We start from the raw sequence: 121896 nt of genomic DNA on the forward strand, positions 1-121896 counted from the left end.
CAGAGTCATAGGACGCACATATTGGTTATCTGACACGTATAAAACGTTCCAGCAAGTGCACGTTGTCCTCAACGGTTTTTTTTTGTTCTGTTGTCATGCAGTTGATGTTTCTGCCACTGACCTGCGGTGAGACTGCAGCCTGATTGTGGAGCAGTGCCTGACAGAGAGGCTGCTGCTGCCGCTGGTAGACGTAAGCAAACCGCAGCACGTCTTTTCTGTTAAATAATGCGAAGTCGAGGAAGGCCTTGTTGCCTGGAAGAAAGGCTTGGTCCTCCCCTGTGATCAGCAGCACACAGTACCTGCGAAGCATTTCACGGTCAATTCACCTGCTGCAGCAGCCGATCCTGACACAACATTTCAGCTCAGAGCGACAGCTAATGAAAGGCCTGTCCGACTATTCTGTTGGGATTTCCGCTTCTTACAGTTAACGGTCAAATCAGGCTTAGCCTATTTTTCTCAGCAGGAGGAGACACGCAGCAGAGAGACACATCTTTCGATCAAGTGTTATTTCACAAGAGGTCAATTTCAAAGAGGTATTACATGAACTACAGGGACCATCATAAAGTCTTACTTCCTCCGTCGGTGGAACTGCTTCACAGGGCACAGCTCATCAAAAAGCTGCTGGTTGACCAGCCGAGGCACCTGCAGGAACTTGTTGTTGGAGACAAACTCGTCCATTATCTGCCGCTTCATCCCTTTGGCCTGAAAAACAATTCCGATATTCAACAATTAAACATTACAAGTAATTTAGACTCCCGTTTAAAAACTTTGGATGGGTTACTTCGTTATTTTTGTACCTGTATGATGTCAACAGGCTTTTCTGTATCCTCCTTAAACAGCAGCATGGTGGGGGCGTACGTGTTTATGTTGAACTGCCGCAGGAGCCGAGTGTTGTGTGTTTCACCCTGGTCCACGAAGCCGAAACGCACATAGTCTCTGAAGGCAAACGCTGTTAACTGTGGAGTGGGAAGATGAGCGCGTCAAAAAATAAATACATTAAAACTAATAGAAGAAGAAGAAGGTGTGCAAAAAGAGGCGCAAAGCTGCTTGTATATAAACTCATAACTGCATACAGGAAATGTGATTGGTTGAAACGGTGTTCTCACAACTGTCCCTGAAATATTCTTTGTCTGTCTCTGTCTAACACACTTACTGACATTAAAAAGAGTATAATTCCATGTAACAAAAGAGGAAATATTGATTCATGAGTAAACAGAAAAATGAGGAACAGATGCTGGAACACATGCCTCTGTAGTTTCCGTCCGGGTCTAATCTATCTGCTCTCTTGTGTATTGCTGCACAGCTTTCTGCTTCCCACGATGACATCTAGTCTAATTAGTGCAACACTCGTGTGCCCGTGTGTGTGTGTGTGTAAAGACATTGCTTACTTTATAGAGTAGGGGAACAATAGGGACTTGGTCAAACAAGAGAACGCAGGGCTTATTTTCCACCTGCCAGCTATCCAGATAACTTAGGTAGTTGTCATCTGTGATCTGGCGAAACAATGGCAAATATTATTATTATTCATGAATGCATTTTTGCTGAATTAAATAACAGTGCACCTCTTGTAAGTATAGGATAATAAAATCACATCAAAATCTTCTATTATAATCAGCGGAGAAACAAAAACAAAAAATCCAATTATCTGACTTATAATCCTTTGAAGACACACACATGTCGTAGTATATTAACATTGGTTACCTTCTCCACCAGTTTTTGGGGCAGCAGGTCCTCAATGAACTGCCGCAGGTGCTCTCGTACCACGGCCTGATGGAAGAAGGTCACCCTGCCGTTCACCAGCCCGATGATGGAGGGAGCGCGGTGAGCTCCCAGCTGGTGAGCCAGGCGACGCTCGTAACCCAGGTCCACAATGCCAATGCCAACACCTGATGGAACAGCAACAAATAGACTGCTATTGTACCAGACGCAGTGTTCTCACACTGAACAAAACATTTCAATTTAGGTCATAACCTAAAACTAATTTCACACAGATACAAATAAAATCAGTACATGCGAGCACAGAGAGCTGATTTCCTACAGTCAGCAAACTGGTGACATAACTGCAGGCTCATAGACATTTAGTTATTTGGAGGCGAATGTAGCAGTATATAGCCTATTGTCCAGCAAAATGACAACTGATTGGATGCTGTTCAATTAGGTTCATATTAAAACCAAGTTTTATAATAATAGACACGACAAATGTGAACCCTATTTTAAAGTGAATCGTCTCTTTCACTAAACAGAGGCACTCAATGTCTCTAAAAAATAACCACTCCAAGCAGTGGGACTTTTACTCGAGTCTTGGAAGTTCGTGATGGACTGACTAGAGTTCATAAAAGATGCAAACATCTGTTTTTAGTGTCTGACAGAATCCCGGGTATCCGTACCAGCACAGTGAGAGAAAAACAAGCCAAAGCTGACTTTATCTTGGTTTCTAACACTAAGAAATGTTAGACGGATTCTGAGATAGACAGTTTATTTTTATATGAACAATGGGTGAAATGTGAGAGGTGTCGCTTCTCTCTTAGGTTGCTCCAGTCAACCTCATTTGCAGCAGCAGAAGGCAGTTGTTTTTATTGAAAGCGCTCTGACGCTCTATACACACGGTAAGCTACTTAACCCAGCACCCAAAGGCAAACAACGTTAGCACCTAGTTAAAAACATTGTAGAGCATTTACCCGCTAGAGACCCAGATACACACTCAGTGACCACTTTTATAGCTAAACTTGTACAGTCTAATGTAATCCAATACAAACTGTGCTTTGTTTTTTGACACATAGTCATTGAGGTATTGTTTAAGTTATACGTTTTAGCATCGAGGTCATAGTTCCTGGTCTGCATTATATTGAGAGGGGTCTGTTATGCTCCAAACAGACCAAAACATATAATTAATGCTACTTTACGGCAAAAGCTACAAACCCATCCATACTGAACACAACTTCCACTGCTTATGACTGATGACTTTAGCATAGCAAAGCCATTGGGTACATAGATATGCAGGGTATTTTTCCAAGGTAGGCAACCTTTAATTAGCAGAATTAACTCAACAACTTTAAATTCATCTCCAGAGGCAGACACTTGCGAGTTGAATCCCTCCCTTGGCTTTACGCTCCGTTTCAGGAACCGAAAAGAACAAATAAACCCTCATGAATAATTAATGAAATGGCTGGCTCCTTGTAGAGCATCGTAACACTTGGAATCGCATTTGTCCTATAATGGCCTGCCGCCGAGCAAACATCAACCTTATGTTGTGATGCTTTTAGGGAAACCAACCCTGGTCCTGAGAGTGTGTGTGTGTGTGTTTGGGGGGGGGGGGGGGGGGGGGGGGGGACAGCAGACTTACCCAGTGGCTCCAGCTGCAGCACCGTCTCCTTCCACACAGGCTCAATGTGGCTGCAGGCAACGCACCACTCAGAGGTCACTTTGATGAGGTACGGCCTCTTGTGGCTGTCTGGGAGGACGTCGCTGTTAAACTGTGCGTGGTGAAGCAGGTACTTGCTGTCTGCAAAGTCCCTGGACCTGGAGGAGGGTTTGGAAAACCAGACAGTGAGCCTTTTTTTTTTTTTTTTAGACAGAGCCTACAGAGGGCGGTCAGGACATGAACCATGAGTAAGCATTCTCTAACTTTAATTTGTTCACTCAGTCTAAATCATGGTGCACTAAAAAAAACGTATCTTCACAAAGAGGTTACTTTACTTTATTAATCTAATAAAAGATTTTTCTCCTTTCAGTCTCAAAATCAAAATATAAGGAGTCCAATAAGTCTGCAACGAACAATCATTTTCATTACTTAACACTCAAATTCCAATCTTAGGTATGCAGAGCTCAAGCTGATGTCTTTAAATGACTTATTTTGCTTGACTGACAATCCAAAAGGTATTCCACTCACAATGGTATATAAAAGGAGGAAAATAACTACATCCTCACATTTGAGAAGCTCCAGCAAATGATTGGTGTTCAATTAATCTGTCATCCATTTTCTGGTGACTGATTAGCAGTATGATGCATAAAAGTCTTCAAAACATGACCAAAGTCTAGGAATTGGACAATACCTGCTTGCAACTAAAAAATGTGTGACAGCAGTTTTGTCATTTTATTATTATTATTATTATCAATGACCAAAAGCAAACACAAGGAGGTGCCCAACCTACATCACTCACTTTGGACTAGACACAGCAGCATGCTGGGAAATAAACATTTAGAGGCTATGGAGTAACACATGTTTTGTAATTAGTGACAGAAAAAAAGGAGTGTGTTCCCTTATGCCCAAAGTACTCCTCTACCAATAGCACCTTCACAAGCATGCAACAACGGGACATGTATGCATGTAACTAATGTGAGCCTGTACCTGGGGAAATGGAAAAAAGACTCATCAAAGTAAAAGCTGTTGTGGAAGCCGCGGAAACCTTGATGCTGTGACTGGCCAAGGGGCTGGTTTTCCTCCATCTGCCCGTAGCGGTCGAAGTTAGACCTTCGTTCCTCGTTAGACAGAATCTGTGTGTGAGAGGACAGTGTTATTCATGTTGGATCAACTGCAGACAGACCATGATACAGAAAGTGACACAGACTCAGTGAGCCTCATAGAAATAAATACAGCATGTCAGCTGGAGCTGGTGTGAAATAGAGTTACGTGATGTGTTGAGATGCATTCACACCCACCTCGTATGACTTGGACACCTTGATGAACATGTCCTCAGCGTTAGGGTCCTTGTTCTTGTCTGGGTGCCTAGAGAAGCCCACACAGGAACATCAGGAATCACTACTGGGTCATGCAGGGTTAAACGTGCTCTCTGTTAGACCAGCTCGTGATGGGTTTGGTGGGATAACAAGCACCAGTCAATGTGTCAAATGTACACTGTTATAACTGAACAGGGGCTAATCTGCTATACAGTCAAAGATGTGTGCTTGGCCTACCGCCAGGAGACTTGCTGTCATGTCACTCACCATTCTTTGGCGAGGTTCTTGTATGCCCTTTTCACTTCTGCTTGACTCGCACTCCTGCTGACACCCAGGGTTTTGTAGGGGTCATATTCAGAGGCTGCATTCACCAACTGCACACTCAAAATTAGCAGAAAGGTGGCGAGCAGCAGCGGACATGTCCGAGGATGTCGGCGGATTTTCCCGAGCGTCATCGCTTTGCACTGTCCTCGTCCCAACGCTAACGTCAGTTAGCCACCGAGCTATCAGGTGACGTAATGTTACGCAGCTATTCCGTTCAAATATGTCAAGTTAAAGAGCTTACGTGATACGGTCGGTTGACTTCTTGAACGTTAGGTTACATATAGACGACATACTGGTGTTTTACTACGATGAGGCCATTATTTTTCTAGCTAATCAAAGCGGTAGCGTCATGACCGCAATGAAACATTCATTTTCCGCTAGTATATTTCAAATTAAAATCCCCCGAACCCTCTTAGAATTACAAATTAACTGTGAAAATGGGACATTTTTTTGCAATTAATTAAAATTAGATTTACATAAGATACTTAAAGCAAAATATATATATCGCGATTTGGCATTTTTATCCTATAAAACCAAAGTTATATTTATTACAGTTACAGAATTCCAAAAGGCCACTTAAGTGTTTTTATTTTGAAGCAACAAAAACAACTTCCGGTCTTGTTCAGGCTATCTTTCCAAACTTGATGCTCCAATTTGAGATAACGCGCATGCGCCGGTCAGCAGACGTCCACACGCTCCCCCTTCATTTTATTATCCTTAATCCAATTTTTTTTTTCTCATTACACATGCCATATTTAACTAAGAAAAGATTTCCACTGCTCTATTATTTTTTTGAATAACGGTAAGTGTAATTGTGATGTCATAACAGTTATTGGAAACATAAAAGTTAGGCTTGGGGTTAGTCCATTTCCTCTGGTAATACACATTCTTATAATAACAACAGTTATTAGAAAAACACCCCCAAAAAAGTGTTTATTTTGTGTTATTTTAATTCCCTTCTCGTGGAGGGGCTCCACTTCCGTTTCCGGTTCGTCACTGCCACACAGAACTGATTTGGTTTTACACTAAAAGACAAAAAAATTAATACACGGATAGCTGGCTGAACTCACGGAAGCGAGCGAGTTACCCTGCTTGTTGTAACCTACCTGACCACTAAACCTAATACTAAGCTCTCTGGCTTCCATCTAATGTTTAGACCAATATGAACAGCCCGTGTGTGTTCGCATCCAGCAGAGTGAGCTCACAAAGTGCGCAGAGGGTCTTATCTCGGTAGCTAGCGTTAGCCCTGCAGAAGAAGCTGCCATCGGCGGGCCGCTCTGGCTGCATCATTCACGGGACAGGAACTTTTCAATTAGCTACGGTAACTAACAAATCCTCTTTAATGCATCACTGCTTTACAACATCGACACGTAGCGTTATTGGCAGTGTGCAGTTCAACTAGCAGGCATGGTGCTACAAAGACATGGGTGTGCAGCTGATGTGGGGTTACTAAGGTTACTATTTTTGCTAACTTGTTCAACAGCTGTCGTTATTCAAAGCAAAGCCTCTCATCCAAATGAAATGCCATGTAGTACTACAATCAAACTTACACTAGACATATTTTCTGGTGCTAATACATGTTTCTTTATCTTTGCAAGTAATTAACCTCGTCCTGTTAATTTATCATAAGATGAGAAACGCACAAAATGCGTTTTGATTTTTCAGTTCCCTTCTCTGATCATGCTTGTTGAAAGTATGGTTGCATTCTTATTTGGGTGTTTTGATGTTTAACGTGTATAATTTGAACTGCAATAACGCCACCAATCTTTTGTGTGTTTCTCACCCCAGACTGCACCATGAATCTGTTACGATTAGTGTGCCGCCACAAGACGGCCCTGGTCATCGGCACCGTGTGCAGCTTCGCTGTGGTTCTGGTCTTCTTGGCTAAGTGTACCTCAGAAACCCTGAAACAGGCCCACCAGGATCCTCCAGGCCTAGCACCTCGTGCCAATGATTTGCCATCCCGTCCAGAGCAGCATGACCCCCCCTCAACGTCCAAAGACTTGTCAGCATTCCTGGTGGTCCTCATCACAACCGGACCTAAGTACACCGAACGGAGGAGCATCATCCGCAGCACCTGGCTGGCCAAGCGGGACTCTGATGTTCTGGCTATGTTTGTGGTGGGAACTCAAGCGCTACCCAGTGAGGACCTTCAGAACCTCAACACAGAGCAAGGGCGGCACAAGGACTTGCTCTTACTGCCCGACTTGCGGGATTCTTACGAGAACTTAACGCTCAAGCTGCTGCACATGTACTCCTGGCTGGACCAGAATGTGGAGTTCAAGTTTGTCCTGAAGGCCGATGATGACACGTTTGCTCGTTTGGACCTCCTTAAGGAGGAGCTGAAGGGGAAAGAGCCTAACCGGTTCTACTGGGGCTTCTTCTCAGGGAGAGGGCGAGTGAAAACTGCTGGGAAGTGGCGGGAGAGCTCTTGGGAGCTTTGTGACTACTACCTGCCCTATGCGCTGGGCGGCGGCTACATCCTCTCGGCCGACCTGGTACGTTACGTGCATCTAACCGCGGGCTACTTCAAGACGTGGCAGAGTGAGGATGTGTCGCTGGGCGCCTGGCTGGCACCAGTGGATGTCCGGCGGACACATGACCCGCGCTTTGACACGGAGTATAAATCACGTGGTTGCAACAACAAATACCTGGTGACACACAAGCAGAGTCTGGAGGACATGTTGGAAAAACATCAGACTCTGCAGCGTGACGGCAGGCTCTGCAAGGAGGAGGTCAAGCTGCGACTGTCGTATGTGTATGACTGGAGTGTGCCACCCTCACAGTGCTGCCAGAGGAAGGATGGCATTCCTTAAGTTCTCTTTTCTTACAAGGACCTGAAGTTGGCTTCCAATTCGTATCGTAAGGAAAAAGTGAAGGGATCATGTTTTTCCACCAATTCTTCAGTGTTACACCATTTTAAAGTTATGTAACAAGTTCCAGGCAACAAAGTCAATGACTTAATGGTGATAAAAAGTCCTTTTCAGATTCGGAGAACCTTTTTTCTTATTGCAAGTACTCAAAAATGGCAAATTTCACTGCTTTTTCGTCACGTAGACCACTTAAGAGTAGGCCTCGCTTTTTTTCCTTTTTTTATTTCCCTGATTTGAAATTATGTTTTCAACAATCTTAAGTGTTTTTAGGTTCATTTAGAATAGGTTGACAATTATAGGTATTGTAGTTTTTGTACAGTCTCCATTTTAATCTAGTACAGGTGTGACGACCTGGTTTAATGTGGTCTTGATGGAGTAAAAGTGATGAAATCCCACTTTCTCTGTTTTTGCCAGTGGAATGAAGTTTTATACAACATTAAAGCCTTTACTTTAACTTTAAGTGGTGTAACAATGGGATTGAAAAGTATTACCTCAACTCTCAAACAAGAAGCCAACTTCAGGCTTGTGTAATTTTTCGGCCAGTAAGCTCCTTCGGCCTTGTTATTTGGACCCACGCTCATGTCAGTGCTCTCCTTACTGTCAGTTTACCACGTCGGTGGCCTATTTCTCTCCTCTGTCTGTGCTTCTGCTGTACATCTTGCGAAACTATGGGATATGTTTTAAGGTTATTTCAGTGTAGTACAGGGAAACGCAGACGGGAGACTCTTACCCTGCCATGATGTCTACATTTATTTGTGAAAAAGCTATTTTTATTGCTATTTTTTTAATTTATTGTTAATTTATTCTGCAGCAAATGAAAACACACGTGTTGAGTTGGGACACAAACACAGTGGCTGCTACTTGTGAGTTGGATTTGTATTTATACATGTGTCGGGGTGGAATAATGTGTAATTCACAGAATGAATGGGCGAAAAAAATGTTCACTTTTTAAATGTAAAACTTTTGTTTACGGTCAATGGTACTACAAGGTTTCATGTGTTTGGAGGTGGAAAGAATGTGTAAGAGAAAAAGGTTGAATGTGTTTAATTCAGCAGGCCTTCTTATTCCTTATACTGGAGCCTTTATGAGAAGATTTACATTTATTTTAATGATTAGGTCGATACATTTACTGTGTGGAAATGTCAAGTTACTTGTAAATGTTTGATTCTGATTGAGAAACTTGATATAGACTACCAGCTGGCACTTGGTCACTTTTTTTTAAAAACAAGAACTATAGTTTTAAAGTGCGTACACCATTGTTCTGTGAATTCATAGTTTTGTTTTTGCTGATGTTAAGCTCTCTAACCTGAACTTACCCTGTGATGTCAGTAGCCGTGTCCCGAAACTTGTGAAATGTGTACAGCGTTGATTAAAGGGTGCGATGTGTTGGAGCACCAACAGCTGTGAATGCTGGAAAACAGGCTGCGTCCAAGCTCGTTTACGTGACGGCTGTTAGTGTTTTTGTCAATCCTGACATGACTTTTTTTCTCACTGTTGTCAGCAGATTGCGATTTAATATCACCTAAGTTTCAGTGTTTGTTTTTACGTACATGGTCAGCCTCCCTTGATGTTTTATTAAAAAAAATGAATGTATTCTTGTCACTTTTATTCTTATATATTAATTTTTTTTAAAGTATATGTCGCAGCATATAAGTTGTAAGATTCTCTACAAAAGGCAGAATAGCAACTAAGAGGATTTGATGAAATGTTTTCTAACAATATTACAAAAATACCATAACCTAACTCTATGACATTTTATCTATAATTCTAGTGTAAAAAAAACACTTTTGAGCTTAATATTTTTAAACTGCCGTCTGAATTCCCACAATCCATTTGCAGTTAAACATTAAGCAAGTCTCAATGAAATTAATTTAGATTATTCAATCAATGGTCTTTTTAACAGACAACATACAGGAGGCACTTGTCTGGACTTCACGTTAACCGTCTTTATCTGTCCATTAGCTCTGGCCGTCACTAGGAAAAGGTTTGGGTACGTTTCAGGGTTCCTCTCACATGAACAAACTCCGGTATATTTTGTAGTCTCTCACTTCTTTTCTTCTTCTCCAGCTCGTACTGCAAGATAGGAAAAAAACATCTGTTTGGTCATCCTCCTTAATAAGATTGTATATTTGCCATTATCTGCAGGCTTGCCCAACACATGCCCAAAAGCAATTTGATATACAAATGCTGTATACTCCCCCGGCTGCGTGGTTTTCCGTCCGTGCATATAGCTTCACCTCCATGTCGGAGGGAGGACAGAGAGCCAGCTCGCTCTGCTTGTGCTGCTCTCTCATGTCTGTGTTCCAGCACCTGCTGCAGCTCTGGCTTTTTTCTGGGCAATACACCTCTGATGACACATGGATAAAAATACTGATAAGATGGATCACTAGATGGAGATATAAATACTGATAACAAGATGGTTCACTAGATGGAGATATAGGATAAAAAGACTGATAAGATGGATCACTAGATGGAGATATAAACATTGATTCAAGGTATAAAACTCTGGTAAATATTATGTGATAACTGCTGCCTATATACATATGTGACAGGATTGACAGCGGGTACAGTGTTTTCTCACCTTCTGAGGCAGAATAGCAGCTGTTGGTGAAAGACTGTGTTGGTGAGAAAACAGGACAGGATTTGGCAGCTTCATGTGTTGGATCAGGTCGCCACCCTCCTCACATGGCGAGGTGGGACCATCCAGCAGTGATGTCTATTTGTTACACATAAATATAAGCCAGCACACGCAGCATATTGCAGTGTTTTATCAAGGGCACTCATGTACGGACAATATTGGAAGAGCTTCTGTTGGAAGCTAAATGTAAATCATCTTTTTTTGATATTTTGAAGTTAAACGTGTTATCATAGGAGTGACATTTAAAGTGAAGGGCTAAAATGACTGTTGTTTGATTTCATCTTACCTCTTCTATTTTGAAGACCCATGTTTAATGATACCTGAATGAAGAACAGCAGGCAAGTAAGTAAATTGCATTTGCTAAATGCCTTTTGAAAACTGAAATAATGCAAATGTAGGATGCAAATCTTCGTCAAACAACAATAGGGCTATATTTGATGTGTTTAATGGATCAAATGGAGGAGAATAGTGACTCTACTACTCTTATCTACAGCAAGACGTTGTGCAAAAATAAAGGCAACATGGTTTGTGACTATATTCAGCCTTACATACAAAGGATGTATTGTACTCTGAGCTTCCAGTTTGGGGAATTATCTTAATTCAGGCTTTATCAAGTATTTTTTATTTGAAAACCTGAGCTCAGACCAAACACTGCCAAACTCAAATATGCAAATAGGCGATGTTTTCCCTCTCAGGTTATGATGAAAACAAATATTACTATACTGTGGAAATAATGATAAAACCAGTCCTACCTGTGTGCTGGGGTAAAGATAAAGACAAATACTGACATTTTCAATGTTCTGCCACAACATATTAAATAGAGATGTATGGATATAGTATATACAGATAATAATGGTAAGAGGATGTTCCAAATAGAAGCTGTGATGCAAAATATGCACATTAATAAACAAATAAAACAACAAATTGGGACTAATTGATACAGAATAGATACTGATGTGCAAAAAAAATATAATTACAATAAATAGGTTTAGGCATTACATATGCATTACAGTAACTCAGTGTGACAAAGTGTATTCTGATGCATTTGTACATGCAAGTATCATATTATAGAAACAATTGTTGAAACAACGCTGGTAGAAAGGAGCACATGCACAGTATAACAGACAAACTGTTTCTATAGTCTATAAATTTAATTTGCACAGGCACTATATGGGTTTGAGTGGGTCTTACAGGCAGTGCAGGTACCCTGGTTCAGAACCCTCTTGACTGGCTGAGACTGAGGTTATTTGGACAGAGAACACTCTGGAATGGCTGATGACTGTCAGCACAATTTGCTCCATGGTGGACCTCTGGGAATGAGGTGGAGGTGACTGTACAGTGGTGTCAGCTCATTGTATTGTGGGCTCATTGTATTCATCCTTATCTGTCCCTCTGTACCGCACAAGCTGTGTCCAGGTTCAGAGCTGAATAGTTCAGTGTGCTTTTTCTGCCTTTTCATGTGCAGTATGTCTATTTGTGTCCAGTCTTGTAGCTTTTTTTGGCAATACATTCTCCAAACAACTGCAGCATTTAAATTCCTTCGTTATAGATGATGACCATTGTCATGAATTCCCTGGAGACTATGGGCCTTATAGACTACAGTGAGCTGTAACTCATAAAGTCCAGAAGATGGCAGTAATGCCAGAAACATAAAGCACAAGAAAGAAAATTGTAAAGCACTGAAACCGGAAATGTCAACCGAGTGACTGCGAAGCAGACCGCTGCATCTCCACTTTATGCTACATGATGGACTGCTAATCTAGGAAACAGTCACTATACGTCGTCAAAAAGCAAACTGCGAACATGACAAATGGTAAGTGTGTTGTGTTATTCAACAAGCTTAGAAGTGTCAGCAGCAGAACAGGACATGGACAAGTTCGGCTAGCTCGGCTAACGAGGAAGCTAACGCTAGATTAGCTGTAGACGTGGCCCGCTGTACGAATTGTAACACACCACTCGTTTGTTATAGTTGCAGATTTATTTCACAGTTTTTCCATTCTTAGTGAAACGTTTCTTCAAACCATTGATGTGGGTAAGAACGTGTTTTTGTCAGGCTAACGTTACACGGTTTCGTGCTAACTAGCTTTAGTGTATCAGTGGCTAATGCTAAAATCCAGATAGCTAGACCACAACAACAATCTATGAATGCAAGAAAACATACACATCATGGAAGCAACTCACAACTGTGTAAATTGCATGAAAACTTGTTTTTCTACTGTGGAAGTAAGCTGAAGGAGTAATGCGCTCAAGCTGCCTGGCAGGTAAGGCTGACTGTGTGATAGTATCTTCCCCTCCGTCCTCAGTGTACTCTCTCGATGGCATCCTGGTTTTTGGGCTGCTGTTCGTCTGCACTTGTGCATACCTCAAGAAGGTGCCTCGCCTCAACAGCTGGCTGCTGTCAGAGAAGAAAGGAGTGTGGGGCGTCTTCTACAAAGGTCGATATTTTCATCACACCGCTGTAATTTCTATACAAAACTTGAGAACTTTAAATCTGAAATGGGGAAACATGTCAAGTCTCTTTGACATATTTGATGTGTCTTTCTGGGAAGAGCTTGGAATACTGGAACACTTTAATGGAACTAAACTATTTTTAATGTTCGTTCCACCTGTGGTCTACAAGCTAAAAGAAGCAATCATGTCCAATGTGAAAAAATGCCTATGTATGTAGAGGTAAAAACCCTTAAAGCTTAAAGTCAGAACTTAAGTCATTGTTTAATTTAAAATGTATTGTTCTGTCGTATACAGTCAAAACAGAAAAGTGGCCCTGTCCAAATATTTACAGACCATGTAAGCTGATGTAACACTCACCTCACTGATGACGCATCTGTTGCATGGTAAACAATATTCTCCTTGTTCTGTATGTTTGTGTTTGACCAGCAACTTTCGTCACTCACCCTCTTGTCCTCCATCTCTCTTCTCAGCTGCGGTGATTGGGACGCGGCTTCACATTGCCGTGGCAATTTCCTGTTTGGCCATGGCTTTCTACGTTGTCTTCTTAAAATGATAGTCGGGCTGGGCTGGAAAGGACACTGGACGGGTGCAGGCTAGGGATGGACTCATCATCGTGGTCATGTGCTAATCCTTGTTGTGGAGGGGGGGGGGGGGGCCTCTTGGATTCCCTGACCAATGAAACCCCAGTGGCCTTGTGGAGCTCCGAGAAAGACTAGCCAGTGCTGCCCCCCTCTGGTGATTGGGTACATCACTCTTCCCTTGATCATTTGTATGCACTACAGACATTAAGGGCATCCGGCATCTTCTCCGCAGTTATTACAGAGGAGATGGTTGGTTGGGTCACATGGCATCATTCCGTTGTAGGGTAACGCTGTTTGTTGTCTCCATCCACACCCCAAACATATTTATAATGAAGGATGCAGAACATTGAAGGGCAGTGTGTGCATTATACCGTATACCTGTACACAACCTAAAGTTAGTCGATATATATATATATATATATATATTATATATTTGGAAAAAGATATGACCAGTAGAGATTTGCCAGGGGTTATGTATGATCAAACTGGAAATGATCAATTCTGCTTGCTCCCAGCTAAGCTGTTTTTTCTTTCTTTGTGTATCACTTCTTGTGTCAAGGGTGTAGGGGAAGATAAACAAAGCTAATATATAAAGATGTAAAGACTCTTACCCTTTCTCAACAGTGCTGTTTGACATCTCTTAAAGGAGCTATATGCAAAATTCAGAGTCTGGGCTGGGATCGCCTGTACGCGGCTCTCGCCTCTGACATCACAAGCAAAACATGGAAGTGGTAGAGCCGACATGGCGGTGGCTAGCAGTGCTAGCTGTGTTAACAGCGCTAACAATGGCAACGGTGCTGACACTCACCGAGGGCGACCTAGCTTTCTGTGAGAACGACGTCTCTGGGTTGGGACAGCAAAGTCAGTGTTAACCACCGTATGAACACGGCTCTCCCATGCACGCCCAGATAGTGCACAGTGAAGAGCAGTGGGACATGAACACAAAGGGAGGCAGGGGAAGAAACGGGGAGGACCAACAGTTTTAAGGACTAGCCGGACCCACATGCTCTAACATGCACACGCGTCCTGCCCAGCTACCAAAACAAAGAACAAAGAAGCTCCGATTACAACACAAACGTGGAGCGTGACTACATTCTCTGCCCAGGATGCATTGCTCCGCTCTATTTACGTTATGAATGTGGTATATAGCTCCTTTAAGCTTTGTTTTAGGTTTGAAATACAGATGTTGCACAGCTGTATGTTGTATTTACTTTGACATCTAATTCTATAACATGTTTTAAATGTCACAAAAACGTGAATTGTAAGACACGTAGGCGACAACGTTCTACCGCAACTGTGGAGTATCGCAGAGAGAAGAATAACTTTGAAAGAAGCTTATCTCAACATATTGTGAAAGTTGGCTATCTATACCCGACTTGCCTAAACATTTAAATGCGATGCCAAATAGTGGTGGTGCTTCTTATCCCATCTTAATTACATGCTGTTCAGAGTTTAATTCTGCCACTTTATTTTACATTTTTAAAGGAATAAATTGTTCTGAGAGAAGATGCAATGCAATTTTGAATAAAACATAATTCAGACAATTTCTGTGTTTGTGGTCTTTAAAAAAACAAATGTCACATATCCAGTGGCATTCATTGCTTATTCAATGTATTGCACCAGTCCCTTTTGAGTTTTTTCATGTTTTATTGATTTGATTTGAATCACATTGGGTCCACTTGCGTTGTTTTTGAACAAAAAGGGAAACAATCCAAATCAATTCAAAAGAAGTACAAATCTGAAATATTTTAATGTATTCATATTCACCTACCTTTAGTTGAGGCAGCTTTGACAGCAGTTCCAGCCTCTATCATATACATGTGGGTAGATCTGTATCAGATTTGCACTTGGTTTTTAGCCCCCATTCTTGCTCTGTCGAGTCACATTAGGACTGAGTCATTCATTCCTAATGTAGCTTTTAAAGCCATCTATGTGCAGCGTTGACTTCATGTTTGGGGTTGTTGTCTTGCTGTAAAATAAATCATCTCGTCATAGGTTTTCTTCAAAGATATCTCTTTCTGCAGCAGAGAAACCAGATAGAAAGTTCACACTATAAGGTTATATATATTTCTGCTAATGTGCCATGTTGAACCAAACACAGCATGCAAAAGTCAAAAATATTATTTTGGTCCCATTAGGCCATAGAACCTTCTTACACCTTTTTTTCATTCTCCCACATACTTTTGCAGACAGACCAAATGTCATTTTCAAGTTATTTTCTCACAAACCGTGACTGAAGACGGAGGTAACAGTATCTATATGCAGGGTCTCCCATCTCCTTTCCCATGCTTTCGTTTTCACGACACCTGTTCCCAGCAGATTTATAACTGCCATGTTTTCATAATTTATGATTTAACTTACTGTACTCTGTACTCCACTGCTGGACTGATACTTTATATGTCATTGTATAGGGTATAAAAACCAGGTGTCATTCATGACATAAACAATGGCTCTGTCCCAGTAAGCACAGTACCAGGACCTTAAAACCAAAGCAGCCAAATGGACCTCAGCCATAATTAATCTAATATTTCTACGGACATATCACCTTTTTTTCCCATAAAAAAGGCCTATTTGTAACTATCCTTTGTCCTTCATGATGTAGTTTTACAAATTGCCTCATCAGCTGTTGGACCTTCCCTTGTCATCAGTCCTGCTACACCTTGATTACACGTTCAACTACTTTTGCAGTTAATAAAAACAACTGATGGCACTTTGCCATTAAGGTGTTTGCCATAATAATTTGATGAATACTGTAGTTGTGCAATCAATTAATATGTTATGTATAGAGAGAGATATTTTCATTTTGGTATAAAAGGGTCTCAGTGGTTGATCTGTATTAAAAAAAAATCATAATTATAATTTCTATATGATAATGCTGCAGTGTTCAGCATGTTCAGCCATGAGTCAGATATCTTTCTCCAACCACTTTTGAGATTGTATTCGATTCCGTCATTATATCTGAGATATGTTTAAACGGGTAAAACTGTTAACTGACTGACAGGGAGATTCCCACTCATGATATCAGTTGGAGCGGGATTTGGGGGTATCCCCCGGTTGTCAATCTCCTCAAGACGACCCAGTTCTCGCGAGAAGATAATTATTGACGGGAGCGTTCACCCACGAAGGGACGTGCGCGGTCACGTTTTCCGCGAGCCCAGCAAAGCGAGAGAACAGTGCGAAAAATTCAGCGAAAGCTAGTCCAGGCTGCTTCCTGACCCGAGCGCGTTTTTGTAGAGGAAGTTGTCTCCAAGCGCCCCGACGTACACGGAGAGGTGGGGATTTTTTTTTATGCACAACTGCACCGAATTTGCACGACTGGGCGGCTGAAGTTGTATGCGATTGAGCACCGTCTCAGTTGTTAGTTTATTAGGGAGCAGCACCACTCCACGTTGTGCCACACGGGGTGGAGAGGAGAGAGGGCAGAAGTTTCCGCTGGCTTGTGTTGTCGCTATACGCGGCTCTTAAATCCGCACGAATGTCGCAGAAGGAGAGACCCGCTTTCTACCGCCAGGAGCTCAACAAAACCGTGTGGGAGGTCCCGGAGCGCTACCAGAACTTATCTCCCGTCGGCTCCGGTGCTTACGGATCCGTATGGTAAGCAGTTGTTGCAGAGACTACCATCGAGAGCACACAGCACGGTTGCACAACGGCCGAACGGGTTCCCACCACCCACAGAGGCCCGTCAGAGGTACCTCCACACGGGCTGCGTGTCAACCAGTGAAGGGTAGCAGTGGAAGGAAGGGGAAATATCAGTGGTGCCTTTTGTTTACATTGTTTTACTCCGGCTGTTGTCAACCGTCTAGACATCGTGCACGCTTCGGGTGGTTCGCATTTTTTCGGCGGGTGGGGATTGTATTTGTGTTGTGTTGTGTTGTGTATTTGTGTTTTTTTTTTTGCTGTCCTGCTCACACTTGCCTGGTAAACACATGTATGTAACGTTACCGCTAATATGCAGTAAGCTCCCAGACAGCTCGGGATCAAGTTGCACGAGATCCCCGGTGTTCAACATGCAGGCTCTGTTTTTAAAGACTGCTGTGGTATGTCCGTGCTTGCATCATCTGCAAAAGAAGTGCCTTGCTCGTGAGATACAGTGAGGGTTAACCAACACCTAGCGAAAGAATCGCCTTCCACTACAACAGTATTGTTGTCCTGCATGTACAACCTGGTACTGTACACATCCGCACATCGCGTGCATTATGCAGTTTCTAGTTGGGTGCAGCCTGCAGAGTCCCAGCAGGTCACGTGGTTTTCGGAAAGTAGGCCCCCCTCGTGCACAGTGAGAGCTTTCTACAGAAGCCCATTCGACGACGACGATGACTCTAGAATGATGTCACCCCCTTTTTTCTCCCCCTCGTTGTGGTACACCCATGACTCACTGTCCCGAGGTTAGGTAGTGGCCTCAGCTCTGACGCCTTTTAGTCATCACAAAGTCATAGATGAGGTCATACTGTAATGTATCTTCAACTTTGGAGTGATGTGAATGTGTGTGTTTTGCAGTTATTAGTAGTGAATGAAGGGTTAACCATGACCCTATTGTATTGTACCCACAACAAACATCTGTTAATGTACATGCAAGGCATGAATAGTGTGTCATCTCAGAACTCTATGTGAGGCTATGATGTGTACATATAACATCCACCTCTATCATGACCAAAAGAGTGCTGATAATGAAAAAAACGGTGTGTTCATGTTCCCATTCAATTCTCTTTGATTAGTAACGTAGTGATGTCCGGTACAGTAGGGGTGGGGCAAATAATGGCTTCACATAAGAATCCTGATTATTACCGAGCACAATTCACAAATGCCCAAAAGTCGAGTTTTTGTACGTTGTTGATACAGTTAACGAAAGCAGAAGTCAGCCCAAGAGCACACAGTGTTTTTACGACAAAATAGTTCGATATTTACAATCAGATTTTTGCACAGGGGAGGACAGAATAGTGAGCAAAACAAATGATTTGAACATGCAAGAGGTATTGTGTAGATATATTTGAGCTAGCTGTGGGGATTCTCCCTCTTGTAATGATCAAAGCTGACTTTTTTAGCAGTCTGAATCCCCTGAGCTCAAACCCAGGGGCATTGTTTGTTGGCTCATTTTTTTTTTTAGAGTCAAATTCATTTAGAAGTCGATACTAGCTGTTTAACACAGAGGCCTTGTTATCTTTGTCATAAGTTCTATTTGTAGTGTGATTTTCCATTATTATGAATAATCTAACAGTGAATATTATTCGAACAATTATAGGAAAAACATTTAACCAGTGATGTTGGTCAGCAAATGACATGTTCATTTCCTTATTGTTCTACAGACAAAAGACTTAAGCTTCCAGACAGAAAGTGACCCTCATCATGACCAGTTAGCTGAACTACCTAATTAAATCGTAGGATTCCCAAATATTCCCATCCTTTGTGTCACCTGCTGCAGCTCCTTTTGTAGCTGCATTTGAGGAAATTCCTCATTGTTTTCTTCTATATTTGACTAGATCCAAAACCAGGGCAAGGAGTTGTCTGCTTGGAAACATCCTATGATCACAAAGTCTTTTGAATACTATAACTCAGAATCAGTTTAGCAGGCAGAGTGATCCAAACAGCAGGGTGTCCTTAAAATCCTTTTAGAAGGTATCTGAAATGTATAAATAACCTCACAGCACCTACTCCAGCATGTCCCGGCTGTTGGTCAGCCGGACTAGTCTTTGTTGTTGCTGCCATGACGTTCCTCCGTCTCTAGGCTTGAATTCTCCCCAACTTTTAAAAATTGAAAGCACGTACTACGTGGGGGTCGTAAATCATTTTCACCAAGTCTTCTAAGAAAACAACACAACCACTTTCTCCTTGTTTCTGACCTTTGTTCTGTTTTCTAAATGTCAGACTTGGATGGGATCCATAGTGTGGTAAGAAAGTGCTCGCAGTGAATGCTGCTGGCTGGGATTACAATATGGACAGTGTGTTGAGTGCCTCGTGTTGTCCGGTCGAAGTTTCTCAGCTGAGAAGAAAAGCAAAAAAAAAACACGCCATGCACTCACAGGCTCACGGGACATATGTGCATATTAAATCAATTGCTCGTTTTTAGCTCTGTGCAGGGGAGTGAATCATGGCTATGAATAAAACGACATCTAAGTCTTTTTGGTTTTGATGTAATCATAACAGTCATGGCCCAGCCTTTAACTCATGGCATGTGCACAGACAGTCCAGTATTTATATAATATTCACATCATGTCTCTACAACAGAGCGTTTCAGAAATCATCAAACGCAGTTATTGCTCATCAGAACGTGGAAGTAGTGTAGCAGCTCTTAAGTTTTCCTGCTCTCCTTCAGACATTCATATAACTGCTCTTTGGATGTTCCCTCATTCTCAAAACACATTAACATTTAAACTGCTACTGATTTGCTTATTTTATGGAACAAAAATGTTTCTGTGCACAGGCCCAGCTCAAGGCCCTCTGTTTAAAAAGAAAAGACTGTGCTGTGTGCTTTGCTTATTGCCTCTGCGTCCTTAAATGTCTTCCACTCATATGTCCCGCGAACAACCAGCAAAAGACAACACTTGTGCCATGTCACCATGATATCCAAAATCTCAGCTCCTATTTAGTCTTGTATCATGAAACCAATATGATGTTGCTGTATTGCGCAGCCCTATGATGAAGCCAATTTGGCGAGAAGGTGCAAATTGTGGCGAGTTTGGCTGACACGCTTGGTTTTGACCACAGAGATGCGTGCACTGACTTGTCAGCTTTCCAAACAAACAGGAGGCTTACACTTAAAACCAGCAATTTAAATAACTCCATTCAGTCATGTGAGACTCATGACTGAATGCATCTGTGATGTCAGAAGATTTAAACCATTAATTTTGGTATAAAATGATGGATCAGGCTTTAGAAGCCCCAAAACATCTTGGCATGCAGACACCATTGGGTGCTGAGACGCAAAAAGATACAACTTTTTGCATCTGAGTTCTACAAATTCCACGAAAAACACACGTGAGGTGGATGCACTAGGACTCATTTCTTCATTAAGTATTAAGGTTTGCTTTCATCAGTATCACTGTTAGCAGAGCAGATTGGAAAATGAGTGTGATTATTTAATTAAAGCTGTAAATACTGACGTTATTGCTGCTGTGTAAACACCTGAACCATGTTATCTTACTTCCACCAAGTTCATAATCACAGCAAGCGTGCTTCTTTATAAACGCAGCCAGATTAATAAATCATAATGCTTGCCGTGCGTTCGTTGATAAAAGGTCAGCATTGAAACCCGTTAGCCCCTTTTTATAATACCGTGCGAGTGGAACAGGTGAAGTCCAGTTATACTGGAAGCATTTCTGTGCCTTGGGTCATAATGCGCATAACAAAGTGCTTACTGTTGAAGATTAAGGTGCATCGTGATAATGAGATCTGATGATCTAAAAACATGCTCGATTTAAAACGTATTCACCTTCTCCCATCTTGATATGTGGCCTTTGAGTCCACGATGTTCTACCTGACTGCCATCTCACGCTCGTTAGTTCCTGTCATAACCATAAACCGATTAAAGCTGTTCTTAATAACCACAGGCCCATATACCTGATAGTGTACTTTCCGTGAGGACTGAGAGGATTTGTAAGGACAGATTGCATACATTCTCTGGTATTCTCCTGGGGGGGAAGTACGCATTTGACTATTATGCCAACTCATGGGGTTAGGCGTTCCTATTTAAATGGTGTATGGATGATGTGTCTCAGAAGTTAAATGCTTATGAAGCGGGGTGTCTTTTTTTATTAATCTCACTACCGTGTTGATCATTCGAATGTGCTGTTTTCTCCCTGTAGTGCTGGTCTTAAACGTGTGGGATCATGTGCGACTGATTATGCTGCTGCCTTTGACATCAGATTTAATGCTGAAAGTATTCCTCACGGAAATGTGTTTCAAGATGCTTGTAATTGTACAGGTGACATATAACACCCGAGATGAAACACACAGCATGTTGTAGTGTTGAACTGTCTGTGCTTCCCGTAACACTTCAGTTAATTATAATCACTCAAAATGAAGCCATGGGGCTCTTAACGTGCGTGCGCCAAGATGTTCTAGTGCCAGCCATGTTTGTCAGCAAGAGTGCACCCACATGTCAAGACTCTGATAAGCAATCGTATGCATACACGCCTGAGAGAAACGCCATGAATGCACCGGTTCATTTAAGATGCGCAAGAAATGCATTTCTGTTACGCCGACTGTTGTGGAAGTTTTTTTGTTTTTTTCCGTCACGGGGGAGAAATGTTGTGAAAGCCTTTATCCTTCCGTCTCACAAATCTCCTGTGAGTCTAACTTCTGAAGTAAAGCGAGTTGATGGCACTTACTACAGACATTTCCTCAAGTCACTTAAAGTGCACATTTGCCCGTCTGCTCACTCTGTCGTCTGTTAGTCAACATCGCACCGCTGACTATCGCTCCTTCCGTGTGATCCCGGTCTCACGAGGCTGCTCCTTTTACGGCCCACATGTTTTATGGTGATTTGTTATTGCACTTCCATTTATTACAGACTAATTGGATGGTGTATGCTTAGACCGGTCTTGTTTGTCCTGCAGATCAGCATCCGTTTCTTTTGTGCGCGTGTCTTTTTGTTTTGCATTTAGCGTTTGCTGTACTCTGTGTTTACTCAGTATGGGTTCTACCTCACAAGTGACACGTATACCCGTTCTTCTGCAAGCCGGGAACATAGAGTACAGTGGGTGTGGGGGATTATCTCCGACTTACTGGCAAGAAATTATCTTCACGTTATCATTATGGACGTGTGGCAACCTGGACCATAACTTTGTGCACCAAGGCAGACTTAGTTTTAATCTTCCCAGTCATGTGCAGGGAAAGGTCGACGGTTCAAATCACCAGTTTGTTCAAGGGAAATGACTCTCATCTCCTCCCCCGTAACACGGAGTGTTAACATGGCCTCAAACTCTGAACTGAAAGGGCCACAGTGCAGCTGATACTGGGTCAGTAGCTCAGCTAGTTTTAGTGGCTTGCACTATTATGAGTTTCAACCAATCACTGCAAAAATCACTCCAAAAATCTGCTGGATTTGTGTTTATTCTGTAGTTTGGAAAAGCATTTTGACGAAAAACACATCGTGTACATTCCCCCGCCCACATGGTCGTAACCACAAGGAGAGGAAACAATACTTTTTGCCGCACTGAGCACAGATTTCTTTCTTTTGCGTTATTTTGAAATCATCCATTTGTGATGCAGCTGAAGTGATTGACCTGGAAGGAATGTGGTTTATTGTAAGTGGGTTGTGTTCCCTCGCACAGGAAATACAGCAATGGCACGCTTCTTATGGAGGCAAAGCCCATCTGCCTCTCTTTCCACCACCCTCACAATGTCTGTCTCTCTCTCTGTGGACAAGTGTGTTGATTTTTACTGGTTCCATTTCGGAACATATTGTGCAGGATTTAGTAACAGCCCTTTGCTTATTGCTCAATTTGCATCAACAGAGAGCACATTTCCCTCTCAGCTTCATGTTACACTTCTGTTGTCTATGGTCTTTTGGCCACACCTGTTTCTCTTTTTCTGCTCTTTTCTTTCACACTGCCTCCACAGTGACAATGGGGACGATCGTTACAATGAAATGAGTAAGATAATGAATGAGGACTAAAACAAACATGCACACTTACAGGGACAGCTCCAGCAGAATGGCAGGGCAGGTGCTGAGTCAACGTGGATATGCACAAAATCTGCTTTTGCAATGTTGACAGTTATTTGGTTAGTTTGTTCCTGTTTATTGAAATCATTTGTAATACCTCATTGTTACGTTGTTGTTATTGAAATACTGTAAACATTCTTGTAATGATAATGCTTTGAGGGATTGGTTCAACAAACAGACATGTTGTTGCCAGAAGTTCATTTCTTGACTGAATTAAGAATAAAACATTAACAAATGGAGCTGTAATTATAGACTTTATGGCACGTGTCAAGGTCCTGGACATCATGTGCTTTTTAGTACCTACCCAACGTTCTTTAAACAAAGTAAAGAATTAGACAACTCAGTCGTTGTTGTACACAATGTTGTTATGTTCAGTCATGTTCCACCAGAGTGTAATAAGAAGCAAACCTGAACCAAGAGTTATGCAATAGTTTGCTTTGTTTACTGGGTTACGGCTGCCGAAGCAGTCCAGTGAAACGTGTCATTCTCGATTAAATAAAGGGAAATGTTTAAGGTTTTGATATGACTATTATTATTATTATTATTATAATGAGCATGAATGCTTTTACTTTTTACAACCACGGTCTAACTGGTTTCAAACACTGTGTCTTTCAGTTCGGTGTATGACGTGAAGACGTGCCTGAAGATTGCAGTGAAGAAGTTGTCCAGACCCTTCCAGTCCATCATCCACGCAAAGAGAACCTACAGAGAGCTGCGACTGCTCAAACACATGAAGCACGAGAATGTAAGTCGGCTGCAGCCAACCCGCCCTCACCTCCGCCGCCCAGCCTTAAATCTCCTGCCGGGCCCCGACTCCTGTGTGTGTGTGTGTGTGTGTGTGTGTGTTTGCATGCATTGTTCTGTAGTTTAGCTCTCAAGCAAGAATTGCATATGTGTGCACATGATGTTGCACATGAGGTTTGCACAGCGAGTAGTAACGTGCAGAAGCAGGCACTATTCACCACTGGTTACATTGTCAGACTGTCTGTATCCGTGTTGACTTGTAGCTTATGATTGCTGGAGCTCATTTAGATCTGCCCTCAGGATTGAAGCTATGGGAATGGAGACCCATGCAACATAGGAGTTGATACTGAGCTAAAACTAGAAACTTTGTCTAAGTGTGAAATGGAACTTTGGGCCACCAGAAAAGTTCCAGTTCATCCGTTCACATACACTCCTTTTGTGAAGAAGATAAACACAACTCCATTTTGCAGGCACTTATGGCACGTACACACTCTGTGTGCATTTGACACAGTCACTCCGTTCATGCATACATCAATAAACAGGCATCCGCTCTGTGTAAACTATAGAACACAGTCGGTCGTGCGGCCTTACGCCTCAATCAGCTGACTGCAAAAATAACAATGCTCACCAAGCAGTGCAGCACAACATTCAGTGAGTCACCAAACGGGTTTACAACTGCATTCTCTGGTACCAGTTCCTGTTGTGTCATTTTGTTGCTGCAGCAATTTTGGCTCATGCCATTTTACTTCAATGTATTAGGGCAGTGGCTTAAGTTCCCCTTCTACAATCTCTGCTTGTGTTTTAGTATTCTGTGTTTATGTGTAAGTACAAGGTGCCGCGCCTGCAGACACTTGCCCACATACCAAACACTAACGCAGCTCCTACTGTGTGTTGCTGTTGGTACATTCAGATAACACTTTGACCAACTAGTGTGCATCCTCTTATGTTATGTAACAGCAGTGGTTATGATCTATCAAGCTGTGGTGCATGTGATGGGTTTCTGTGTGCTGTGTGGGAGCAGTTCCACTGGTGAATGGTGTGTGTGTGTGTGTGTGTGTCTAGAAGTCTCTGTTGGTGCTGTGGTCTTTGTGGGGTTGAAAAAGGTTTAATTTTACAATGTAAAAGAGTTCCCGCAATAGTTTGCTTTTGGCCATTGTAATGGGTAGAAATAGCTTGCTTTGAGAGCTGACTGGTGAGTGAGGGGGTGCACTGGTGCTTTCTCCAGTATCATCAACCTGCAGGCGCTGTGAAGCACAGCAGTTTTAGATAACACACACACACGAAGGAAAAAATAATCTGCAGCCTGGAGAAGTATGGAAAGTCTCAAAGGGAGGAAACCCACCAGCAGATTGAGCTCATGAGAGATTGAGCTCTCTTGTTAAGCAGTTTGATAAATAGTGTTTCATGGTGCACTGGTACTACTGGTAAAATAGCTCAGTGCATTCATTTGGGTTTACTCTGATTATTTAAGATTACAGAGTCGGTGCCTATATCACTGTGCCAAATACAAGATGCCGATGTCGTATAAACATGTCACTAAAAACCAGACTTTTACAGCAAAATCACGGTGTGGTGGTGCAGACAGCTTAGAGGTTATATTGCTATTTGTGATCATCAATGAGCATGTTTCTGTTTCATCATAACGTGGAGTATTGCATGAAGCTGTGCTTTTTGTTCTTAAATCAACAAAGCATTTTAATACCTATGCTTTACACAGGGAGGGATTCTGTGTTGTGCTCACGCTGTTGCCAGGAGACTCCCTGGGTTTTGATTGTGGAACGCATGTGTGGACCAATCAGCTGGATTGTTGTGGCTCCAGCCCACCAATCAGCTGTGGTTTTGTGGCCTGTGTCGGCGGGCGGGCTGCTCCTGTGTTATTACAAGACCGAGCCTCCTCAGTCGCTCTCTAGAGGCCAGGGGCAGGATTGGCACTCAGGGCTGCTCTCTGCCAGTGTGATAGCATGCACATGCATGAATGTGTGCATATACATGTACTGTATATCCACACACACACACACACACACGATAATCCTCTAATATGCTTCTAGGCTTTGTCCTCTTTCTCTCTTTTTCTGCTCTGTTCAAACTGAAAAACAAGTCTGTTATTATGTGCACATAATTATCTTAGCGCTATCATACTTTGTCACATAGGCAAAACAAAAGTAACATGTCAGTCATGTCGTCACAAACCTAGTTATCTGTCATAAAGAGATATTGCAAATGGCATGTTGACCAACTAAAAAGCATTTTTAACATGGCTAATCCCCAAAGCAGTCAAATTGAAGATGTTGTTAGAAACAACGTGGCTTTGTTTGAACAAGCATGTGAAACCAGTTAAATGTAATCCATGTCTTAAATGTGTATTCTCCTTTGTTCACACGTCATATAACACCACGGGTGCCTGTCTTGTCATTATGATGCCCAAACTTACCAGATACCGGTCGCCGCTTCCTCTGAAATCACATCTGTTGTGGTCGTTATCAGCTCCATTAATGTGACTAAAATCACTGTTACCCAAAACAGAGCTGGAGGATAACCTAGAGTACGTCACGATACATAATAGCTAGCACGAGTCCTTGAAAACAAGGAAAGCTCGCCTGTCTGTTTGACTAAATATAATTCAACTTCAGACATAACGAGACTAGGATACCTTTTATCCAAATGTCACACAGTTGTTTACTGTCGTTGTTGCTTTTGCATTTAAAGCATGTATGCCGATATTCAAATTCATCAAATGGTTGTTTATCAAACACTCAATGAAAACTATGTTTTGGTTCATTTGTAATCTGTCGCAATGTTTTCTGACCTTTGACCTTTGTTTTTGCCTTCAGGTGATCGGCCTATTAGACGTTTTCACACCAGCAACAAGCTTAGAGGAGTTCAACGATGTGTAAGTCACACTTTTACTTTTTCCTTCTGTCTTAAGCTCTCTGTAGTTTCCCTCATCCTCGCACAATGAAGGCCTTCATATCAGCAGAGGATGAACACGATGCACACGATAGTACTGGTGGAGTTACAAACGCATCGTAACCCTGCAGCTCTGGACTTCATGCGAGTCCAGCAACTGGCAGGTTTTACCAACGTGATCGTTTGCTGAACTTGTGCACATCACAGCTAGTCTCCATGGTAACAGCCATCTGGCTGTGTCCGGGGGTTGCGTGCATGCGTGCGTGTGTGCCTGCATGTGTGTGTGTGCACAGAATATTCAGTTAGTGTCCTTGAATTCTCAGCACGGTGTGGCGTCATCAGCACGCAGCACATTTGTTGAAATGTGAGATGAAGCAACACGACAGACACCTGGCACTGAAGTTGCACAAGGAAGATATAATAAAATCAATTGTGCATCGTTCTATCGCACCGCGAGAGAAGCAGATGCACGCAAATGTTTACGGGGCAGCTGACAACTGGTGTCCTGCAGTCGGATCGAGCAGCTGTACCAGGCAGAAACTTGACATATACACTTGTGTTTTTATTTGGCCTTCTTCTGCTGATCTGTTGGCTGAGTGAACATTCCACCATCAAGAACATACAAGTGACACAATCAAACAGTTTCATGTTTGTTTCTCCTTTTCTTAAAGTGTATAAATGATGCACGATCCACTGGCTTTTCTTTAACGTTGGCAAAGTTGCACAGAATAGTGAACAAGTTCTAAATGAATTCAATCTTTCATAAAGTCATTTTGCTGGTGGTAATACAGAGATTTAATAGAATGTGTCCCAATAAAGTTACAAAGCACTTCATAAACTATAACAACACACTAACTATTTATAGAAAACAATACAATGAATTAAAGACGGCTGCAGAAGACGAAGACAGACATCTCATCGGCTGTACTGTGTGATTCGCAGGTACCTGGTGACTCATCTAATGGGTGCAGACCTCAACAATATCGTCAAGTGTCAAAAGCTGACAGATGACCACGTCCAGTTCCTCATCTACCAGATCCTCAGAGGCTTAAAGGTCAGTGAAGCATCCAGCGTAACGGGAGAACTCAGCTCAACACTGGTGCCGTACTCCCTGTGGATCAGTGGGCTGCTTTACTACACTGAACTGAATTGGTCTTAAATTAAGCTAATTAAGCTACTAACTTCTCCTTAATCAGTATAATGAAAATACTATTTTTTTCAAATTAGTTTGAGTAGCTGTCGAAACATACTTGACATTTAGTAAAGAAACTGTCGTCTCTTATCTGATGGCCCAACAAATCATTTTTTCTGTAACCTTTTGTAGTTATGGTGCCTGGTAATTAATCTTCATGGACAACTGAACTTTGACATCTGACACAGTAACTCCAAAGTAAGAAGGACAAAGCTATCTGAGACAGGAGTTACTGTCAATCACTATTTCTGATGGGACAAAATGCTTCATGTCCGTCACCATGCTTGCTTGACTTGTTGAACCCTCTTTGTGATTGTTTAACTCTGTTTCTGTTTGGTTTTATTGATGTATGAAGCCTTTTATTGTCATACTCTGCAAGAGACATTTTAACATTGCGTTACTTGGTGTTTAACCACTGTGGATTCAAAAAGAAGAGAGTAGTGGGGAAATGGGTGGCAGAACTTACAGCATTTTGTTGTTTGTATCCAACATGTGATCACAAACACAGTAAACTATGATGTAGGTATAATTAAATATCCTGTACTGTGTTCTATAAAATGAGAGTATAATCTAAATGTAATCTTTCTCTCTTTCTTTTCCCAACAGTACATCCATTCTGCAGATATCATCCACAGAGTACGTTGACCGTTTAATGTCTTTTAATACACTTCAGTCTTGTTCAGAGATTACATGTCTTAATGCTGATCAAACCTCCTGACAAAAGCCAAAACAGTGAATACCACATCAGCTGTGTGATGTTTGGTCAACATAAACGGGGCCAGGCGGAGAGCGGCAGGATACTGCTCCGTTACTTCTGGATGCAGTCTTGACTTTTCCTTCTCGTCCCCGTTTCTCTTCAGGACTTGAAGCCCAGTAATCTGGCCGTGAATGAAGACTGTGAGCTCAAGGTGAGAAATGGTCGTCTCGAAACGAGGTTCACGGTATGTGACTTTCAGATGATCACGTGGAGGAGAGAATCTTCATGAAATCACTTTGTCCCTAAGATCCTGGACTTTGGTTTGGCGCGGCACACGGACGATGAGATGACGGGCTACGTAGCCACCCGGTGGTACCGCGCCCCCGAGATCATGCTCAACTGGATGCACTACAACATGACAGGTACACACCATGACGTAATCATAAGGTTTTGAGCTGAATGTACATCATTTGCAATTTCACACAATGTGATTGTGCAATCATGGAAGTTTTTGTTTTCTGCAGTATACGTTGCAATATATAGATCTAGAAATATAGATGTATGTAGCTTTTTCTTCGGCAGCGTCACTTGTTGACTCTTTGTTACATAAGACATGATTGGGGCGATTATAGAGAAAGTCGGACAGCTTTTCAATTTTTGGAAACAACATGACGTCGAGGTGCAGCACCAGCCAAAGCAGTTGTCTTACATGGCTTTGTGGTGTTGGTTTAAACGGTCAAATTTATGTAAAAATGAATTGCCTTTTAGAGTTCAGCCCAATCTTTTTAGAGTGGTTTCGCAGCGGATGTAAAACACAAAAGAATATTTTAGAAAAAACAGATATCACAGCTCAACAACGACAAAACTGTACGTCTAAAATATTCCCCTAAAAAAATGTATGAAGGAGCCATTGCAGACCATACAAATGATTGTGAAATCCCTACATGAGTCTCATGGGCAGCCTTATTGGTCTGCACTATGTTTTTGAAAAACGTAAGCTTGGGGAAATGAAGATAATGGAACTGATACTGAATATGTTGTTTCATATTTTCAAGTATTCACTGTGCTGCATATTTTTCTTCATAACGTGTGATAGTCGATATCTGGTCGGTGGGCTGCATTATGGCTGAACTACTTACTGGACAGACGCTCTTCCCTGGCACAGACCGTATCCTTCCACCGCTGTCATTGTCATGCAAACATAGAATGGCTCCTTGGAGTCAGCCTGTTCTGTCGGTCTTTGGTGGATCTGGAAGAGGTAGTAGATGGATGCATACTCTTCTGCTGTGTTGTGTATGCCACGGTGTTTCAAACACACACTTGCACAGTTTTACTTACTTCAAGCTGACTCAAAAGCATTTATGTACTTGTCTCTAAATAAAGTCCATCTATCTGTCTATCTATCTATCTATCATTGCTGAGTATTGACTTTTGTGAGCTGCATGCCAGAATAGTCAAGAAAGCGAGTGTGTGTGTGTGTTGTGTGTGTGCATTCATGTGATGGGAGTTAAGAGTCCCCTGCAGTCTATGACTCAGCGCTGCCCACTGTTGTCTTTACTGCTTCTCCAAGATACAGCACACCTTCCTGTTTTCCCCTCCCACAAAGCTTCCCATGCAGCAGCAGCAGAACACATAACAATGTTTAGTACAGAAACACACAGGAAGACGCTGCGTTAGCACACACACCGTACCACACCAAATACAGACGTTGGCACACATTGCTGATGTCATCAACAAATCTCCAAACTGTCAGTGAGCAGTTCAGTGACTTTAGCCTGTTTGCTGACATTTCTGGGTCGTCTTGCTTTGTGAAACCGACAACGATGAGGTAATCGGATTCATGCATTAATCCGATCATTTCAGGTGTTATACAAGCAAAACATTCTCAGCTCCCAGCTTCTCTAATGAAAGGACTTGCTGCTTTTCTCTGTTTTATATAATGTGTAGATTGAATTTTGACTTTTTTTTTTCTTGCCTGAAAACTTGCAAAATGACCTAAGATTGCGTAGCATACCACGAGATCTTTCAATCTTCATTTAGCATCCACATGTTGTAACCAGTAGCAGCAGACATTCATTTGTTGACTTTCGGTTTCCATTTATTTTACTTTGGATTGAATGAAAGAACATTTTCTTTGCCGATGACAGCTTTGACTGTTGTACCTCTCACCCCTCTTTCCTTACCCAACACCCTCCATCCCTCCTGTTGTCCTTCATGCGAGTGTGGTAGATCGGTTGAAGCTCATAATGATGCTCGTTGGAACCCCAGGGCCCGAGCTCTTGATGAAAATCTCTTCACAGTCTGAGTGTCGAGCACCGTCCTGGTGGGCCCCCCCCCCCCCCTGCCTGTGTTTGTGTTGCCTTGGCAAGAGTTCGACAGTCTACTTTACTACTTTGTATTGCCACTACTACTACTACTACTACTGTGCTGCTCCTGTTTTGCCCTACAATTCTATTTTAAAATCGTGCTCTACTTGCACTTTAGCTCAAGGCTTTACTGTCTACTTTTGTCTAGCATGCACTATCTCCATATGACAAAGTAAGGGGCCTGTGGTGTAGCACTGGGTTACAGCATCCATAAATCTCTGTAAATACATGGATATATAGGTTACAGTGAGGTGAAGGTTGCTGTCTAGCAAAGCTCAGAAAGTGTCTTCATCCTCACCCTGCTATGTATGTTTTTCCCCCTTTCCACCCCTCCATACACACCCTATCCTAACCACCCATGCTCTTTGACATGCTGACCGTCATGTTATGATGCCCCTTGACTCAGAAGCTATAGATATAAACCAGCTGCAGCAGATAATGCGCCTGACGGGGACGCCCCCAGCCTCCCTCATAAGCAGGATGCCCAGCCATGAGGTGAGACACGTGCCCCCCCCCCCACACACACACACACACAGCTGGAATCACAGCCAAGACTTTGTGTAGTTTTTAAGTTTCTTACAGTTTGCATCTGCGTTTTAGCCTTTGCTCTCACTCAACTTACTTCCTGTTTCTTCTCTGACTCAATGTGCTTGTCTCAGCAAGGCTTCCCAGAGTGCTTTGCCAGTGTATTCTGATGAGCGATCCGTGGCATTGGTCACACACATTGATTCTGAAAATTAGGACACAATGTTTGTCTAATGTGTGGTTTGGGCGGCAGTTAAAGTGCTGTACATCCTTACTGGAAGGATGTACAGTAATGATAGTTTTTGCACCAGGCAAATTAAGTATCTATCTAAAAATATTTTCCATTTTAAAGAGTGTTCATCCCAAAATCAAAAAGACATGTTTCCTCTTAACTAGAAAGCTATTCATCCTTCTGGATTGTTTTGGTGTGAGTTGCCTAGGTTTGGAGATATCAAACTGCTTCCAACAAGGTCTGTGGATTATCTTGAATAATTGGGTCATGATTTCTGAAAAGAGACTAATGTAATTTTGCTATTTGATCACCACAAGCCGAGTGCCATATCGTCCAATTATATTCATAAGAAGGCAGACATCTCAAAGGCCGATATCTCCAAAACTAGGCGACTTAAACCAAAACAATCCAGATTGATAAATAGCACTACAGGTAAGAGAAAAAACATGTATTTCTTATTTTGGGGTAAGCTGTCCCTTTGAGCTGTAGCACTACAAAGTGCAACCTCTTGCCCCTGTGTTGTGTTTTACTGTTTTGTTAATTGTTTCTCACAGGCGAGGAACTACATTAACTCACTTCCCCACATGCCCAAGAGGAACTTTGCTGATGTGTTTATTGGCGCCAACCCTCTTGGTAAGTTCCCTTTTCCGCATCATGCCATGGCTGACTTTACTCCTGGCTCAGTGAGTCCCTCTAGTGGTATCATAAAGTCAACCTTTTTGTTGTTGTTTGTTCAGGGATATTTTCAATTACTATACGCGTTTGTCCACTTTAAATAATCCACTATGACAAATACTGACTACAGCAGTGTGATAACAGTTTCAACACCTATCCAGTATTATTAGATTATAGGTAAAGCTTTAGATGGATTTCTTTTTTTTTTTTTTTTTATGTCGCGCCTCTTCACATGCTCATCACTGTTCTCTTGTCGCTGTGTTGAAGCGGTGGACTTGCTGGAGAAAATGCTGGTGCTGGACACAGACAAACGGATCACAGCCTCTGAGGCTCTGGCCCACCCGTACTTTGCCCAGTACCACGATCCAGACGACGAGCCCGAAGCGGAGCCTTACGACCAGAGCTTCGAAAGCCGCGAGCTGGAAATTGAGGAATGGAAGAGTAAGTTGGCACATTGTGGATGCCTGGGGTAGAACCTGAACTGTTGGGGGGGGGGGGGGGGGGAAATAATAGGTAGATGCAAGTTGTGCATCCAATGGATTGTTCCAGAAATAATTTGTAAATAACCTCACGCATTATTTATTGTTTCTCAGGGTTGACCTATGAGGAGGTAGTTAGTTTTGAGCCGCCGTCGTTCGATGGAGACGAGATGGAATCCTGAAGAGGACGAGGCACCTTTTCTTCCATCTTTTTGTTTTCCAAGAAACTTAAAGGACTATCAGTCTCTTGTGACTATCCACCACTTTCTTCACACACACACACACGCACACACACTCTCAACATTCAAGTGCCTGCCGTCATTCATCTCCGGGGGACGTTGTTTAATCGGGGATAAAACTTGACATCCTGTTCCTTCTGTCCCCAAACATTGCTGTTTTTGTTATTCTGCATCCCAAGGCAGACTTTAAATTCTCCTTTTATATTTTTAGTAAGTTTTTACCTCAAACATTTGTTTGTATTGATCCCCTCTTTGATTCAGAAAACTAGAAACTATATGTCAGTATCTTGGAGAAATGTAACTCCTTATACGTATTTTATAACAATGTACCACTTAGCAGTAATTAATATTCTAGGGAAAAACGTTTGATAGAAACGTTTCACACTGCAGTGTGTGTCTTTGTGTATCGTTCCGCCACACATTAAAATAAAATGTTATTTCTATCGTTACATAGAACTGTGTAAATATGACAAACAGTATTTGTACACAAGTACTTCAGTCAAACAGTTAGCGTGTTTGTGTAATAGTCATAATTACTGAGTCACATCTCAGCCGGCACCCTTTTGACAGTATGAATTTTATTACTAGAGTTTAGCCTAAAATGGCATACAAAAAGATACAGTATGTAATTTAACACAAGTATGTATAGGATAGGCTAAAATCTAAAATATTTACCTCTACATGGCAAATTCAAGGCTTCATATTTCTCATTGTTGGATTTGAAGGTTTACAGTTTACCAAAAGATGAGTTCGGAGAGTGTGGAGACTTGGCTTGTGTATCCATTTCACGTACTTAACATTTGTTTTGTTTCTACTCTTTTATCCATATCAATTCTTCTGTCCTGGCGTTTCAGAAGAGTGTTACCGTCCCGATTATCACGACCTACACCTTCGCATGATAAAGCCAGATTTGGCTTATTCGTTTATTGGAATGTGATGTTTCCCACCACAACTGACAATGTACTTTTATCACAACGCATTTATAGAATGCAGTACTATTAATGTTTATTGAATGTCGGGGGCACCAGTCTGCCCTGTATTTATGATCTTTTGTTATGTTGTTTGTATATCGATGTAAAAGAGAATATTATTTGTCAGAATTCAAGGTTCTTTTTATTATTTATGGAAAGCTTACTGTATCAGGAACCAAATGTATCGTCAACAATCTCAAACGCCAGTTAAGCCGCGGGGACTGCAGTTACAGCTTGTTTATCGGAGCCAACAATATTAAGATTTTGCGGACAACCATATAGTTTTAAATCGGTTTAATCAACTGTTCATTTGAGTGGTTTCATTTTCTTCTTCAGTTTAAAGCACTTCTTAAACATTTATATAAGTTATTTTGTTCACTGAGGTACTGCCCTCCAAAAGACTATTTTTAAAAAGAAATGTAATTAAAAAAACATCAAAGCAAGATATGTATTTCAACTACATAATTAGTTTTTATTGACATTCAAACCACTAAACAGTAGACTCCTAGTTCTGAAGTGTACTACAAACATTTGTTGACAAAATGTTTTTCTATGTAAACTACTTTAGGGGTCAGATTACCTTGTGACATACAAGCTACATCCACAGATGCTCTGGCTAATGTCAACCAAACATCAGTGTCTTCACAATTTCATTTGCAACAGCCTCTTTTTATATAGTGCTTTTTCTAATGTATTGTTTTATTCTCTGTGTGTTAAATCAAGATTTGCTATTATTCTGTGATTCTTGTAATATTGACTGTTTTTTGAGTAATGCTAGAAATCTATTTTCCATTAATTTGAATACTTTAGCAGGGCACATGTTTGTGGGAAAGAGTGTACGTTTACTCACTGGATGCTGAAGGGCAATGCTGAAGCCTCGTTCTCTGCCGTTTTAAAACAACTGCATACATTAAAAAGAATAGTTTATCTTTTTACATATCCAAATGTCAATAGTTAATTTGGTAATTAGTTCATGCTTTCTTTGCCCGAGATGTGTTCATATGTTTTTACATTTTAAAATGTATCAAGACAGAACGCCACACCGCCTGTAAATACCACCATTAGAAAATAAAGGCTATTTTTCAAACCTGTAACAGTGTACAGTATATTGTGTGGTAAGTTTCAGCTGTCAATATGCCACCACTGGGCGGCAGCAGAGCACAAGTAGGGTAACCGAACCTGTCGGGAAAGAAGATGAAATAGAACGGAAATAAAAGAGCATAACAATCTAAATGATACTTTAAGTGAAAATATAAATGAAATGTTCGACACACAAGTATGGGTACTTGCATTGCACACAGAATCCCAAAACTCAATGTTAATAATATATTAATACAACAACAACAATCAAGGTAACTAGTTGTCAGGTAGAAGTCAGTTGAATGTTTGCCCAGCCAGTGAAAGGGTAAACGAATAAATAGGAAAACTGAGCTAAATGTGTGTCCTCACTGTGTTTCAGCTTTACATGAGAAATAAGTCTGTCTTCTGAGAAATTAGATGGAGACCTGCACAACAACATGTTCTTCACAGCTTGATGGCTGATTTCATGCTTTTTATTCTGGAAGCCTATTCGAGCAGGAAATGAAACAAAATTGATAAAAAGTTAGGAATGAAATTTCAAAAATAGTCATGGAAAAATAAAAAAAAGATACTGAATTAAATAGACTGTTTCAAAAATTATGTGTGAAAATTATGACTTCAAGCAAGACTGACTTTTGAAAGACATACCACATTCTTCCTCTTTACTTGGTATGGTAGGTCCAAGGGTCTTTTGTTGCGAAACCAACTTCATCGTCAACATGTTCCTCTGTAACTGACAATACTGAGTCAGTTTGTTGACTTTATGACTTCTACATTTCCCCTTTTACATTGCTTTCTATGGACCAAATGTATCAGTACTTTAGCTTGCAATGCAAATAATAAGGGTTCTTCTAACAGCCATGACTGTAAATAACCAACAATCCCCAAACACTGGATTAGCAACATGTCAGCTTAATTTGATTGATTGCATATTTGTTTGGGAATTTCCATCACTAAAGTGCAAAATTCAACTAATGTGGGAGTTGCAATGCAAATGTTGTGGCTCTGTGTCAAAATGCAGTGTTAAGATCTTCACTGTGTATCTTCAATATGTTAGTTCACTATGAGCTCACATGGCGCATATTTCCAATACATTTGTGTTTAATCAAAGTACCACAAACCACAAGATTATTTTCATACCACAAGAGCATACTGGTTGCACTGGATTTAATGGGAAGGCAGCAGGGTACATCCTTCACAGACTGCGGTGGAAGGAGGGTCAGTAAACTCCCAACACATGCAGGTAAATCTGCATATGGCAATCCCTGGACTCATTTTTAGAAAGTGAATGCCTCAGGTATTGGATGTGCTTGCTTTACATATTATAATGTATTCATCAAAAGATACGGTAAACATCACAAATACCAAATGCTGTGGATCTCAGGCAGACAAACTTATATCTTCCTCTAAATCTCTTGTTAATACTCGCTTTTATCTAATGTCTTTTTTTAACTGGTGGTCAATTATTGTATCTTGTTTATATCTTGATCTATATATTTTAATCATATTTTTATTGTAAAGTCCAGTTTGTTATTATAATTATTAGTTAGCTGTTGACAGTTTCTTCACACTCCGCCCCCTACAGCTCAACTCTGTTGGATCGGTCCTTTTCGCGCACTTTAGAGTTCCGACATTTCCAACGGTCCTTGAACGCAGCTTATCGCCTGCCTGCTTAGCACCATGGAAAGAAAAGGTAACGTTGTTGTAACTTACTCCTAAATGCGTTTCACACATAGTACTTGAAACACACACACCTGCATTTCTTCAAGACAATTCTCTAGCGATTTATTCTCATAACGGTTTCAGCCGCTGTAACAAACAGCGTAACGGCTCGATGGAAAGTAAAAGTGGACCATGCGCTCTGCTGTGTGTGTATGTGTGTTAACAGCATGCTAGCTCTAGCTACCAGAATAACGCTAGCATCTGGTCGTGGACAAGTATGCGCCAAAACTTTCACCCGGGTCAGAGTAAAACAATAAGCCACAGTGTCCCCCTTAACGTATATCAGCACCCGGCATGATAATGGACAAAACCATGTTCGACATACACGCTGAAACGCACCACGTTACTGTTAGCAGCTAACTTAAATCACCTCTTCCACGGGGAAACACACCGCCAAGGCCGGTTCACTCAACGTTAGCTTCTCGAGAGGCGTTGACTCAAAGCTGAGTAACCTGCTACCTCTACGCAGAGTTAATAATGTAACCGATAACTACGAGTATCATACACCTGCAGCCACGAACACACCGGGTACTCTTCTCTCTAAAATCACGAAATACCCCTTTACCTATTAGCTTTGAGAAACAAAGAGTGTCGTGTTTAGAGGAAAAAACAGTGAGTTGTAGATATGGGTATTTGCGTTATAACAGTTTTTTCCCTTATTTTTTTAGTACTCGCAATGCAAGCAAGGAAGAAGAGGACACGGCCAAGGAAACCTGGAAAGAAGTAAGTTGGAAAAACATCCTTGTTGTCATTTCACAGGTGACACTCGAAGTAGGAGGTTCACTCATGAGCTGCTGGTATAACACGTAACGATGGCCTGCCTCGGTCGGCGCTAGCTGCTATTGGCCTGTCTCGAACGATTCCGTCGTGACGCCCTTTCCGGTCATTACATCATTTTTTTCACCGTTCGCCAACCAAACGTAAATAATATTAATTCATACATATCAAATAATCTATGTGTCAAATTTCATGAATATATATGGACGTTTATATGTCTAAATACTATAGGAAAGTGACTTTGATGAGAGAAAGCAGAAAGAACGCTCGGGCGACGCTTAAACGGCTCAAACGGAAATTAAGGAGCTTTTATTGCATCATTTGGAGTTGTTGAAGCGTGATATCTTATTGTGAAGGACAGAACTACGGTCCCGGATGTGTTGACAGCATTGATGGTCATTTTTGCGACCCTGGAACAAGTTAATATCCCCGAAAAACCAGTAGCAGCCAGTGTTTACAACGAGGATAGAAGTTCGGACGGATTAGGCCAAGAGCAGTGCACGGCTAATTCACCCGTGTTAGCATCGTTTTAACGACTCTGGTAAAGGCAAAGCTAACTGTAATAATTACAACAACATTTCGTTTGAAAGGTACGAAGTTTAACTTCAGTTTAACACCATTAAATCAACTGAAAACATTACACGATCATTTTTATCAACATTGTAAGTGAATTGTATTGAAACATTAGCTAAAAACTGTCTGGTTTGGGGTACAACTCCGTTTATATATATATATATATATATATATATATATATACACACACATATATACACACACCCCATGCTTTGATCCCTCTCATCAGTCTCAACCATCTCACTATCTTCACGCCAGTCCTCTTTTTTTTCTAGAATCTTAAATCTCAGCTTAGTTCCGCAACAATCTTGACACTCTTTAATTGAAGGGATCACATAATTTATCTCTTAGCCAAAGATTGTCGTCCTTTTCTTTCTTTTCTTTTTAAATAACTGCATGTCTTGATGCAGCAGTCTCATCGTATCCTAAATGTATCGTCAAAGTTGGAGGACTAATCTTTCCAGCTGTTAGTAAGCTACAGTTTCTCGTACTTGTTGTGATAAAGTCATTTAAAGTTTAAAGTTAATTCCAGGGTTGACTTGGAGCCGTGGTCATCAACCCCCTAACAATGGAGGTACAGACGACTGTCACTGGATTACTTTGATACCTAAAAAAACATAAATATGTGATGATCAACAAGCGAGTTCTGTAGTTTCAAGGAGCATCTGTTTTCTAAAACTTCTAAGTTTATTCATGAACATTTAGCCGAGGGTTTTAAAGTGCCTTAATTGCCTCCGTGAGCCGTGTGTCACAGCCACTGCTGGACTTATAATCAGGCCAAACTACCACAACTGGCTTCCTGTTGTTTTTAGGACCTGTATCTTTGTCCGCGCCCCCTCTTGTCAGTGATGCTGTGCAAGAGTTTCTAGCTGAAATGCATCATTTCTGTCAATAACCATCAAGCAAGTGGCGAGCATCCAAGCATAAATCAACCCCCCCTCCCTCCCGCTCTCTCCCTCTCTCTCTTTCCCTTGCACCGATTACGCTCCTTCCCTACCTCGCTCTTGTGTTGGTCGCTTTGTTGTGGCTGCTTTGCTGAGAGGACGCAGCAGCAGCCACCGTTCAGTCGAATAGAGCCAGAGGAGAGGAGAGCAGACCCGGTCCCGCAACCACGTCGAGCTTTAACGCGCCACTCGCTTTAGCAAAGTTTCGTTTTAGTACAGACTCGTGTAAGAATAGCTTCAGCTCAGTGTCCTCCGTGTCATGTGGCTCCTGGACTTGATCTTCTCCATCAATACAGCTGTGGTGAAGTTAGCCAGCGGTCTCACGGGCAAGTAAGTAGTGCAATAATATGTCTCATGTTTAGTGTATGAGAGAGTGGAAGCAAGATTGAAGGAAGACGAAGTGTCCCATGGGGATCGTCGGTTTAAACAGAGTTTGGCTGACTTATTGATTGGATGATCCGTTTTTCATTAAGGAGCGGATGCTGGCTGTTGCTGCTCTATGAGGTACCTGACTACCCGCTCATGTGAGTGAGAAGAGGACTGACTCCTCGGTGGATTTGTGCTGCCAGCTTTTATTTTTTTCACTTTTATTCCTGCATTACAATATATTTGTATGCGTCACTTCAGACATGAAACCACTTGTTTGTTTTTCTCTAACTTTCCGTGCCTCAGATGTAGTTTTTGGATTACATGTGCACTCAGGAGACTGACCAGGAATAGCCAGCGCTGCAGAGTATTTACCAGCACAGTTGCGCTCGATTGTTTTGTGCTTTTATCTCTCCCTCCACAACCGCAGTTCATTACATAACCCATCAAATCTTTCATCATCTGCGGCCCACTAAAGCTCCGTGTCCCTCCATTTCTCTCTCTTGCCGTCGTCCTCACCGTGCAGGTGCGGAAGCGAAGGTGCTGCAGCACACTCGCTTCCACTTTGTGTGCATTGCACCCTCAGTACAGTTGCCTCGTGCTGCCGTTTCATTCTGCTGCTCAGGCACTTGTCATTGATTTTATCTGGAGGAGGGGGAGGACGTTCACTTTTTGGCCACATTCCATCCCCCAAGAGCTCTCTCCTCCTCTGTGCCCTTGTTTGTTTTGCTCCAGAGATCTGATGGGGCTGGATGGGTGGAGACAATACAGCCAGGAGACACTGACACACACTGTCATGTCAAATGTGTGCACTGCAGTGATGGAGATGTCAAGTTTTTGTGGCTCTGTATTACCTTTCAGCCTTCATTGGCCCGGGCTGCAGTTAAACGGGCCATTTAAAAGGCCCTTTGTGTGCAAGACGGCTTCAGCTTCTGAAGAGTGGTCTAAAGAGGTGTAAAGTTTGACAAGATATGCAGTGGGATGGTTGTTGTTGTTGGTGAGACTGTAGTTAATGTTTTTGAGACAGGTCTCTCCTTTTCATTAGTGTCATTGCACATTGTGTTGCGATAGAAATTACTTGACGTATGTTATACATTGAGTTGTGTTCTTACAGTATCCCTTATGTTTTCAAACGTGAAGAAATCTGATTTTAATTAGGGAATCAGTCCGTTTTGTCATAAATTAACTTTTTATTCTGTTTTAAGCCACATTTTTGTCAAACCCTTTGTAGATGTTGGTGATTATTCGTTATGTGTTTCAAACGAATGAAGGATTTTAATCACTGGACGTCTGGATTGTGAGTTATCAGAGAAACAAACGGAGCACAAGCGGCAGCTCGGCTTGCAGCCTCTCCAGAATGTCCAGCGACCACCGAACTGCTTCGGTTAAGTTTTAACGTGAAACAGCTTTTTACCGGTTTTATTCACCTGGTCCGTTTGTTTCGGAGAGAAGGAGACATCGGCAGATAATTCGGCTCCTGGTAAAAAACGAACTCTGAATAATGAACATTGAAGGAACTGGGAGAAGCTGAATGGTGGCCATTAGGTTCACATATTGCTTATCCAAGGATGTCCCTCCATCTTGGGTGTCTTCGGGTGTTTTTGCAGGAAGAGCAAATTAAATAACTCACCATCAAAAATGACATCACAAAGATTGAATCGGAGGAAGAACAGCTGCACTATATTGGCACCAATGTTCCCTCTAATTTTTCATGTGTCTGGGCATACACACAAGCTCTCTGAGCACACTGAGGACCACTGTGAGCAACATCAGATGTGCACGCTGTATCACACCTGTTCAAAACCTTGGATCATAGCAAGTTACATGGCTTATTAAAAGAATCAAATTACAGCAGCAATTTTCACTAGTTTACTTTTAATATAAGTGATTTGACAAACTTTAAAGGAAAAAGACAAAAATCTTGTTGTTCATGAGATGTGTAGTATGTTTTATGTGAGAGTCCTGCTTGGCCATGGGAAGAGTCTTGCTTTGGCCTGTGTGAGGTCCTGTTGTGGCCTGTGTGAGGGTCCTGTTCTGGAAGAAATGATACATATACACCTTTCAGACATAACATTTTGTTCACATTAAAACATTCACATTTTGCACAATGACGTGTGCTGTAGCTTGTGATACAGTGTAAATTCCTGTAACTCTGTCTGTAAAATATGTAATTACTCAGTTTTTTATTATCATTTCTACTACCCATAAATTATCTAGTAGTAACATAATTTAATGATTAATATCCATAAGTAAAAAATCTTAATAAATGTCACTAGAATATGCACAAATCTGACTTAAATTATACCTTATTTTTCACGTCTGTCCTTCTCACTTCTCCAATGGTTGTACACTTTGTCCAGGTTGATGGCTTCGTCTGCTTCTTGCTTTGACTTTATGTCGCTGCCCGTTCGTTTCGCCATGATAAGGGGGGATAAGGGGCATTTGCGTCTCGTAACTCCGCCGCACTGTTGTTAGCTAGCTAACCTGCACGGCGCGAATGGGCAGGGCAATAGTGTCAATGCTATGATTGGCTGCGTAGCGTAAGTGAACCGAATCGTATCATTGGCTGGACACCTGTCACTCACTGAGTTACGTTGCAAAATAGTACAGAAAACAAAATTATTATTATTATTATTATTATTATTATTGGTTTAATTGATTAGATAAGATTAGGACTAATATTAGATATTAATTAATACGTTTATGTTGAATTTTATTTTATGCGCTGCATAGATTTTCTTGTGCGCTGAGAATGTGCGCTGAGAATGTGCGAGCAGTGCGCGATTGCTCAAGCGCGCAGCTTAGAGGGAACATTGATTGGCACCACTGCTCTCATGGCAAAACCCCACAGACATACTGATGATATTAATGTAATGACATATTACTGGCTTGATCATTGCTGATCCATGTTGTTTGTTTCTATGAATTAAAACAAATCTGGTCATTAGTAGTTTTAATGGTGTATTATAAGCTGCTAGAGGTATTGTAATCTGGTCATAATTCATCTTTAATAAAATCTTTAAAACATCTCCTTCAAACAACTGGATTTATTAAAGCTTCTCACCAAAACTACATTTTACGAGATTAAATGTGAACACATGATAACGTTATCACAATAATATTCGTTTTCATTGAACAGCGCCTGAACCTTTTCTCTCCTGCTGATTTAAACGCAGACTGGTCATTTTTAATGTAACATTATCAGAGATCGGCGACTAGAAAAGCTTTAAATGTCGATGTCCTGATCGCATATTTGACAGAATATCGACGGATAACGTCAGTAAAACTCAGTTTCACACTGTGATGCTTAACGTTACACTGTGTGATTAATCTGCGAGTGGGGGTCCGTACCGATGATCAACAGTGGTCCATTACACTACTACTACTGACAAAAGCATGAATGACTAACAAACAGATTGGTACGTGATCCACATAATGAAGCACTTGCTGGGCCTTAACATTGACTCTGAATGAAGCGTTTATTTAGATCTGCAGCTCTTCACCAACCATTTTAAAGCCCAAAGATCTGCGTGTGCGTGTGTGCGTGTGCGCGTGTGCGCGTGTGCGCGTGTGCGCGTGTGCGCGTGTGTGTGTGTGTGTGTGTGTGACTAGTACACGGAGCCATGACAACGATTCCTTTTGAGGGTGCTCATACATTTGGGACATGCCTCTGGTCGTAGGGGGGTTTGTCCTCTGTGCAGCGGGGGCTTGTGTACAGATTGAAAAACAAAACCGTATGTTTCATTGCCTCAAGCATGGAATGTATTACGGGTTCCCTACTGATTCCTCTCCGACATCTGTGGTGCACGTCGTCTTGGTTGTGGTAACATGAGGAGCAACGTACCGCGTGTACAACAAGCAGGAATGCTGTTGTTTTGGTCAGACGGGGAGGGAAAGGGGGGGGCTGATGTCGTCCCTCACCTGCAATGCAGTGCTGGGCTGCATCAGCCAATCACGTCCCAGCTGTCAGGGAAGGGGGCTGGCCCAACGGCTGACAACAGCCAAGGAGAGTTATCGGTCAGAGAGAGAGAGAGGGGGGGGGGGGGGGGGGGGAGTGTTGGAGAGAAAGTGAGCGAGAGAGTCAGCGTGTGCTCCAGGACTCAGTCTCAGTGTTCAGCCTGAAGCAGAGCCCCCACATTCCTCCTCTTCTCTCTCTTCTTCCTCTCCTCTCTGCACCAGTCTTCCCACCACTCTTTTCCACCCTCTTTCTCCTCTTCTCATTCTGTTTGCTTCCCCCCCCTCTGTAAATCTCTGCTTTTCAGTTGTCAGCACTGCTTGCGCTCTCCTCCTCCTCCACTCTACTTTTCACCTCCCATCCTCTCCTTTTACCTTCTTTTGGTCCTCTTTATTTCTCTCTCTCTCCTGGCGGATGTAGTGAGAAGGTTTTTTTTGACATCTCCACTCTCTCCCGTCCTGCTCCCTCCATCACGTCCCATGGGCATCCGTGCATCTGCCAGGTAAGAGCAGGACGTGTGTGTGTGTGTGTGTGTGTGTGAGTGAGTGTGTGTGAGTTTAGGCAGGCGTCACAGTCAGTAAGAGGTTTGTCTCAAGGCTCTGCGTGTTCAGAGTGTTGCAGAAGTCCTTGAATTGTCCGGCTTTTTGTTCAAGTTCACATTGTCTGGCCATCAGAGGGCATTGAAGCGTCCGACTGCCGACGTGCCGCAGTGAGGAAAAAACTTGAATGCACCATCTTGAAGGGCCCTGCTGTGTTTTTGCATTAAATGTGAGAATGCTCATGTTTGTTTCAATTTGCAATTTTTATGTTGTGCATATTTGGCGACTATTTAACCTTCACCATTCTGTCCATCTTTTTTGGTCTCTAATTCTTAAAAACAGTATTCACTCTGACAGCTATATTTAGTTCTAGTCTGTGTCCTGGGATCAAAGGTCAATGTGTCAATGTTTAAGCTTCATCCTTTATATTTTTAAGAGATTTTAGCCAACAAAAATGTAACATGTTGGTGCATAGTTATCAACAACGAGGAACATTTTCAAAAGTTTAGGAAAACACTTTAGATTTGAGTCTCTTGTTCCTCAATATATGAGTCAAATGTAAACATTGTGAACGGTTTGGTCTTGTTTAATTCAAGACAAAGTATTTGAACGTCTTCATATCATCATCATCTGACATTAGCCGGACCACAAACATCTACAGTATATCTTCAGTATCTAGTCTGTTCCTTCAATGCAGCAGGTGCTGCAGAGAGCTTTTCAATGACCTAGATCAACCTGATTCTTCGTCAAAATGCTTCTTCAATACATGTCAATGGTTTATCTTCATCACTTTTGCTTCATATGTTTTGTATCAACAACATAAATGGATTCAGTCAGTCAGGAGACTGACCTCACAGTGTTCTGATTCACAGTTTGCACATGGTGTGCATGCGAGTAAATTAATAAATGTAGCGTTGTTGTTGTTTTTCACTTTTCCCACATCGTGTGTGGGCTGATAAAGTTCTTGCTAGTAAGTGCTGAAATTGCTTCAGCAACAATCGCAATGAGGCCCAGAGAGAGACTGGAGGCCACACATGTGTCTTTGAGTAATATAAGTTGATGAGAACACAAAACCTACAATCACTGAAGCGGTTGTTGTGTCCCGTCTCTACAATGGTGCTGTTGAAACACGGGAAGCCCCAAACATTCATTTTGGTTGAAACCATTCTGAGCAAATGTAAAACTGAGTGTGTGCCCACTCCAGTGACACCTTTTCCTTTTGAGAGAAACATCTCACAGCAGATGGATGAATATGTAGAAGCATAATCACAGAATGAATAATAATTATCATCTTTCTTGTCTCAGCCTTTTCTCAGAGGAAGCTTCCTCCTACACAGTCAGATATATCAGCGGGCCAATATGATTGGTTGATACCTGGATTATTGCCGACATACCAGATACAGCTTATAAATTCAAGTTGGCAGAAATTCAAACAGAGGTTGCACTACATGTTTTGTTTGCTGCATTTTTATACATATTTACTCTGTAATGTTGATATTGGTGTCTGCATTAACAACTCTAAATCCTTCCTTTTTAACCCTGTTCCTGAGGAACAGTATTAAACCGTTGAGTTGAACATGACACCGCATTGTAAGCAGGCAAAGATTCACCCAAAATGTTCCCTCGTCTTCTGTTGCTTAGACGTAAGCCGATGAACTGATTAACTAGGCATGCTAATCCTAATGACATTTAACTCCGTTTGCAAGCACATCACAACAAAGTACCATTAGCCAAAGCAATCAAACTGATTCATTTTGTATTTCCAGCATCACATTTTAGAAGAAATGTCAACAAACCCAGTTCTGAGTGAACTGTTTTCTTCTGAGGGTATGTGATGTGGCGACGTCAGCTGCTCAGACCCGCTCATAGCTGAAGAGATAACGTGACTTGCTTTAATTAGCTCCAGCACCGTGCAGTGTTTACAGTTTGACTCGGTGTCTGAAACCCAAACACCAAGTCCAAATGTAGCACACAGGCCTGATGTGCTCTGTAAATGAATCCCATTAGGAAAACGAGAGATTCTGCACGCAAGACCGCAGTATAGGGAAGAACAACAATGTCGTTTGAAGTAAACATTGATTGGCTGACGAGTTTCTCTGGCTGTTACTGATTGGTTGAAGGGTGTCATAAAGTTTATTAGTTGGTGATATATGGTTTGAATTCAGTGGGAGAGACGGCGACGTCTTTCAGCACCAAGAAGATAGCTGGTACAACAAACCTAAAGCTATTCAGTTTGTCCAGAAACAAGTCATTTACTTATTCAATGACAAACCGAGGTCGAGATGATGACTTATGACAATAATTAGACTTAGTAAGTGACTCGGGGAGCTTATGTAGGAACCCTAGTTCATAGTACCTGCTGACTGGATTCTCTCCTCAGGAGAATCTGGTTGTAGTTACATGCTGCACCATCTGAGCCTCTTGTTTCACTTGTTAGATTTGTAGCTTGAATCCTGTGTGTCTCTGTTACTCTCCAATGAGCTGTCCTGTAACTGAATAATTCATTCCACTTTGTTCAGATTCACACAACGCGACATGCTCGCTTAAACACCGTGCAATCACCATCAGTTATTCAACAATACAGTTAATGTTTAATGGTATTGGGTCTCGTTTGAAGGAGGCTTGTTGTTTATTTTGATTATTGTGATGATGCTGCAGCTTTCGTAGAAAAAAACAAAATCGTACATCTGATCCCTTCCTGTACTTCCATTGGTACTCATTGTGTAGCCGGCTGACACTGATTCATGAGCTTTAAACCGGATTTTCTTTCTCGTCCGTTCTGTTTTTCAGTGAGTTAAAATTCCATGTTTCAGTGAGCTTTCACAGGTGACCAGTGTTTTTGTACCAGGCTTCAAAGAGAAGATATAGGGACAGACATTTCCTGGTACAGTTTTCTGCAGTTATGTTGGCTTCAAATGTCTAAACATGATGACACAACAGTAATAAGGTGTTATTATGTAGTCCTGTATCAGTGAAAGACACTTATTGATCTTCAGCTTTAATAGCGTGGTGCTCTGATCTCAGGTGTCGCGCCCCGTAGCATTAAAAGCATCTTTTCTGTATGACCGTCTTGGAAAAAAGTATTTTTTCTCACTGCTTTCTTCTGTCTCTTCGTGCTTACGTGGCTGTTATTACAGAAAATAGGCTCCTGACTTATGCTTGCAATTTATTCATTCATCCACTATATCACTACCGCTCTGTACGTTTTTGTTTCATTTGGAAACAGCTCCTCTTCCCTCTCAGTGTCGTATGATTTCTGTTATTCTCTGAGGCAATCGGCCGTCTTTCACCCCTCTCCCCCGCTGTCACCCTCCCTCCCTTTTGCACTTCCGTCCCTCCTCGCTGTCATTTATGTTCCTGTCTTGTCTTTTCGATTTCTTGTCTCCATTACCGGCCCTCTCCCTGTCTTCCCCCCTCAGACCAGAGCCTCATGGTCGTGGGGAGCGCTCTCAGCCGGGCCAAGCAGACTCTCCGCTCCCTGAGCAGGACGAGGAGATCCTGGGCTCTGATGACGACGAGCAGGAGGACCCCAACGACTACTGCAGAGGTAGGACTTGTGTATATATATCCAAGCCAATAAAACATAGCATCAATACAGTGACATAAATGGTTACTTTTGTATAGTATTGGCATATATTTTACACATTACTGTGGATAAAGGACGATATATTTCATTTGATGTAGCGATAAATGTGTTTTTCACTCAAATCCACTTTGATTCATGTTCATACACACACTGTCATACGCAAACATACAATAACGAAACAGCGCTGTTTGACTGTATCTGTATCTTTCTTGGGTCAGGTGGATACCACCATGTGAGGATTGGAGATCTGTTCCACGGGAGGTACCATGTGATCCGGAAGCTGGGCTGGGGGCACTTCTCCACCGTGTGGCTGGCCTGGGACATCCAGTAAGTTTTGCTCCGAAACTTCACTGCGTGAAAGTTAGACGCTGATGTAAACAAAAGGGCCACGGATTTTAGCCATGCTGCCTATAAATGAGATATTTATAGATTATACACTAAATAATGATCTAACTCTGAATAATACGTATTGAGTATCATGTTACAATTACAACAACACGTCCATGTGGTTGAGTTAAATCCTTGATTTTGTGTTTTTTTTTTAGGGAGAAGCGCTTTGTGGCCATGAAGGTTGTGAAAAGTGCTGAACATTACACAGAGACGGCTCTGGATGAGATCAAGCTGCTCAAATCTGTAAGCCACACAATCACCACGACGTCAATATGTACGCCCAGTCCAGTGATTCCAGTGTCCACTACTTTCACAACCCTCTGTGTGTTTTCCAGGTGAGAAACACAGATCCCAGTGACCCCAGCAGAGAGAAAGTGGTGCAGCTTCTAGACGACTTCAAAATCTCTGGAATGAACGGCACTCGTATCCTTTTGTTGATTAGAAGTTCATGTGTTCCAAAAATACAGAAATCCACTTGGCGCACACTGATACATTATCTGGCTTTGTCAACCCATAGTTAACACTGTAGAGGGTTTTCCGGTGCAACAACAGGAACTTAAATGCTTGCCGTTCTGTTCTTCTGTTGCTGTCTCAATGTGATGGTTTGGACGTACTGATTACTCTCATTCCAGGCCAGATAGCCAGTTCCGTGTTGCACATCCAAGGGGTAAGACTGCATCTCCTCAGGCATCCATTCAGCTCATCCTTGGGATTGTGCACATTTGTCTGCATTACTTTTAAAAGATAAGCATATCTGAGCGAGAGTTCTGCCAGAATTACAATTTGAGTGCCAGTCATTTGGCAGTCTATACTCTCCTGCATATTTATGACAGATTCACGCTCCGCCCGGCTGTTAGTGGTTCACAGATGTTCATCTGACGTTCGGCTAGCTGTGTGCGTTGGCATGTCTTTAAGTGTCACAGTCCCCGATGTATCACCACTGGCACCGCGCCCCGACAGAACTCAACCACTGACGATTGAGAAAGCTATGAGGAAGTGGCATTGTATTAGTCCTTGACCGTGCATTTCTTCAGATGTGTGCATGGTATTTGAGGTGCTGGGCTACCACCTACTGAAGTGGATCATCAAGTCGAATTATCAAGGCCTGCCCCTCCCCTGTGTTAAAAGCATCATACAGCAGGTACTGTACAGCTGCACCCGAGCTTTGTCTATAAAATATCACTTATTTTTTTGGACTCTGGATTGCATTTTTCATAAACGGGCTCTTTTTTTAACTTTTTCACGAAGCGGTAGACGCATCAGAAACATTTGGTTCATTCCGGTGTAAGATCACAGAAATCTTGATTTGTCGAGAATTAACGTATTGAACTCCGAAACATCCGTCATTTTGACACTCCTGACTTTTCTGCGCTGCAGGTTCTGCAGGGTTTAGACTACCTCCACACCAAGTGTAAGATCATCCACACAGACATCAAGCCAGAGAACATTCTGCTGACCGTCAACGAGCCCTACATCAAGAAAATGGCCGCCGAAGCTACTCAGTGGCAGAAGACTGGCGCTGCGCCTCCCTCGGGTTCTGCAGGTTACAACCTTTCTCTTCCTCAGTGCTTCACCAAGCAGCTTTTGTGGTTCGATCGGCGTGTAGCTGACAGCGAAGAGGTTTGCTGTTTAGATTTAGCAGCAGGTCCAATGCGTTTCACTGTTTGACTGACATTTTACTGACAATAATTATGAGCAATTATCCTCAAGTATTGCCATTCATATGACTGTAATCATAGTGTCTGTGTGTGTGATGTAAGCTTTGAGAAACTCTAAAGCCTGTGGAAGTTTCTAATAAAAGAATGACGCTGAGCTGTCTATCAGTATGAGTCACCGCTGGAATGTCCTGCTGAGTCCATTACTACAGCTCAGTGTGAATCAACCCCGCCACCCGGACAGAATACTAATTATAGAGAGGCGACGGACATGCCACGGATGTCGCTCCCAAATGTAATCCCTTTTGGTTTGTTTTCTGTCTCCTACAGTGAGCACAGCCCCAGCACCCAAACCAGTAAGTTATGTTTTAGTTTTTTACTTAATCGAGTGACTTGAATACAAGTTAAATCAGAATGCACGCTTATATGTTCTTCCTCTCCACTTGATTCTCTTTTCCAAGATGGCCAAAATGTCAAAGAACAAGAAGAAGAAGATGAAGAAGAAGCAGAAGAAGCAGGCGGAGATCCTAGAGAAAAGGATCCAGGAGATGGAGGGAGGAGCTAATGAAGGAGAAGAGGAGGAGGAGGACGACGAGGAGACGACAACAGAGGCCGCCGAAGATGCGACTTCGTCAGCCACCCTCTCCATGTCTGCCACGCTGCAGGACATCGCTAACCATACTGTCACAGGTGAATGGGATGGAAGAGAGCGGGTAACTGTTGTAGTTCAAATGTTTGTGTTGATTTATTGTTCTAAAAGCTCCGTATTTTACCACAGACCCGACTCCCGACGAGCAGCCCCAGCAGACACCCGAGGTCAATGAGCGGAGGGAGAATGAGAACGGGGCGGAGGTGAAATGCAACGGTCACGCTTCCACACCGGAGGACGACACCAGTCCAGAGGTACAAGGGACCAAGCAGTCGACTGAGGAGCAGGAGGACCAACAGAACGCAAACCAGCCAGACAGCAACACAGAGACCCAGGACACGTTAAGTAACAAAGAAGAGCATCAGATCTGTAACGGTACACCCGGGGACGCCGACCTGCAGCAGCTCCCGGCCTCGCTCGGCCCAGACTCTGTCACGGTAGAGCTGAAGGAGGGAGACGAGGAGGACAAGAAGGGGGAGGAGATGGACACTCAGGGGGAGACCAAGCGAGGGGAGGAAGAAGAAGACAGCCAAGACGGTTAGTTAAACCAGATGTAGGATGATGCAGTATATACTCTATGATGTAAGAGCTGGAGGAGAACACACTGCATCAGAAAACAGGTTGGCGTCCACAAAATGCCATCCCGGACATTTGCTTGTAAAAAGTTGTCATGTTAAATATAATCCTTTGTTGGAAGGACCCAGTGGACTCATGAGCGTTCTGCCAGCTTAGACTTTCTCGGTCGTCTCTCATGTTTCTGTATTTGTCGGCCATTCTTTGCCTGCTCCTCCCCCTCACCCTCCTCTGTCCCTGTCTCCCTCGACTCTCTTTAACAGGAGCATCGGGCAATATGTTAGTGAACCCCCTGGAGCCTCTTAACGCTGACAAGCTGCAGGTTAAGATCGCTGACCTCGGCAACGCCTGTTGGGTGGTGAGTGCACATTCACACGAGCACTTTTAATCTCTCAATGAAGTACTCTTGTTGCGCCCTTGAAAGATTTATCGACGGTGAAGATTACCTGAGCTTTTGATCTTTCGTAAACACCTGCTCAGTTATGTCTTTGTTGCCTCAGGATTTCTCTCTCTTCTTCTTCCCGCAGAACAAACATTTCACAGATGACATCCAGACGCGGCAGTATCGTTCTCTTGAGGTGCTGACAGGAACCGGCTACAGCACACCGGCAGACATCTGGAGCACAGCCTGCATGGTAACACAGTCACAAACTTTTATTTGATTAAACCCATACATGTGCCGGTTATTAACTGCATGCGTGTATGTTTTCTTTTTATCCTCAGGCCTTCGAGCTCGCCACCGGAGATTATCTGTTTGAACCCCACTCTGGAGAAGACTACTCCAGAGATGAAGGTCAGTGTCTGCTTCCCCCGAGACATCGGTTTTTAACTCGAGAGCTACCCCAATAACCAAGACACGCTGACATGCGTGTGAATGCCCCGTTAACATGGGAAGTCGTAGACGTTGTGATGTCAATTCTACAGACTGCAGTTCTTCAGACCTTCATTGGAACCGCTGTGTTTCCCTCGGTGCTTCATCAGCTGTGTTTGCTCGTCTCTCTGCCTCCCTGTAGATCACATCGCGCTGATCATCGAGCTGCTCGGTAAAGTTCCCCGGAAGCTGATCCTGGCAGGCAAATACTCCAAGGAGTTCTTCACCAAGAAAGGTAAACACGCCGGCCCTGCCACCAGCTGTCTGCTGTAGCGAAATCCAGTTTGAAATGTGCTCAGGTATTTGGTGCTAAAGTTACTTTTTCAGGCGGCGCACCTGAGGGCTCAAGGGAACCGCCATCTGCTCAGTTATGAGGGCAGGGCTTCCAAATGAAATATAGTGCAGCTATCCAGTTCATAGAGGTGGTGCAGTGGGTTTATACCAACCAAAAAACACTCTTTATTGATACATCACTATCATTTTGCATCCTAAATAGGTAATACGCTAACATTCAGCGTTCTAATCAAACGTTTCCTCTCAGGCGATCTGCGTCACATCACCAAGCTGAAACCGTGGGGTCTGCTCGACGTGTTGGTAGAAAAGTACGAGTGGTCCAAAGACGAGGCGCACACCTTCAGCACCTTCCTGCTGCCCATGCTGGACTTGGTGCCCGAAAGGAGGGCCACCGCGGCGCAGTGCCTCTCCCACCCGTGGCTCACGTCCTAGAGGCCGGCCGTGCACACCGCCACCCTCGTCTTGTGAAGGGACAAATTAGGTTTGAAGATCCTGGGCTTGAAAACATTCAAGTAAACAAACACGTTCATGTCTGCAAGACCCTGTGACTGCATCGTGCCTGCATCCTCCCGTCGTGGCTGTCGGAGGCTTCCCACACACACTTTCACAGTAAAGAGAGAGAGACTGCTGCCGAGTCTTGGCCCTGGTTTGGATTACACTGGTGACTTCCGTTATTTATGGCTCTTTTCTCCGGCTGTATAGGACTTATTGACCTCGCCCTCTTTTTTTTCTTCTCCTGACTCCAGCTCTTTCTGTGCAGCACATTTCTTTGTGTTTTTAGCTATAGATAATGGACTGATGGTCAGATTTAAAAACGTTGCACTTGTCTACAAATGCAGGATTATAACAAACATCCAACCTGCATACTGTTATCATTTATGTCATTAATAAGCCAAATCTGTCTTTGTTTTGCCAGTCGTCTTGTTAGCCGTGCCAGCTTTTTCTGCCTTTGTGTGTCATATGTGTGCAAAGTGCTCAATAATAAGTGTGTACGGTAATGCTAACAGCCCTGATGAGACTAGTAACATTCGTAGCACTCTTAAGTTAGCTTTTGTACATTTGTATACTGGCAGAACTACATGATTGGAAAGCATAAAGGAAAGGGACTCGTCACAAATCGCACACTATTTTTCAGGAAAACCAAACTGTAATCTCAGATCTTTCTAGTGTTACTGCTAGTTTCAGCATCACCTTATGTGTTCTTTTTAAAAAAGCACGTAAGTACACTAAATAATGTGGAAAAGAGTCCAATGTTTCATACCTGGATCACTTCTTCATTTTCGCTCCATTATAAGGTATCTCACATTAACAGTCAAAGCAAACTTCATGTGTGTGCACCAAAGAGTTGGCCTGTTTCGTCTCCCTCGCTGCTCGAGGCACACGGTTTGAGCATTTTTTTTAAACACTTTTTGGCAATGCCTCGAGGAATGTTCAGGTGATAGCCAGTGAAACTAAAGGTGTGTCGAGTGTTTCCACTGCACACGGACGTGTTGGATTTGGGAATAGATTGTACTAAAAACAAACGCTGTAATCGTGCTTTGACTCTTAAAACCATTTTGCTTGTTTGTTTTTCTACAAAGTCTCTTCTCCTTCTGTCCATGTCTCCACTCTTAATCTGATATGGTTTTTTTCTGTAGGGTAATAAAAATAAACATTTTTCAAAATTTAACTCTATCATATTTGCCATGGCAGTGTTTCCGTCCTCTGACATACATATGCAGGAATATAAATCCCCAAAGTTTCTGTCGTTAACATAATGCATCATCAGGACACCCAGAGGGCAGACAGTCAGATTGTATCTTCACTGAGTACTAACCCATCCATGATCCACGTTTATTTTGAGAATTGTTTGGAGCATATTTTATTAGATTATCGAACCAAAATCACTACAAAATGCTCCTTGAACACATCACAATTATCAGTTCCTGTCAACTGATGAACTTATATTGTAACGCTGACGTGTAGAACAGCCCGCTAAGCACTTATGACAATTCTCTCCATAGTAACGAGGATCTGCTCGAGTTCACTTGTTTGAGTGCAACATGCTGGAACACGCCGCTAATCCAACACCGTCTGAGCTGGAGGTGGACAGTGACTCCTCCCATGTTTTCAAAGTCAGGATGAACTTCGTGTAAGTTATTTTTAGATTGTAGTTAACTGTCCCGAAGCCCATGAATACATTTGAATCCCTCGAGTCGGTTGTGTTCCTCATGAAGCCTTGTCCATCTCTTCCCTCCGTTGTCCACACAGGGCCTAGGCGTCGTCTGTAATTAGGATAAAAACATTACTGCAAAGGGAAGGAGATGCACTGTACATGTCAGTTTACACAGACAGATGTGTCGGTAGCTCAGCTGAATATAAACATTAACACCGAACAAGACCAAGAGCCGACAGCTTTGACCCGATGCGCACATCAGCACGCAAACATGCCCACCATGATACATCGAGCATGTTGATGTTTAGCAGGTATGATGTGTATCATCTTAGTGCAGCATGGTGGCATGCTAACGTTTGCTTAATAGCACAGCTGAGGCTGACGGTGTTTGACAAATGCTAATGTTGAGCTGATTATGGTCCTAGATAAAAGGTCAGGGGATCTGAAGTATCATAGTTAATCATTGGTAAATATGGATGGCAAAGCAATGAGTGATCATTTATACAGAGAGCCTCTGCTTCTCCTCTTTCCATTGTCCCTCCAGGACTTACACCAAACCCTCAGAGCTTTAACCTTCCTCCTGCTACCTCCCTGTCCTCCAGCCTTCTTCTCTCCAGCTAAATATCCTCATCCAGCCTTTGTCGTCCTCTGTCACCCCTTTATTTTACCCTCCCTCCACTCGGATACCTTTCCCCTCCACCTGGAAGTCCTCTGGCAGCAGCTTGTCCTGCCGGCTGCCCAGGCTGAAGGCCAGGAAGGAGAGGATGAGCGAGTCCAAGATGCTGATGATGGCCAGGATGTAGGCCCAGCGCACCGTGCAGTTGCCCAGGGTGTATTTGTCGGTCCGCTGGCCACACATGCGCTTCACCTCATCCGAGTCCCAGCCGTCGGGGTAGATCATACAGCCAATCACCATGCAGGTGCCTGAGAAAGAGGGACTTTTGGCTTAAAATCGGGTACTTTGACATCAGCACTCACTCTTAGCTGTTGAAAGTCTGTGCATGTATTCAAATGCTCAAACTTTCAAGGCTTTTGATGGAATTTACTGCTGTTCCTTCATACTGTTGGTTGGATAAGTCGAACATTGTTTGGCGTCACTTTAGGCTCTGGGTAATTGTGATGGACTTTTGTCTCTAGTTTTGAATTTGTACAAACCAAACAGATAAAATAAACAGCAGATTTGGGAAATAGTCATTAGTTGCAGTATATAAAACAGTTAAAAGCCAGCTTCACCTCCACCAACTTACTGCTTACACATCAATGCATCATGAATCATAATGATAGTAATATAACTCACACTGGGCATCTTTTGTATTAAGCACTTTTACTTTTAGTACTTAACATAATTTACCAGATTATTCTTACATTTACTTCAGTAATATTTTCAATCCAGGATTTGTATTGGGGTATTTTCTCAGGGTGGTATTAATAATTGTACTTGAGTAAAGGATCTCAATACTTCCTCCTCAACTGAATGTGTTTTGATTTTTAGATACTGACAAGCTAACTGGTAAAAACGCTTCTTGCTGCTGTTACCACAGCCACCTTCTCCACCGCCAACGCTGAAACAGCAAACAAGACAGAGAAGCCGCCGGAGAAATTAAATATACACTCCACTCATTCAGGTACACACACACACACACACACACACACTCACACACACGCGCAGTTGAGTTGCCTAGCAACTCCAGAGTATCTCAACTCCAGAAAGATGAACTTGTTCATCCATTATTAACTCTCGCCCTGGTGCCGTCCCACCTAAGCAGGAGGTGAAACGTTGGAACACACCGTCGCTTGGTTTTGTTTTGAGGCCGGCAGCAGGCATGGCCATCCACCAACGTTAGGGGAAAAAACACACTGACGACCATTGAGAAATATCCTTTCACTGAAGCTAATTTTGGGGAATAACATATTTTATGAAGCGCATACCTCAAGATTTACTACGCACTATGAAAGGAGATGAAGTTCCTATTATACAATTTAAAAAAGAATATGGGACGTAGCATCTTCAAAAACAAATTAATTCATGAAAGTTCTGTGGGAAAAAATGAATAAACATGGTTAATTAAAAGCTTGAATGGATTACAAAAGACAGAGGCATATTATGCACGTGTGTGTAATATACAGACATAAAAAGTCTGGCATTTATTGAAGCGCACTCGTGCCCACTGAGCGGCAGCTGTGAGAGGCATGAAGAGGAAGAGGAGAAAGTGTAACTGCACACCTCCAGGTTAATCTCATTGGTTTCATTACAGGCTCGTCCTTTCACTCGCAGCTACATCTGTTCACGAGCTGCTTCATGTTTCCAACACAGGATCATGTTTCCCTTCTGCGTCTGTTAAAGAGAACTACTGGAATGTAGCTGGAAATGGTCTCGCAATTTCAGTTTCTTTCAGAGTTTTCTTTTACTTCTATGCCTGAACCTACTCGTCGTTTTGTTTCTGTATAAGGGCCACCCTACAGTTAGTGGTGGCAGGTGTTCTGAGATTATGGTTTTGTTTGATGTTGTGGCTTTGAGGTGGAAAGTAACTAAGTACATCGACTCAGCAAGTACTTCCATAAACCAATGTGATATGAGAAGGTCCTCACTAGTGTGGTATTAGAAGTATGCTGGGTGTGCAGACAAAAGAAACTCAAAGAGATAACAAGTCACAGATGCAACCCATCTTTTGAAAGAATACATTGAAAGAATACAAATTTCATGTCATTTTGTATCGTTTTTGTACTGCATTTTGTGTTGTATATAAAAACTTACAAAATATCTAGGATTAAAATGCTGATTGCCTTTTCAGAATCCAATTTAAGAGGCTATATTCGAGTTTACAAGTTGTTATGTGAATCATATAAACTGCCAGGCCCTTTTTTGTAAACTTCTCTATTCAACTACAAACTTTGGGTGAAAACCTGGTGCTCACTGGAGGCCAACTGCATCCACGCGCAGATCTTGTAGACGCTCCCCGCGTTGCAGAAGAAGAAGAGGCTGAAGCACACGATGCTGCCCACCACCAGCAGCGTGGAGATCCCCACGAAGAACATGGCCGTCTTGAAGGCGCCGGATGGGATGGAGCCGAAGTCCAGCGCGCTCCCTTTGCAGGTGAGCTCCGAGGTGAGCGCGTTCCCGATGCAGTAGTGGAAGAGGCCGAAGTATCCCGCCTGCGGCGTGTTGATGCTGTCCCCGATCCAGTAGGGCTGGATGAACACCACCACGGTGATGATGGAGAAGGTGATGGTGAACACCGTCCACAGCACGCCCACGGCCCGGGCGTTACGCACGTAGTTGGTGTGGTAGATTTTGGCGGCCTCCTGAGCCGGGAGCATGGCGACAGGGAGGGCTTCTCAAATGTCTCTGAGATGGTCTGAAAAAGAGGGAAACTCCTTTTTCTTGGATTGTCCTTCTTCTGTAAACGTCTTAAAGAGTGAACAGGAAATGCCCTTTAGTTTCCTGGATCAAATATGACGTCAGATGGTCAAGAATCCGTCTTTGTTGTCACAACAGAAGTATTAAGTCTCCATAAACCGACTTGCAGTAGCAGCAAGGACTTTCTCCAGTGTGTTTAATATGTTTCCCCTCGGCTGCGGTCCTCATGTAGCCTAATGAATGATTCATGGTTATAAGATCCGCAGAATCAACGGCTTTAAGGACCTATAAAAACATTTGCAATGGTCCTGAAATGGTTTCAAATACGTAGGCATATAAATAACACCCACAGCAGAGGGAAACAGGAATGATTCACAGGGGCTGCCATGCAAAGTGCCACCTGTACATCAGGACGATCTAACAGCAGGAACAGCCTTTTGCAATTTGGGGTCAAGTGTCAAGTGCCAGGAACACATCGACCGATCCTCTGACTGAAGGACCACGGAGCCATGTTCCAGCAATATTTTTTATTCAATTTATGAAATGTGAGCCTGTCCTTTCTGTCAAAAGTAAAGACCGAGCCAGTGGTAGAGCCTGTGACGTTCTGAATAACTTGTATGTACTACAGTCTAACACCAGATGGAGCTACAGAACTTCAGTGTGACCACATGTTCCCATCTCTAAAGGAAACTGACTGAACTTTGTATCTTTATTTAACAGGCCAGATGTTTTAAACACCACAGGAATTTTGATTGAGTGGTGGTGGTGTTGAGGGTGTTCAGTGATGGAAGAAACATTATTTTTTCCGTCTGTATGTTAAGTAGCAATACCAAACCATAAATCAATTAGCCTACAACATCCTGGATGAAAAAATAAGATACAATAAATAAGTATTATTCATGAAAACGAATGCCAAAAGTAAAAGCAGCCTACAAATTAGGTTTTTCAAACTGCATATATTCTGTATGTACAACGTATATATAATAAATTATTAGATTACTATTATTGCTGACCATGTACAAGCACTTTAATATGGTAGCCAGTCGAGGTGGCGCTAATGTAACGCATTTATATTAGGTTGGTTAGTTAAATCTATAGCAATACATTATATTTTATAAGATATGTTTTGTAGCATAATGTAAAATCTATATTTGAGTAAAATATTTCCGTCTGAAATTTCGTGGCCTATAAACCCATCAGCTGGTGTAAGAGGATGTTATATTTTCTTCCTCTTCTCCTGTTGGTGTGTATTCACCGATTGTTTGCATGTGTCCTGTATACAATATCACACATCTGCTGCATTTACTCCAGCAACATGAAATTATTATGTCAGACAAAGCAATGTGTAAAGTCATGTTTGTGTTGCTTTGTTGCAGTGAGACGCAGATATTTCTACAATGCATTTCACACACAACTAAAGTGAAGTTGTGTTGCTAGCTGTAATGTAATACATTTCATTGTCACAGTGTTTTTCTCCATTGTTTTTCAGTGTTGGCCCACAAACTGCTGCGCTAATCAGCCAATACGTATGCGCACAATGCCCCTTGCTGACTGAATAATTTAATAATTTTCAATAATTTGATTTTTGACCCAGAATCCACACTTTAGCCGAATATTTCTTTCTACTGTTGATCTGGTACATGTAATAGGTTGATATATAGATATGCGGCGTGTGTGTGTGTGTGTGTGTAGGAGTGTGGGCGCCGGCATGTCAATGCACTTAGCTTCATTAAGTGATACCGCCCTAGAGTGAGAGGAACGTTGTTTATAATCAAGTTATTTTAGACCAGCAATCCAATTTTCTGATACAGAATGGAGTGGGATTTCATGTGTGGTTGTGTGTGTGTGTGTGTGTGTGTGTGTGTGTCTTTGTGTGATGCTGGGATTAAATGCTTTCCTTGTGCATGGCCATGTTCTACTTTCTTTGCATCTGCATGCGTTTCTTCTATGAATGCATAATGTGATCAAACCTGTTAATCACAGCTCTCTAAGTGGATACATTAACTGTGATGTGAAAAGCAACAAATCATGAGCAGGACCTACTGACAGTGGTCACTATTATACCTCAGAAACACTTAACAGAAGCTACACACACACACAGTCGTTTATTGAAACAACAGTTTTATGGCATCAACGGGAATTCACAAATGTATTGATGCATGTAGTCTCTTCCATTTTGCCTGAGATGGAGGTTGCATGTGTGTGTGATTAACCCTTCACCCTCTCTTTAGGGCAGGGGTCTCAAACTCATTGTCACTCTGGGCCACATCAGCATCACGGTCGCCTCAAAGGGCCGGTTGTAAATGTAAGACTGTGTAAATGTAACACCTCCTAACATATTGGTAAATAACTGTCTCTGCATTTGATTATTGTTTATTCAAGTGTAAAAATATTGTACATGTTATATAAATGTAAACATATATTTAAGCACATTTCTGTTATTATAACTTAAATCCTTTTAATTTAGGGTTAAGAAACCCACATTACTCCATCAAAGATCAAACTATTTAAGAAAATAGCAAAGACAAATATCAAACACAAGTTATTACAATAACTTTGTTCAAAGCTTAAAATCCTTTCAAGGGTGCGTTTGCACAATCCGACATGAAGTATTTCATGTGTTTTTAAAGCCACGTTTGAAGTAGTCTTCAATGTATTCACAATACATTTCCATTTCAAATGTACAGTAACCAGCCAAAGAGCTGCTTCTGTGTTTAAGTATCTCATCATTATGACTTTCTATCATAATTTCGACTTTCTATCTCATAATTTCGACTGTGGGGATATTTTTATTGTCAAGTCTAACTTTAAAAAAAAGAAAAAAATGATTTTTTACTTTTCTTTTTTTTTTTTGTGCTGGCGGATTCGCGGGCCACATAAAATGACGTGGCGGGCCGAATTCGGCCCACGGGCCGGGAGTTTGAGACCCCTGCTTTAGGGCTATTTGATCTGAGAGCACAAAGAGGCTTTTCTGCCATTTCAGCATCTCCCACCCTTCTTTAGAGGCTGTTCCCATAGAAACAAGGTGCCGGACGCTCCGGATGAGCGGGGAGGTGACGGGGTAAGATGACAGGGAAGTTGAGCACATAGTTGAGAAATAATCTGGTAAGTACATTGTCAACACATTCACATCGGTATTATGGGTAATATGTTCCACCAGATATACTCTGTGTGTGTACTGAATGGATACCAAATGCTTGAGTATCATGTAAATAGTTATTTATGATTCAAGTATCGGGGCGGCTTGTTCGTGGAGCTGTGTGGGGGTCAGCTGTCACAGATGGACTATTACTCTTTTTTTAAATGTGTGAGTAACAGCATGCAGTGGGCTCGAGGCCCAAAGAGCAACCTCTCCTTGTTGGCCTCCTACTCTCATATCGCACACACACTCTCTGACCTCATGCCCTGTGATGTAGCATTAAATCAGTCAATGGGTGTCACTACCTCTCTGAAACACCCCGAGGCTGCAGCAGCCACGATGAGCCGCCCTCCAGCCTCCACCCGAGACGCTGCCCGGCCACAGCCCAGCAGGAAGCGTCACAGCCTGGGCAAGAAATGGAGCAATGGGTCAGTACGTGCCCTGGGGAAGGAAGCTGGAATGTAGGTCTGCTCTACAGGGGAGCATGTTCACCACTGATCACTCACCATCGTTATATCGCTCTGCAACTGGAGCTCCGTGTATGAATACATGCATGATCTTCTACACAGAGGCTCTTGCAGTATACTGCTTTTTATAAGCATGTTAATTATGCCACGAGGGGCTGTGGTAAACCTGGAGGATACACCAACAGACTTAACAAACTGGTTAAGAAGGCCGGCTCCATCATTGGCTGCAAACTGGACAGTCTGGAAGAGGTGGTGGAGAGGAGGACACTGAAGAAACTATTATCCATATTGGATAACCCAGACAGCCCTCTCCACCACCTACTGCAGGGACAGCGGAGCACTTTCTCCAACAGACTCAGATACAGGAGATCATTCCTGCCCCTCTGCTATCAGACTTTATAGATAGATAGATGTAAACTTTATTTATCCCCAGGGGGAAATTCGTTTGTAGCAGCAATTTACAGAGTAAAATATAACGTATGGAATGCACAATATATACAGTACAATAAAATACCAGAGCAGATATTGAATTGAAGGAAGAGATTAGATTAATACAAAATAAAAGATAAGCTAGAATAGGATAGAAAATAGAAATGCACAGTATATACCATGAATATAGTGGTAATAATTAAATAAAATGAGCAACTAGTAAACTGAACTAAACAACCTGGACAGTCGAGCCAGGATCACCAACAACAAGCAACAGCCGTGTAGCGTTGTAGTCATGTGAAGGACGACGATCTGGCCCGAGGTGTTTTATTATAAAGTCCAATGGCAGTGGGCAGGAATGTTATAATAAACAACTCTAACAACGTTACACTGTTTGGTTAAAATATATTTGCACTACTGTTTAGTTAGTCTTTGTCGCGGGGTGTGGTGGAGGACTCAAATGCAGACAAGACCAGAAGTAGAGTGAAGCAGGTATTTAATGAACAATGAAATCAGAACAGGAAACCTACAGGAACACAACAGGGAATCCACGGACGAGACAAGAGACGAGGGGGGGGGGGGGGATGAGCCAACCGGGCAGGTAAACGTGGCAATGATCTGGCAAGGAGTGACTGAGAGGGAGAGGTAGTGGCTGGATAGAGGCAGGTGAGGGGAGTTGTGCTGATGAGGAGTGAGTGCTTGATTAGTGAACAGTGGCAGGTGAAGGGAGTTAGGCTGATGATGAGGGAGGCTGACGGGTGCACTGAATGAGCTGATAGGTGAGTGAGAAATAAAGAGACAGGAGAGAAGGGGCAGAGCTGTGACAGTTCATCTGTCTTTGCACTGTTCTATTTCTCTGCAAGAAAGTCAATCAGCGTATTTCCCGAGAAGGTCAACTTTTGTTTTATTCTAAAGTACTTTTTGAAGACATTTATGATACAACAACAATTAATAAACATACACTGCTTTTTTCTCACAGATACAATCAGTTAAGAAATGTACACCACAGGAACAAAAGACATTTAAACTGTATCCCAATATGATAATATTTAGTTTAATATTTGACTCTGATATTGTAATAGATAGACAGACAGACAGACAGATACTTTATTTATCCCACAAGGGGAAATTTATTTGCTACAGCAGCATTCATAGATACGGATAAGCAATCAAAGTATATTGAGTATAAAAATGAACAATATATACAATGAATTAGCATTATACCACTGCAGCTGATACACATACATCTAAACCACATAAGCAGCTCCTCTGTCACACACAGGCAGACATAAAGCACAGACTCCATCAAACACATGTGCACACAATCATTAGACTCAGTCATGTAGGAGGGAAGCAAAGAAATAAACGTTACACAACTGGGCACAATTTAACTTTTGTTTTTCGGCGGTGCACCTCTTCCTCTGCTAGCCGGGTATTCGTCAAATGTGTGTTCGAGAAATCATGGCCAATTCAAACAGTTGTGTTACGGTAAAGAACAGGGGATTAGTTTATGGAGCTTCAAAGCCAAAAATAGAAAAGGCATGTGAGGGATTATAGACACATCAAAGGCAAGGCAAGTTTATTTGTACAGCACATTTCAACAACAAGGTAATTCAAAGTGCTTCACATAAAACCATTAAAAGCATCAAAACACAAGGCAAAAGAAATGGAGATTTCAAAAACAATTAAAAAACAGTGTAAGAAATAAAATGCAAAGAATAAGGATGGAGAATATATTAGGGTGCAGTTTCGTCTTCCATCTCCCTCTCTCTGTTTCGTTTTCTGGTCTTCTTCACTGAAAGAAGCCATGTGACGCAGACGTCGGTGCAGAGAAAGAGGATTTTGGAATTCATTAAATGCGTCGTAATCTTTGCTTAATCTAAAACACAAGGTTGCCATATGGGTTTTACACGTCGTAGTGTATTATGGTGGCATATTGTGTAGGAAATTTGGCAGTGAATGATTTCTGTTTTTGTGCATTATCAGTGTCTTTTAGATTTTTTTTCCATCAGTGTGGCCCTGAAATATGTAACATTGGAAAATAATATGTTAAACATTTGAAAAATAGCTGCAAAAAGACAGCACTTTAAAGTTAAGAGTCATCTTGTTTTTAGGTCACAATATAATCACATGCTGCAGAAATGAGGAGATGGCCCACAAACATTCATGAAGATCTTTTTTTTTTTTTGTGTGTGTGTGTGTGTGTGTGTGTGTGTAGGTGTGTGTGTGTGTGTTGCTGGAAGAAGAAAAGTGTCAAATCCAAAGTGGAAGACTGAATTGCTGACTTCACCGTGACTGCCAGAACCCGAGGGTGGCTGAAATGATTGTATTTGAAGGCCTCTTATGTAATTAGGGTGCTGCTATTTTGACTACATGAAGCCCTAAATACAGGGATTATGCTGCAGTTTGACAATTGCACTTTTTAAAATATCTTCAGGGTTGTATAACCCACACAGTCTGGTTATGAAATGTGCTTTTTACATTTTAAAGTGCTGAGGAGGAGGTGGCATACATGTAACAAATCAGCCAGGGTTTATTTAAAGACTCTAAACATGCCGGAAGAGGAATAAAAGGGACTTCACATGTGCTTAGGGACACAGTGCAGCCTAATTATGTAATAGTTGGTATGGTCTTACAAGTTCACCAGACAAAATAAGCTGTGTGAAGTGCGTGTGTGTGCACCACCCTCGTTTGTGTGTGTTGTTGTTTGCGGTGGCTGGTGGCCGGTTCCCAGCAGATCTAGGAGGATTATAGCTTTATCCTCATAACTGGATGTTAATCTTGTGTGGATTCCAACACTGCTTCTGCAGATCGTAGCCTGTGCAGCACTGACATCACCTGGTCCTCAGGACACACACACACACACACACACACACACACACACACACGCTAAGACTCATAAGCTCCTCAGTGCACACAGAATGGCTTGTAGCTCATGCAATCATTTGCAGACTGTGTTTCATTACATAAAAATGATTGGTGCTGTGGCTGTGCAGGGACTTTTTGCTGAGCTGGCGTCGATATGAACATACTAGAATATGCATATATGGCCATTTATATTAAATTGTATGCTTCTGGAATTGTGAAATTGTTAACTGCACGTTGCTGGGAAATGACTTGCTGCAGTTAAGACATGACTGTCGTTGGCAAACTGTTTGTCAGTATTCAACATGAGTCATAGATAATGAAGAGGCTGAGGATTTGGAAAAGTTGGAGTTTTCGCCGCAAGTGTAGATTTGAGTCTTGCTAGATACACTGGCATCATCACTGACAGCTGCAGTGGCACTGAACATATGGTAAAGTCACTTGCATGGATCAGTTAAAGAAGTCTAACAGAAACCTGTCTGTGAGAGGAAACTAGGAGAAGTTGGTGGTATAGATCTAGAATAACTATTGAAGAGAGAGAGAGAGAGAAAGCGACGGTTAAAGAGCATCATGTCTGTTTGACTCAACTTAAAGAAAGTTCTCCTTTTCAAGAAATCTGACTCAGCAGGAGAGGGAAGTGAGCAGATGTGGAACTCCTATTCAAACCAGGGCAACTCTTCTGCAGGAACATAATAACGTTCGCAGGAGTTTCAACCTTTGACCTCAAAGCGTTTAAACCGCCTCTCCTTCATGGGAACAGTTTCCCCCTGTTTATGGCAGTTTAACTGACCTCAGATGTCGCTGCTGGCAGTCGGTGTGCTGTAGGTGTGTGATCCGTACAGCCCGTTGTGGGTGTGCCGCTGGGCGGGGCCACACAGGCCAATCGAGCCCGCTGATTGGCCAATAATGTACGATTGTGGTGGGGCTAATACAGCAGTTAGTCCAACTGCATGTCAATCGACTGCGATTATGCTGCGTTCAGGGGCTCCTCGTATTATTATATTGTCACAGTAAGTGCAGTTTAATTTAAACGGGACTTGAAACTCGAGTTTTAGAATTTTAGGGGGTTTGAAAAGGTGAAGATGCAATCCGGTTGCATCGTTGGAAGTGTAAGATCCAGTGTTTTTGGAGCCTGAGCAACACTGGGCACTGAAAGTCAGTTTATTTCGGCCTCTGCTGCATCAATTTTGACTATTGTTGTTTTAATATGTCTCTTTATGGAAGTGACTGCTTGAATACCCCTTTCAGCAAAACAACGGAATACTTCTTAGACCTTTGTGTGCACATTCTTCTTGTTTCTCGGATGTTTTGTATTTGCATAATATATCAGCAGCTGAGCCAGCTTCTATCAGTATGGTAATAGGTTCAGTGTGCCAAGTGGTAAATCATTATTTATTCGCCATTTTCTCTTTTAATCGAAGTTCTGGGCGAAGTTATCCTCCATGGTCCCCTGTAGCGCACTGTTAGATTTTGGAGAAACCATTTAACGTTACCCTACAACGGGGGTTTTAAATTTCTCCGACAGTCCCTGAAGGCAGCAGCATCCCTTCCAGTTTTACGGTCTCAGCGCCGACTCAACGTGATCGCGTCTCTCACGGAGAGCCGGTGTGGTGTCTGACGAGCGCTCAAAAAGCTTCGCTCGTACGCACTTTAAACAGGATGTAGCGACTGAGGCACATCACGGAAACACAAAAAAAGAAGAAAGCGGGTTAAACTGCGATGTGACAAAACACCACTGAGCCAGAAATGAGCTGCACAGCGGAGGAGAAGAAGAAGAAGAAGGAGAAGAAGACAGGAGAAGTCCCGATGAGGAAGCTCATCGTCGGCAGGTCTTGACGGCTGTCCCGCTGACCTGATACGCCCAGCACCGCACGGTTTACACGCGCACCGACAACCCAACACAGCCGAAATACTCCACCACATCCCGCCGGTGGACACTGAAAGCGACAATGGCGAGCCAGGGTGACTGCTGTGTGAAGGTTGCATTGAGGTAAGCCTCCGACGTGTGCATGCTGGAGAACCTGCCGACCTTAGCAGACCATATTGTGCCTCCTGGCGAGCAATTAAATGCATCCTGCAAAAAACCCTTTTGTGTTATTTCACTAACGTTACTCCTCACCTTCTCTGTACATTGTGAGATAACAGCTACAGAGCACCTTGTTTTGTAATACATGGGTGGTGCTATGTACGGTATTGATCAGGCAAAAGCACGCGCCACCATCTCCAGGGCATGAACCGTTATGCATGTGCATCAGCGGCTTCGTTATTTAACATTGGGTGAAGTGACAAGGACAGCTGCAGCCAGGTGCAGGGAGGAGAATGGGCGTTTCTCCTCAAACCCTTTTCTGTATTATTATTCAGACAGACAACTATATGTGGTGTCTTCTTATCATACCGGTGTCTAGTGAGCACCTTACATGTGTATGGCAGAGTTAGCTCCACAGCCAGGCTTTAAAACCAGAGGCTTGAAAAAAAAAATCCTGCCTCTGCAAATGAATCGAGCACAAAGAGATGCTCTCCTTCAGAGCTGTGTCATCCACTGCCTTTGTCGGACATGCACCCTAAAGCTCAGGCAGCAGAGCAGCTTTTGGATTTGTGTAAGGAGATATTAGCAACCCATTAATTGACTAAATGCATATTGGGAGGGATCACTTAAATGTGCTGACACTGCATGCCTCTATGACTGGAGTGTGATTGGGTCTGCGTCTGTAATCATGCGTTTTTTTTTACAGTGTGTTGTGTTGGGGGGGCTGAGGCGGTGGTCTGACAGACCCACTGTCCTTTAACTCAGACCCTCCCAGAGTCGGTCACATTATGAGTCCCCCATTGGTCATACTGACTATCCTCTTATTGTGCAAATGTAAAGCAACAAAGTCATAGTGAAATTGAACTATTCCTCTCTAAAGGACCCCTTTGAGGTCCTCCAACCTCAGTGTGGGAACCATTGATCCAACCTAGTGGGGGTTGAGGATGGGGGGGGGGTTGGCCCAGTAGAGCAGCCCTTTTTATGATGAACCTTACAACCGATGGCCCCATTTCCCCAGGGGAGGTTTCGGAGTCACTTGTCAATCAGCCGCTGAGTGGATCTCCTTTGTGCTCGCCCACAGCGACAACTGTAACAGGAAGTGTGTGTGGGGGGGGAGGAGAAGGTGAAAAGAGAAGCCAACGAGACAGCTGGTGGCTGCGCTGCTCAACTGAAGTTATTGATTGAAGTATGAAAGAGGCTTGTTGTGTAAGTGTAGCTGAATGAGTGAAGGTGACAGATTCGGCTTCACACACCACCTGTGTGAAGCCTGTGTGTTCAGCTGGCCCCGTCTTTTTTTTGTGATGCAAATATTGACATGATTGTCAGTGTATGAGCATATTGTCAAAACAGGGTAACCATCAACCCAGAGGGCCTTATAATCGCAGCAGTCCCCCTTTTAAATCCGTTTTATCAGCACAAACTTGACATTGTAATTAAACAGAGTTTGTGTAATTACATGACCAGGCTGGTGGGCGGGCCAGCTCTACTCCTTTTCATCGTGTGTGATCTGTGTGTGTGTGTGTTTTACATGCACTGCGAATGCCCCCAAAAGCGTCTGTGCGTTTGACAGGAAATGGGAAGCCCACAAATAAACACAGAGAAGGGTGACTTCCTGTCGTTTAAAGCGACTGTTTTCCCAATGATCGCCATGCGTCTTTTTTTTTTTTCCTGAGAAAGTCGGCTGCTGATGAGAGAGGATGGTGTGTATAATTGCTCCCATGTTGTGCAGCCCCTCGGGCTGGCTGCATAAAGCTTGGGACTCTGTCTTTGTGTGTGAGTATACATTTGGAGGGCAATGGGGTTGTCATGTGGGCCAACCAACACACACATACATAGTCTGAGTATCGCCAGTATCCATTTCCTGAATGTCTGCACTGCTTTCCCTAAACAATGGCCATATAACCAGTGACATGACCTACAATCCTGCATTCAGACCTGACTGCCTCAGGAATAGATGTGGATATGACACACACACACACACACACACACACACACACACACACACACACACACACACACACACACACACACACACACACACACATTAACTTTAGTCAATGGTTCTGCATTGCAGTCAAACATGACGCTATGCATGTAATGTAACTTCCTACTAAGTGGCCACCGTTAAATTGCGTCTGGCTTGGCTGTTTCATCTTCAAACTGCTGCATTCACTTAAAAACAAGCTAAGATGCAAACAGGATATAAGAATGAGAATATATTTCCTGAGTCTCACCCATTTTAACTCCCCCCCCCCCCCCCCCCCCACACACACACACACACAATCATATTCACACACCGACATGTGAACGGGTTCACTTCATCTCGAGGGGGCCCCTCTCCTCTCGCTGATGTTGAGTTGAGTGCTGCATTTCCCCCGGATTGAAAGCTTCATGTTGCTGTTATAAATGTCAATAATTCCACTTGTGTGTGCTTGCTATGTATGTTGGGTTTAACTTGATGTGAGAGTTACGAGCAGTGTGTAAATTTCCCTTTGCGTGTTTCAATCTCTCTTGTGTCTCTGCAGCGCTGCCACTTACTCATTTCAGGCCTGCGAGCGACTCTCATCTTCCGCTAAAGAGCTACGCCTCCATAGCGCTGTATAAATGGACACAAAGACCAATCTGTTGAGAGCTTTTGTGGTCTCTGAACTTGTGACTGCTGCTTGATGTTCTCACCTTTAACAGAGTCTTCCTCCAGGCTTTCCTTCGCTGCGTAATCTGAAAGCTGTTGCTGGAAAATGACCTGAGGAATCACAAGTAAATGATTCCTCAGTCCTTTTGTATTTCATGCATTTGTGGTTCAAGTGATGACAGCAACGACGCTAAATGAAAAAAAAAAGAATCTTTTGGAAACTGAGCACAAAATATCCAGTGTTCTTTCAGACCCCACAGGTGGAAAACTGTGGTATTGTGGACAGTTGTGACGCAGACGTTGTACCTTAAAGGCCGAGGGAGCTGAGCATGAACATGAGGCTTCTGCTAACATGTTGATCAACCAGACCAACATGGTGCTTTGCAGAAACACAGATGTTTTCTTTTTTTTTTTTTATAAATCCATAAAAATGCTGCAGACTTAAGCCACCCCATGACCATAACACTGGCTTCAAAACAAACCAGGAGTAGCGGGATACAACTGCGGAAGGGAGCCCCCCTCACAGCTGATACACAAAGCCTTTAAATGGGAGTCTTTTTTTCTTGCAGGACGAATGTCCTGTGTAGGCTACCAGTCTCGCCTGTTTCCTGTGTGTGTGTTACCAGTTTGCCACACAGGCTCTGTCTGGGTTACACATCTCCCCGGGGGGGGGGGGGGGGTTCTCTTTAAAAATGGCTGGACTCTGGTGGGGAAACGGGTGTATGTGTTGTTGTGTGAGAGACGAGGCATAGTGCTGCAATGTAATCTCCTCATGAATGCAGTCTCACACTTGGTCTCCAACATTTATCCCCCGTTGACCGGCTCGCTTCGGATTTACAGTCCCCCGGGCCGCCAGGAAAAGCGAAAAGTGGTTTTGCTTTGTTGTTGGGAGTCGCACACTGATGTTGTTTCTGATCAGTCATTTTGGCCGCTACCGAGGGAAGAGGAGCAGGAAACATGACGGAGCACACACACCCTAGTTGGCCGTCCACAGCTGTGCACATCACTTCCTCCTCACGCTGCCCTGCTGGTCACATGTTTTTTATTGTTCCCCCTTCAAACCTAATAGACTTAACAGTTCTGTGTGAGCTAGTCGAGAGTGGCTCAGCATTGTGTGTTCTGTATGCTTGATGTGTCACTGCAGTGAGACCTGAAAGCTGATAGGAACGTCATGTTTCAAAATGATAGTGATGTGTGGAAGGCAAGAACCCGAACAGTTCCAGCCAGTAATAATACAGAGTGTTTTGTTTATCACCTATAGTAACTGTTGCATAATCGGGCTCTTCAGACGCTAGAGACGTTGCCGAGCTACGACTTTTAATCCTGGTTTTCCAAACAAAAACACAACTCCTCTTAATGACACATCTGGTGACAGGTGTACAATAGAGCTATTTGACTGTGTTTCTGAAAAGGCTCGACTATGAGGGAAGTGGTGTTTATGTATAGAGATTGATAGGGCGGAATTTATTACCCCATGGCGTGTGTATTTAAACCAATTGAGTGGAAATATTAGGGACTTGGCCCAGGCTTTGGCATTAAAATGAGTTGTGCAACGGGTGTGCACTCTCAAATAGTGTGCTGCTGTGGCAGAATGACTTCCTGTGAGGTCTGTCACTGGACTATCCACACTTCCTGCTCACTTCCTGCTTCATGAACTGCTGATGAGGCTGTTGACACAATTCAGTTAAGACTGGATCCTCAGTGAGAGTATGAAAAAAAACCCTTCTAGGAATCAGTCTTCTGCTCTGTAGGCTGAATGAGAGCATGCATTTTAACTTTATAAAATACATTTCTCTGCTCTTTTGAGACAAAAAGGGGGCCTGCTGTTCCTGATTCAAGAATGGGAAAACCCACATTGATCCCGGGTGTGCTAACTGTGTTCTCTGATGACGATACGTCATCTCATACTTGCCTCATCCTTTTATTTCCCCTTGCTCAAGCTCGTCTGCACTGTGAGCAAAATAAAGCATGGAACTGTTACCAAAATGCTGGACGGTCACCAGCTTTCTCTCCCCTTCCTCCACTCCTTCCACCTTCTATTCACCCACACACACACACACACACACACACACACACACACACACACACACACACACACACACACACACACACACACACACACACACACACACACACACACACACACACACACACACCATCTGTATTTATTTGAATTCATCCATTTGAATTCAGTAAGGAAAGAAAGGCACTTCAGTATGAACATTTGCATTTCTCTGTTATCCGGCTGTCATATGTCATATGTGGCGTAGCAGAGGCCCTTTAAACAGAGCACATCTCGGCTGAGCGTAGACAGAGGACACAGTGTGAATGAGTCTGTCACTGCAGGTCTTTGTGCTCTGTGCTGAGTTTGTGCACACACACACACACACACACACACACACACACACACACACACACACACACACACACACACACACACACACACACACACACACACACACACACACTTATATGCATGTAAAGACACACTGCAAGGGCAGAGAATTGGAGGGTACATGGGGATGAAGAACAGGCGATATTTTTAGAGAGTACGGTGGAGAGGAAGGGGCGAAAGAAAGAAAGAGGTTTGCGGAGTCTATTTCTGATGTCGTCTTTGTTTTATGAACTGCTCTCCCTCCTTTGAAAAGAGCGATGCTTCCTGCAATTCAACACAGCAAATACAAAGAAAAATCAAAGAGATTGTGGGACAGATTTGGGCGCAGCTACACGTGTTTGCCATATTCCCACAGAGGGAGGAAGAGACGGAGGTGTTGTGTCTAGACTGTACAGTTTATTTACTTCTCTATTCTAATGTGGCATGTTTTTCTAAACAATCTAAAATGACATTCTCTTCTGCTTTTTTAATCTGTGTGCTAGCAATATAACATGGCTTGCCAGTAAACAAGTGACAGGAGTGTATATTTATGCATCACTTGATCACCGTTGTGTCTCTTTAAGCAATGCACTCTAAGCGGGTCAGCCTTACTGTCACTGTGTCCATCTTAAATGGATTTATTCACATTCAGCTCGGTGAGGAAGAGTAGATATTATGGATGAAAGAAAAGATGTGAAGACCTGAATTTGTGCCAGACTGTGTACTGTGTGTTTGTGTACACGCTTCACTAGAACTTCACTAGAGCTGCTGTCAGTGTCTGCTATGCAGATATGAATGTGTGTGTGTGTGTGTGTGTGTGTGTGTGTGTGCGTGTGCGACCAGCTGGCCCATAATCACCTTCAGCGCTAAGTAGCTTAATCACTGCTGGAGTTTGTGTCTCTGAGTTTGTTTTGTGTAGTCTGGTGTGTTTGGAGAGAGATGACAGCAGGACGAGGCTTTAAAACGGCAGATTTTATCACTAAATAAGCAATGAACTTAAAATCTACTTTAATTTGTCTCCTACTTTGGTTTATGACCAAATAGCTGCACAGCTATGTGCCACACTTGGTGTTTAGTGCTATACAGCAAATATTAGCATGCTAACACTCCAAACTAAAGGCTAACACGGTAAACATTACACCTCCTAAACATAAGCACGGTCAAATTGTAAGCATGTTAGCATGCTCATGTTAGCATTCTGATGTTAGCGTTCAGCTTAAATCGCCGCCGTGCGTCTAGGACAGCTTGCTAACATGGCGGTAGACTCTTCACCTTGTTGACAATCTTTCTTTAAAAAACAAAAAGTGAAATATACAGAAATAATACTTAATAAAAAAGTCTAGTAATGTCATCGATATGTTTTTTTCTATATTTATCACACAACCTCATAGTGATGCAGGTATTTAAAGAGAACAAACGTGTGTGTACATGTACCTGCCAGTAAAACTAGGTCTTCAGCCCCTGGCTAAGTACACATTCCTACAGACAGACAGACGCGGTGGCTACATTAGCACTCGTGCTAAATGTTGTCTGACAGAGTGGGAGGCTGGGCTGGTGCTAATGCTAAGCAGCCCTCCAGGGAGGCAGACAGACGAGCGGAGTCATGGCAGCGGTCTGCAGCTCAGCAGCGTGCGTTGTAGGCAGAGTGTGAATAATAAAGTGAACTGAACCACAGGTTTTGGACTCTTGTGTGTTTGTTTGACGTGAAACCTTTATATTCCTGAAATATATAAACACCTCAACATACAAATATGATATGATGCACAGTATTGGTGTCTTTTTTCTTCTTCTGGTCTTCACGGTTCGATAACTTGTGAAACACTATTTCACATCTGAATACTCCACAAAGGTCTGTGTGTGTTTCAGATATTTCACTTGTGAACATCATGTGTGAAAACATCAATTTCACACCTTATATCAAGTTAAACACATCTAACGTGATGAATTCACTAATAGAGACTCGTGGGTTAGCACATGCAAAACAGTATTTCATGTGAAAATGCACATTTCAGATGTTTTGCATGTGAAATAATTGGCCTACTACAGGCACATCTGGTATATTTCACATGTGGAAACATTTATTTCACATGTGCTTTAGCTGTAAGTGTGCTGAACTCTGGATAATTAAAAGCAAAATGTAAACCAAACCACATGTTTTGCCTCATTGTGTTTATTAAGGACTTCTTGTTGACATTGTATTTTAATCATTAATCTTTTTATGAACCTCATACTGGGTCTCCCACTCTCCCACTGCCATCATTTCACATCACACCGGATCAATGTTGGGAAATAGTTTGTGGTCTGTTAGTTGAGTAAATCACGAACAATCTGCAGGTTCTAGGTATTGACAAGACTGCAATTACACATTCATGGCTACGAAGAAGCACTTTGGCTAAAAGCTTCCAGTATCCATAAAAACAAACAACAAATGTTATCTTAATAGCCAGCGCTTCCTCTTCCAGGCCGTTGAAGTTAATTGGAATCATGCAGAAATGGGCTAACGCCTCCCTGACCTTGACAAGGCCGTCTGTCACGGAGATGTAGGAAAGGGAAGCTAAGATTCTTTCTTGCCGCCTCCTCCCCCATGGAGCGGCAGACGTGGGGGGGAGGGGAGGGAGGTGAAATGAGATGGGGGATGAGGAAGTGGGGTGGGGATTGACCCAGAATCAGCTCCGATGGTGCGGACTGATGTGACCCTGTAACAATGAGAGATGCTCGTCTGGAATTGAATGATGGTCACTAGTCTTTGACAGCGGTGAGAAGTTAGTTTCCTTGAGTGAGGGGTGCAGTTCACGCCCTGATCATCAAAGAAAATGAAATTGCACTGGTGTTGTTCACTTTGTGTTGTGTACCAGTTTCATGCGTAGCCACGCAGCCCTGTCTGACTTTACCTGGTACCATCAGGATAAGAGTGGGATATTTAAGACCCTAAAAATGTCCCACAGATCCCCCTCTGAACCCTCGGCTTCACTTCCCATTCTACCTTTAATGTGCTGGTTTGGTGTCACAGGACATGGATGTCTATTCATCTTTTTGATTTCAACAAGGACAGCAGACAAATAGAAAGCAACGAGGCCACAGTTGTGTGTCAAGACGGACCTTAAACCTACGATGACGGTGTATGTCTTTCTAAGTTTCAGAAGGAGCGAGTGAGTCGATCTTTGTGGAGAAGTCGACCCAGCTCTTTCCAGACAATGTAGGACATCTCCGTCCTTGAAGTCTGGCTCAGTTAAGTAAACGCTTGTGAACATCGATGAACCGTGTCGCTCGTTTGTGCTCCATTGTGCCACATTGCATGCGAACACAACCAGTCAAACCAATGAGCACAGTGTGTGTGTGTGTGAGCACTGCTCTCCCTTATCGCCGGTCACCAATCGGCAGCGGTGCCTGTGAGGTTAGGACCATAGATGGGGTTAATACAAAGGATGTGTCAATCGACTAATTGTTTCAGCTCTAGCTAGCGTAAGTAAACAAACATGAGGATGAAGCCCACAGGACATCATTTCTATTCGGAGTATGTGGTTATTAGAGTGGCCTTGTGGAAGCATTGTTGCACAAGGCGCCCTGGGAGAATCAGCACGAGTGTCTCAGTGTGGCGAGACGGACGCCTAATGGAAGTGGCAGAAGGTGTCCACTCTGAGTCGGCCTGCCGCCACCTGGGCGAGCCAGCTGCCCTCGCCCAGGTCCAGCCTCCTGTGACCTCCTGTGACCGCTGTCACACGCTTGCTTCTAATGTGCGCTGCTTTCTTTGCTTTCCATTTACGTATTGCACACTTTCAGCCCTCCCCCCCTCTGCTTGCTTTGTGCTACACTGGCTCGTTTTGTCCAAGTGGTCCTCGTTAGTGCTCCCACCTGAGCCAGCCATTTACTCTCTGAACGCTGCTGCATTTGTGTCAACTCGTCTCCTTTGTGTGCTGGTATCCTTTCTCCCTAAATCAGAAGTCAATGCTCACTAAATGCCATTTTTCAACCCTCTTCCACTTTTATTTTGATGCCAGTTTGTTTCATTCATAGCTTACATGACATCACCTTGCCAGGGACAAAGCACAGCCAGGTGCCGTTAACCTATTTCTGCCATCCTCTTGGAGAGTGTTGGACCAGCATATCAGCTTGTGTGTGTGTGTGTGTGTGTGTGTGTGTGTGTGTGTGTGTGTGTGTGTGTGTGTGTGTGTGTGTGTGTGTGTGTGTGTGTGTGTGTGTGTGTGTGTGTGTGTGTGTGTGTGTGTGTGTGTGTGTGTGTGTGTGTGTGTGTGTGTGTGTGTGTGTGTGTGTTTGGCTACCAGCCTTTTAGCCTGCTGTGATGTCGGGGCCCATGTGGGGGATTGGAGACCGAAGCGAGAGACAGATTGTTTTAGTGAATGGCCTGTCGTGAGTGTGTGTGTGTGTGTGTTGCTATTACACTCATGCACAGATGCTGAACTGATCCCTATAAGAGCATGGCATAGATGTTAGGGGAGAGGTGCCTTAGATGGATAGAGATGGAGAGATAAGAAGGTCGATTGGAGGGAGAGAGGGAGTTGATGGGTTGATGTGCCGAATCACTGCAGACAGTTAATCCAGGAAATCAATGGGAGGACTGATTAAATGGGGAGCAGGACAGAAATGCCGACTGTAGCTCAATTATTATAAATGGAGCCGTTAAGATAAATATGCTTGTGTTTTATATATGTGGTCGGCATTACACTAACTCTTTGATGCATAGGCTTTAATTAACGAAAGCTGTAAGACACGAGAAGATGTTCATTAGTGCTGAATACATTTACACTAATGCAAGGAATTGCAACCAGAGATGATTTCTCAGCCAACTGAACTGCGTTGAGATGCAAAACACACATTACTGTAAATATTCATGATGTTTGTGAACATTTTTTTCGGTGATTTATTTTAACAAAAATATATTTTGATATGAAAATTGTTTACTTGTTGGTCAGCTCATCTCTTTAGTCCAAACTGAAACACCTCAACAGCTGTTTGGATGGATAACATTTTGACTCATTGAAATGATCCGCTGACTCCTCCCCTTGGTGTTTCACTGAGGTTTGCATTCTATTGGAAGGATTGCTAAGAAATGTGTGTCAGGATGAACTGTAATAACTCCAACCTTTTACTGGTCAAAAATGTTCTTTGTCGAATACTTTGGTTTATGACCAAAATCCTTAAACACTAATGATATTCTCACCAGCTTGTACTTTGTGTTTAATTATCAAATGTCAACATAAAACATATGTTTGGGTCCATCAACAGTACAGTTTGGCTTAGATAAAAGCTCCATGTGAGTCTTACTTGTCAGCTAATTTTGTATTTTTTCACATCCATTCTTCTCTATAACTCAGTTTGTTAAATGTATTTGTTTTGCCCTTAGCAGCCACTGGTCTGCCTCTCCTTTATCCATCGCTGCACCTTTGGGCCTCTCACATTTCATCCCACAGTCACCGATATGCCCAGAGCTCCTAACTCAAAATAGGCCAGGCCAATTTTTCTCACATTTTGGGACGTTGACGTGTTCACGGTGACAGTGATAAGAGTGCAGCTGGGTTTGTCACGACAAGTCTACGAGAGAAAACACACACTACATGTTTAGTGTCGGACTCTTTCTCATCGTGGAAATTGTTTTTAGGATGTTTTTCAATTCGTGACTAATAGGACAGCATGACTTTATACCCTAAAAAAGATAAATATATTTTGAAAATGCTGTTTGTATCCCTCTCTGTGGTGCGCGCACACACACACACACACACACACACACACACACACACACACACACACACACACACACACACACACACACACACACACACACACACACACACACACACCGCTGTGCCAGTTGTGTTAATCCTAATCTGAACTCCGACAATGACCAAGCACTAATCGGAGGTATGATACAAGCAAACAGAACAGATCCAGATGGAGACGCTGTGGTCCTGTTTATGTAATCTCTGTTGGGCTGGTTGTATGAAGTTAATCTCTCTCCGTCCTGCTCAGTGTTAATAACATCACAAGACTGTGATTGTATAAAGTTTATTTCAGGTGTGGCTAGGGCTGGGCGATATGGCCTAAAAAAAAAATCTCCGATTTTTTTACAAAAAATCCGATTCACGATTTAAATCGATTTTTTTCCCCCAAAATTTTTTGCAGATGACAGAAGCTGTTGAAAACAATTTTTTCTTTTATTTTGTGATGATTTTCCCAAGTAGGTTGATAAAAATAAAGTGCAAACAAAACCTGAACATTGTAGAAAGGTGCCTGTACAAAAAGTATTTGGTCACTCTTTTGTTTGCCTGAATCATTTAAATATAAAATTAAATTAAACATAACATTAAATGGCATTAAATAGTAGCCTTCCATTGTAAACAACTGTGCAAATGTAACTTTTTACAGTAAGCTTTTCTAACTGAATACACTGATACAAACACAGCATGAAATAAAATGTATATGACCCTTTAACATTCACATTTTCAAAAGTGCAACATCTGATCTAACATCAACATAACATATTTTGCACAGTAAATAAGTGCATGTAAACAAAATCAAGTGCATTCACAACATAACCAACAGTATTAAACAGTAGTGCATGTTTTTTCTAAATATTTTTTGCCAGGAAGACAAGCCTGTCTACTACCTCTGGCTTCAGGCATGCACGGTGGCATGTAACAATGCCCCCCCCACACACTGAAAAGCCTCTCAGAGGGGGCACTTGTAGCTGGCACAGAGAGGTATTTCTTTGCTAAAGTACTTAGCCTTGGAAAGTTAAGTTGGTGACGCTTCCACCAGTCAAGTGGATCGGTGTCTGGGTCAACCTGCTGGACCACAGGTCAGTTGTTGCGGAGTAGAATGACATCCCCTCCAGCTCCGCAGAGATCCTTTGGCGTGTACTATTGTACAGCCGAGGCAAGGCAACGTCAGAAAAATGTTTACGGCTTGGTAGCACGTACCTGGGGTCCAAAGCTTTGAGACGGTGAATAAACCCCGGCTTTTCCACGGTGTATATGGGCACCATATCTTTTGCGATATACATCGCGACTGCATCCGTGATGGCTTTCCACCGGGCACTCTTCTTCTCATGCGGAGTACAGTTGGTGAATGTCTCCAAAATGCTGGGTTGTTGTTGTGAGGTGGCGGCGGCGGCGGCCAGCAGTGAAGCTGCTGGCCGCCATTGTTTTAGTTTGTAAACAATGCGCGCGCACTCTACTACGGGAAAAAGGGGTGGGGGCGATTTTCTCGATTTTCAATAAAACACATCGCCTTAAAGCACACATTCGAATTAATCGATTAAATCGATTTATCGCCCAGCCCTAGGTGTGGCTTGTATTTGGTATCTATCTGGTTGTAAACTCAGCAGTCATCGTAGTCTGTGCGTTTGGTTAAATAAATTCACTTTTTGTATTCATCATAATAAAATGATCTCTGTCACTGGCCGGTGGCATTTAACATGTTAGTGTGTGTAATATGACCGAGCGAGTTGCTTCCACATGGTTTCTTTGGTCATGGGTAGTTGCTTTTCATTTACAACTCATACAAAATGCACAGCTTTGAGTTTTGAAGTAGTACAAGAAATAATTGTATGTTCATTTTAAGATCAGTGACCTGTTTTGACGACTGGAGACCCCTTCTGTAGGTGTTTGTGCAGTATTTTATTGCTGTTAGGTTTTATGAGTAATCGAGGCTGCGGTGTGTTTGTGGAGCCAACACCCCACCAGCAGTTTGATGGTACAGAGAAGTCAGCATGCATCCTCAAGCAGTTTGGGAAACCACATAGCAACCACAGACAGGCACTGACAGGCTTAGAATTAAAGGGCAACACCTTTTAGAAGAATGATTAAAGATGGGTTTAGACCGGCAATGCAGTACATCACAACATGTTCTTGAGGGTTTTTGTAGAAAGTGAAAGTATTCTCAATGTGGAGGACTCGATAACATAAATGCACAAGACTCAACCATTTATTTACTGACAAACATACAACGAACATGGATTCCTCCTGCCCGACAACCTTCTTCCTCTGTACGTGTTGTTTCGCATCAATATTAAGCTGTTCGACAACATTGTCTAATGGACGCTGCTTGCTCAGTATTGAGGACACAGGGGCCACTGTGTGAGGACCAACAGTCATTACACAAAGGACATGAGCTGTGTGAGAGGGGCAGAGAGTAGAGGGGATACGAGGACAGGTTTAACACTCGTCTCTCTGCTGAGTGGGAATTAATGAGTGGGATGTCCAAGAGGTTATTAAGTCTCACCACCTCCTAGTTTGTCAGGAGAGGAGAGAGCAGGGCATGAGTGCTGGCACAGTCCAAAAATACAAGTTTAGTCTTTGGTCCACACATGTTTGTACCAACACTGTTTTATTTCAGCCACTTATTAGTGCAATCAGTGGTGCAGTGACACTTGAACTGAACATACTTTTTAAACAATCCTGTCGTAGATGTTGCCTCTTCACATTAACTCCATTCTCAAGTTGCTAATCTGACTGTAACTATCCGTAAAAACTCAGTTTCCAGACTGGACCAAACCAGTACATTTGGGGCCATAAACCCAAAGCAATAAGATGAAAGACTGTAAAATGTCCACCTCAGGGAGCCTGCAGACTCCGGTGATAATTATCTCTTTTCCACATTACGCAGTCATTTTAACGATTGTTCCTGTTAAAACAAAAAAGATTAGAGGAGCTTTACTGCTGTGATTTTGTCATCTTCATCACATTGTTTCAGGGAAAATCAAATATTTTGTATGCAGACAAACTCCCACCAAGACTTCTGCTTGATTGCATTCTGCTTCAAACATAAATATGTATGCGACATGAATCAGAACAATAACTCTGTGTCTGCTTTTGTTTGGAAAGACAGAACTGAGAGGTTGAATATGGGACAGGGAAGATGTGTCTGTTGTCCCTCTTCCATCGGGTTCAGCCTCTCTGATCCTCTCTGATGAATGAGAGGATCTGGGGAGACTTTGACAACGATCTGAGATCAGTGCGCTCCCCGCTTCTTCAAACGGGATCCTCAAAACAAAATCAATTCTAATTTACAGAGTCCCTTACTGTGCATTTCTAGTGTATCTTCCATCCCTTAACACTGATCAATGTGTCTATAACAGTCCCCTGTAGACCTTTTATTCTCCACCTGTAAGCACAACCTTTCCTGAATGACTGTTTAGTCGTCTGTCAACAGTTACTGGAGGAGAGCGGGTGACTGTGTGTTTGCATTTAAAACAGTTGTTGAGGAACAGACACAAAGCGCACCAAGTGATGGATATGTGTTTTTCCATTATGAAGGTGATATTTGATCGATAGAAAGAAAGACAGGAAGTGAGGCGGTTAGTCTCTGCTGTTATCAGGAGACAGGAAATGGAACAAGCCCCTATGCTGCTTCTGCCATTCAAGCTTTCAGGCCCGATAATCTTGTTTTCACTGGCAACGAACTGCGTGTGGGCTGTGAAACAGGCCGAGGTGTGAGGACGAGGACAAGAGCCCGGGAACAAAAGCAGAGACAAATGACCTTTTCCTGATGATAAAGCTAAAAAAAAGATAACAAATAACAGGGAGAGAGGGAGGCGGTAACGAGTGTATAGTCCTTGATTGAGAAAGCTTGAAGAGAGTAGATGATGTCCTCTGATAAATGGTGTTAAAGGAAACGTGGATGCAGCGGCTGGCTTCCTCCACTGGCTCAGCGCCAGGAGGGGAGACAACCGAGCTCTGAAACGCTCACAGCTCAAGAGAATACGATTAACTCCGTCTCTTTATGTGTGTGTGTGTCTGCTGTGTCTTTACTCAAGTGTTTACATTAGGGAAATGAGCTCTGTGGCTACCACCGGCCTCTTTGAATGTTTAGGGAGCATGAACACACACACACGGGCATTACTGGCACTCGCTGCGGGCTGATTTTATTGGTACTCTGGGCTCGTTGGTAACAGCCTTGGCATTTGGGCCTGGCTATTTCCAGGATTGTGATTGGATAGTTGGCCAGCAGTTGATTTCCGGGTGAAGATAACTGAATAATTGGGGCATTAGCATTTTGTAACTTGCAATTTGCACCACTAGAATACCATTATTTATTTTACTGGTGTGAAAACACACACACATATGCTCACACACATAAAAGGATTGCACATTACAAGTCCCAGAGCAGTGGTTGCAGTTCCCAAGGAAACTGGACCCTCTAAAGTGTGCCAGCTGATGAAAAACAAAACGGAACACTAGAATGAGACTCTGTTAGCATTCGTAGTGTGTTCGTGTGTCCATAGTGAAAATATTGTGGTACTAATGAAATGGTTCCTTCATATCAGGACAAGCGTCTTTTTTTTCCCCAGTAAGACAAGAGATGCAGCATGAACCTTAGAAAGCATGTTCATCCACATAAATTAGAATTATAGTCTCTCAGATTAATTCAGAATTAAGTTACAAACGAGGTTTTTTCTCTTATGACTTTTTCTCTCAAAATATTACGACTTTTCCCTCAAATATTACAACTTTGTGTTGACGTATTTGTGATTTTTAAAAATATTATTAACTCTGCTTCTCAAAATATTAAAAATGTCAAACTCGATTTCCCCCCTTATAGTCCGTCATGTATCACATTTAGTTTTGTTTTTTTATAGATAATTCGTTTTTGACAGATTTTTCAGTTACTTCTCAATGCATGTGTTTAATATTACCGTAACACAGCATACATACAAAGACTTGGTGGTGCAAGATCAAAGATTGGGAGCACCACCATGTCCTCTCAATGGCTCTCAACATGTAGAAGACGATGGTTTGTCTGCTTGTTCATGAGTTTTGAAATGAATCTGGAAGGCAGGATGACGAGTGTTGCTGTAAATGTCAGGAAGGTCTCCAGGACTTTACAGTTGTGCCTCCCTCGTGCTGCAGATCACTTCAATCTCAAGTCTTGCATCAATGACTTTTGCAGCTATCAGGGTTGATGGGTTAATGAGTGTATAGACACCATGTTCCTACCTATACATTCATCTGTATATAAAGAAAAAAAGGTGTGTGTGTAACTTTTTATTGCTTCATTCATGGACTCTGTTCAGTCTTCAGGCTATTCAAACCATTTTTCTATTCGTGTGCAAAGATGAGAAAAGATAAATGCCTTAATTTGCCGCATCAGGGATCCACAATCTGTTTCTCTTTGTGTCCCTCTACGACTCTGTCTCATTTGGTCGCGGTGTTAAGGGCTGTTTTTAGCTGCTAAATGCAGTGAGTGTGCGGTCTGAGTTTGGGTCTGTGTGTGTGTGTGTGTGTGTGTGATTGCTGTTCCGATCAATGTTATGGATCCCATCTTTTGCTCGCACAGCTGGCTTAAATGTTCATCCAGCTGAGCCGTGGTGTGATCATGAGTGTGTGTGTGTGAATTGATTATTTATAGCTGTTCCATTTCTTCTCCCTGTGGATAACTGACGGGCTGTCATTGTTGTCTTTGTGTCTCTGCACAATGGACCTCCGCGCTAAGGTCACCTCCAGTAATATGAAGGACTCCTCTGTCTGCAAGCTGCTTTCTAGATCTCACTGTCTATTATAAGGTGGTCGGGGGTCAGTATGCTGCTGCTGAATTGGACTATTCGAATGTCTTTAATTCCTTCCTGGAAGACCCTCTTCCATGACGCCTCAAGGCCTAAAAGAGGGCCAAAAAGTGCTGTTGTCAGCTGTATGTGTGTGTGTTTCTGCAGCATCACAACGACGTGCGGTAAAAGGATTACTGTGAGTTTAAGCAGTGGGTGTGGTTCTTAATGCATGCTTGAGAGGAACCATGTGTGAACTGAAGATAGGTTGTTTGTGAACTGTGTGTACAGTATTTGTGTCTTGAGTTACTGTGGGTCTTTGTGAAGTGCCCACTATCCGTATAGCAGCTATATGTGTTTGGGCATTTCTCTTGTTGTTTTATGACTCCATACAGCTTGTGTGTGTGTCTTTGTTGTTGCATCCCAAAGGGAGTCTGTGGAGCGATCTCACTGTGTGCGGGGGAGTTGATTTGCGTCCCCTGAAGACTGAACTGGGGGGGGGGGGGTAAGCATGTGTAGAGGTGGCCCCAGTGCTCCCATACTGCTGGCTCACAGCTTTTTGCGCAGCTTAAAGTGATTACCTCCCAACTGTGTCCGCATTGTACCACTGAAAGCCCAAGATTAACAGTGGTGCCATGTGACAGATCTTCTGTTTTATGTACATTGCATATACTCTTGAGTTTTCTCTGCAGTGTTTTCTCACAATGAATTAGCGCTGTGGCAGAAGCAAGTAAAAAAAGAAAGAAAAGTGTCACTTCTTTAACAGCTACATCTCCTCGAATCAGCAGGGATACATGCAAGCCTTTCAGACGTTCTGCAGCCAAACGAGATAAAATAAATGAGCCTACATTTAAATACTCGGCCCTCATTCTGTCACGGAGTTCAACGATGTTCAGACTCATCAAATCGGGGATTATTTTACAACTGGGATGCAAGGTGAAGGCAATTAACTGCGATGAACTACCTGTCAGGAAAGAAAGCCCCGCAGAACTCTGAGTCCCGAGCAGCAGGATTAACAGCTGATGATGACTTTCTATTCACTCCGTCCTTTTCTTATCTCCTCCAGGATTCGTCCTCAGATGGCCAAGGAGAAGATAGAGGGCTGTCACGTGTGCACGCTGGTCACACCTGGAGAACCACAAGTCCTCCTGGGTAAAGACAAAGCCTTCACCTATGACTTCGTGCTCGACATCGACTCTGAGCAGCAGCAAATCCACGAGGCCTGTGTTCACAAGCTCATCGAGGGCTGTTTCGAGGGCTACAACGCAACAGTTTTCGCTTATGGGCAGGTATGATGCAGAGACTTGGATTTTCATATTAGGGATTCGTTTTTGGATTAATTTATAGAACATAGTTCCATAGCTTTTGTCGTTATTCATCAGTTTTTTTTACATGAAATAATATTTTAATAAGTAAGTAAAAAAAAAAACAAAGAAGCAGGCTGAATACTGTTGAGGCTAAAACTCACACCCCACAGAGAGAAGGCCGGAGCACGTGTGTCCGCTGCTTTGTACAGTCGACACGCTCCAATAAGAAATCTACCAAGACTGGTTTACAATTATAAGGAATTTAATTCCACTGATGCAAGTACGATTGCAGTTAAACATTGGAGTACACACTCCTATGAAATATTAAATCAATAAAACCCCGTTTGCAAAAAACTCAACTCAGCTCCTCAGGTATAAAAAACACGTCCGTCCTCCGAGAGCCTTCACACGAGAGAGAAAAAAAGTCTTTTAAATCAAACCTCCCACATATTCGTTCGCGACTCCTCCCCTTCTGTCTATCTCAATTTCTATTGGCTAACTTCCATACACACTTCTGTAAACGCCTATCTCCACATCTCTCTCTCCCTGAGCAGCTAACACATTCAAATCCTGTCAGTTATGACTTACTCCCTTCTATGATAATCCTTCAGTATATAAGCTAGACTTCTGCAACTTGGCAGAAGCTTCATTTCTTTTAGCTACTAATCCTACATCACTTTATGTTTATCTTAATTATGCATTCCCAAAACCCTTATGATTATGACTAATTATGAATTCTTAATTATGAATTATTAAACACTTTTATTATATCTACTAACTACAGTTTTTTGCTCAAATTTATTACAATACCCATCCAATTCTGAACCCAATCCTGTTGGTGATGCACGTGTTACACTGATGACACATGTGACAGATAGAGAAGATAACCACATCTTAAACACACCAATTGGCATTTAATTGAGATTTATCTTGGAACAATCTATGTTTTCTAGATTTGTGATAGATTATTCTGTTTCCTTTCAAGCGTGGAACTGCAAAACAAATAAAGCGAAATAAAACACTGAGTAGTGGGTGGTGACACAGGATTAATTAATCATACACTGCTTGTCACTATCATGCAATACACTTATGTTCCCAGGGGCGGGCTGGCCATCGGGGATACCGGGGGAATCCCCGGTAGGCCGGACCACCTCCATCATCAACCGGCCCTCACCTCCATCATCAACCGGCCCTCGCTCTGAGATCGCCGACCCCGACTGTATTCTATGCTTCAAAGAACACGTTCAATTGACTCTAACACTTAAAGCTCATAGTCACTGACGAAGATTTATACTACTCCTTGCGATCTGTATTCACACTCGTGGTTTCCATCTGCGAGCCGGCGCAACACCCCTACACACACACACACTCACACACCCAGAATGCAATCTGCCCCAAAGAGGCGGGTCTATGAAGCAGTTTAGCCAATGATGCTTGAATGCTGATTAAAGATATAAATGAGTGAAATACAATTTAGCCAATCAGCGTCCTCAAATCGATTCAGCGCCGGCATTCTGGTCGATAGTAGTTCACGGAGCGTCTCTGATCTGAACTACAGACAAGCCGCCTAAGCCCCGCCTCTTCACGTTTAGAATGCCACATATAGATAGTGACATATCTGCTATATGTTATCCTTCCGCAATTAATTCTAGATCACTACAGCCTTTTATGTAGATATTTTTATTTTTTTATTTTTATTTGTCATATTACTATTATTTTATTTTGGGGGGGGGGGGGGGATTAGTAATGTAATTCCGATTTATCAGCAGCATTAACAAAGGTACCACACTTTTATCTTATTGCTCTCTTGAGTGAAGTGGACTAAGAGTTTGGACTTCCACGCTTCAGGCGACATCCTGTCAGCAACGAGGGGTTTTCTTTCATTTCATTTTTCCAAATTGTGTGTGTTGCGTTTGTTGTAAACTCAAATTAAAGGTAACCTGAATATAGTTAGATTGTATCGTTTCCTGTTAAAGGGAATTATTACGGTAACCCTCAAGTTATTAAAGGGAAATAGAAAACAGCCCTACCTAGAACATGTGCACCAGCGCCACTGCGTATAACCATATTCATCTAGCAAACTATACCTACCTTGGAGTTACAATAGGCAGTATCATTTTATTCAATGTGTCCATCCGGGCAAATTGGTGGATCCAAATGTTATAAAAAAAACATATATGATGCAATTTCTTTGTAATCATCCAAAATAATGTTAAGTGTATGGTATTTTTCCAAGTAGGCCACTGACTGGTCGATACGTGCGATGCATTGAGTGGGCAACGCGCCGTGCATTGAGTGATAACGACTGATACTCTGGTGCTCAAATATTCTAGTTGAATAAAAGCACACACATACCTCAACACACAGTTTATTGAAGTTGAATTAACTGACAATATACGCATGTGAAAACAGGATGCTGTACATAGATGTATGATGGTTGGAGTACTCAGTAAAATGTATCTCATCGTGGTTGATGAACTGTGTTTCAGACGGGTTCGGGTAAGACCTACACCATGGGGACGGGCTTTGATTTGAGCCTGGGCCCGCATGAGCAGGGCATCATCCCCCGGGCTGTTCACCAGCTGTTTGAGGGAATCCAGAACAGTAGGGTGCACGCCCAGGAGGCCGGCATCCAGCCACCCGAGTTTAAAGTCAGCGCCCAGTTCCTAGAGGTGGGTGACACACACATGTAGATGTGAATGGATGGAGAGCACATGTACAACCACACTTGATTTAACATGGCAGAATTGATATTCTTGCTCGTAAATGTGTGTGTGTGTGTGTGTGTGTGTGTGTGTGTGTGTTGGGATGGTTATCGGTCCACATTAACTCTAACCAGATGGGACAAAACAGGGAGACGAGAGGATCAGCCCCCTCTTCCACAAACAGGAAGTGACAACCCAATGACAGATGGGCAGGAATGTCTGCTTGTGCTTTGTTGGTCTTGATTAATGTTGGCCATTACCTCGGACATTATTTCTCATCACTGTGTGGTAGAGGATGGAGTGAGGGATAAGAGGGAGGGAGGGATGCTTGTGTAGGCGCAATGAGATAATATGACGAGTAATCATTTCCTCCAGAGGTTTCTGGCAGGCAAATGTTTGGGTTGCCTCTGGGGGCAGACATTTATGTGTGTGTGTGTGTGTCTGTGTGTGCAAGATCTAATTAATTTAATACAATTTCTGGAAAAAGAATTACAATAAAATAAATGTTAACATTTTTTTTCTTTCGAGCTTTCTCCTATTTCTTCTGTCTGTCCTGCTCTCTGCTGTTCATGTGTTTTTATTCTCAGGTGACAAGGTTATCTCTGTTGACGGTTAACAGATGTGTGTGTGTGTGTGTGTGTGTGTGTGTGTGTGTGTGTGTGTGCGTGTGTGTGTGTTTGGGAGTAGGTGGGCCCTTGCCCTCTTTAGTTTCTGAGTCAATCTTTTGACCTGTGTGTGTGTGTGTGTGTGTGTGTGTGTGTAAATAAGAAACACAGCTGTGAGAAAATGGGAGACCATGAGGAGCATATGACAAACTGCTCATTAATTAATTGTGTTTAATGGTTATGTTAAAATTGAGTATTTGCCTTAGCATTGAGTATATATAAATTGTATATTGATGCATATGTGTTTGCCCATGCTGTTTATTGCAGTTGTACAATGAAGAGGTCCTGGACTTGTTCGACGAAGCCAGAGATCCAGAGAACCGGAACAGGAAGTCCAACATTAAGATCCATGAAGACGCCAGTGGCAGCATTTACACCACTGGAGTCACTTCTAGACTGGTGAACTCCGAGGAGGAGGTGGGCGCATGTTTGTGTGTGTTGGTATCGTATGTGCGTCATCTGCAGTCATCATCCTTGCATTTTATCTTTTTCAACATGTAGTATTTCTGTATACTATATGTGAGCAGATTGTTCAATGAAAGTAGAAAGAAAAGGAGAAGAGATGCTTAATTTGGGTGAGGTCATCCGTGCATTTATTCCCCAAATTTCAGACAGTTGAGAGAAAAAGAGACGAATGGAGACGAATGGGTGCTCCTGTGGATGGGGAATTTCAAAACAGGGGGAGGGAGACTGATGGAAGTGGGGAAAGTCAGCTGATCAGGTTGAGGATCAAAAGCAAGAGAGGACTTATCAGTAGAGAGGGCAGAAATAGCCAGCATTTTGAGTGTGTAGAAAAAACAAAAGTAGAAATGTCATTGGATACAAAGACTCGTATGTGTTGAGTTATTCTCAGAAATGTTCTTCTTTAGTTCAAACTAACCAGTCATACCCAAATGTCCTCCATATTGTGTGTGTGTGCTGCAGCTGCTGCAGTGCCTGAAGCTCGGTGCTCTGTCCCGCACCACAGCCAGCACCCAGATGAACGCCACGAGCTCCCGCTCGCATGCCATCTTCACCATCTACCTTTGTCAGATGAGAGTGTGCCAGCGGGCTCAAATGGTGAGATATGGAGTGGGGGGGGGGGGGGGGGGAGGAGGGAAAAAACGATTTAACGATTTAACGATTTAATATTACAGTGATAGTACCATGAAATCATTGCTATTTTCGACTAAGACTGTCTCAACTCATGAACTCATTTTGAATTGTTTTTTGTCCACCCCCGCCAGCAGAACGGAGGAGCAGAAGAGAACGGGGAGTTGAACGGCGTGGGCTCCAGCCCCATCGCTCAGCCGGAGTTCGAGACACTGATGGCCAAGTTCCACTTTGTGGACCTGGCCGGCTCTGAGAGGCTGAAACGCACAGGAGCTACAGGAGAGAGAGCCCGTGAGGGAATCTCCATTAACTGTGGACTGGTGAGACAGACAGACATATAAACTGTGTGTGTGTGTAAGAATGTGTCTCTCTGGTCTGATAGAAAAAACAAACAGTGTTAAGAACCTTTATATGTCAGCATGTTAATAACACAAGAAAATCAGTTCATCAATTTCTGTGTGTGTGTGTGTGTGTGTGTGTTTGTGCGCGCTGTAGCTGGCGCTGGGAAATGTGATCAGTGCTTTAGGGGACCAGACCAAGAAGGGAGGGCACGTCCCTTACAGAGACTCCAAACTCACTCGTCTGCTACAGGACTCCCTGGGAGGCAACAGGTACACACACACTGTACGTACAGACAAATTATTTATGTGGTAGGAAAATAATATAATTCTGGGATAATATGAAAATAGTTTCAAAAAGAGAAAGTCGTAATTTATCATGGCACTGGAGCTGAAACGATTAGTTGATACGTTTCCTTCTTCTTCAGTCGCACAGTGATGATCGCCTGCGTCAGTCCGTCAGACCGGGACTTCATGGAGACACTGAACACACTGAAGTACGCCAACCGTGCCCGAAACATCAGGAACAAGGTGGTGGTGAACCAAGACAAGACCAGCCAGCAGATCAGCGCCCTGCGAGCCGAGATAGCCCGGCTTCAGATGGAGCTGTTGGAGTACAAGGCGGTGAGAGATGGGTGGGATGGATGACTATAAGAAAGCTGGCAAAAACAATGGGGGGGAGGGAGAAAAGTGGGGGGGGCGAGTTGAAGAAGAGAGACAACACATGGCTGTCAGTGTAACTGATGCAATGAGGGCTGACATGATGGATGAAATTGAGAATAGTCACTGAGTAGAAGAAGCAACAAAGACAACACGAATGGGAGTGAAGTGAAGATGGTATTAGAGAGCGAGTAAGAAAAGCAGAGTCCACGTCTGCAGCAGCAGCTGATCACTATATCAGATTAAAGATCGTCACTGGAACACACACATCCATTTATACGTTTGCTATTGTGCATGCAGAGTATGAAGAAGATTAATCAGTGGAACGTCAGCATTTTCCAAAGAAATTAATCCTGAATCTGAATGTGCTTGTGCTGAGAAGCTCTGTGTCACATGGTTTATCTAATGTCAACCATTATGCAGAAAGAAGACTGGAGAGTGGAGAATGACACGAGAAAATAAAATGCTAAAATGCTTGTAGAGTTCAGGGTAATTGATGTTCATGCTGACTGTTTGGGTCTCTGTGCAGGGCAAGCGTGTGGCAGGTGAGGATGGTTCAGAGGGCTACAGCGACCTGTATACGGAGAATGCAATGCTGCAGAGAGAAAACGACACAATGCGCCTCAGGGTGAAGGCCATGCAGGAGACCATTGACCACCTCAACACCCGTGTAACACACATGCTGGCCAATGAGGTCAACACTCTGCTGACTAAGTCAAGTACGTGAGGGAGATTTGCAACTGCTCTGAATGTATGAATTCAGTTTCTCCTAAGTCCGCCTCTTGAATCTTACTTTCATGCATCCTTATTGTATTGAGTGTTTTCTGTGCCCTGAGGCTCCTTCTCCCTTTGAATGTTAGGTGAGGGCAATGAGGAGATCGGTGCATTAATACAGAACTACATCCGAGAGGTTGAAGAACTTAGGTAAGAGCTCCAAACCTCCTATTATACCTTTATGTACTGCCATCACTTGAAGCATCACAATCACTGAAATCATCAAATCTGAAACGTACTTTACAAACTTTTGACCCGACTTTGTTTTTGAAAGGAATAGTTTGACATTTCTGGGAAATGCGCTCATGAGCTTTCATGCCACGAGTTAGATGGGACGATGTCTACTACCCTTGTTTCTGTTTGTTCCATATGGAGTTGAAGCCCTTTAGCCGGTTAGCCAAGCTTAGCATAAACACTGGAAACAAGGGGAAACAGCGAGCTCGGTTCTGTTGGAAGTGCGCCTACCAGCACCTCCAAAGCTCAGTATTTTACAAGATATATGTTTGTTTAATCTGGTCAAAGACTGACTCCCCTGGCTATGGAGCTTCATGCTGACCAGAGAGACACAAGATCCATATAAAGTGTCTCATCTAACTCGCCACTAGAAAGCACGAGACTTACTATGCAGACCACTTCCATTTCCCCAAATGGAAGTGGTTGGATCAGTTGCTTTTTCTGTACTTTGATTATTATGATATTACATATCAGCAGATGTTCTGGATTGATGAGTTGTCTTTTTCTCCTCCTCTCTTCCTCTCTCCTCCCTCAGATCCAAGCTTCTTGAGAGCGAGGCCATGAACGAGTCTTTGCGACGGCAGACGGTCCGACTTTCCTCGCGTTCCCTGTTCCCTTCCTCCTCCCTCAGCCCCGCCCCCGGCCACCCCCCTGGCTCCTCCCCTGCTTCATTGTCAATGGAGGCCGAGTTGACGGACGTGTTACGCCGGGCCAAGCTGGACATCGACAGGCTGAAGAAGAAGGAGAGGAGGCAGAGACGAATGAGGTGAGGATAGAGGGATGCATTTAAGATGTTATCACACTCTAATTTCACAAAACAATATAGAATATAATAGAAGCTCTTCTCTCCTCATATATCTAAACTCAGAAATATCTCAGCTTGATGTAAATTTAATTTCTCATTCTTCCCTCTAAGCCATTGTCAAAAGTATAATGAGTAAGTTTTTGTGCATGCTCATATACTCTTCCCCCCCCCCCCCCCCCTCATTGCTTTTCTCCGCTAGCTTAAGAGCCACATCACAATTGGATTAGTGCTTTGGGACGGCCAGCTTCTGTATAGAACTGGGATGCAGCCAGTGCTGAGTAGTAACGCTGGCGTGGACACAAAAAGGTCTAATTCAGTCGGCCAGTGGGTCATGAGATTGAAGAGTCCAAAGCCTAACAGGCTAATTGAGGTTTAATGGGATCTAGATGGAGGTAGACGGGAATTTAGCGATGGGACTGGGGATGGTTGTAAAAGACGGATCAAAGGGGAATACAAGTGGCAATAAAAAGTAAAGAGCTAAAAGGGCTGAGATGAGCTGAAGAAGACTTTGCTAATGCCTTCAGAGGTCTGATTTTGCCATAAGCACATCACTTGGCAACACTCCCAAAGCCTTAATGGTGGTTGTTAGGAGTGTGTGACATCTCACTTACATGACAGAGAGTGTTTGTAAGACATGGTAATGGCCAAAAAAACCTTCATATTACTGCAGTTGAATTTGATGGATGTTCATCCACAGGTGAAAATAGTAAAAGAAATGAAGGGAAATAATTTGATGCCAACAATCATGCTTTTCTCTTCCTGTAGTCCTGATTTGGAGAAAGGCCTGAAGAAACGAGTGAAACTGCACACTCACGAGAATGGAGAGAGCGGGCGGAGTGGTCAGAATGGACAGAATGGAGAGATCGATTCAGACGACAATTACACTGAGGTAATAACAACACCTGTGCATTCATACGAACTTAAAACAAACGGAACAAAGTCTGATGCATCTGTGTGTTTCTGTGTGTAGGATGTCATGTCTCCATTGCAGGAGGAGAGCTGTTGTGATGAGGATGAGGGGGAGGATGAAGAGGAAGGCAGGGAGGAGGAAGAGAACGGGTTTGACAGTGACGAGAGCCTGGTGGATTCAGACTCGGACTCTGAAGAGAAAGGTGAGTTCCTGACAACTGCTGCTGCAAAACGAACAGAGCTCTTCACCCTTTTCTGTCTGTCTCTGTGTCGGTCGATCGGGAAGTATCTTTCAACAACTTTTGGATGATTGCCACTAATTGCCATTCAATTTTGTACAGTCAACTCATTAATTGATGATGCACTTTTCTTCTAGCGCCACCAGCTGGTCAAAGTTCTACTTTTCCAGTGAAATATCTCAACATCCATCAGATGAATTGACACAACAATCTTGCATTCATGATTCCTAGATGATGCATCATAATGACCTCCCTAACCTTTCCTCTAGCTCCGTCTAAATTTCAATTTATTTGTAATTTATGCCTAAATCTTTGCAAAACTAATCGCATGATTGATATGTAACTTGTCTCCAGTCTTACAGAGCTGCTAGCGTGGCGGTAGACTCTTTGTCCCATCTAACGTAACCTGAATTTTAATGTGCAGAATTTACACTGTGTGGCAGCTTGTTTTCAGCAGCTCACTATTTATTTCAGTATCATAAAAGAAAATATGATTTGAACTCCTCCATAAGCACTTCTTTGGACTCTGTCTGACTTTTCCCTTCCAATTTGCAGCCAACTTCCAGGCGGACCTGGCTGATCTGACCTGCGAGATCGAGATCAAACAGAAGCTGATAGACGAGCTGGAGAACAGCCAGCGGAGGCTGCTGATGCTGAAGCTGCAGTACGAGGAGAAGCTCGTTCTACTGCAAAATAAGATCCGAGACACTCAGCTGGAGAGAGACCGCGTGTTGCAGAACCTCAGTACGTTTAAACATCATGTAATGAGTAGTTTACACATGTGGTTGATCAGTAGAAGAGTAAAAAGTGCCACTAAAGGTAAAGCCTGACAACAGGTCATTAACATTATTCCACGGCTACACAGTGTCCATGGAGAACTACACGGAGGAGAAGGCCAGCAGGATCAAGCAGGACTATGAGAAACGTCTTAAGGAGATGAACCGAGATCTGCTAAAGCTACAGGTGGCACAAAAAGAGCACGCGCGTCTCCTCAAAAACCAGGGGAGGTATGAACGGGAGCTGAAGAAACTCCAGACGGAGGTCAACGACATGAAGAAAGCCAAGGTAAAAAGAAGGAAGAGTGAGTGAGGAGGATCAGGAGCATGGATGAGCGACATGGTTTGAGCAGGACTGCCAGTGCAGTTTAAGAAACCTGCTCTCTCTGCTATGTCCAGGTGACGCTGATGAAGCAAATGAAGGAGGAGCAGCTGAGGAGGAGGATGGTGGAGGCAAAGAGGAACCGTGAGATCGCCCAACTCAAGAAAGAGCAGCGCCGACAAGAGGTCAGACTGCATGTGTTTGTGTGTGTTTAGGACGGAGATTTTCAGCACCGCAAACAGCAGATACTACAGTCTTCAGAAACACATATTAAGATATTTGATTTGGTGCTTCGGCTCCCTCTAATGCCTCATGCTGAAATATAATTATTTGGAGCAAGATGAGACCGTATGAACAATGTTGTATATGAGCGTGTTTCAGCTGTTGTCAACATGGTCCACATTCTAAAGAATGATTCATGCTGATGAGTTGCTGTGTTTGTCAGCCTGGTACTTTAAAACCGATTTACCGGTAAGTATCGTGTACATATTGCACACAGATTGTTTGGATTAACTTTTATGTTTTGAATATCAGTACATAGCCTCAATGCATTCATTTCCATCTTTATGTGCTTCCCCTGGAGGAGAGGGCTTATTAATGAGCATGGAAACATTTGCGCTGCCTTATTCGTAATCCTTTTATTCAGGGTTCGTCCGGAAATGCTCTCATGATCAACACTTTGTAAGCCTGTTGTGGAAACAGTCTTATTTATTAGGAATATAAACTAAAAAGATGTGGGCGAGGACTAGGGGTGTAACGATACGCGTATTCGTATTGAACCGTTCGGTACGAGGCTCACGGTTCGGTACGCATGACGAACCGAATATGTTTGAATAAAAAATAAAAATAAAATAAAACCTTTATTTAACCTTTATTTAACCAGGTAGTCCCATTGAGATTAAAAATCTCTTTTGCAAGATGTAAGTAACAATACAAGATGTAAGCAAGATGTAAGTAACAATACTACATAACATTCAGGAGCCGTTTTTGTTTTTTATGCTTATGTGTTGCTAAGAAGACACCCTAGAAGATGAGTCACTCAGGTTTAGTTCCATCATTGTTCAAAGTCAAAGAATAACTTCATGATGTTAGTTGTAATGAATAAATATATTTTAAAATCAAGTACATTTCTCTGGCATTTAGTTTTCTACTGTACCGAAACGTACCGAACCGTGGCTCCACTGTATCGTACCCAACCGTGAATTTTGTGAACCGTTACACCCCTAGCGAGGACTGATAAACACATATTCTCTCTGTCCTGTCCATCAGTACCAGATTCGAGCGCTGGAGTCGCAGAAGCGGCAACAGGAGCAGGTGCTGCGCAGAAAGACCCAGGAGGTGACCGCCCTGCGGCGCCTGGCCAAGCCCATGTCAGACCGCGTGGCCGGGCGTGTGGCCCGCTGGAACTACTCCCCCTCAGTTACAGACTCTGGAGCCGAGTTATCGGCCAGCACTACAGCAAGCAGCTCTGAACCTGAGACTGCGAGGACTGTGAGCGGGCTGGTGAAGCAGTGGAACAACAAAAACAATGTGTTTGGATATATGGCCGAGAGCGAAGGGAGCATGGATGGATCCAGGGTCATTGGGTAAGATGGGCTCATGTAGTCAATGATCTCTACTCTACATGTGCACGTGTTTACACCGTCTGTGTTTTTGATGTTTTTATCAAAATGTATCAAATGACAATATGTTAGGGCTTACTGGTAGTGATGCTTTCATCACCTGAATCTGCAGCTCCCCTCAGCTTTACAGAGCTTTATAGTTTATGTCATGTCAGCTAATTATTTTGGCGTCCAGTCAAAATAATCCTCTCTCCCTTTATCTCTTCCCAGCAGTAGGAAGAAGTTGCAGCGTAAGCCAGCAGGCCTGGGCAGCGTTGGAGCGGCGGGCCGAGCGAGCAGCTTCTCAAAGTCTGCCCGTCAGAAGTGGCAAGCACTCGAGCGTCGCATTACTGACATTGTCATGCAGAGAATGACCATCGCCAACGTGGAGGCCGACATGGATCGCCTCATCAAGGTTGGAATGGCCTTCGCATTTTTTCTCGAGATTAAGGTGGAAATGGTGCTATTTGAGGCGTCTTTCTTCGTGTGATTACATTTGGTTTGGTGGCTCTAGAGAAAAAAAAGCCTCCGCAGGGCTGTACCGTTTCATACAATTTGCCAAAAATGACATTCACCATGAGATGTGCAGCACTATTAACAGTGATTAAAATCAAATATAAGGACTTAAAATGGCCGATGTACATGGGAGTGTCAGCAGCAGTTTCAATGGTTACATCTTGGTGACTTTTTTTGGCTCACTTCATCAAAGTATTTCAAACCTCAGTGAGTGAGGCTCTCCTTTCCGCTTCTCTTCATAGACAAACACTGATAAAACCATGCTGTACTATTCGAAAGGGAACAGTGTTTTTCTATGAATCTGCAAGATGGAGCATATATAAAAATGAGTTTGTATTGCACAGAGATATACTGTAGTAAATATAGTTTCTTGTTGTGGAAATAACAATTTTATGTCCTTATCTTTGACATTTGCACATGTTTTTGTAAGTGTAGCTCTGACCTTTCTTATTCTCTGTGGTGTGCATTTGTGTTTTTGATGAGTCAGAAGCGAGAGGAGCTGACAGTCCAGCAGGAATCCCTCTCACATAAGAGGGAGGTACTAATGGCGGACGGGGAGGGGCCAGAAGCAGAAGACCGCCTCCTTCAGGAAATTAACGAGGACATTGAGGTGCTGAACGCCAACATAGACTACATCAATGACAGCCTGTCTGACTGCCAGGCCACCATTGTACAGATAGAGGAGACCAAGGTATGAACACCCCACACACACACACACACATGGTAATGTTTGCTTCGAAGCTGTGAAAAGTGACAGGAGATCTATAGCAATGCCTATGATTGTGTTTTCCTGCAGGATGAGCTGGACTCAGTGGACACATCAGTGGTGATCAGCTCTTGCTCTCTGGCTGAAGCGCGCCACCTGCTGGACCACTTCCTGAAGGCTTCCATAGACAAAGTAAGTCATCACACAGGGCCCCTACGAAAACCTAACAAGACAATAAGTGGGTTTGCAGGCTTAGAAACATCTGAAAAATCAATAATGAACAATTTAAATCTGCACTCTTGGAGGTGTGAAAGAATATATGTAGCATTAACAACAAAACAAAGATAAAAGCCTATACTTACTTATTATGGGTGTTAAATATGGTGAACTAAAATAGTTTTGTACGTGTGTGTGTGTGTTCATCATCATTTTTGATTTGTCCGGTCATTGTGCGCGCGCAGAGTTTACAGGTGGCTCAGAAGGAGGCTCAGATCCGCCTGCTGGATGGTCAGCTGAGACAGACGGATGTGATTGGCTCATCTCACAATCACATAATCCTTGATGCCCTGAAGGAAAAGGCAGAATACATCCCTGAGCTTCAGGCTCTCATCCACAATGTACAGCAGGGTGAGTGGTGCTGTTTGTTTGTGTCTAGCTCTGTGTGGTAGTGTGTAAGACTTTATATTGAATGCTCTCTTGCCTTAATTGCCTTTTAGAGAATAAATAAAAACTGAAAATGCTGTGATATTGGAAAATGTGACAGTGTCATAGGTCGGGACATTAGCAAGTGGAAGTGTATGTACGGTGTGCTGGGGGCTGACGAGTTCTATGTTTTGTGTGCTTCCAGAAAATGGTTATGCCAGCACAGACGAGGAGCCCTCCGAGTTCAGCCAAGCCTCGGACAGCAGGTGAGACTGCATTCACCCGCGCAAAATCATAAAAAAACGTTTACCACCATGTGCCAAAGTTAGTCTAATTTAGCAAAATGTACTGTATGAGTCTGATTTCCTCTCTTTCTGCAGTGTATCTCAAATGAAACAATCCAACAGCCAAGATGATTTCAAAATAAAGGTACATCTGATTTCTATTGTTGAAGTGTGTAGTTGTTGCAGATTAAAATCCACATTCTTTACACAGGAAAGGTGTCCTCTGTCCAGTTTTCTTAAACCCAGATGTTAACATTACTTGCATATTTATACTTCAGAATAGATCTATTTTTGTTCGTGTGAGTGCTCAAAGCATCAGGTAGTGCTGCGTCTCTCAGTATCTAGACTGTCAGACCTTCATGAACCATGATGACACTGCATGTTATCAGATGGCGTTAGTGTTAGTGATTGTGTTGAGACCCTTGCTCTAATTTTAACTGTCAACACATGCCACAGTTTGTCTGTCAGAGCAGCTGCCATTTCGTTTGGAACCATGAGGTGGCAGTATAAGCAAACACTTAAAATTCCTCCACTTCCTAAAACTTGGTTGAATATTCTGAGGAGGTACCCTCTGATTTGACACCAATCCCTCTTATCCTCATGCTAATACTGTTCTTTATCCTTTATTGGGTATTTTAGTTGTTTTTCCTATCCAGCCTTTGTTTTACCCCATAATGGCTGCTGTCTCTTTTCTCTCCCTGCTTATTGTTTTTTTTCTGGCAGCATCTTAATTTCCTCTTAATTAAAGTCAATATTTATCTTTATTTTATTGCTCAGTTATTCATATCACACTGTCCTCCTTTCTCATATCATCCTCCCTCTTATTGGCCCCTGTAACATTTTTCATCAGATGGAGCCTCGTCTGTCAGCTCAGATGAAGGCGGTGTCTGCAGAGTATCTTGGTCCCATCGTCGACCACTCATCGGGCAGCAAGCAGCAGCACATCACCAAGTCTCTGGCCTCGCTGACGGACATCCAGGAGGACGGCCTGAGCTTGGCGACAGCTAGTCTGGGGCTCAGCCTGGCCCTACGAGACCACTATCACAGGGACCGGGTGTCCCGCACCATCAGCCTACCTGTCAGGGGCCACACCTTGTAAGTGCATCAAAATATGTGATGAAGAAAGGTGAATTTACAGAAGCAAAAAAAATTAGATGCAATTAAATACAATATATAATATGCAAATGTTACAGGCCACAAATACAGCTAGAGTGAAATAATAAGTTTGAAATAAAGGTGCAGAAGAGAAACCAACCAATATAAAGAACAACAGAGTTTTTCATTAAGATTTGGCATTTTGGTCAACATTTGTTTCGCTGAAGAGCCTTAAACAAGCAGAAGAGCAGAGTCATGCAATGACGATGACGTGTTGAACTGGAACATTTCAACATAAAACGTGTTGAATAAAAACATAAGGGTAATTGCATAACCATACACCCAGTGGAATATCACAAATCAACAGGAACATTATTAATCCTAATGACAGAGACAAAGTTGTCAAAATCTTTGAATGATTTTTTCCTACTGCCCACTACCAAGTTAGCAACCACTGGAAAACTACCAGAGACCTGACATTTCTAAGGCTAGAAAACGGCTTCAAGGAGAGAAGAAGAGAAGCCAATGAATCAGTCAGATTTGCATCAGTCCTCGGGGATGGGACGCCTGGTTGTGTGCAATTTGATATTTAAAGAAATTAGTCTGCCAGTTGCTTAGTCTGCTCGAAATGCTGTTAAATTCCAAAGAACCCTTCTTGCTTATAGATTCCCAAGAGTTTACATAGACGTGAATCATCCTCCTGTGCACTCCCTTCAAGATTTGCTTAGTTTGCTTTTGTGTGTGTGTGTGTGTGTGTGTCAGTCCCAGGCAGTCTCGCGGTTATGACACTTCCCCTCTAACAAGGAGGAAATCGTACGACCGTGCGTACAGGTACATGCACCGTAATCAAATCTTTAGTTATTTTGTTGGCAGATTGATCACATTTTTTGACTGTGTAATGTAATTTTCTTTACTTCTTTCCCTCTTAACTCTTCTTGTCTTTCCTTCTCCTAAACCTTCCTCACCCTCCTGCCCCTTTATCAGGCCCACTGACTGCTATACTCCCCCCTCATCCCCTCCTCTAAGGGCCAGGAACGACCGCAATGTTTTCTCAAGGCTCACCAGCAACCAAACCCAAGGTTCTGCTCTGGACAAGTGAGTACTATTCCAACTATCTATTTTCAGATGAATCACTCTTATCCTATCCCCTCTTCGAGGAAAAACTACTTGTTTGGGATTAATGTAGTTCCTGGGAGGACGGATGGTGCGAACATTCACAGAATCCAGGTGTTAAGTGCACTCAGGAGGCATGGAAGATCTGATCATCCAACAAGACTGTACTAATTGCAGCATGATTCCAGTCGACATATAGCAGTTACGAGGAAACAAAATGCAAAATAGGAGGGAATCAGCTCACATTGTAACATCCTCTGTCGGAGCAAACTGGCAGGGCAGTTGTGGTTGTTTGGGGAAAAAAGCAAGGTGTGGTATAATATGTCTGCTTTGAGATGTCATGAGGTGCGTTTGGACAAGAGAAAGATAAATCACCTTGTACAATCTAATACAATAAAAAAAGAGCCCTGCAATAAATCCTTTTCTCATATTATTCAGGTTTGTTGTCGGAGAGAATTAGATGAAAATGTTTGAGGCTGTAGTTAGATGTTTTATAAACATGTCTCAATGTGTGGAGCTGGACTACATGCTTACACATTGAGACGGGTAGATACACAATGTGGATAGAAGATACATTTTAATGTCAGCTGCAAACGTGTTGAGTGTGGAATGAGCAACCAGCCGTCATCAAATATAAAATAAAGTGCACAAACGAACAGATAACAGGACTATAAACAAGTGAGATGTAAGTGTAGTGTAAAAGCGTCGAGTGTTTTTAAATAAGGAACTAGAAGGGATGTGCAGGAGAGTGATGGGGAGGAAATAGTCCTGGGGATGACAGAGTCAGTGGGGGACCCGGGCTCTGTTGATGAGCCCGACTGCGGACGGGAAGAAACTGTTCGTGTGGCGTGAGGTCTTGGTCCTGATGGACCTCAGCCTTTCAGTGAGCGTTTGCCTCTGAAGTTGTTTGTTTTGTAATATTTAATCATCCGGAACATTTCTCAGCTTTATTGACCCCTAATTGTTAGCGAGGATGCTTTTTGAAATGAGTTACGGTGTTTATGTTTTGTGTATGTGTGTGTGTGTGTATAGGGGCCTGTGGGTCCTCATTATCTCGAGCATGGGTAGTTGGCTCTTGTCATCTTTCCATGCAGCTGTTGTGATTGCTAGTCATGTTAAATGAAGCCAGTGTGGCAGTGAGGGAGGATATTTATGTTTAGGGTCGCGTTTGTAGTTCCCACAGGAGAAGCTCTCCTGTCGAGCCTGATGTAGGAGGATGAAATGGTGTGAGGTTGTTTTTCCTTTCATATTTGGTCAGGGAGTATTTGCATAGTTGCAATCTGATGGAGGGTGGTAACATGCTTTTTTCATCTACACTGTTTTTAAGTGAGGTGTGTCTGGAGGTAAATGTTTTGTTGTTTTTACTGAAGTAAACACTGGATGCATCACAACGAGCATGAATTCGCTTTAAGTGGAGACAATTTATAAAAATAATAATTATAAAGCCAGTCTGAATGGTATGTATGATTTCTGTGTAATTGGGTGCCAAATGAGAAGCTGTCTGCTGTGCAAAGAAAAAAGATGGTGGTGACCTTTTGCAAGTTCACAAAACATATTAAAATGCAATAAGAGGTTTTTGCGATTGGGACTGTATGGATGTTTTCTGCTTCTGTTTTTTAATTAAATCATATTTGAAGAGATTGGTTGCCTATGCGACAGGGAGCCGGCGTTTGACACAGATTTGAAAGACTCGATGAGGTAAATTCATTTTCAAACGAAGGTTTCTCGTCTCCTGATTCTGAGCGTAAAGCACAGGCACTGAAGCTATAAAATATTTACAATACAATAACACTTTCATTGCACTGTGTCCACTCTGTGGAAGTACTGTATTGGTGTGGTCTAGATTTTTCCCTCGACAGCTTTTTGAGCGGACCCGGCCTGTGAGTTTGACAACCGTGTCCTCCATTTTCCCTTCTGTTAACCCTGGAGCCTAATCCTAATATGTTCCTTTCTGCACTAGTTGCCTGTACATGGCTGGAAAGAGTTGATGTCAGAGCGGACACTGGCGTCAGGGGAGTCATGCATTGGGGCTGCAAAAGTGTACAAATTGTATCGGGCAGTTCTTTGACCTCTGTGTATGCCTAGCGTTATATTAGTGGTCCCTTCTTGACGACTTCCTTCTTTCTTTCAGTACCTTTTTTCTGCCTTTTTCAAATGAAAAGTTCGACATTTTTGCGAGATACTTTTTCACTTTCTTTCTAAAGGCTAGATGAAAATATTGATGCCACTCGCATGTCTGTATGTCAAATATGAAGCTACAGCCAGCAGTCGTCTAACTTAGTTTGTCATAAAGACTGGAAACAGGGATAACCAGCTCAATAATTAACATGTTTCTTTGTTGAATTGGTAATAAGCTGTGTAACTATCACAAGTCGTGGTTACAGCCCAGCACATAGCCCCATGTCATTTTTCTAATTGAAAGTAGTTATAACCTGTCTATTAGTGAGCTCTAGAGGTGCTGGCAGGCTAAACTATGCTACCGTCAGGCAGAGCTAGGCTAAGCTAACCAGCTGCTGGCTGGAACTATATATTGGACGGACAGACACGAGAATGGAAACAATTTTCTCATCAAACTCTCTGCAACAAAGTGAACAAGCCAAAAGCTCTAACTATTTCTTTAAACTTTAACATTAACACCACCAGGGAAAAGTCCATTCAACCAACCTTTGCCAGTGTGGGCGTACCGACAGTAAACATCTGCAGACAGCGGTTAAAGAATACAGACTGTTCAGTAGTTATCTTTGGGAAGAAGCCCATTTCATGGCAAAACTGCCTGATAAAAACTGGACAAGCTTTATTATTTGACTGAGCTTTCCTGCCAGTTTGCTCTCTGCTTTATATCTAAACCCTTCCTCCAGTCACTCCTCCTTTTAACCCTTTGCCAGTAATCCTTCTGTCTTTCCTTAGCGTGGTTAACCCTTTCCTCTGCCCTCCCCTCTCCTGCTCCTCTTCTGCCTCCAGGTCGGATGACAGCGACTCCTCGCTCTCCGAGGTGCTCAGGTAGAGGAACTGTGTTTGTCACTCTCTGTTTTCCCATTTGCCTGTTAAGTCACCTGGTGTCATCTCGTCTCCACCGGTAGTCAGTGCTTCGCCTGGCCTCTCCTCCGCCTCCTTTTGCCCCCCCCCCCCCCCCCCCCCCCCCCGCTGTGGGGTGAGGTCGCTGTCTTGCATGTTTTAACCACATGCGGCTTTCTTGACCCGCCGGCCTTTCTCACCTGTGACGTTGTGTTGCTCGCACACACAAGACCTGAGTGAACCGTACCATTAATATGATTGAAACAAACATCTTATGACTTTAGCAACCACCTGGTTTAGATGTGAGACAACCAACAACATACAGCCTAATTTCCAGTAAAACCTGCAGTATTGTAAGAGGTTTAGAAATACTTACAAATGAAAGGAATAGTTCACTTTCTTTATTGTCAAGTGTTAGATGAGAATATTGGTGTCACTCTAATGTTTGTTCAATTTGCAGGGGTAGCCAGTTAAGTTAGCTTAGCACAAAGAGTGGAAATGGGGGGAGGGAAACATTAAGCCTGGCTCTTGCTTGTCTCTAAGTGTAAAAACAACAAATTGTGGTTTTGCAGGGAGGGGGGTGGTATTTTGTTTTGACCGGATACAGCGGCTTCTTGTGATCACTGTGAATTTGCCAGGCAACCAACAAAGGCTCTAGTTTTCTACTTCTTTCTTTGTACATATTAAATGCAATACAACAAGTTAATGAGTTAGTGTTTCTACCATTGGACAGAGCCAGGCAAGCTCTTTCACCCTGTCTCCAGTCTTTATGCTAAGATAAGCCGCTGCTATCTGTAGAACATGAAAGAGTTATCCATCTTCCTACATCATTTTCAGCAAGAAAGCAAATGAGCTAAATGTTTTCCCAAAATGTCAAACGACTCCTTTTAGACAAATGGAATCAAATTATATAACAATGATAAAAACATAATTTTCTCCGTTCATTCTGATCTATTTCTGTGTTTTTAGCTGCACCTCTCACCAAGGCTCTTCTGTCTGTTTTTACGGTGTATTGCAGAGAGCACACACTCATCTCCCTCCATGTTTTCATTAGTCTGCTGGTCTCTTGGTGCTTGGCCCTGCAACAGCCATTAACGGCCCTCACATCGTGCAAAACACGGCACACTGTGATATCTTTCACAGGCGCTGATAGAATTGGAACACTTTCTGCCATTTGGACCAGCGCCGTGCTGTGAGAAACAGAGTGCTGCATTAAGCAATATTATAGACTGTGCAGTGTACAGTATGTCCTTTACAGAGAAAACTCTAAAGCCCTCAAAATAAGGCAGCATAATGGTTCCCTAGCAGGTACAATCTGGTTGTAAATATATGGGCTCTGGTAAAATAGATCAATTATGTTTTTTTTTTACATTTTAAAGTAAAGAATTACTTTAAAAAGTTTTAACATCTTACTTCACCCGACTTCCCATTTACCGTTGAGAATGGCGCGTGAGGCCTTCCTCAGACAACACAATAGGGTTAACAGCCTTCAGAGTGACCAGGTTTATTCAGATGAAAACTACACCTCAAATTCTTCTTCCTTTCTCTTTTCTATTTACTAAAAAAACATGTTAACATATCAGTCACGTCAATGGTTCTCCCCATTATTTTTATCAAATACCTTTCCAAAGTCTTTGCAAAAATGGATTTGGACCAAAAAGTGTGTGGGACAAATTGAATGTCCAGTCAGGTTTTGCAGCTCTGCAGAGCAGTTATCAACTTGTTACATTCCTCTACTGACCCACATGTACAGCTTACCCTTTTCCCCGGGCCCTGAAAGGCGATTGGCTGTGGGGATGCTGAACTGAGAGTCAGCTCCCCCCCTCACTGGCGGAGAATGGATGCTGCATGCGGTGATGATGACGACGTCTCAGGACGTTGTGCTGTGGTTTATTTTTGAGTTGTAGGCTGTTGTGTAGTTGGTCTTTCAGGCTGTGGCTGTCGTAAACAATTGTTTTCAGCTTATTCTGCACAAGTCGGTGCTCTTTTGTGTTTCATGAGACTTGGTAGACATGCATGCAATCTTTTTTTTACTGACAGTTTTTGATTTTGGTTGGCATTTTTACGTCGTAAAAGAAGATACACAAAGTATGGTGTGGAGTGTTTCATTTTTTATTTGACGTGTGTATTTGTTTGTGTGCGTGTGCTTTCACGCTGGGACATCAGCGTACGTGCAGGCACAGAAGAGGAGCATGTTGCTGTCTTTATTTTTAAGCACACCTTTCTGTGTTTTTCTCACTGTGCAGAGACAAAATCTCTCCCAAGTTTTGTGTGATCACAGATTCTCTTTTCCCGACTCACATCCTCTGGCTCGCCCTCGCTGTTTTGCTCTCCACCGCACTCTCTCTCTCAACAACATTTGCACTCACATACTAACCACCACAGGTATTAAGGAAGGGGGGGGGGGAGGAGTGTGACTGCACACAACATAGGAGAGAGAGAGATTCTCAAGGAAAGCAGCTCTTACAATGCCTTAATTGGTACGTTCCACAACAACAGGAAAGCGGGGAGGGGGAGTAAAGGCCGGCCGGAGAGATAGAGTGGGTGGGCTCTGACAACCAACAGGAAGTAGTGTGATGGCATATTTGCATAGTTTTTAGGGGAGCACATTATATCTCTTTATCTATTGAGGTTTGTATTGTCACTGTATAATGTGAAGAATATTTGTGTCTTTTTTGTTTGTTCTATTTGTGTGCATGTTTGTGATAGTGCATACACCTGTAGATATGTGGAAAGAAATCATCCTCACTGATGAATTTGGAAGACACTGACACCATGCGTGTGTGTGTGTGTGTGTGTGTGTGTGTGTGTGTGTGTGTGTGTGTGTGTGTGTGTGTGTGATCTTTAGGGGTGTGATCAATCCCATCGGGGGTGTGAAGGGGGGTCGGACAGCGCCCCTGCAGTGTGTTTCTGTCGCCGAGGGCCATTCGAAGGCGGTCCTGTGTGTTGATGCCACAGATGAGCTGCTATTTACTGGATCTAAAGGTACACATACTGTACTATACTATATATTAGGGGTGTAACGGTTCACAAAATGCACGGTTGGGTTCGGTACGATACAGTGGAGCCACGGTTTGGTACGTTTCGGTACAGTAGAAAACTATAAATGCCAGAGAAATGTACTTGATTTTAAAATATATTTATTCATTACAACTAACATCATAAAGTTATTCTTTGACTTTGAACAATGATGGAACTATTCCTGAGTGACTCTTCTTCTGGGGTGTCTTCTTAGCAACAAATAAGCATAAAAAACAAAAACTGCTCCTTAATGTTATGCAGTATTGTTACTTACATCTTGCTTACATCTTGTATTGTTACTTACATCTTGCAAAATAGATTTTTAATCTCAATGGGACTACCTGGTTAAATAAAGGATTAAAAAAACCAATTATTTTTTCTTTTCTTTTTATTGAAACGTATTCGGTTCGTCATGCGTACCGAACCGTGAGCCTCGTACCGAATGGTTCAATACGAATAAGCGTACCGTTACACCCCTACTATATATATATATTTAAAAGCTCTTTAAAACAAATAACATGATGACTTAAAGTGTGCATGTGAGTCCCTGTGTGCCGCTGGCTAGCAAATCACAGCCGCTCTGCTCTGCGTGAGAGCAGTATCCATCTTTTCATCTAACTCTGCAAGAATGTGAATACGCATATTTTCCAAAATTTCAAACAATCCCTCTAATCTGCCATCACAAACAGAAATAAAAAAACTGACAATTTGTCATTTTTACATTTGTGTTTGTGTGCAGATTAAAGAAATGCAACATGTTAGTTAGTGAACCTTTAGAGATGTGGATAGCCATGTTTTGTAAGCTTTGTAGAGAGCCAGCCTGCTTCCTTGGTTTTGCCCATCTAGGCTAAACATTAAAACGAAAGTTACGAACGTAACTACGGTTCTATGAATCCTGGATGACCGCCAGAGGCAGTGCTTAACACTGGATGTATCCCGTCTCGCGCATGCGCAGGTCGAATATTTATATCAACAAAGTCACGTGTGACCTCGGATGACCACCGTCATCTATAAGTTCCGGTGTCATCCTGAGCTCAGTCCTATGGAATCTTCTCGCGAGTTCACGGGATTCCGAGTGACCAAGAACTCTGGCGGTCATCCAGGATTCATAGAACCGTAGTTACGTTCGTAACTTTCGTTCTATTTCATCCTTACTGACCGCCAGAGGCAGTGCTTAACACTGGATGACTTATACCAAAAGAGTCACGAGGAAGCACAGTAACTACCCCTTATAGCTCCGGCAGAGAAAATTGGCCAAGAACCCTCCCCAGTGGGTGAGGGTCGGCAACGTTAACTCTGTAGTGTTTGGTGAATGTGCTCGGTGATGCCCCTGAGGCCGCCGCACATGTATCCCCCACAGGCACACCACTCAGGCTTGCCCTCGGTGTGGAGACACTCTTGGTAGTGACCCTTCACCCCGGATGGCCGAGCGCAGCCGCTCGCCTTGTATGTATCGGCAATGGCCTCCACTATCCAGTGGGACAGGTGCCGTTTCTCCTTTTTCCTCTTAAAAAGGAGCACAGCCCTTCTTAGGCTCACCATAACTGACTATGCAGGCGGTGGCTTCCATATAAGCTCTGAGGGCCCACACTGGGCACAGCAGCCTTGACCTCTCCTCTCCCGATGGGGGAGGGGGGGGTCAACTTTGCCAGCTGGATAGGCCGGTTTATATGTGAACGTATCCACCCCCTTGGGAGAAACACTGCCTTAGGCCAGAAAGTGACACCCAAGCCATCTGAGTTCCACCTCAGACATGATTCTTCCACTGATAGGGCATGCAGCTCGCCCCCACATTGAGCTGAATTGACAGCAAGGAGACAACCGACTTGCTGATAGCCATCTAGGCTCCGCCTGTGCCAGGGGTTCAAAAGGACAAGCATAAGCTGTCCAGTACCAAGGGTAGGTCCCATGCAGGGGAGACCGGCCCTTATCCAGGAGAGACTGTAGAAACTCAGTACCGCAGGCACGGGGCGCTGTACTGGGACCTTGTTCTGAGCCGCACACTAGTCGGAGAACAGCTTCCACCTGTTTCTTGTACTGCAGGCAGGTAGACCGCGCACTGGCATTCAGAATAGTCCGTCAGACTGGTTCTATGCAGCCACTCAGCATCCGGTCGGGCCCTCCCGTGACCCCTAATTGAAGGCGGCAGGGATTGGAATGCCAAATCCGACCCTCTAGTTGCGACAGGAGATCCCTCCTGTCGGGGAAGAACTCTGACAAGCTTATAGCAAAAGCAGAGGGCTGGTGGAAAGGCATAAAGAAGATCCTCTGGCCACGTGTGAGCCAGGGCATCTTGACCCAAAGGGCTGGTCCTCTCCGTCAGGGAGACCCAGTGGGGGCAGTGGGTCGACACGTCTGGATGCAGCCGCCACTCTCCCGGTGGAGGCTTGTAACGGAACAGGAAAACCACAACCTTGTTCCATTCTCCTGGTGGGTACATTGCCCACAGGCTGGTCAGGCGAGGGGCCTCCCAAGTCAGAAGGCCACGGTGATCCCCGTAGCAACTTCTGCAGATCTGGTGCCCCATCGATAGTTCATGGGAAATCACAGCAGAGGTGCTGTCCACCGGACAAGCACATGCTTTCCCTTCAAACATGGAAGGAAGTGCTCGAGCGCTAGCTCTAGAACCTGGACCTGCGGTCTCTCAGCAGACAACTGCCCCCAGGCTGTCCCGTTCTGTCACCCTGCACCCGCCTTGAGAGGCAGGTAACTGTTGTGACAATCTCCTGGTGGAATGGAACCGAGCCCCTGGGGCTCGGTTCCTGGGACACTGTTCGCCAGATATGCACTCCCTCCATGGGGATAGTGAATAGATGAATAGACACTGTTTCGATAATATTATTGCCCTGTATCTGTGCCACTTGGCATCCAAGTGACGGCTGTTCAGCCATCCGCACTGGGGCGACAGACAGGCCCTCATAGGGCCACCCTAATGAAGGTTATGCTCTGAGAAGGGCTCAGGTAGCTCCTCTCCATGTTCACCTTGAGGCCTACCGGGCCACGTGAGAGAAGGCGAGCAGTGTCCGGTGGCGCCTGAAGCCGGGACGGCGCCTAGGTCAGCCAGTCGTCTAAGTACGGCAGTATGTTCACGCCCTGCGATTGCAGGGGGAAAGGACAGCAGTAACACACTGTGGACACCCATGGGGAGATGGGAGAGTCCGAATGGAAGCACCCAGGACTGAAAGTTGTGGTGACGCACCATGGGAACAGGCGTCGATAGACGTGAACCACTCTCCCTTGGAAATCCGCTGATGGGAGAAAGAACCCTGACAGCCGGCCTGGAGACATCTCCTGGCACCCCTGCCGGAGGGGACCTCGGAGGGAGAAAGAAAAGGTGGTGAGGGCGGGAAGGTGCCTGAAGAAGGCACTCACAGGTGGATGTTCCAGCTGCTGTGTATGCCCGGCGTGCAAGCGCCATACAAATGACCAGGGTAGGTTGGTCTGGATTCAGCTGCCCTGACAGGGGGAGGTAGCCCTCCCGCATCAGGTGTTCCACTTCGGCCAGCCTAGCAGACCTTACTGCTCAAGGCGTGATGCCGCAGGTCCTGCCTGGGTTCTCCCTGCCAGGGCAAGAGGTCAGGGCCGTCCTCCGGCTGAAGAGGAGCTATACAGGTCCTACAGCCGGGAGAGTTTAACATGGCCGCGATTCTGGTGGAACCCTTGTCCCACTAGTGTATGCGGAATTCCAAATCAGTCCGAGCGGGAGCGCTCTGCTGAATGTTAAGAGAACAGGCAGGGGGCAGTCAGTGGCGAGTGATCCTTCGGACACTCTTCCCTTAGCCAGCCGCTGCGGATATTGGTGACCCACCAGTTAGCCTGAGCGAGAGCACTCTGCCACTGTGGAAACAGGTCAGGCAAAGTCCTTATAGTGAGAGGGGCGAGGGCACTCTCTAAGCCCACTCTCTTCACTAAGATAGTTGCTGCAGATATTAGTGTCCCCCCAGTTAGCTTGAGCGAGAGCACTCTGTTACCGTAAAAAACGGACAAAACAGAACACAGTCCGTACAGTGAGAGGGGAGCGAGGCCACTCTTCACTAAGATAGTTGCTGCCGATATTGGTGTCCCACCAGTTAGCTTGAGCGAGAGCACTCTGCCACTGTGGAAACAGGTCAGGCAAAGTCCTTATAGTGAGAGGGGCGAGGACACTCTTCACTAAACTAATTGCTGCAGATATTGGTGTCCCACCAGTTAGCTTGAGCGAGCGCACTCTGCCACTGTGGAAACAGGCCAGGCAAGTCCTTATAGTGAGAGGGGAGCGAGGACACTCTTCACTAAGCTAGTTGCTGCAGATATTGGTGTCCCACCAGTTAGCTTGAGCGAGAGCACTCTGCTACTGTGAAAAACTGACAAAAAGAACACAGTCCTTACAGTGAGAGGGGAGCGAGGACACTCTTCACTAAGACAGCTGCTGCAGATATTGGTGTCCCACCAGTTAGCTTGAGCGAGAGCACTCTGCCACTGTGGAACAGGTCAGGAAAACAGTCCTCATAGTGAGAGGGGAGCGAGGACACTCTTCACTCGGATAGTTGCTGCAGATATTGGTGCCCCACCAGTTAGCTTGAGCGAGAGCACTCTGCTACTGTGAAAACGGACAAAACAAACCACAGTCCTTCAGTGCGAGGACACTCTCCACTTGGACAGGTGCTGTAACTCTTGGTGTGCTACCAGTTAGCCTGAGCGAGGGCACTCTGCTAACTGATATCCGCTACCGATATGTCCATAATGTTTACAACAATCAATGGACCCACCGAGTATTAGCTTAGTCTAGTTAGCCGGAGCGAACTCGACAGCCGTAATGCGTAAAAACCATCAATGGGCACAACCTCAATGTTGATTTAGTATAACTAGCATTCACCGAGTTAGCCTGAGCGAGCACATTCCGCTAACTGTGATCGTTGTAATGCTACAAAGTTGATGGCCAATACAAAGTTGATGGACGCAGTCCCAGTATCAGCTTTTGTTTAGCTAGTTTCCCACTGAGTTAACCTGAGCGAGGACGCTCTGTTAACTGTGACAGCTGTAATGCTACAAAGTTGATGGCCACAGCCCCAGTACCAGCTTTGTTTAGCTAGTTTCCCACTGAGTTAACCTGAGCGACGACGCTCTGTTAACCGTGACAGCTCTGTTAACTGTGACAGCCGTAATGATACAAAGTTGATGGACGCAGTCCCAGTATCAGCTTTTGTTTAGCTAGTTTCCCACTGAGTTAACCTGAGCGAGGACGCTCTGTTAACTGTGACAGCTGTAAGGATACAAAGTTGATGGCTACAGCCCCAGTATCAGCTTTGTTTAGCTAGTTTTCCACTGAGTTAACCTGAGCGAGGACGCTCTGTTAACTGTGACAGCCGTAAGGATACAAAGTTGCTGGACGCAGTCCCAGTATCAGCTTTTGTTTAGCTAGTTTCCCACTGAGTTAACCTGAGCGAGGACGCTCTGTTAACTGTGACAGCTGTAAGGATACAAAGTTGATGGCTACAGCCCCAGTATCAGCTTTGTTTAGCTAGTTTTCCACTGAGTTAACCTGAGCGAGGACGCTCTGTTAACTGTGACAGCCGTAAGGATACAAAGCTGATGGACGCAGTCCCAGTATCAGCTCTGTTTAGCTAGTTTCCCACTGAGTTAACCTGAGCGAGGACGCTCTGTTAACTGTGACAGCTCTGTTAACTGTGACAGCCGTAAGGATACAAAGTTGATGGACGCAGTCCCAGTATCAGCTTTTGTTTAGCTAGTTTCCCACTGAGTTAACCTGAGCGAGGACGCTCTGTTAACTGTGACAGCTGTAAGGATACAAAGTTGATGGCTACAGCCCCAGTATCAGCTTTGTTTAGCTAGTTTTCCACTGAGTTAACCTGAGCGAGGACGCTCTGTTAACTGTGACAGCCGTAAGGTTTACAAAGTTGATGGACGCAGTCCCAGCTAGCATCCAAGTTAGCCTGAGTGAAGACACTGCTAACTGCGAATTACGTCAGATGTAAAGATTAAATCTCCATGTACACAACGCCAATGCGGACTAGTGTCTCACAAAGTTTGCCTGAGCAGGAACACTCTGCTAACTGTGATAGCCGTAACACTGTGAAGGGCGGGCCGACAGCGTAATTCTACGCTCTCGTTAGCGCGCCACTCGATTACTAGAGCGGAAGCGCTCTGCCAACCGTGGAACAAACAACTGTTATAGAAAACAATGTTAATCGATCTTACCGATTGCTGTCATCACGACTTAGCTGACCCTTATCAGACTGGTGACGACCGATGATAGGGGCGTTCACCAGTCCGGGGCTCGATGTCCGAACGGCGAACACACCGTTCCCTCCGAAGAGGGACAGCTCGTCGCAGCCTTTGGAGGGCGAGAGAACCGCAACTCCGACCGGTAGTCACAAGGCTACAGCGACGAGCTCTAATATGTCTTGATCGTAGACACATCCTTGTTTAAGCTACCATGGTAGCTAACCTGCGACGCGAGAAGAAAAAAAGGACTGAGCTCAGGATGACACCGGAACTTATAGATGACGGTGGTCATCCGAGGTCACACGTGACTTTGTTGATATAAATATTCGACCTGCGCATGCGCGAGACGGGATACATCCAGTGTTAAGCACTGCCTCTGGCGGTCAGTAAGGATGAAATAGAACCTTATGCTAAGCTAGGCGTAGCATTTAAACTCTTCTGGGTAAAAATCATTTCTTTAAAACTGGTACAATTCTTTTTCTTTTCTCAAATGTGTCAAAAGTCAGATTACTGAATAAGTAAGAAAAGAATAATCTGATCCATTTATTGCAGTTTGATATGAATGCAAGTACCCAAAGAGAGAATTTGAACTGTCTTTTTTCCGCAGATCGCACCTGTAAGATGTGGAACCTGGTAACAGGTCAAGAGATCATCACCCTCAGAGGCCACCCAAACAACGTGATTTCAGTCAAATATTGTCCTTCCTCCTGTCTGGTCTTCTCCGTCTCCACCTCGTACATCAAGGTGTGGGACATCCGCGACTCTGCCAAGTGTGTCCGCACGCTTACGTAAGTTTCCTCCCAGCACCCCGCCACATGGAACGCTTTGGAGCAGTGGAACAAAACAATTGCAGCTCAGGAGATATTTTTTAGAAGCGATTTAGGGACATGCTTTTTCGGTTCAGTGATCTATCAAGTTGCAGAAAAGTGACAAATTAAATGTTTACGTAAAATGCATCCACAGGATATGACAACAGTAAAATCTCTCTTGAACTTTTTGGCTTTTCTTTACCCCAAACAGTTCATCGGGGCAGGTGGTTTCGGGGGATGTATGTGCGGGCACCACCACCCGCACCATAACATTTGCTCAGGGTGAGTGTCAGATTAACCAGATAGCCCTCAACCCGTCAGGATCTGTGCTCTACGCTGCTGCTGGGAACACTGTTCGCATGTGGGACCTCAACAGGTATATTTGTTCATTAATCAATTTAGTCACAGATTCATTTTTTCATGGAACTACTCATCCAATTGTTTGTTACAGTATGAAGTCAGTCAGTCATGTATGTATGTATGTATGTATGTATGTATGTATGTATGTATGTATGTATGTATGTATGTATGTATGTATGTATGTATGTATGTATGTATGTATGTATGTATGTATGTATGTATGTATGTATGTATGTATGTATGTATGTATGTATTCATGAACTCCTTCACTGATTAATATTCTTAGTCATCCCCACCTTTGTTGGTTCAGTCCGACCGCCAGCCCTAAATTATTTTTTGACGTGGATGTATATATTCACTTGTCAGATTTTAATCAACCAGAAAGTTAATTAACATCTGACTCAAGAGATTAAAAAGGCTGTCAAAAGAAAGAGCACAAACTCAGCACTGACGTGTGCTTGAGTATGTTCTCTACAAGGCACCTCTTTCTGAGATCCAGCAGCTTCGCTGTCTTTATGCATCTCGAGGGAAATGATTCACAGGTTGGACCAGAGAGTTTACGCTGAGGAGCTCAGACCCAATTAATGATGCATAACAGCCCCCAGAAATGAAAAATTAATGTATGAAACATTTCTTCAGTATCGTCTCTGCCTATGGCATTGCTGTGTCTCAGTAGTTTTGCTTCACTGACGAGATGGAAAGCGATTTCATTGAGTGAAACCTTGAAAATGTATTACACAGACGTTTGGTTCACCAATTATGGTGTGTGTGTGTGTGTGTGTGTGTGTGTGTGTGTGTGTGTGTGTGTGTGTGTGTGTGTGTGTGTGTGTGTGTGTGTGTGTGTGTGTGTGTAGGATGCAAGGAATGGGGAAGCTGACAGGCCACAGCGGCTCTGTCATGTGCCTGACAGTGGGACAGTCTCTGCTGGGCAAAGACCAAGTAATCACTGGCTCCAAAGACCATTATGTCAAGGTACCACACACTCTGTCACACACCCACGTTCAGACCATACCCGAGTGTCACAGATGCAGACACATCTAGTCTCCTGCTCCCTCTTCTCTCCTCAGGTGTTTGACGTGGCAGAGGGAATGCTGGGTAATATAGGTCCAGCTCATAACTTTGAGCCGCCCCATTATGACGGCATCGAGTGTTTGGCTGTACAGGGAGACGTGCTGTTCAGCGGGTCCAGAGACAACGGCATCAAAAAATGGGATCTAGAGCATCAAGAACTCACTCAGGTGTGTGTCTGCATGTAGAGCATGTGTTTTTGTCAAGATATGTGTTATTGATGAAGAAGGGGCTTTTTTCTAAAGCATAAAACACGTTTCTTTCACTCTGCTGACGACGTACAGACACTCGCTAAGGGTTATTTGAAATCAAGACCGCATGTGTTGTCTGTTCCTACACAGTACCTACACAGTACGGTATGTGAGGTCAGCGGGGTTGAGTTCAGCAGGCAGCAGAATTATTTTACATTCATGTTGATGCAGAGTTCATCCATCAAAGTTTAAAATCCTGACGTTATGGGCTGCAAGCCTGCAGGTACAAGAAGCCCATTGTTCTCTTAGGCTATTAATTCATGACATCTCGACCCTTAACTCGCTCAAAGCCAGACTTTCTACACGGTGCATGAAGTGCAGATAGAGTGCCAACACAGTACAAAGGGGCTTTGGGAGATTATTGTGGGGAAACTATTCCTTTTGGTGAGGAAACCAAATTTGAATGTGCTTCTAGTGTGCAGTCATGGTTTTGATACTCAATTGATTGTTTACGTAATTAAACATTTAATTGATTGAAAATTAAATAAATGATTTTGCAGCTAGCAGCTCTGTTAGGCTGTGTTTAGTCAAGCAGCACTTTGAGCTAAATGATAGTGGCAGCATGTTAACATGCACACAGTGACAGAGATAATATGCTGATGTTCAGCAGGTATAATGTTTATCTTAGTTTAGAGTGTAAGCATGCGAACATTTGGTCATTAGACTCCCCAAAAAAAACAACACAAAGTACAGCTGAGGCTGATGGGGATGTCATTAGTTTAAACCAAAAGTATTAGACAAATTAAAATTTTGCCCTGAGAGTGACGCTAGTTAAAAAGTCAGGGGATCACTGAAGGCTCTACAATCTATCCTGAGGGGGGCATGAATGTCTTTAATGGCAATCCATCCAATAGCTGTTGAGACGTATCAGACAGACGGATATTGCCATCCCGGCCACTCGCTTACCATGTTTCTGGGTCAAGCTTCTCCAATGTGAGGGTTTGCTACCTTTCTTGTTTTATTCCATTATGAGAGAACCATTGGTTGGACATTTTTTACTATTTTATAAACTACATGATTATTTAAATGATTAATTGAAGAACTAAAGAATTGAGAATATAAATAACCATTAGTTGCAGACATTTATTAGAAGAAAATAAATCTGTGCCCATTCAGTCCCAGTAGAGATTGTATTTTACTCGTTATCTGACACGGGCTTTGCTGGTAAAGAAATGTGCTGCCTGTTGAGCGTTCAGTTGGTGGACAGCTCCTTTCGTGTCTTCCTTTTCCCAGAGGGGTCTCTCTGTGGAGAAGGTCAACAGAGTCTTGTTATGTCAGGGTGTTGAAGCACACACGCATCATAGCCACATGTACCAGAGAGGAACGTTATGTGTGTGTGTGTCTCTTTGTATGCATGTGTTGACTCCTGTGATGTCTCTACTGCATCCCACATTGGTGCTGCATATGTTCACCCCCCCCTTAAGAAAAAAAAAGAAAAAAAAGCAACAGAGCCCATTTACAGCGCATAAAAATCGGACCAATGAGAGAACAGTTTGCTCGCGCGTGGCGTTAGTTTACAATATTTAGTCCGCTGTTAAATGTTGCAGTGTGAACACAAACCGAACAAAGGGGCAACTGCAACATTGTATCATATTAATCCCTGAATCAGAACAAAGCAAACGAACTGAAGGTGTGAAAACGCCCTGAAACACTGCAACAAAGTTTCAATAACTTTCAGTGACACAAGGCGTCACTTTTAAAGAGCAATACGGATGCGAGGACACACGCATAGGCTCAGAGGCAGATTATCACATTTAATTTACAATTAATGACCGACTAATGTAGCCAGGATGTCTTCGGACAAAGCGATGCGGCGCGACACAGTGTTGTTGGACACCGGGATCATGTCCAACTTTTTTGCTTCTTTCTCCCCAATCATACATTCCACCATCTCTCCGGCAGCTGGCAAGCTCACGTCTTCGGCGATTGTATGCGGTAGCCCCTTTCTCGCTATTCTGTAACCAGATATGAAGCCCGTAGTGCGTCATTTATAGACCAACACATGAATGAGACTCCAGTTGTTTTTGGCTGTTTTGTAACTCCTCCAATTTCGATATAAACAATGTAAGGGGCTTTTGACTTGCACTGGCATGCTTGGTGTTCAGGTGGCGACGTAAATAAGAGCTTCAGACTGTTAGCCAGAACCTCACTGCACACCACGCACTGTGGCTTTGGGGAATCTGCGTTGCCAATCCAAGTGAAGCCCAGACACACATACTTTTCATCATATTTCCTCTTTTTTTCCCAGTCTGATGCTCACCCTCGTTTCCTCTTTTTTCACCTTGACTCCGCGATGGGCCCGATGCTCCCGATTTGTCTGTGCTATCCCTTCCTCCTTTTCGGTCTCCTCCGTCTCATCTTCCTCTGACTCCCGTTCGATTTCTTCTCCCGGTCTCTCCCCAACCTCTCCGTTCCCCTCGCCTCCGATTCCTCTCTCTCTCTCTCTGTCCCTCTCCTCTTTTACGACTGATGGCTTCAGATGTCCCACCTGACAGTTTCCCCGATTTCAGCCAGTTTAGCATATTTAAATGAATGTTGCTGAATGCATGAAGTTCGCTGTTAGCTGACGTTAGCTGCACAAGCTAGGCTCGCTAGTGTGTACACTGGCGGCAGGCGGCAAGACTGCCGGAAGGAGCTCAAGTGCATTTATTAAATTGTACGTTTTTAATTTTAAATCTTACAAAGGGGATTTTTATAATTCATGTTTTTATTTTGTGAAAAATCCCACTTTTTAAATTAAAATTAATTTTTTTTTAAATATTTAATATTATTACACCATCAGACGCCATTACACTTTTCCTCTCGCGCACCCCCTAGAGGCACCACCCTTTGGGAATCCCTGTTCTAGTGCATTATAATGCACCTTGTGGGTGGATGTGGCTTACTCATTTGCATACGCAGTAACATGCATATTAATCAGCACTTTCTTGTTATTTGCATAAGTTGTATTTAGCCTTTGTTGATCCGAACAGAGAAAACAAGAACATAAGACATTACAGTTTCCATTCAAAGGCTGAATTATATCAGTTCAGTCAGTGCGGTGGTCTGCGGCATATAACCTTAACCTCATTTGTGAAGCAGCAAACACAATCCATTTTACAGCCTCTCTAGCTCTGTAGTCTCTGTCTAATTATGTAATAGGATCAAATCGTGGCTTAGGGTACAATAGAATATATTACAGTCGACTCTGCCTCCTCCAGGACTTCTGCTGCTCCGACCCGTCTGTTAAAATGCATACGCCATAGTGTGTTTCTTGGGAGAATATGGGAAGCAATTTATTTATAATTACTCAATTCTAGTTTCGTGATTCCCAATTGCTTTATAAAAATATACCTCCCAAAAAACAATTTCAGGTTTGTGTGTGGTGTGCTGGTTTGTCGACATGCCTATGGCAACTGTTGCTGCAGTGTGATGTTGCTCTCTATGAGGTGTTGGAAAGCACTGACACGTTTTTACCCACTGGTGTAAAGTTGTTAGAGATGGTGAGGTAGAAGTAATATGTGTGAGAACTTTCTCCCTTTTTTTGGTACCTTCTATTCCCCTTCTACGGCTCTTATCGCACTCCCAATTACCCCGTGGGCAGGATTCCTCCAATTCCCCTCAACGTTAAGGAAGGATTTCTAATTCCTCAACTTTTCTGGCCTCTAGATCCGAAACTAACAAAAACAAATGCTGACACCCGGAATCAGGAAGTTGTCCTGTCAGCTGTCATGGTGGGAGCTTCACATAGATTATACTGAAATGGTGCTATGTTTTAAACCCATTTAATATTCATGCAGTTACTTTAAAATACATGTATATCAACATTTATATTAGTTTTCGACAAGATGGAAATGCAGATGATGTTTTGATTTATAGGCGCTTAGAAAAAGTAATCAACTTCAGTTCAGCGCATAAATTAACAGCATTGAACGTGGCATACTGCACTGACTGATGCCAGGTCTAGTATCTATGAAAACAGCATTGATGATCAGACAAGAGCCCCAGCCATACTGGATTTTAAGGGTCAATGGCATCGATCTCTGAGAGTTAAAGAATTTAAATATGATAACATCATATCAGCCATATGGTTCTTGTTAAACGAATTATTGGCCGACATATAATTCAATACTTATATTGACGGAAAACTGATATCAGACGTTTTATCAGCCAGCCAGTCTTTCAGTCGAGCTCTAGAGAATGGACAAAACCTATTATGTCAGTGGCCAATACATCCTTGTTCTCTACAGTGAAAGACTATTTTGGGCAAAGAGGAAGGCCACATGAACATACTTAACAAACACTTCACAGTTAAACATCAGTTTTCTGCCAAAAGACATAAACATGAACTTTCAAACCCTCAAGTATATTTTTGGGTAAGCAGCAGGAATCCAGGATTTCCTTCTACCGACCTGCTGTCTGCTATGTTGTAAACAAACATTGTTTCTGTCGGTCTCTAGTCATTTGTTTCAACAGTTTCTGTGTTGTATTGTGAATCATGATCTTTTCTTGAGAGCTACTCGTGGTGTTTTTAAATATACTCCTTTCTTTATACAAAGCGATGTGAAATCTGCACTACATTATTTGCTACGTTGCAAATTATCGCATAATTGGATAATGTTTCTCACAGCATGTGTATTGTTCTTTGCTTGGACTATTGTTCCGTAAGAAAAGCTGAACAGAAAGACGACTCAGAGCTGTGTTTCAAGGTAAAATCTCCTTCAGTCAAAAATAATACTGATTCATCATTGGGCTCAGAAAGCTGAAGAGGAAAAACACATGCTTTCTAATTGCAAACAAAGAAAAACAAATTAGTATGTTCGCTAATCTCAAATGCTGTATGAAAATAATGAGTGACAGAAGCAAATCAAACGCAACATGAACAAGTAGATTAATGTAATAAAAGTTATCTCCCGGTGCATGCGTTCCTCTGTTTGGACCTAAATTAATAAGCCTTGTGTAAAATCTAAATCGTTATTTGTTTGTTCTGTATTTTAAGCTGCTGACTGTGTTTAACATCTCAACGGTGCAGTGCTGCCTCATCTGTGTCTCTTTGATTAATACCGAAGTCCTGAAAAAAAGCGGAATGTCAATTTTGAATCTATTTGTCTGATGTTTTTGTCAGTGTGTTACAATTTGTTCCTCGCAGCAGAAGATGAGCTGCAGGAACAATTAATCCAATACTATCAGTATCATGTAGACATTAGGTCTGACCATAGGGTTGACATTACTCATAAATGAGCCTTCAGACGTTGCCAAATACTTGCTCAGTCATTTGAAATGAAGACAATTGAAACACTTCCTACTAACTTGTATGATTCTCCTCACACGTCGGCACCCTTTCTTTGCTATTTCTCTCCTGTTGCTTTATGAACCAGCGGCTCATGTCAGAGTTATTATCTTACGAAACACACGACAGATGAATCATGTTTGATTTTATTGTAACATACTGAACATACTGAACATTATTAATGAAACACTTATAGAATATAACTGGTGCTTTCTTAGGAATGCAATAACTCGGATGACTCACATTCCTGATTTTTATTTATATTTTAATGTAGAAACAGGAGATTTCGGCGAATATAATTATCTGTCTCTGCTTTGACTCCACAGCAAATCCCCAACGCCCATAAGGACTGGGTGTGCGCTCTGGCATATGTCCCGGGCCGGCCCATGCTGCTGAGCGCCTGTAGGGGCGGCGTGCTGAAGGTGTGGAACGTAGAAAACTTCACCCCCATAGGAGAGGTCAGGGGTCATGAAAGCCCCATTAACGCCATATGTACCAACTCAAGACAGATCTTCACTGCGTCCAGGTAACAACAAAAGAAATGCAAAAAAGAAATCGCCAATGAATTGATCCTGCTAACATGTATTGCCTGCCTGATATGTCTCATTCCTCTGTGCCATAGAGCTTGATGGTTGTCCAAAAACGATTTAACATAATTTATTAATCCCAAATATACCTTTCACTGCTGCAAATACTCACTAGAGCACAACATGTGTGTTAATCTGCTGCTGAAAATAGCCCCCAATATTTAAATCATCAGTATCACCAAAATGGGCTTGGAGCTCAGAGCCATAGATGAGGTATGGGAAGTCAGAAGCTACCGAGAGATGAACTGTAATGCGTTGTTAGTTTTTGTTTTCGTGCTATTTGTTGACAATAGCAAGGATATATAATAATGCCAGCCTTATCAGGAGGGTTTGGAGGTTGGGAACATGAAACATAGTGTTTAGAGAGAGAGAGAGAGAGAGAGAGAGAGAGAGAGGAACACTGGAGAATGATTCATACTCTTTTCATCCCAAGCAATAATCTGCAGCTGTGTGTCAGCCTCTGTAGCTCAGAGAGTGGGAAGCTACATCCTGTTTTTCTCCAAATCTGTGTTTTGCTGAGCTCACAGCTACGTCAGACAATGCTTGTTTACTGTTTGTGTGTATCTGAGTGGGGCCTTCTGCGTGTCTGTGTTCATTCTTTTTCCACTTTTCGTTCAGGCTATCACTGAAGTTGACTAACTTTCTACTTCCTCTTCTTCCTGTCTTCTCCTCTTCTCACTCTTGTTTCGTCACTTCTTTTGTCGTTATCATCTCTTAATGCTCTTTCGTCTTCTTTTCTTTGGACAAATATTTCCTCTTATTTTGTCTCTTCAACTTTGCCCTCCTCCTCCTCTTCCTCCTCCTCCTCCTCCTACTCCTCCTCCTCCTCCTCCTCCTCTTCCTCGACCCCAGTGACTGCAGGGTGAAGTTGTGGAGCTATGTGCCAGGCTTGACCCCGTGTCTTCCTCGACGGGTCCTTGCCATCAAGGGCCGAGCCACCAGCCTCCCATGATTGCCTCTTCTCCGCTCACCAACCCTCCCTTCCTCTGGTATTCTCTTAAAGTTCCACCTTCTTTTCCGTAATGTGTTCCTTGTATTTCTTTGGGTGGTCCCTGCGCTCCTCTGTTTGCTCCTGTTCTGTTTTTATCCATTTGTTCAATTTTGCTTCAATCAATTCTTCTGTCATTCTTTTCTACGTTTTCTTTTGTTCTTTTGTTTTTTGACACGCTGCTGTTTGACTTCTATTTTTTTTTTTATTGTTATGCTCAGAATACGTTTTTTAACGTTCTTTTTTTATATATATATTACTTTTTTTGTTTCACTTATGTTTTTTTTATTGTGTGCAAATTAGCCTGCTGTTCCTTTAAAAAAAATATGCCGATTACATTTTTTTTTTTGCCAAGTTAAATACCACTGAAAT

At 43.2% G+C, this 121896-nt stretch overlaps 8 protein-coding genes across 10 annotated transcripts in view; 5 read left to right on the forward strand and 3 right to left on the reverse strand.

Moving 5' to 3' along the window:
- dnajc16l (DnaJ (Hsp40) homolog, subfamily C, member 16 like) overlaps positions 1-5284 on the reverse strand; it is a 9296-nt gene extending 4012 nt beyond the window's left edge. Inside the window, exons 1-9 of the mRNA XM_079265735.1 lie at positions 4945-5284; positions 4660-4726; positions 4349-4494; positions 3344-3519; positions 1702-1886; positions 1389-1493; positions 798-956; positions 572-702; positions 122-299 (exon numbers count right to left, since the gene is read on the reverse strand). Coding sequence (XP_079121861.1) covers positions 122-299; positions 572-702; positions 798-956; positions 1389-1493; positions 1702-1886; positions 3344-3519; positions 4349-4494; positions 4660-4726; positions 4945-5132 — 1335 coding nt within the window. The 5' untranslated portion in view covers positions 5133-5284. The remainder of the gene's footprint in view (positions 1-121; positions 300-571; positions 703-797; positions 957-1388; positions 1494-1701; positions 1887-3343; positions 3520-4348; positions 4495-4659; positions 4727-4944) is intronic.
- On the forward strand, positions 5070-8062 carry b3galt6 (UDP-Gal:betaGal beta 1,3-galactosyltransferase polypeptide 6). 2 transcript variants are annotated; one of them, XM_079265737.1, is made up of 2 exons: positions 5070-5187; positions 6790-8062. In XM_079265737.1, the coding sequence occupies exon 2, from the start codon at positions 6798-6800 to the stop codon at positions 7815-7817; it is 1020 nt and encodes a 339-aa protein (XP_079121863.1). In that variant the 5' UTR covers positions 5070-5187; positions 6790-6797; the 3' UTR covers positions 7818-8062. The 2 variants fall into 2 exon arrangements, with proteins under 2 accessions (XP_079121863.1, XP_079121862.1); XM_079265736.1 differs by lacking the exon at positions 5070-5187 and adding an exon at positions 6191-6322.
- Positions 8063-9848: 1786 nt separating this feature from the next.
- On the reverse strand, positions 9849-10530 carry LOC306775597 (protein FAM107B; the record flags this gene model as incomplete). Its single annotated transcript, XM_079266055.1, is given in 5 exon segments — positions 9849-9947; positions 10070-10168; positions 10170-10221; positions 10456-10491; positions 10493-10530. Coding segments are annotated over 5 exon segments (324 nt in total).
- Positions 10531-12199: 1669 nt separating this feature from the next.
- tmem167b (transmembrane protein 167B) lies at positions 12200-14740 on the forward strand. The gene is made up of 3 exons (XM_079266303.1): positions 12200-12325; positions 12816-12947; positions 13434-14740. The coding sequence occupies exons 1-3, from the start codon at positions 12316-12318 to the stop codon at positions 13514-13516; spliced, it is 225 nt and encodes a 74-aa protein (XP_079122429.1). The 5' UTR covers positions 12200-12315; the 3' UTR covers positions 13517-14740.
- A 2012-nt stretch (positions 14741-16752) lies between these two features.
- Positions 16753-35323, forward strand: mapk14b (mitogen-activated protein kinase 14b). Its single transcript, XM_079296896.1, has 12 exons — positions 16753-17138; positions 23821-23950; positions 26781-26839; positions 27799-27910; positions 28655-28684; positions 28909-28956; positions 29053-29167; positions 29842-29913; positions 31527-31606; positions 32423-32501; positions 32811-32984; positions 33137-35323. The coding sequence occupies exons 1-12, from the start codon at positions 17020-17022 to the stop codon at positions 33202-33204; spliced, it is 1086 nt and encodes a 361-aa protein (XP_079153022.1). The 5' UTR covers positions 16753-17019; the 3' UTR covers positions 33205-35323.
- A 1640-nt stretch (positions 35324-36963) lies between these two features.
- srpk1b (SRSF protein kinase 1b) lies at positions 36964-53880 on the forward strand. 2 transcript variants are annotated; one of them, XM_079266459.1, is made up of 16 exons: positions 36964-37005; positions 37703-37757; positions 47608-47735; positions 47993-48101; positions 48320-48407; positions 48500-48587; positions 49199-49305; positions 49542-49707; positions 50150-50175; positions 50281-50509; positions 50598-51005; positions 51305-51399; positions 51569-51676; positions 51765-51834; positions 52055-52147; positions 52454-53880. In XM_079266459.1, exons 1-16 carry the CDS (start codon positions 36993-36995, stop codon positions 52636-52638), a joined length of 1968 nt encoding a protein of 655 aa, XP_079122585.1. In that variant the 5' UTR covers positions 36964-36992; the 3' UTR covers positions 52639-53880. The 2 variants fall into 2 exon arrangements, with proteins under 2 accessions (XP_079122585.1, XP_079122586.1); XM_079266460.1 differs by lacking the exons at positions 36964-37005; positions 37703-37757 and adding an exon at positions 44090-44151.
- A 1145-nt stretch (positions 53881-55025) lies between these two features.
- On the reverse strand, positions 55026-57682 carry lhfpl5a (LHFPL tetraspan subfamily member 5a; the record flags this gene model as incomplete). The annotated part of the gene is made up of 2 exons (XM_079266058.1): positions 57277-57682; positions 55026-55285 (listed from the first exon to the last, which is right to left on the reverse strand). Exons 1-2 carry the CDS (start codon positions 57677-57679, stop codon positions 55026-55028), a joined length of 663 nt encoding a protein of 220 aa, XP_079122184.1. The 5' UTR covers positions 57680-57682.
- Positions 57683-66389: 8707 nt separating this feature from the next.
- Positions 66390-121488, forward strand: kif21b (kinesin family member 21B; the record flags this gene model as incomplete). The annotated part of the gene is made up of 34 exons (XM_079297148.1): positions 66390-66609; positions 84215-84437; positions 86945-87127; positions 88093-88242; positions 88750-88884; positions 89052-89237; positions 89413-89528; positions 89684-89879; positions 90445-90634; positions 90776-90839; positions 91459-91689; positions 92494-92617; positions 92699-92840; positions 93432-93620; positions 93742-93941; positions 94052-94159; positions 95244-95560; positions 95807-95990; positions 96579-96782; positions 96888-96989; positions 97259-97424; positions 97645-97705; positions 97820-97868; positions 98574-98818; positions 99581-99649; positions 99803-99913; positions 102893-102931; positions 105795-105931; positions 112800-112980; positions 113213-113377; positions 114216-114333; positions 114429-114599; positions 120276-120475; positions 121389-121488. Exons 1-34 carry the CDS (start codon positions 66569-66571, stop codon positions 121486-121488), a joined length of 5097 nt encoding a protein of 1698 aa, XP_079153274.1. The 5' UTR covers positions 66390-66568.
- Between the last annotated feature and the right edge of the window lie 408 nt (positions 121489-121896).

Source organism: Melanostigma gelatinosum, assembly GCF_949748355.1.
Source record: "Melanostigma gelatinosum genome assembly, chromosome: 3".
In the NCBI taxonomy this organism is placed as follows: domain Eukaryota; kingdom Metazoa; phylum Chordata; class Actinopteri; order Perciformes; family Zoarcidae; genus Melanostigma; species Melanostigma gelatinosum.

What these genes read in the sequence shown, in the direction of transcription:
- b3galt6 (XM_079265737.1), top strand. Translation starts at nt 6,798, where the DNA reads ATGAATCTGTTACGATTAGTGTGCCGCCACAAGACGGCCCTGGTCATC.
- tmem167b (XM_079266303.1), top strand. An exon ending in GTGGGGCGTCTTCTACAAAG is followed by an intron (nt 12,948 to 13,433) that starts GTCGATATTTTC and finishes CTCTCTTCTCAG; the next exon opens with CTGCGGTGATTGGGACGCGG.
- mapk14b (XM_079296896.1), top strand. Translation starts at nt 17,020, where the DNA reads ATGTCGCAGAAGGAGAGACCCGCTTTCTACCGCCAGGAGCTCAACAAA. An exon ending in AGATCCTCAGAGGCTTAAAG is followed by an intron (nt 27,911 to 28,654) that starts GTCAGTGAAGCA and finishes TTTTCCCAACAG; the next exon opens with TACATCCATTCTGCAGATAT. An exon ending in CTGCAGATATCATCCACAGA is followed by an intron (nt 28,685 to 28,908) that starts GTACGTTGACCG and finishes GTTTCTCTTCAG; the next exon opens with GACTTGAAGCCCAGTAATCT.
- srpk1b (XM_079266459.1), top strand. An exon ending in CTCTGGAATGAACGGCACTC is followed by an intron (nt 48,588 to 49,198) that starts GTATCCTTTTGT and finishes GCATTTCTTCAG; the next exon opens with ATGTGTGCATGGTATTTGAG. An exon ending in TTAAAAGCATCATACAGCAG is followed by an intron (nt 49,306 to 49,541) that starts GTACTGTACAGC and finishes TCTGCGCTGCAG; the next exon opens with GTTCTGCAGGGTTTAGACTA.